General features: G+C 42.5%; 4 protein-coding genes across 8 annotated transcripts; 1 reads left to right on the top strand and 3 right to left on the bottom strand.

Annotated features, from left to right (window-relative positions):
• Positions 1-210: 210 nt before the first annotated feature.
• Positions 211-54,896, bottom strand: PRRT3 (proline rich transmembrane protein 3). Of its 5 annotated transcripts, XM_072128748.1 has the most exons (5): positions 52,212-52,310; positions 43,577-43,755; positions 18,276-19,700; positions 17,697-17,837; positions 211-4,284 (listed from the first exon to the last, which is right to left on the bottom strand). In XM_072128748.1, exons 3-5 carry the CDS (start codon positions 19,621-19,623, stop codon positions 2,288-2,290), a joined length of 3,486 nt encoding a protein of 1,161 aa, XP_071984849.1. In that variant the 5' UTR covers positions 19,624-19,700; positions 43,577-43,755; positions 52,212-52,310; the 3' UTR covers positions 211-2,287. The 5 variants fall into 5 exon arrangements, with proteins under 5 accessions (XP_071984849.1, XP_071984853.1, XP_071984851.1 ...); XM_072128752.1 differs by lacking the exons at positions 43,577-43,755; positions 52,212-52,310 and adding an exon at positions 54,844-54,896; XM_072128750.1 differs by lacking the exon at positions 43,577-43,755 and having other exon boundaries at positions 52,212-52,299.
• Positions 54,897-85,545: 30,649 nt separating this feature from the next.
• LOC140104717 (uncharacterized) lies at positions 85,546-93,820 on the top strand. Its single transcript, XM_072128357.1, has 7 exons — positions 85,546-85,699; positions 85,944-85,994; positions 87,649-88,884; positions 89,731-89,942; positions 91,307-91,674; positions 93,162-93,418; positions 93,504-93,820. Exons 1-7 carry the CDS (start codon positions 85,546-85,548, stop codon positions 93,644-93,646), a joined length of 2,421 nt encoding a protein of 806 aa, XP_071984458.1. The 3' UTR covers positions 93,647-93,820.
• Positions 93,818-99,501, bottom strand: LOC140104379 (uncharacterized). The gene is made up of 6 exons (XM_072127908.1): positions 99,416-99,501; positions 96,871-98,070; positions 96,001-96,200; positions 95,512-95,879; positions 94,944-95,200; positions 93,818-94,204 (listed from the first exon to the last, which is right to left on the bottom strand). The coding sequence occupies exons 1-6, from the start codon at positions 99,489-99,491 to the stop codon at positions 94,056-94,058; spliced, it is 2,250 nt and encodes a 749-aa protein (XP_071984009.1). The 5' UTR covers positions 99,492-99,501; the 3' UTR covers positions 93,818-94,055.
• A 3,006-nt stretch (positions 99,502-102,507) lies between these two features.
• On the bottom strand, positions 102,508-115,737 carry LOC140104298 (IgGFc-binding protein-like). Its single transcript, XM_072127776.1, has 6 exons — positions 115,674-115,737; positions 106,703-107,923; positions 105,448-105,644; positions 104,445-104,812; positions 103,687-103,937; positions 102,508-103,039 (listed from the first exon to the last, which is right to left on the bottom strand). Exons 1-6 carry the CDS (start codon positions 115,735-115,737, stop codon positions 102,891-102,893), a joined length of 2,250 nt encoding a protein of 749 aa, XP_071983877.1. The 3' UTR covers positions 102,508-102,890.
• Between the last annotated feature and the right edge of the window lie 6,159 nt (positions 115,738-121,896).

Genomic DNA, 121,896 nt, shown 5'->3' with positions numbered 1-121,896 from the left:
GGAGAGTAGTAACTCCAGGGTTGTGCTGGTGACATCATATGACTAGTGTTGTGCCATACACATCTCCACCACTAGGTGGCAGCGCAGTTCATGAGATTGAGTCTGTATTTTGTGTTGCTGCAGTGATGTAACTATCCATTTTCAGAGTCTTGGAAAAGCTGGGTGAGAAGCCGTACTTCCAGTACGAGGCACATGGCAAACAATCACACATTCAGTTTTTAATACGACTTTTATTGTATGTACAGTTGTAATTTGGCACACTGTATGGGCTCGCCTACCGAGCCTCGACACTACAGTATATAGCGATACGGCTCCTGTGCAGTGGTATACAGAGACACGATTGTCACAGCTTTCATTATCACATCCCCCGATGCCTCAGCTGCCTCGGATTCCCCTCAGACTCGGGGGAAGGTCTTTTATATTCAGCAATGACCATCAAGTCCTGGGATTGCTGGTGCAACCATAGCCGCAGGGTGCTGCCATATATACAGCCACGAGTACAGAGACCTATATACTACTGGGTAACTGGAAATACTGCAGAATGACCAGGTGCGACATGACTACATCACCCATTCACAGTGTTCTGTAGGCTAAATCTTAAAGGGGTTCTCCACCTAAGTTTATTTTTAGAAAGATTGATAATGGAGGTCGCGACCATGACTGTCAGTGTTGAAAATGTGGTTGTTATGAAACTGCTGCAGTCTTCTGGGTAAGTTGTCAATCAGCGACTGTCTGTCTTTGACTATAAGGGAGGAGTTAGAGAATTTCTGGGTGGAGTTCTGACCCCAGACGTCTGTTACTATACTTACTATATTTCAAGCTTCCTGTACTGCCATTGGTTGAAAAGCAAACAGGAAGCAGGGGCGGGGCTTCCATTCACTTCCTGTTGTTAAAAAGATGTATATCTATGGCAGATGTTGGCCGGCAACAGCTACCAATGACACCACCAGCTCAATTTGGGCAGAAAGGAGAGGCCGTCTGGAGACTTAGGAAGGAATTTCCTTAAACTTGCCTAATACTGTAATAAAATGTGCCGGTAGGAGTCGTATGGGTGTAGATTGGCCCAGGTGAGGAATCAGTAATCTAGGTAGAATCTGCCAACCATCTATGGATGTGTATCAACTCTCTCTAGATGGCAGATTTTAGGGGGAAATAGGGATTTTAAGGGGTTATTAAAAACCTCAGTGGCAGTGGTCTATACATATTTTCTTAATGTGTGGCATGGGGTGGTCCTCTAAGTTTTGGGTCATAGCCAGTAAGTAGTGTAACGTGGCACCGTCTTGTTTGAAGTAAACTGAAGTCAAATTTTATTTTACTGTATGAATCTTATTATATTGTTATGTTATATTTTAGGCTTCCTCCACTGTCATTGGCTAAGAAGCAAACAGGAAGCTGGGATGGGCTTCTACTCACTTCCTGTTGACTGGGAGAGACGGCACCACCATCCCAGGGATCATCAAAGTCTGGGCTAAGTTTTTGTGAAAGTGGAACTACCCTTTAAGGAAAATAAAATCCTCAAAATGTCACAAAACTATAATACAACTTGATGAACGTAAACTAACATAACTAGAACTTTCCACATTGGGTTTGTTGCACGCATGGACGTTATGCTTCCCCCCTACGTGTAGCCAAAAGTATACCCGGCAGATCTATCGCGGTTGAGATGTACCAATAGGCATGCGACGTAACCTGGCGTGTATTTACAGTATGTATATACGGTATATGCAAATGTAGTCATCACTTCCTGTTTTTTTTATAGTGTTTTTACTACCCATTTTTTCTGATTGTCATGAACCACAGTCGATAATGAACATTTTTTGGGGGGTCAGGATGCTTGTCACGGAAACATCTGGTTGAACTCGTACCCAATGACATAAAGTACCACTTTTTTAAGTCCTTTAGGTTTAAAATAAACAATACTATTTCGTAGGGTTAAGTCCGGCAGAAATTCACAGGTTTCTGCCTTTAAGTGCTTTTATAAAACAATGTGATGAGACGGGAGTCACGGGTGTGTCCGTCTGATGTCATCCGGAGGACGATTCTGGCGAAAGAAGTCACACTTTGCAATCCCAAAATAAATACATTTAAAAAAAGAAAAAAAAGTTCTGTAACAAAACGGAGAAATACGGCGATTCCTAAAACGCTCGGTGTGCTTAACATATCGTATATATAAAATACGATTAAAGGTGTTTCCTCCTTGTATAATTGTCTTTCCTATTTAAAAAAAAACGAAACAGAACAGGCACCTTTCCCTTTAAGACAAGTCCGTGGTGGAGGAGACACTGGCTCACAGTTCAATGGTCTCGCTGGCAATACTGTGGGAATCTGTGGTTTGACTTCTTTCGATCAGTCTCCTCCCGAGGCTTTTCTCAGGCTCGCTGCTCTTGGACACGATGCTAGGTTGGGATCCTTGCTTAAGAAGTTGGGTGGAAGGTGTATCTTCCAGGGGAAGGCTTTCCACAGAAGATAGTCCGTGACGCCAAGGGTTCCAGCTGATTTTGATTGACCCCTTGGAGACGCTGTCCATGGAGCTCACTGACACCACCGCGTCCGTGGTCTGATCGCGAGGAAGCTCTTTGCTGTGCTGAAAGCTTTCGCTCGGAGAGTCGGCCTCGGTGGTTGAGCTACACTTGGCCGCGCTGTACATGTAGTCGGGGTTGCTGCATCTTCGCATCTTTAAGTCGGCTGAAATGAGCGGGTCTACCGTCTGGTTCAAGGCAGAACTTTCCTTCAAGGATGAGCAAGAATCCTGCCTGGTCAGGTAACTAGGATACTGGAGACTGGAATCCAGGAAAATACTGTCCCTCACCAGATGTTCTCTGAACAACGCCTCGTCAATGCTTCTGCTCAGATTTATAGGGGATGGCGGTCGGAACTCCAGATCTGTAAGCGAAAGCATTGACTCCTTCTCGAAACAAATGCTGGTGTAAGAGCGCCCCATGGTCACGTTATGAGCTTTGGGCCCAAAAATGGATTCAGGCTTCGGTTTGAAGAGTGGAGATGATGACCGGCTATTGTTCCCGTTGTTGGCACTGCTCTTCGTCTCATTGTTTTCCTTGATGATTCGGAGAGGGACGTTCTCGGCTTGGTTACGGATGAGGCTTTTGCTGATGTTATTGTTGACCATCCTTTCTTGAATGTTGTTGGTCCAGTCGTAGCAGTTGTTTGGATATTCTGGAGCATCGCTTTTCTTGTAGGTGCAGAAGTAGCTGATGATTTTTGACCAGCAGGTATGGTCATTACTACTGCATTGTAAGCAGAAGCTGTGGGATGCTACAAAGATCATGGAGAAGCAAAGAGCCAACTCAAAAATTCTGTACCAGAATTGTAGAAACCACCAGGACCAGGAAAATTCATTTTTCCTGCCCAGTAATCCATACAGCCACAATATTGCATATACCTGTAAAGCACAGCAAAGAAGCCCGAAAATACTGCCTACTACTAATACTCTGGCAGAGGTAAACATGCACTTGATGCTCCTTCCTTGGGTTTGGACCACCACAATATCTTCATTCGGCGACACACGTTGCGTCTCATTCACAATCTCTTTGCTACTCTTCCTCAGCTGGTAATATGCCACAAAATTTCCAACCATCAGAAAAATACCCCAAGAAATGGACAGGATCTGCAGAACCATATTCACGGAAGGATTGAGAAGATGGGTGAGGAGATCGGCACTCAGGAGGACGATGAAATGAATGACGGCTATGACGGCCAGCAAGGCAAGGCTCTGGAATTTTGGGGGTAGCACTTGAAGACGGGCAATCTTCAGAACCAACAATACCAAAGTGGCAAATGCCGTAAGCATAAGTGGGAACGTGACATTGTACAGTACAAGGGCAATAGGTTGTGTGATCTTCATCTTTGTCCCATAGGGATCTAGAAGAAAGTACACTCCCCGTAAGACTCCGATTACGAACAAGAGGGCATTGGCCAAAATGACATAAGGAAGATAGGACACACGAAGGATGGGAGATCCGATAAGGTTGATGAGGGCAATTAGTGATAACAACAAGAAGAGGGTGGCAGTGCCATAGACGTGCATATCCCAGGCAAAGCTCAGGGTGCGTTGTAGGTCATCCCACCTCAGTAGGGTTTGGTTGGTTCCAACAAATTCACAAGTGCCGCTGTTTTTGGAGCACATGGGAGTGTCCAAGGTTGGCTTTTTGGAAGGGTAGTTGGTTGGGACATCGATGAGTTGAGGACGATGAAGGGCTCTCTGAGTTGTGACTCTTATCTCTCCTCTGCGTCCATTCTTCTTGGTTCCGTTTGAGGACACTGGATCTGAAAAAGCAAAAAGTGAGAAGCTTAATCTAAGAACACAGATACAAAATGAAGGTTTTTACATATAAATATTTGTTTCTGGAGATTTTTTTGTCTATAAAAAGTACAGGTCGGTGCTTCTCTATAACATAATGGGGTAGATTTACTTACCCGGTCCAGTCACGATCCAGCGGCGCATTCTCCGACGCTGATTCGGGTTCTGCCGGGATTCACTAAGGTCGTGCGCCCAATATCCAGCATGTGTCGCTGCTGCGCCGAGGTTCGCCGGAGTTCACCTGCTTCTTCCCGGTGCTTGTAAGTGCTGATCTAACGACACAAATTCTTATTTAAATCCCGTGGTTTTTCCGAATCAGTCGGGTTGTCTGATGGCCACGCCCCCCTGATTTCTGTTGCGTGAAAGCCGGCACCGATGTGCCAAAATCCGATCGCGTGCGCCTAAGTCCCGGGGCAATTCGGTGCAAATCAGAAATCGTCGGGAACCGTGACGAAATTACTCGATTCGGACCCTTAGTAAATGAGCCCCAATGCTTCTTAGTGAGAGCAAGTTAAGGAGCAGATTTGCCTCTACTTCCTGTGTGTAGTATATAGGAGACATCATTGCAGCTAGTCTCCAGCCAGCAGCTCGGAGACAACTTAAAATTAGAGAAAGCAGAGGGGAAGACTGCTAAAAATTGCACTCATTGAATGGCTGTAAATTATGCTACTCCTCATGTACACATACTGGGCAGTCCCAAGGCAAAAAATAGCACCCGGCCCATCCACTCGAACTTCGGCCCATCCAATTCCTAGTTTGTGGCAAGTCCATGCATGTGTCGGGGCATCAGACATTGTCCAGTTACCTTCTGGTGATGATTGCCCAGTTATCAATTTGTTAACAAATACTCAGCAAAAACCATAGATAACTTGAAATTTAGCTGATCTGCAATACCAGGTACAACCTACAGAGAAGGATGGCGCTGTTTCTAGCTCTCAGTCTCTGCTATTAGACCTCAGCAGTAGGCCTGTATTCCTGACGATTCCTCTTGTGTACAGTGGATTTATGACATCTGGCCGTGTGGATTTAGCGATAATAGCTCCTCTCCAAATAAAAGATTTTTGTGATGTTTGTGATAAATGACATGAAACTGCATATTCCTGCGAGCTATAATCAATCACAGCCGTAATAGTCAGAGGGCTATAATGTACGAGCGCGACGTCTGCATTCCTGGGCCTCGTAGTCATAGCGGGGCGCTGAGTACAATGAGCCTCATTCATAGCGAGAGGTGACTTCATCCCATCTTATGCTATGGGGCTGATTCATCCACATGGGTTTAGTGTCCCCACTTCCATCTTGGGCTGTTACCATGGGGCTGGATGTAACATACCTTGCGCTAATCCTAAAATGTATAAACAGTGCAATATTCAGGTACGTCTGGTGACAGCTGATGGACGTAGACGTGTGATGTGCTTTATGTGGGTTAATCCCAGTATTTCTATAGCCCGGGGCTTTCATAGATCCATACACCTGTATATGACCTAATAGATACATCACATGGCCCATACCTGTAGCAGCGGCCACCGTGGTTGGACTGGACCATTGTTGTTGGCCCGAGGCCTTTACACAATGATGGGTCCAGAGGTCAAATAGATGACAGCACCATTTTGGAAGTATTTATTTCCCATGGGCTGTTCCATTATTGGGCCACAGTATAAGGTATAAGAATGGGGGTGATTTTCTGGGTCTCCTAGTTGGGATGTCCATATACATGGAGTCCAGAACTACTCTGGCAGTACCATAGAGTATGAATATGCTGGTACGGTACATGCACCACAATGGCTCCATTTAGAAGGCGGAACAGGACCCCTGTTATTAATGATCGGTAGGGATTCCAGGGGTCAGACCCCACTCATCTGCATGTTACCCCATGTTACTCAGTAGATAGGGGGTAACGTTGAAGGGGCAGGTTATGATTTAATGTTCTCTGCAAACCTTGGGTGAAATAATGATTGGACGCTTCTGTCCTGGAAGGTTCGTCATTACATGCACTAGCACAAGGGTAATCCAAACCCTGGCATAGAAGTGCAGGGCAATTAATACATTTCACTATGACATCAGATTCATGTTGTCCTGGACCTGGTTGGGCATGGCTGGGCAGATGGCAGGGAGCGCTGGGCATTAGGATAGAGGCCGGGCACAGCACATCACACACAGGGATGAGCTCATCGCTGTGTACTAGGGCATTACAATCCAATCTGCAGGTCACCGCAAAAGTAAACAGGATTTGATGGGGATTAGGTGGGGACGGGTGATGTACAATAAGATCAGCGACGTCACTGTGCAGCCGCAGCTTCTTCTCAAGATCTCAAGACGTTTCCATCACAGAGAGAAATTGTGTAAAAATCGAATGGGTGACCTCTAAAGGTTCCGAGGACGTAACCTGTGAATGTACACAATGGGGCACATGTATTATCGCATCTGTGCCAAAAAAATGCCGGGATTTTAATGGTTTTTTTGGCGCAGAACTGTTGCGGATCATTTATAATGAGTTTGCGCCAGAAAGAACAGATGTTTCCGACTATCCCGACTCCTCCGTCTTTTTTTTTGGCACTTTTCCACATTAGCCGTCACATTTATGTTTATTTTGTCTGCATTTTTTTGGCGCAAATTTAGGCACACAATAGACCTGGAATAAAATGGTCAGAGAGCAAAATTTAGGCGCAGTCCATGTAAGATTTGGGCGCATACTTCATTTTTCTAGCGCACGACTGATTAGTTCCGCCTACCCATTAATTACTAACAGCCATGCACCACTTTAATACATCGGGCTGTGCTTTCCGGGGACTGATCTCCGATGCCGACAGTCGTCCTTGCGCCACAATTAGTAAATCTCCCCCAATAAGTGACAAAACCTAGAAGGGCCAAATTGTGGCCCCTGAACCATGAGTTGGTCACTACCACCAGCAACAGGGCAACCCACCCTATAGATCCAAAAACGGTGAAGCCTATGATGCAACCCCCATTACTGGAAGATGGAGGGCGCCCACACTGCTGCTCACAGGAATAGGCTTTCGGGTAAAACCTATATTTCTAGCCTAAGATGTAGTCTTATGGGAGGATATGGAAACACGGACCACACCAGAATTGCTTTAATTTTACTTTAAGATTTATTTCAATGTGAGATGACCCAGGCCTTCACCAAAACCAAGAATCCTACATGTGCTCCACCTAACACTTACGTAATAAGAGTGTGCGGTACCTTTGTTATCCTCAGACCAGTAGTCTGATCACAAGGCAAAATGTGAAGGGTTTATAATCTCTGGTATTTGGTCTCAATCTCTTTGGCTCGTGTTAAGTAACATTATGAAATCCAACATATGGCCCTGAGTCTCTATTCTGAGACATTTGGGAGCTCTTTGATAGTTTTTGATTATTTTTTTCTTCTTCTTTGACTTGGGTGGGCTACAGTAGACTAAACCTTTCCACAATTTACAGAGTAGAAAAGACCAAAGTTATACTTTAGAGGAAAGAAGCTTCTTGATGAGGTGATGGAAATGTTCCTACAGATGCTTCACGTCAAACTGTGCTCGGGTCGGGCTGACAAGGTGACTCGGGGTCTCTGCAGGGGCCACGCATGACGCTTTCAGCCAGAGACGAAATGAGTTTTGTGTTATGGAAGAAGTGAGTGATGTGGTTCCCAGCCCGTGGCCAAGTCACTTGATGCTCCTTCATCCCATCCCCTCCGTTATAATCACCAAAGAGTTGGAAGAGCAGGGAACGTGCCAGAACATTATTGTGGTCACAAGGTCTTTAATGTCCTCCTAGTAATCTGCTTGTCACCTCTTCTAAGATAAGCAAATGGCGCGGACATTAAGAATGTTGGCGACGGGTGTAAAATGTGTTATCCAAACTTAAAGTGTGGTAGAAATATCTACTCGACTATAGACTATAGGTCTGATCTATAATGGCACACTGATGTGTTTAGACAGGACCACACATGAATTGGTTGTGTTTCGTGACTCCATATGTCACCATCTTGGCTCCTGGTCCAAAACGAAATCAGTGGCTATGGCCATAGTAAGGTTTCGATCAGTGATGTTCTGGGTGCTCATCTCTGGTCTCCTTTGAGACCAATAAGTGGTGCCCAGGTTCGGAAAGTCTTTACCATTATAGGTTGCCATAGATTGGTCCTTAAAAAAAATGCCCTACCGCATGTATTAAGTCAACTCAATGCACAGTTGTCCAAGCCAACCCTTGGTAATATGGTGGGAGGAGATACCAATACATGTATATGGTCAGCAGGAGCGTGATCTACATAATCTATGATTGACTCTAAACACGCAATAAATTATAAAATAAAAATGATATAATATGGTTTTTCGTTTCCATTAAAGCTAAAATCCAGACAGAGAAGTCGGCTTTCCAGAGCCACTGTTTTCCATCAATCTGTTATTCAATAGTAAAATCCTAACAAGATGTGACATTAATCAATATTCCGGGCCGGCGTGGGGGTTGCGACACATTTGCAGCTGGTGATTTTCCCATCGGCAGGCTGGGAACCTCGGTCGAGCTGGAGAGGATACAGAATACCTTGGCTGGAGATATCCTTCTGCTCCGCCAGACAGTTATGCAATTGTTGTTATTAAAAGACGGAGAAGAGGAACACACGGAAATCATTGACAGATCTTCTCTTGCGATCTAAAGGCTGTGGAAATCCAGCAGAGAACTACAAATCCCATCAGTTGTCGGATGTCTAATGGTCAACCTTTGGAGAGTCACAGGTTGTAAAGTAGTGCTTTACAGAGTAGGATCACGACCGCTTGATCCTTTCAATACCAACAGTGGTGTCTAAAAGGTTAGGAGTAGAGATGAGCGGAACCAGGGTTTCAGTTTGGGTTCGGACGTGCAAGGTATTGCCGGATTGGTTGCCAAACAGCCAATGAGTCACATTGACACCCCAAATTGAAGCCCCTACTACTATATACCCTGGCCAATTGTGGCTAGTAGTAAGAGGTGTCATTTTACTGGTTTGGCAATTGAGCCGGCAATCTGGCAATACGTCCAGTCCGCACGGCCAAACCCGAACTGAAACTACAGGTCCGCTCTAGTTAGGAGTGCTAGGGTCCATCTTATGTCTTACCATCGGCACTCCTTCAATGGAATTACTTGTGATAATAGATTGAGTTAACTTGGGCTGTCATCAATAATGTAATTTTGGAGATCCTTTAACCCCTTTGTCACCATCACATTCGTTGGGCTGTGTCACATTAAGATTTTTACCATTACCCACTTTTCTTGCTTTTAACAAATCAACTTAAAGAACTGGATGTCCACCTAGAGGCAGATATTTCCCACCCCTTGACCCGCATCACTGTAACTGGACAACTGGACCATTGTTAAGGGGACCACAAACCATATTCCTTCTCACCACCGATCTAGGCCGCTCTATGCACACTTGTCATTGGCTTTCAGCAGTGCAGTCAGGGTAGGGCCAGTAGGGTTTGGTTGATAATACATTAGCATATTGAGTAGCCTCCGTCCTACAGCGCTGCCTACTGTCTTCTACATTCCAAGCCTTCAGCCGCTGATTGTCAATTCATACTCGGCTGTTTTGACTGTACAGCATGTACGCGGGACCCGGGGCAAGTTGGAACAGACACTTTGTAATAATAAAATCCAGCGAGGGATGAATGAATTTTTGCCTTGAGTAAACACAACCCTGAATGCTACTATGTGCTGCACAATGTCTCCGCAGATAACATTGGAAGAGGTGATGGGACTTTGAATTCCATTAAGTGAAATGAATAGCAAGATGTTTAGCCTGAAGTAATACACCAGCATTATATAACCATCAAAAGGACTAATAAAAAAGAACATTGGACTTCAAACCCCCTAACTACATACACCTGATAAAGAAAGCGAAAAACACTGAATTTACTAAAAATCTACAATGTGATGGAAACTCTAGTCATCTTTTCACAGGTGGAGATCCATGGACAAGACTAGTTTCCTGAATTAATAGACCACGGCGCTTTACAAGGACAAGAACCACTTGATAAAAGTTTGTTTGGTTTCTTATAGTTGTAAAACTGGCAATGACAAAGCAAATTAAGAGATGTACTGGAATTTCTACACAATCCTACAATCTACATCACTCTATTACTCTGTAATATCCCCAAACCAGCACCTCACACCATGGTGGGTGGTAAGATACCTTAAATGAGTATCCATTTATGGTACATCCACATATGAAAGTCTTGTTACTATTTTTGTTGTCTCCTGCCACCACTAGGAGGAGCTCATGAGTTCACTGCTCAATAATAATAATAATATTACTATAGTCAGCAAACTATGGTTAATTTGTGTGCCTTTAAATCACTTGGTATCTGAGTAGAATGAATCTTTCCCTTTATATCTTGGTTCCATGTTTCAGCATTTCTTTCTGATTATTTCCCAGCATTAATGACCTATTGTACTCTTCGTATGTTACGGTTCATGTTTCCTGACATCTGCAGTGACCCTGACTGTACAGCGCTCTGTAATCAGCGTCTTAATAGGCAGAGACCCGTCCCTTTAAGTGGTAAATCCGAGCCATTAATTCCTCTGGTGGAGCCGAATATGACTTGATTGGGGATTGCTAGGCTCCATAATTCATAACATAAACGTGGCTCTGTTTTTCTGTGTCGGCTTTCTAAAGCTGTTTTCCATTTACAACGTCATCATGATGATCAGGATCCTGTGATGGTGATTGCTCAAAAAATTATTCATAAACATAAGGATACGGCGAAGATGGGGGGGGATTAACATTGAAACGGGCTTAACGATCGTGGTTGCAGGGGGTGCGACTGCGTCTAGACCCGCCAGAAGAGAAGAGGCCGTGCCACAGCTGATTGATCCGCAGCCCAGGCCCTTCTTTCACGATTATGCCGGCTATACCTGCCTCCGCTCCGGCTTCCTATTGCAGGGCTGCAAGAACTTTTCTTCCTAAGTGAACCTTTTGTTGCCCCTCCACTTATTACCTGCCATTTTTCTTGCTCCCTCTCTCCTGGGAAGCAAGAAAAGGGGCACATAATAAGAGAAGGGGCAAAAAATTGGGCCCATGCAAAAAAAGGTTCTGACTAAGAATGGAAGCATCAACCGATGACCGTTTTTGGTTTTTGTGTTTGCATATTTTGCTCCTATGCTTTAAAGATTCATATTTTTCCATGCACAGAGCAGTATTTCTAAATATGGTGAAATTGACAAGAAAAACCCATTTGTGGGAATTTTCTTGTGGGCTCTGTTTTTACAGCTTGCCATGTGCTCTCCAAATTACACCTCCCCTTTATTCTCTGAGTTGGTATGATCACAGGCATAAAATAATTATATAGGTTTTATTAGTTCTTTATAGATTGAAAAAATTTGATGTGCTCGCCTGTATATAATGGGGCACATTTACTTACCCAGTGCGTTCCCCAATCCGGAGTGTCTGACGAGAATGAACTCTGTCGCTATTCACTAAGATCTTGCGCCCGATATCCTGCTTCCCCGCTCAGGTCCCCGGAGTTCACCATCTACTTCCTGGTGCATGTAAGTGCTTGATCTTGTGACACAAATTTAAAGTTAAATCCCGAGCTCAGTCCGAATACGTTGGATCGTCCGACGGCCCGCCTCCGGATTCCTGTTGCATGAAAACCGGCACCGATGCACCAAAATCCGATTGCGTGCGACACAATCTCTTTCTTAATCCCTGTCCCAGCAGCATGATCCCCGAAAACGTCGGAACACCCAACGAAAATGAGGCCACGGGACCCTTAGTAAAGTTTCACTTGCTTAATAGCAAAAAAGTGCTGTTTGTTTGGCGCTATTTTCTGTTACAGCGTTTACTGTTGGGAATCACTTATTTTGTATTGGGACTTTTGGGTATAAATTGAGGGCGGACCGTTAGGAATTTTGTCCTAGGGTCCAGTGGACTTCTTACGGCACTGCCCAAGATTCTTCTAATGTTAAGGGACGACTTTGCCTTCCATTCTCTGTAGCTACAACCCTGCTTATGTATTCTTACAATCCCCTTAAACCGTCTGGAGCACCCCATAACACCCCATACCCTTGTGTTACCCAGAACGTCTCCATGGTCCTATGTTGTGCTAGTCAGGAGAGCAGAGGGCAGCAGCAGTCTTCTTCTCTTCACCTCTGCGCGGTGGCTGTACATGGCTATGAAGCCGGCAGATGTGATGATGTCATCTGCCAGTTTCAGAGTCGCATACGGCCGCCATACGAAGAAGAAGAGAAGAAGACTACTGCTAATTCATGGGAGAGGGAAAAAGTGAGTAAATGTTTATATTTTGCCCACAGTGGCATATACACTGGTGGGTAGAGGAGGCCATTACTGTACCTTTTCTCCAGCTGTGACTTTTGGCTACTGTGGAGCGCTGGGACTATTGGCTACCGCAGACCGGAGTGGAGCACTGTGACTATTGGGGGACTGACACAATTGGCTACTGGTTGACACTGTGACTATTGGCTGCTATAGGGGCACATACTGACCATGCCTGTGTCTCTGGATATATAACAATATATATGTTCAGCTTTGTGGTTGCGCTGAAATGCCTGATTGGATAACAGCTTGATTAGATGCAACTATACAGTAATAAAATTACATTCTGTCCTTTTAAGGCAACCACCAGGCTGATGTGACCCCCAATGAAAATTAGTTTGACACCCCCTACCTTAGAGGATATCTTGTTGATTGGGGATCCGACCTATGGGACCCCACTGATCACAAGAATCATGGTCCCTTGTATAGACATGTGAATGAAGTACCAGGTCATCCATGCAGCAGCTCCATTTAATTCCATGGGGTTAGTACAGCACCCAGCTATCCCTGGCAGTCCAATAGAGAATTAATGCAAAACCATCTGCTCCAATTTTGTGGGTACAGCGGGACCCCCTTTCTCTTGATCTTTTAGTTTCTAGTTGGGAATTGGAACCAGGACCCTGTAGAACACCACAACCACTAGGTGGGGGGTCCAGACCCAAAGCAATCTGATATTGATAATCTATTCTAGGCCATGGAAAGGGGCATTGTCCTGGGATGCAGTAAGCCCACCCTTGGCGCTACCCTACAATCGGACAGCCCCGTGTTATAGTGAGAATTCATAATGGTGACAGATGATATTTTACATGTATTGTTCTTGATGAAACTGCAGATGTTTGCCTGATGCAAGGAAACCCAATATCCTGGCACCGCTGTGCTATAATCTATACTGAGCCCTCAGCGACACCGGGGTCAGGGAGCCGCGTATGTGTTTGATGACGGACGCCCCGCAGCCATCTTATACTTGACATCTGTTTCATATTTAGGAAATTCATCTTTGGGTTGTGGGTTTATTTGTCCAGAGAGGCTAACGCCGATCATATGCAGAGATGTGAACCAGTCGCCGCCAGATGCTGCGCTATAATAAGATGATGGCGGTAATTTGCTGCTTCCTATTGAAAACAAAGCGCTGAGATGGAATCGTCTTCCGAGTTCGGATGAAGACGCTCTTACACCGCACACACTTTCTCATCCCAGATGTTTAGATTCCAAGTGCTAATTAAAGGGGTTATCCATAGAAATATCTGCTAGGTCATAAAATGGGAGAAGAGAATTTGTGACCCGTAGCCAAGTGGCCACTGTAAGACTTCGCTGGGGGATTCTGGGAAATATGCAAATATGTTTTCCAGGATGGGATAAGGAAAACAATTCCTCTTTTGGCTACCGTGTAAGGAGCTACAGAAGCATGTTACCAAAACGGCCACAATGATTATATCTCCTAACTAAATCAGTGATTGATAGGAGGAACTATGGAGAAGCTCAATGCAGAGGGCTAAGAGCACAGCAGTGTGAGGACACTCCACCAATGTACTCGGAGGAGCTACAATCCAGAATAAAACTCTACTTACCCGGTCCAAAGAGTTCACAGAAGTGCATTGTCCGACGATAATGCACTGTGCCTCGATTCACTAAGATCGTGCGCCTGATATCCTGCATGTGTCGCTTCCCCGCTCAGGTCCCCGGAGTTCACCTTCTTCTTCCCGGTGCATGTAAGTGCTTGGGCTTGCGACACAATTTGAAAGTTTTGAATCCTGCATTCAATCCGAATCAGTCGGATCGTCCAATGGCACGTCCTCTAAATTGTGTCGCATGGAATCCAACGCAGCTGCGCCAAAAAAGGATCACGTGCACCACAATCCCAGCGCAGACGCTTGTTAAATACCTATGCAAGCCGTGCAATCCCCGAAAGAGGTGCACTGTCCGTCAAAAATGAGCAGCGAGACCCTTAGTAAATGAGCCCCATATGTCACAGTCCTGCTGCTACTAACAACATACACAGAGGTCTGATTACACTTCTCTCCAGGGAAAACACCGGACAGTGGCTCCAGAGAAAATGCACAGAGCACAGCAGTGTGAGGACACATTCCCATAGTGCACTTGGAGAAGCTACAACCCTGGAATATAAATCTGCATTTCACAGTCCTGCTGCTACTAACAACATACACAAAGTTATGATTACACATCTCTCCAGTGAGTGCTTTGCACTTTTCCATGGTCCCATCAGATTAAAACAATGGAGAAGACCCCCTGTTTGAGCATGACGTTGAATAATACGGCCATCTTGCCCTTCCAGGAACATTCACTAGCCCCGTTCTCTATGGTTTTCCCAGTGACGTTGTGGAATCAGTCTATTAATCTTGAAGTAAAGAAAGTAATGGAGACACAGAAAGCTAAGCGAGTGCTCCCCCCCTTATTCCTGCAGCCGGGGCCCCAGTCTCCCTCCCGGGGGTCTTGCCCCATCCCTCGTCCAGGCTCTGAGTCATTTCCTACAGAAGAAACTCTGGAATCGCAACAAACTGACACCTGCACAAGTTCTGCAGTAACAAAGTCCTCCTGTGTTCTTTCAATTGTCTGTGTTTCCACCCTGGAGACGCCGAATCTGGGCCAGAGCTCAGGAAATGGAGCTTTATTCTTTTTATAATTCTGTTTGACATCTTAAAAGATCTGCAGGGTCCAGAATTACCGCAATCATCATCGTTACATACTTTAGGTAAGACTGAAGTGGAGCTGCGGTCTCACTGCTCTTCACTGACCCATCTATAGGATCCCTGTATTAAAATGTGGACCCAGATTCTGGCCCTTTATAAGAAATATGTAACATGGATCAACTGATCGCCATCTCCTGTCACCTCCAGCCAGCTGCGTGATGTCCCTGCAGTGGCCACTACAGGTAAAATGTGGTATTACATACTGAATGGTTACAGGGGTTTTAGGGATTTTGATATGAATTACAAATCCTTAGGTCACCGGGGGTTAATCGGAGCTAAACTGCAGTACCTTGGCAGAGCCACTACACGGTGGACGCAGGTTTCTGCATCAAGTTCCCACCATTTTGAAGAGCCGGCACAGGAGGCACCTATTAGCTGATCGGCCCCCTCTGATTGGATATTGATTATTTATCTTAAAGGAAATCTACCATCAAATTCTACCAGCGACACTTACTCATAGCTCCAGGCACCGTGAGTGTGGCATTCTTCTTATATTTGTCATTCATGGCCTCCTTCCTTCTAGAATCAACTTTTGAAATGATGCTAATGAACCTAAAGAGCTCCTGGGGGTGTTACCAGAGCCCCTCCGTGCTTCTGTTTCAAAAGTAGTAATGAGCGGACCCATATGAATTCAGGTTCGGCCATGTTTAGTAGTGCGGACACGCACGTGAGAGCAACCATTTAAGTTCTGCTGACGATTGTAAAAGCAGCATTTAAAGAGTCAACACCAGCCACTAGTGCGAGCCCTGATCATGGCCGTCAATGTCAGGGGATTGAGCCAAATCCAGATGGGTTTCACTGAAACCTATTCACGTGCTGTTACACTGTGCAGGAGCACTTCCCCCCTCCCACTACGCGCTGAAACTTGTTGCAGTGGGTTACATCATGGAGAGGGAGGGGGAGGGGGAGACAGTGTAACAGCTGGAGAAACCAGACCACACCCCCCAGAGTCCTTCAGGCTCATTAGCATGATTTTAAAAGTTGATTTTAGAAGGAAGGAGGCCATGGATAACAAAATATAAGAAGATTCCCACAGCCCCGGTGTCTGGATCTATGAGTAATGTCCCTGGTTTATCCGGATGGATTTAATGGTAGATTTCCTTTAAGACCAGGTCATCAATATGACAATAATACAGTGGATAGGTGGCCAGGGTTTGCCATAGGGAGGGTCTCTCTGGTGGCTGACCCTCCAGTCTAGGTCATAGTGGGGGGCATAGTGGGGGGTCTCAAGATGTTTGAGCTTTTCCTTGGTTATTTTTTTATAACATATCTAACCCTTCGCACTATAAGCGGAGCACAGAGAGGAGTGCTGGCGATCCCCCAGAAGGAAAAGATTACCGGGAAAGCCCAGCCCCCACCTCGCCCCGTCCATCTGTTTCTTGTTACAGCCCACTTTATGTATGCAGCCCCTCATCACGGAGAGAATGAAAACCAGTCGTCAGACGTCTCGTGTTCTTTGTCTTTCCGCTCGTCCCGGCCACAAACTTCACGCCCCATTACTGAGTGAATTCATGAGGTGCAGCTGTCAGGTTATATCTAGGACCCCCGCCCTGTAGGGGTCTTCATACACTTGCCACTCTTACTATCTTGTGGAGATCTACCTGGTGTACAGGCAGGGCATTCTGGGAAAATGATGCAAATAAACTCTCCACCAGAAACAAATATCATTTTTTCTAGCACAACCAATAGGAAGCTACGTGGTCATTCACCAGACACACAAAACACCACATGCCACGTGATTGCCACCGTTCTCCTGATTCATTTGGGGTTAATTTTTCTAAAATCTTTCCAGCCATTCAAAAGATAGGACCACTGGAAGGTTATAGGTGAAATAAATCATGTTAGCCAAGGGGGCGGTGCATAAAGCACACAGAGACACGCCCTCCAGAGAATATACAAGGTCAACGCTAGTATCAGCTAATAAACTTCCAGGGGTCATAGGGCAGCACCAATCACATGAGGGGGTCATTCAGTATTGGGGCAGCACCAATCACATGAGGGGGGTCATTCAGTATTGGAGAAGCACCAATCACATGAGGGGGGTCATTCAGTATTGGAGAAGCACCAATCACATGAGGGGGGTCATTCAGTATTGGCGCTGTTCATCACATGTGCACACACAGGCTTCTTTATGTCCCCCGCGTTATACAATGTGAAATCCATCCATTTTTAGTTGTCTATTTATTTTCCTGCTTAGCTGCTCTGAAGGTTTCGATTACATGATATTTTGATCTATTCTCCAGCAGATTCCTAATTGGAAGCAGGTTTTCCAGTGAGACAATGGAACGGCGTGCGGAGCGCTCCCAGGAATCTCTCCGGATATGACAGCCATATACTGAGCGCGGCTTTATATAAAGGGTTAACATCTCACCTTGCTGCTTCGTGACTGGTGTCCTCCATGTTGTAGACAGGACAAGGCTGGGGGGTGCACTTCCAATAAGTGGGTTTCTTTGTGTAAGCGGGATAACTTTTCCGGGCTGTGCGGAGGGTCTCTCCGCATCATAAGCTTTATCTATAAGGTGACAGAAAAGTTTGGATTAGTTCTGTAAGTTTTCAGCTCTCTTTGCACTGACTTACTGGTGAGCTAGTGTTTATCCAGAGGAGCCAATCTAAGGAGGCAGAGCTGCAGGAGGATACAGGGGGCGTGTCTCAGACTACCACAGACTCCCTGTAGACACTGTAACTAAACTGAAGTCACTATCTATGGCTATGTTTAGTGGAACTTAGCTAAAAAGTGTCCATAACTACATATTTTGAGGCCTGGAAAGTCACTTTAAAGGTGTTCTCTGTTTTGGAACACACATATTACTATATCTTATATGAGACTTCTGAATTAAATGGGTTTTCTAAGCTAAAATATTGATGATGTATAGTAAAGATATGTCTACAAATAACCCAGAAGTCAATGCAGTTATTTTGGGACCAGATCATTTACCCAATATCTACTCACTTTTCCCAAACACTTGCATCGCTGGTGTCGGCGTTTCATGAGTTGGTGAAGATGTCAGCATCACGTCTTCTAGGCCGGTCTTTGGAGAAGAAACGGGAAAGACATCAGTTGACTTTACACTTTTACCTCCTCCGTTTAATAAAATCCTCTCAGTTTCTGTTCTTGCTTTTGCCTCCATGGACACGTGATCTCCGACATCCATTGTCGCCTGAAGAAGGTCATTCTCCATAACATAAGGAGGTAATGTGGGAGCTTGTGTTGAGGGTGGTGGCTGGCTAGGCGGCTCTGTGGACAGGTCTACGTCACTAACTTCAGCAACCACATCTACAATTTCCTTGGACTGGGCATCAGGAGACAAATATGGACCTTCTGTCTCGTTTCCTAGAGTCACTAGCTCTTCAAAGACTGTGTTACCGTCCTTCTGATAATGTACACCATCATCTTGAGGAAACTCAATGTCAGCAGATATAACTTCGTTACTCTCCGGCCTGGTGTCTTGCAGGGTGGAGTATCCATCTGTGGTCCTGAATGCAGCCCGGTATCTCTCTGTGGGTTGCACACCGTGGACCTTTGGTATTGTATTGTCGTCCAGAAAGTTTTCCTCTATGGTGACTTTTGGACCTGGTGAAGTGGTAAGGTCGTCGCGAGACTCTAGGCTATTATGTAGAAGTTCTTCTGTCACTTGCTTATCTCCGCTGTCTATTTGAAGTTTTTGGATTGGCGTAAAAGATCCATCATCTTCCCCCATGGCTATAGATATCAGTGTTATGGTGGAGACGGTAGGACGGACTGTGGTCAGCGTTTTGATGTCGTTCTCTTGGATATGACCTCTCTCCACGTCGTTCTGGAGTTCCGTATCATATTCTACCATGTGAGAAGAAGGCCTCATGAGGGTCATGTCTTCCTCGTGTGGAATTCTCTTTTCGGTCCCATTCTCTCTCTCATCTTCCAAGACCTTTGAGATGGTAGGATATTGTTCTCCTGAGGACATCTTATTGTATGTTTGAAAGTCATCTGGGTCCTTATTAGTTTCATATGGAGATTTATTTAAGTTTTTTTCTGGATTGTCCTCCTCCGCCATAAAAGTAGCTGTTGATATCAAAGATCCAGACGTCTTCCCAGGAGGTTTACTGATTATTACATCTTCATTATTCCTTGATGTCCACGTGGGGGTGTTAGTAATCTCCACCTTTGGTGCTTCTAAAGTCCCTCTTGAGGTTTCCTCAGGGAAATTCCCCAAGGAATTGTCCTTCGTAAGCTCATAGTTAATTTGCCCATCAGAAGGAGACGACTCGACAGCCAAGGTGGCCAAAAATATCCACCCCGTAAGTTGTAGACAGACGGCCATTTTTATGTTCGTTATTATCTCATTCTTCTACTGTCCCACTATGGCTGGTTCCACGTAGACGGATACACCCAGGAGACCTGTCACACAAAAGAAATGCAAAGGTTACTATTAATAGCTAATATCAACACAAAACCGCGAGCCAAGACCTTCAGCGCTCATGCACGCTTATGGAGATTGTGTCATTGTGTCTATATTATCTATGAGGAAACTACAAGTGTGTTAACCAGTAGGCACATTGGTTGGCATTGATTGAGGTTTTCTAGGTGGTCAATGCCGTGGCAAAGAGGACATTGTAGGAAATAAAAAATGCATCACCCATTTATTGACCCTTCTTCATCTACACAGGAGGACCTGGCGCATCCATACACTACACAGTCACCTTAAGGACCTCAATGTCCATGGTGTAATAACCTATGTGCCCTGCGGAGGCGCTGTAGGAAAATACAACACTTGCTGCCTGGTTTCTAACACATTTTACAGCTGGAGGTGTCAATGACACAATCCTTGGAGGACCCTTCCATGAACCACGGATTGTTCTGTGAGCGCATCCCCTAAAATAATAAAACCCAATCCATTCCCCAGGATTATTTCCAGACGGACGCACCGTGTGTTAGAACCATTTCTAGTCCCATCACTCCAAAAACTTTACCCGGCAGATAATATTTCTCACCACTTGGTAGTCGCCACCTCTCATTTCCCCTTTGAAATTCGCTAACGTTTCCTTCTTTCTGCGCGGTGTTTTGGTTAAGACCTTTCCTATTTCTGGGAATTGTACTTAAAGATAAACACACATTCTGTAGGAAAGGGATATTCCGAAGGCGCGGGAAGAATAACACCAGTCAGGAGGACCTGCTAATCATATATCATAGGCTAATGGGCTGTCCTGAGCAACGGCTCTCTGTTATCAGCCACACTGGAGAATGCCCACTTATTCCAGGTCACTAGTGTGGGGTTTGAATGAAGCGAAGGTCTACACCCATAGGACTGATTTTGGGTATTGTACCTCTGGGGGAGAGATTGTTGACTACTAGAGATGCCTCTTAGAGTTGTCCGACTTTGACAAAGGGGAGGGGCATAGGGACATACAAGAGTGTCACCGAATTGTCAGCTGATCCATACATTTCCAGGAGGAATAACAGAGGGACAACACAAGACATGGAGCATAGGAAAGACGCTCCGGACGTGTTATTCCTTGGTGGATACGAGCATAAACTAAGGGCAGACCCCTCCTTTATGAATAGTCAGAATTCTTGAAATTGTCACACGCCATTGTTAACCCTTTTGTGAGCCACGGAGGTCACATCCCAAGTGATGAGTGGCTTGTCAGAAGATCTATAGTGACGGCCAACAAAATAACTTTGTTATGGATGTTTTGGGTGTCAGTGTTCACTGTTGTTCTGGAATTCTATTCTGTTGTGATTCTCTGATAGCGATCAGTTGTGTTGTGCCGGGACTGTGTGACATATATAGGTGCATTGAGTGAGTAACGCTGCCCGTCTTGCTCTATATGACAATAAAAGCTACAGACCGGTCTTGTCCCAGACTATAAACACACATGACCTTGACCTGGTCTCTGGGTTCCCTCAAGGTGAACCTCCCATTACACACTGTTATTCCGATGGGCGGACGCAGCAGATGACCCCCCATTAGCCGCAACAATATGGATTTTACACAACTTACGGTTAAGTGGTTCTGCAGCTTCCCATGACGCCGACCGGACGACTATTGGATTTTTTTTGTTTTTTTGCAACTCAGATTTCTGCTGTTAGAGTGAAAACGCTGGGGGAGATAAAAGGTCTCATTGTGTGATATCCTGGCGCTGCCGCTGAGTCCGCAGCCAATGGTAGCGGCCGGAGCGGCGTGTAGGCATCACATGCGCCCACTACCCTCTATGCCGTGTGAAGAGCATAAACACACACTAGCTTAACCCCTTCATACTAAGGAAAGCTGAACTATAAGTCCTAATACATTCCTAATATGTCACTAGCTATAACCATGGAAAAGTGCACAGCAGTGTTAGTAGCAGTCCAGGAGGGATGTGTAATAATACTTTTGATTATGTTGCTAGTAGCAGCAGGACTGTAACATATGGATTTATATTCCAGTATTGGAGTTTCTCCAAGTGTTTCTTAGGGTATTTCCTCACACTGCTGTGCTCTGTGCTCTCTGTAGCCAGTGTAAGGTATTGTCCCTGGAGAGATGTGTAATCAGACCTTTGTGTATGTTGTTAGTAGCATCAGGACGGTGGAATATGGATTTATATTCCAGGATTGTAGCTTCTCCAAGTGCACCTTGGGTATGTCCTCACACTGCTCTGCTCTGTGCTCTCTGCAGTCAGTATTAGGTTTTGTCCCTAAGTAAAGATGTGTAATCATACATTTGTGTATATTGCTAGTAGCAGCAGGACTGTGAAATATGGATTTGTATTCCAGGATTCTACTATTTGCTCTGATGGTGTGTCCTCACACTGCTGTGCTCTGAGCTTTCTGTATTGGACAGCTTCACAGCAACATCCATGTACATGTCTGCTGTAGGAGTCAATCAGAATACTTTTCGCATAGTAGTAGGGAGGGGTTATGAAGCACACTACAGAGTGCTAGGAACACAGCAGTGTGAGGACAGTGCCCATATAGAATCTACAATCCTGGAATATAAATCTTTAGTCAGAGTCCTGCTGCTATTAACAACATATACAATGGTATGATTACACATCTCTCCAGGGACAATACCTAACAAAGGTTGAAGATAGCACAGAGCACAGCAGTGTGAGGATATGCTCCCAGTGCATTTGGAGAACCTACAATCCTAGAATATAAATCCATATTTCACAGTACTGCTGCTACTAACAACATACAAAACGTTATGATTACAGATCTCTCAAGGGACAATACCCATCACTGGCTGTAGAGAGCACAGAGCACAGCAGTGTGAAGACACTGCCCCTATGCTCTCATAAAAGCTTTATTCCTGGAATATAATTGCGGAGCACTGAGCGGCTTTTGGCTATATAGGAAGCTCCTGACACAACTACGTTACGCCTTTATGAATGTGTGGTCCATCCTCAGCTCTCATCGCAACGGTGCAGGGGAAGGGAACCTTCTGAATAGCACCCCCTATCTGCAAGGGGCTGCATAGCTCCCACATGAACCAATGTAACTACCCCTTGTGGTCTGTACACTCTCATCCCAACAATAGGTGCAAATTTACTAAGGGTCTGCATTTTCGTCACATTTAACAGGGGTTTTTGGCGCACGCAATCGGATTTTGGCGCATCGGCGCCGGCTTGCACGCAACACAAATCAGGGGGCGTGGCCATCAGACAACCCGAGTGATACAGACTGAGCGCGGGATTTAACATTTCGAATTGTTATCACTTACATACACCAGGAAGAAAAAGGTGAACTCCGGGGACCTGAGCGGGGAAGCGACACATGCAGGATATCGGGCGCACGAGCTACGTGAATCGCGCCGGACTTCATCTTCATCGGACCGTCCGAATCGGGGATCGCGACAGGACCAGGTAAGTAAATGAGCCCCAATGTGTTAGTAGGGGATTTAGTAGGTTTTTCCCATTAAACTCAAACTGCAATGTAAATGTCGGCTGTACGGATGAGATGTCACCGCGGATGTGGTAACCATGGAAACAAGGAGCCGGAGCATGCAACAGGCTATAAAAACGTTATGTAATGGAGAACATAAGGTTATATACTCTCCAGCCTGGCCATGGCGGGGATACACATGGCCTAGTAGGTGGGGGGCCCTGTGTACCTTCTAGGGGCCCGTGTAGCAGCACCTCAGTGTACTCCAGCACGTTCCGCCTCGCAGGCCGTGCATACGGCGTATGGCATGTGGGAAATGCCGTATGTTGTTTTTGCAGACAGCTCTGGAATTCTGGATAAAACAACAGTGAAATATTTAGCGGCAGAGATGAAGCCGTTCTCCAACCACGTCTGCCAGGAGTCTGCGGGGTCCCAAACCTGATAACTAAGGCGGATGATTGTGGAACCTGAGAAAATGTATGTTACTAAAGATAGAATTAACACAGCGCCACACCTACACCCTGGCTGTGTCTGGTATTGCACCTCAGAACCATCATGTCATTGGAGTTGAGATGTAATACCAGACACGGCCTATGGACATGTGTGGCGCTGTTTCAGTTTTTCTAATTTTGTACAACCCCTAACGTATTGTTGAATATCTGACATTAAAGGTGTTTTCTTGTCAAACTACAAAACCCTCTAGTGGTCGGGGAAGGTATAAGATGGACATTATCACCTTCCCCTGAGTGACACCTGCTCCCGCTGCTTTCACCGGCCTCATCAGCATCCATGGACTTGTGACTGATGAGGCCAGTGATTGACTCGCAGTGGTATACAAGGTAAAACAAGTGTTATTATGGTCTCAGCAGGCAGATCTCATTTTATTTTACCCCTTATTTCTATTTTTAGATAATTTTGGAAAATTTCTGATTAACAACTTCGTAAGTTAAAGCATCATTTTGGATATCCAGGAATTGCAACTAATTAGTGTTGAGTGCTCATAGATTTACAATGTATGGATGATTGTTCTTCTATCTCTCCCCAGGGAGCTGTTACTTATCTCCTGTGAGATCTACACACACAGGATAAAGGCTCCGACATTCCCATGTGTCATATGTTACCCGTGACATCCCCTCTGTACACTTCATCTGTAATGCCATCCATATCCAAATCATGTCCAGACTGCTGACAAATCAACAGTGAGTGCAGCTCTGGAGTATAATACAGGATGTACAGGATAAGTAATGTCATGTATGTACACAGTGACTGCACCAGCAGCAGAATAGTGAGTGCAGCTCTGGAGTATAATACAGGATGTAACTCAGGATCAGTACAGGATAAGTAATGTCATGTATGTACACAGTGACTGCACCAGCAGCAGAATAGTGAGCACAGCTCTGGGGTATAATACAGGATGTAACTCAGGATCAGTACAGGATAAGTAATGTCATGTATGTACACAGTGACTGCACCAGCAGCAGAATAGTGAGTGCAGCTCTGGGGTATAATACAGGATGTAACTCAGGATCAGTACAGGATAAGTAATGTCATGTATGTACACAGTGACTGCACCAGCAGCAGAATAGTGAGTGCAGCTCTGGGGTATAATACAGGATGTAACTCAGGATCAGTACAGGATAATTAATGTCATGTATGTACACAGTGACTGCACCAGTGGCAGAATAGTGAGTGCAGCTCTGGGGTATAATACAGGATGTAACTCAGGATCAGTACAGGATAAGTAATGTCATGTATGTACACAGTGACTGCACCAGCAGCAGAATAGTGAGTGCAGCTCTGGGGTATAATACAGGATGTAACTCAGGATCAGTACAGGATAAGTAATGTCATGTATGTACACAGTGACTGCACCAGCAGCAGAATAGTGAGTGCAGCTCTAGAGTATAATACAGGATGTAACTCAGGATCAGTACAGGATAAGTAATGTCATGTATGTACACAGTGACTGCACCAGCAGCAGAATAGTGAGTGCAGCTCTGGAGTATAATACAGGATGTAATTCGGGATCAGTACAGGATAAGTAATGTCATGTATGTACACAGTGACTGCACCAGCAGCAGAATAGTGAGTGCAGCTCTGGGGTATAATACAGGATGTAACTCAGGATCAGTACAGGATAAGTAATGTCATGTATGTACACAGTGACTGCACCAGCAGCAGAATAGTGAGTGCAGCTCTGGGGTATAATACAGGATGTAACTCAGGATCAGTACAGTATAAGTAATGTCATGTATGTACACAGTGACAGCACCAGCAGCAGAATAGTGAGTGCAGCTCTGGAGTATAATACAGGATGTAACTCAGGATCAGTACAGGATAAGTAATGTCATGTATGTACACAGTGACTGCACCAGCAGCAGAATAGTGAGTGCAGCTCTGGGGTATAATACAGGATGTAAGTCAGGATCAGTACAGGATAAGTAATGTCATGTATGTACACATTGACTGCACCAGCAGCAGAATAGTGAGTGCAGCTCTGGAGTATAATACAGGATGTAACTCAGGATCAGTACAGGATAAGTAATGTCATGTATGTACACAGTGACTGCACCAGCAGCAGAATAGTGAGTGCAGCTCTGGGGTATAATACAGGATGTAACTCAGGATCAGTACAGGATAAGTAATATCATGTATGTACACAGTGACTGCACCAGCAGCAGAATAGTGAGTGCAGCTCTGGGGTATAATACAGGATGTAACTCAGGATCAGTACAGGATAAGTAATGTCATGTATGTACACAGTGACTGCACCAGCAGCAGAATAGTGAGTGCAGCTCTGGGGTATAATACAGGATGTAACTCAGGATCAGTACAGGATAAGTAATGTCATGTATGTAGACAGTGACTGCACCAGCAGCAGAATAGTGAGTGCAGCTCTGGGGTATAATACAGGATGTAACTCAGGATCAGTACAGTATAAGTAATGTCATGTATGTACACAGTGACAGCACCAGCAGCAGAATAGTGAGTGCAGCTCTGGAGTATAATACAGGATGTAACTCAGGATCAGTACAGGATAAGTAATGTCATGTATGTACACAGTGACTGCACCAGCAGCAGAATAGTGAGTGCAGCTCTGGGGTATAATACAGGATGTAAGTCAGGATCAGTACAGGATAAGTAATGTCATGTATGTACACATTGACTGCACCAGCAGCAGAATAGTGAGTGCAGCTCTGGAGTATAATACAGGATGTAACTCAGGATCAGTACAGGATAAGTAATGTCATGTATGTACACAGTGACTGCACCAGCAGCAGAATAGTGAGTGCAGCTCTGGGGTATAATACAGGATGTAACTCAGGATCAGTACAGGATAAGTAATATCATGTATGTACACAGTGACTGCACCAGCAGCAGAATAGTGAGTGCAGCTCTGGGGTATAATACAGGATGTAACTCAGGATCAGTACAGGATAAGTAATGTCATGTATGTACACAGTGACTGCACCAGCAGCAGAATAGTGAGTGCAGCTCTGGAGTATAATACAGGATGTAATTTTAACAGTACAGTTTAAGTAATGTCATCAATGTACCTCCCTGCCCTGCAAGAATAAATATTTGGGTAGTGGAGTATATTATTATTATTATTGTTAGATGTTTTATTCTCTATTATTATTGCTGGGGTGGTATATATTATTATTGGGTGTGGTGATGTATGTTCTGATTATTGGAGGGTTATATACAGTTGTATGTTGTTGTTACCATTAGTCTTGTAACTGGGGTTCTTGAGCTGCTGTGTGTTCTCTGTAAAGACACATCAGATTCACTTTGATTCTGTATATATTTTCTGTATTATTGTTGTGTTATGTTGTTACATTATTTATATGTTACTAATATTGATTGTTACTTTGTGTCATGTTTTGTGTGATACCTTAGACCTATAGAATGTGATAAAATTCAACTCTTTTCAAATGTAGATTATTTCTTTATAAATTCCGTGAACTAGTATGAAATGTGAGGATATGAGGCAGAACATTCAGACATCTCCAGGGTAAGACCTTGGCACATTCCTCACATTTAAATTTGGGGGGGGGGGGGGGTAGAGAAGCTGATGATAATTTACATGTATCTCATCCATACAGTGATAACTATGATATGTCCATAGAGACGCCTCAGATCCCCATTAATGAATGTTAACCCATTCTGCGGTCATGTGTATATCAAAACTGCACAGTCCTTCTAATACCGTACCTACAAGCATTTTGGCAAAATCTGACCAAAATCACCCAAATTGATAAAAGGAGTATCTTAAAATCAGAAAAGGTCCTTGTATTCCCATGAACTGGACCATTCTTAGACCGGATATGCTCTCTTAGCTACTCCACATTTAAGTCAATGGCGCAATACCAGACATGGCCACGGTCAGGAGTGGTGCTATTCCTGAATAAAAAGGCTCATTCCTTTTTCTCACGCTACCCCCTATAAATAAACTAAATCCCATTAACACAATTAAAAGTAAGGAATGCTAATCCCCTCATTGGTGACATAGTAAACGTTTCTCCAGTCAAGTGACATGACACAGGCATAAAATACCGTATTGGGACATACGGTACCGGAGATCAGTGCAGGCCGTATAGGATTAGACCGGGGGGGGGCTCAGTGCCAGGTCCCCTTAAGCCTGGCGTTTGCTGTAGTGACAGCGTGGTCTCCTGCTCCTTCACGTGCCAGATTATGCTGCATTACCCTGCTTATCCGCAGCAGACTGATCCTGGGCAGAAGGTATATAGCTCTGCGGGAAGCAGCATGGCCCCTGGCACTGCAAGGGTTAAGATGCAAGGCCGTAACAATCTCACATCTGCTTTTACTAGAATTGCATGAAGCTGCATTGTGAATGGATTCTATGTACATGTTACATCATACCACTATGTATATGTTGTATGTTATATCATATCACTATGTACATGTTATATGTTACATTATATCACTATGTACATGTTATATGTTACATCATATCACTATGTATATGTTATATGTTACATTATATCACTATGTACATGTTATATGTTACATCATATCACTATGTATATGTTATATGTTACATTATATCACTATGTACATGTTATATGTTACATCATACCACTATGTATATGTTGTATGTTATATCATATCACTATGTATATGTATATATGTTACATTATATCACTATGTATATGTTGTATGTTATATCATATCACTATGTATATGTTATATGTTACATTATATCACTACATACATGTTATATGTTACATTATATCACTATGTACATGTTATATGTTACATCATATCACTATGTATATGTTATATGTTACATCATATCACTATGTATATGTTATATGTTACATTATATCACTATGTATATGTTATATGTTACATTATATCACTATGTATATGTTGTATGTTATATCATATCACTATGTATATGTTATATGTTACATTATATCACTACATACATGTTATATGTTACATTATATCACTATGTACATGTTATATGTTACATCATACCACTATGTATATGTTATATGTTACATTATATCACTATGTACATGTTATATGTTACATCATACCACTATGTATATGTTATATGTTACATTATATCACTATGTATATGTTATATGTTACATTATATCACTATGTACATGTTATATGTTACATCATACCACTATGTATATGTTGTATGTTATATCATATCACTATGTATATGTATATATGTTACATTATATCACTATGTATATGTTGTATGTTATATCATATCACTATGTATATGTTATATGTTACATTATATCACTACATACATGTTATATGTTACATTATATCACTATGTACATGTTATATGTTACATCATATCACTATGTACATGTTATATGTTACATCATATCACTATGTATATGTTGTATGTTATATCATATCACTATGTATATGTATATATGTTACATTATATCACTATGTATATGTTGTATGTTATATCATATCACTATGTATATGTTATATGTTACATTATATCACTACATACATGTTATATGTTACATTATATCACTATGTACATGTTATATGTTACATCATATCACTATGTATATGTTATATGTTACATCATATCACTATGTATATGTTATATGTTACATTATATCACTATGTATATGTTATATGTTACATTATATCACTATGTATATGTTGTATGTTATATCATATCACTATGTATATGTTATATGTTACATTATATCACTACATACATGTTATATGTTACATTATATCACTATGTACATGTTATATGTTACATCATACCACTATGTATATGTTATATGTTACATTATATCACTATGTACATGTTATATGTTACATCATACCACTATGTATATGTTATATGTTACATTATATCACTATGTATATGTTGTATGTTATATCATATCACTATGTATATGTTATATGTTACATTATATCACTATGTATATGTTGTATGTTATATCATATCACTATGTATATGTTATATGTTACATCATATCACTATGTATATGTTATATGTTACATTATATCACTATGTATATGTTACATCATCTCACTATGTATATGTTATATGTTACATTATATCACTATGTATATGTATATATGTTACATCATATCACTATGTATATGTTATATGTTACATTATATCACTACGTATATGGTATATGTTATATCATATCACTATGTATATGGTATATGTTACATTATATCACTATGTATATGTATATATGTTACATCATACCACTATGCATATGTTATATGTTACATTATATCACTACGTAAATGGTATATGTTATATCATATCACTATGTATATGTTGTATGTTACATTATATCACTATGTACATGTTATATGTTACATCATACCACTATGAATATGTTATATGTTACATCATACCACTATGTATATGTTACATCATATCACTATGTATATGTTATATGTTACATTATATCACTATGTATATGTTATATGTTACATTATATCACTATGTATATGTTATATGTTACATCATATCACTATGTATATGTTATATGTTACATCATATCACTATGTATATGTTATATGTTACATTATATCACTATGTATATGTAGCTTTATATCACTACGTATATGTTACATCATATCACTATGTATATGTTATATGTTACATTATATCACTATGTATATGTATATATGTTACATCATATCACTATGTATATGTTATATGTTACATTATATCACTACGTATATGGTATATGTTATATCATATCACTATGTATATGGTATATGTTACATTATATCACTATGTATATGTATATATGTTACATCATACCACTATGCATATGTTATATGTTACATTATATCACTACGTAAATGGTATATGTTATATCATATCACTATGTATATGTTGTATGTTACATTATATCACTATGTACATGTTATATGTTACATCATTCCACTATGAATATGTTATATGTTACATCATACCACTATGTATATGTTATATGTTACATTATATAACTATGTATATGTTACATCATATCACTATGTATATGTTACATTATATCACTATGTATATGTATATATGTTACATCATATCACTATGTATATGTTATATGTTACATCATATCACTATGTATATGGTATATGTTACATCATACCACTATGTATATGTTATATGTTACATTATATCACTATGTACATGTTATATGTTACATCATACCACTATGTATATGTTATATGTTACATCATATCACTATGTATATGTTATATGTTACATTATATCACTATGTATATGTTATATGTTACATTATATCACTATGTATATGTAGCTTTATATCACTACGTATATGTTACATCATATCACTATGTATATGTATATATGTTACATTATATCACTACGTATATATGTTATATGTTACATCATCTATATACATCACTATGTATATGTGAATATCAGAATATGAAACATCTGATGCAGAATGTTGCAGATAATCCCCCTCCCGCAGCTATGACATCGTTCACATCTGCTGATGGAGACTTACATGGTGGCGCAGGCTTGCGTGTGGCGGGCACATGTCCGGTGCTGCATGGCCTCCCCCATGCTGGTGCTGATGCTGAGCTCACCTTGGCGATGTCCCTGCAGTTCTCTCTGCCTGCGTACAGCTGACTGTCTGATGCTCAGACCTAACTAGCAGAGCCCCGCTCTGAGGATCTGCCTGCAGATGGAGGCTGCTCTATATGGCAACCTGTTGTATACATCATTTGCCTTAATATACTCAATGTATCTTTTATACATTATCAATACTTAAAAAAGATGATTAATATCAGATTGGTTGCAGACTGCAGCACTGGAAGAGCAATCTATTCTAAACACAGTGCCAAAAAATATACAGTGGCTGTGCTTGGTATTGCAGCTTAGCCACATTCTCTGAAATATAACATCACATGAATGGGAATAAGGAGCAGCATCTGCTGTAGCGTAGCGACCTGGACCTGGGTTCAAGTCCCACCCAGGTCTACATCTGCAAAGAGTTTGTATGTTCTCTCTGGGTTTGCGTGGGTTTCCTCCAGCTCCTCCGGTTCCCTCCCACACTCCAAAACATACTGGTAGGGTTATTAGATTGTGAGCCCCATTGGGGACAGGGACCAATTTGTCATGCTTTGTGCAGCGCTGCGGAATCTGTGTGTGCTATATAAAGAATTATTATTATTATTATCACAGGAAATCTACCATTAGAATCCAGGGACACTTACTCATAGAATAATAAGGGGGAAGTGCTCCTGCACAGTGTGACAGCCATGGATAACAAATATAACACAGTGCCTCCATATGAGAAAGTGTCCCTGGGTTTGATGGTAGATTACCTTTAAACATCTAATTGATGGGAGATTTGGAGTGAGACCCCTGCCATTCTGTTGACACACCTAATAGATAAACTCCGAAAAAATTAGAAGAGAAGCAGCACTCCTGGTGAAGAGTAAGCGTTTATTCACCCAAAGTGAAGGTACATACATTCAGCCAGGTATTGTCCCTGCCGATCTGTGTAATCAGACCTTTGTGTATGTTGTAAGTAGCAGAAGGACTGTGGAAAATTTATATTCCAGGATTGTAGCTTCACAAAGTGCACTGGTCCCCACACTGCTGTTCCCTGTTTTCACTGCAGACAGTGTTAGATATTGTCCCTGTGAGATGTGTAATCATATTCCATGATTGTCCTCACACTGATGTGCTCTTAGCTGTGAACAATAACCAGCTAACAGTAGATCCTCTTTTCTATGGGTTTCTGGTTAAATATTATAATAGTCACTCACAGAAGGATAGAGCAGCTTATTGTTGGGGAACCAAGAGCACAGCAGTGTGAGGATACTCCCCACTTGGTGATGCTACAATAATGGGATATAAATCCATAATTCACAGTCCTGCTGCTCCTAACAACATACAGAAAGGTCTGATTACACATCTCTCCAGACACAATAATAAGGATGAATAATAACGTTACAGTAAAAATAATTCATGGAATATAATCTAGAATCATAAATCTCTCCCCCCGGTACTCAGTGCAGGGGATCCAGGATGTGTCACATAGATGATGCATGAGATTTGGCCGGGCCTCTCACACTGAGGTTAGCCCTTCCTTTAAATCCCACTAAGGAAACGTTTCTGCCCTCCCAAAGAATAACTTTTACTTGCCGGATAAATATACACGGCTCGAGCTGTTTATTTTACTGACATGAGCCGCGTAACATGTGGCCGCTGTTTGCTTTGTGCAAAGAATTTGTCTACTTGGCGTTTTTCATTCATGCGTGGAGGGACCCGGCTGTAATGTGTGGCCTCCCCTACCACCTGGGCATGTCCCATACAGGGGTGCTGCAGGCTGGTGCCAGGTAAGTATCAAATATGACATATAGGATCAGGAATCAGGGATCAAGTGTCACATACAGGATCAGGGATCACATACAGGATCAGGGATCACATACAGGATCAGGGATCAAGTGTCACATACAGGATCAGGGATCACATACAGGATCAAGGGTCACATACAGGATCAGAGATCACATACAGGATCGGGGATCAAGTGTCACATACAGAATCAGGGATCACATACAGAATCAGGGATCACATACAGGATCAGGGATCAAGTGTCACATACAGGATCAGGGAGCACATACAGGATCAGGGATCACATACAGGATCAGGGATCAAGTGTCGCATGCAGGATCATTGATCAAGTGTTCCATACAGGATCAAGGATCACAAACTGTGCAGGATCAAGTGTCATATACAGGATCAGAGATCACATACAGGATCAATTGTCACATACAGGATCAATTGTCACATACAGGATCAAGGATCACATACAGGATCAGGTATCAAGTCGCACATATAGGATCTACTATATCAAGTACAGTTCTTAGAGACTCTTCACCCAGAAAACTAAATGTGACTATACATTATGCATGAATAGTTAATTTATAGGTTGGACTTGATGTACTAACCTTTTCAACCTTATCTTCTATGATACTAAGATACCTGGTGCCCCCTGTTCTGCTCTGGGTCCCTCTATTGACTTATTCATCATCCTCAATCAGTCTCCCCTAAAATTATCTCTAACATTTTCGCATTCCGAAAGTAATAGATACACCCCCTCTATTGCCCCAGTTCAAAGCAGTGTATGACGCTTTTGCCTCAACCCTTGAGGCAAGTTGGATTAGGACAGAGAGAGGGGCATTTATCACTTGTGGTGCAGGGTCTGTGTTTTTGGTGCACAAATTGCTCTTTGATTTACACTGGGATGCTAGATTGTGGAGCAAGGGGTTAATGAATTGGTGCACGACCGAAAAAGATTAGAACTGTCTCTGCATTCATGAAGGTGAAATAGAAAGTAGAAGTGAGAAAAAGTGTTCAGATTCTAAAGCTGCGCCCAAAATGTCCACCCAAAAAGAAAAAAGCTGTGAGTGTTGGAAAAGAACAGATATTGTGGCACCAAAACTCCATAAATAAGGCGCAACACGGAAAAAAAATGACAAAAAATGGCGGAAAGTTAATAATAAATGCCCCCCAGAGACTTCGGAAAAAGTTGGGATCCAGGGTTCAGGGCCTGTTGTATCCATTATACAGAAATGACTTCATGCTGGATCCTTCCAATTCTGTAGGAGAAATCCATCCGACTTTCCGCTCTCTGTCTCTTGGCCACGAGCCGAGCGGCAGGAACGTCATCCCATTATTGTGTTCACTGTAAATAATACTCGTCCTTGAGTCGTCTGTCAAGTAAATGAAAGTCCTGCTGTTATAAAAGTTGGGTGACAACTACTATGACCCCTGCTGGGGCAAAGGCTCCCCTAGTGGCCGTTACCCTAATATTCCAGATAAACATGGACCCACTTACAGCATACAAGACATGGTGTGAGATACAGCAGGTATCTGGTCAATATTCTGCAACAAATTTGTATCTGGGTTTGTGTTACTTTGCTAGAAATTGTAGTCGTGGGATGATTTGTTGGTGTTTCGGATCCTAGGAAGCTGAAGGGCAGAGCACAAAACTTTCCATCAAAGTTGTTTGCCCGAAAAAGTGGCCAATTTATTGGACCCTGCTTACTTACCTCAGCAGGCTACCATTAGGGCAGTACTATGGAGGATCAGCCAGAATTAGCGTCCCCTTATAATGGGGCAGTTTTTAGAGCTGTGGAGCCTCTACCTGCATTATGACAAATATGGCAAATCAGGCCCCGCCCACAAAGCACTTTCATTTCAACATGATTATCTCTAAATTGCTTCATCGGTTTGTGTTCACAAAGTTACATTTCTGCTCCTATTGAAGGACCCTCTATGGCACTATTATTGGTTTGGGAGGCATTTTGGACCCAATACATTCCCTTTAATTGATTTTTCAGTTTCTACCATATTACTGTACATTAATCCAATAATAGGAAAAGTGAGAGAGCAGATGTCGCTGCTGGGCACTTAGTGGCATCATGGTAATAGGAGGCCATGCAGGCGGGTGCTGAATCACACTGGGATTAATGCTTTTGTACCACTTGTGGGCACCCGGCCAGGATGCTTCGTGCCCAGGAAGAGGATTGAATTGCCCTGAGTCATTAACTATTGCAGAGACAGGTTTCGCCTTTGTTAACCGGAAAAAAAATACTTGGCAGTCCTGTCATTGCTAGAAATTTTGCTGCCTCAATTGTGTAGAATAGAAGCTCCTACAATCTGCACACTCTGCTATCTGTAAGTGAATAGAGACCAATCCCACATCATGACTTGTCACACGCTGCAGAGGTCTCAGGACTGACTCACAGTCCCGGGTCCCCAGGATGCTGCACGCTAAAAGGTCTTTTATGAGTACAGGCAGTCCCCTACTTAAGGACACCTGACTTAAATACGGACCCTAGTTAAAGACGGATCCCTCTGCCCACTGTGAAGCTCTCTGAATCCTTATAGTCCCTGTTTGCAATGGTCAGCTGTAAGGTGTCTGTAATGAAATTTTATTGATAATCCTTGGTCCCATTACAGCAAAAAATTTTGAAACTCCAATTGTCGATTGGGCAAAAAAAAATTGTCTGGATCTACAATTATAAAATATACAGTTTCGACTTACAAACAAATTCAACTTAAGAACAAACCTATGGACCCTATCTTGTATGCAGACTAAATATTCTGCAGTCATATTACACATTTCCTAGGAATGAAGGACATTTGTCCACACGTTTATCAGGCCAAAACATGGGGTATCAGTATTCTCTGCCTCCGGCAAATTAAAGGGAAGGGGATTTTGGTGCCTTTAGTTCCACTTTACATGGCGTCTGACACGGCAGAGTAACATGAGACCTGTCCTACTAATATGTGGGAAGTGCCATGTGTTGGGACTTTCTAGACACTGAGGGGGGAATTTATTAAGTTTGCTATAAGTGGGATGTAAGTTTGTAGCACAAGGGATTATTGATTTGGTGCACAAACAAAAAGGTGAAGAACTGTCTCCCCATTCATGGAGGTGAAATAGAACTCCTTATGAAAAATTTTAGCTGGTCTAAGTGTGAGCCATAAATTGCGACAAAAAAGGAGTTGGAAAATTAGAAGCCCCGGAAAAGTGGCACATTCACAAGTGGTACCACAAAGTTCTGGTTACACATGATGAATGAAGCTGATGACGGCCTATTACCCATATACATGGTTGCCACATTCATGACTGGATATTACATTCCGGGCCGTTCCAGTATGTGGTTAATCTGGGATTACAATATGAGTGCATGGGAACCACTAATACATTGCTCACGACATCACTATCACAATACGAATGTACAAACACCGGCATTGTGGAGGACCCTGAATTCTGCAGCGGATTTAGCCATCCCATGTGACGATCTGCAGCCAATCTGTGTGTTTCCATCTGGGATGACACCAAAAAAAATAGCTTCCATTGCATAAACAGGAATAGTAATCTGCTCACACCTCGGCATAAAACCATTAACCTGATGATAAAAGAATCTGCATGGCAATGGGCGTAATGAGGAGAGTGCGGGTAGGGAGTGGAGGGGCCACCACCCTGTCTAAGTGAGCGTTAGTCAATCCCGGACACCACGTGCTGGCTGAGCGCAGATGTTAGACTTCTTCATTAAGAGATTAAAATGCAGGATATCATCAGTGGACTGAATTCATCTTTTGCTAATTGAATAAAGTTGAACATTTTATAAAAAAAAATAACAAGTTGTTCAAGTTTCTAATAATTAATGATATGGACACTATGGGGGCGTTCATTACTAGTGTCGCAGAGTCCAGGAATCGTGCAATAATTTACACCGGGCTGTTAGATTGCGGCGCACGGGCTGAATTAATTGGCGTACGATGGAAAAGGGTCTGAACTACCTCCACATTCATGAAGGTGATAAAGAACTTGTGTGCCAAAAAAGTGTCCCGAAACTAAAAGTGCAAGAAAAGCTGCGCCCAAATTATCAGCATTTCTGGTGAAACGCATGCGATCTGTTACCAGTACCCGGCGCGTTTCACTGCGAAAGCAGATGCGATTGGGTCAAGCCCGCACCCAGTGGTTTGCATTGCAAAAGCCACGCGTGAACGCATCCTAAAAGCAGTGTGTGAACCTGGTCTCCCGCTTCTGTCTGAGGGTGACGCGAGCTTCTCACACCTGGTATGTCCTGCACCTGACACATGACAGGGCCGTGTTATTACTGCTCCTCCGCATGGTGTGTGCTGTGTGTGAGCTGCCAGCATGTGGGTTGGAGCGGCCCCGCACCGCACTCACCTGGCGACACATTCCATTAGCTCCGGTGCCAGGTCTTGTCTGGACTTGATCTTCACGAGTGTTTGAAGTGGGGGCCATGAAATAGTTTATCAGTGACTGCAGGAATTCTTAATACGTAAACCGAGAAATGTATTCACATCAAGAGTCTTTTTTCCCTTTCATGACTTTGTTTTGGTTTTGTAGCCAAGCCCAATCCAAGTGAAGAATAATCTGTTAAAGTTAAATCAGTGCAATACCAGATACAGCCTATAAGTGACGGGGGCGCTGTATACGAGAAGTTGATTATAAATGGAGATTTTTCATCCCATGAAGTAGTTGAGTGTCACTAAAAAAAAACATTATTCCTACTTATCCTGAGAATGAAGTGACTGCTCTGATTCATAGCCTTTACCTGTGCTTTATAGAGGAGAACTGGTGCTATCCCAAGTTTGCATGTTATCTCCTACCATGTGTTTGCTTGTTCCTGTAGACTGCGAGTAGTAATTACAGGCTATGGTTGGCGTGTATTTGCTTTAAGATGTCATCAGACCTGATCCATGGATCCACTTAGGATACAAACCACTTATTTACATTCCATTGCCGCCCCCTGTGGCACCGAATATTACAGAGATTTTCTTTCCATCTGGCTCTAATTTGGGATGTGTCCAAGCAGGGCCAGCACAAGCACTGGCCATACCTGGGCAAATGCCGGGGCCCAGAGCTGCGGTGGGGGCCCACATGAGGCTGTACATAAGGAATCCATGGGCGCGAGGGGGGCTTTATATAAAATAACCATGAGGGGGCTGATTGGTATGACGAATTAGGGAATATTTTAGGGAACAGTAGACTGTTTTAGTTTCTGAATTTTTAATGCCATAATGTGAGTTCACCGCAAAGGGGGCCATCTGAGGCTCTGGCACCCAGGGGCCTACTGGAACCTGGAGATGACCCTGTGTCCAAGGGGCTCCATTCTTGAGACTGATGCGATGAAATAGATGGGACCCCAATGTATCAGGTAGGTATGACATATCATGTGGGTATGTCCTGGGATGAGAGCAGCTCTGGAGCACAAACTTCTGCCCTGTCAAGTGGAATATACAATGTAATATATAGCAAAACGTGATCCACCCACAACATGACTCCTGACAACATCAGGGCGGTAAAGTTATAGTCTATTTATAGTTTACTGCCATTCATTATATAATACCCCCCCCCTCTGTAATAATGTAGAAACCCGATCCACATAAAAGAAATGAGGAACATAAAGGACCCCTATTGTTACTTCCCCGTATTCCTGCGCGGTTTGATGTTAGAGCGGTGTTTATACTTTGCCGTCATGTTTATTTCCTGGGGCCGGGATGACATGAAGCTGTTACAGCTCTGCTGGGCTCATATAATAGTCACAGACGTCTCTACAGCCCCTGACACCCTGACAGTGATAGGACTGGATGGGTAAAGCTACGAGTGATATCAGGTCCATGTACAAGGCTCCTGCTGATCTGCTTCTAATCAGAGGATGTGTGAAATCTTAGCCGGGGTAGAGCTCTGCCAGATCTCCACTTTATGGGACCGCCAGCGATCATGAGAAAAGGGGGCCGCAAGTCCCCATGAGTCTTCCCTGTAACTAAAGTGCATGTGCAGTAGGGGCGGATAAGACTGCCATGGGCCCTGGGCTGTATGAATATTATGTCCCCTACAAGTCTGGAGTCACTTCCTACATCTGGTACTAGAATCCTTGGGCAATGGAGGATGTGTCCCATCTGGCCGCTTTCAATCTGCGGTTTCAGGACCTTTGAAGGACCTTCAAAGGTCCTGAATGGCTCTTGTGTACATGTGTAGTGAGAGCAGGAACAGATGTACGAGGATTTCATGGGTGAAGGTCCTCCTCAGTATCAAATTTGGTGACTGGTCCATGGGCCCCCTAGAAGGCTTGGGCTCCAGGCTTCCGCCTGTTTTATAGTCCAGCCACTCTATCCGCTTCTAAGGGGCTTTGTGAAAGCCCCTCTTAACTACCCTGTAATGTATAGTGATAGTCCCCTAGAAGTGAATTGGGTGCAGGATGGGCTTCCACTATGGGGCAATTCAAGGTAACTTTCTTCCAGATGTTGAAAATATGACTGTTCTCTTCCAAAACAGCTCCTCTCCTGACCACAGGTAACGTGTGGTACTGCAACCAACTGTTATTCATTTCTGTAAATCTGAGCTGCAGTTCTGGCACAATCCATGGTCAGGTGTGGCGCTGTTTTTGGAAGAAAGTAGTAGTTTTTCAGCCTGCGGACAGCCCTTTTAAGTCTGACTCCTAGCATCTTGTCTTTATTAAAGGACATCTAACATCAGGATAAAGTTCTGTATGCAAATGAGCCTGAGGGGCTCCAGGCTCCACAGGTGTTAATAGAGCCCGGAGCCCCTCAGGCTCATTTTCATACAGTCTTTCATCCTGGTGGTAAAAAGTACAACCACTTTAAAATCTGTCCTTTTTGTGCAATGCAATTTTTATCCCCGTTTTTATCACACAAAAAAACATGTTTTTTATATATGTAAAGCAGAAACTTCAAGTTTCTATTTATGGATCTGTCACATTTTACTGAGTCCTTATTTAGAACTTCAAGTGTGTAATGGGCTCTGCATCTAATTGGTTAATTAACTCCTTAAAGGGGTAGTTCCACCTGCACCACACCTCCAGAAATCAAAGTCGTCTTGCCGATTGGCCACTCTCTGAACTTCATGGGGCCAGGACATGGTCATGTCCACTAGAATGGGAGTAGCTGCTACCAGTGGCTTTCTATGCAGGCTCATAAATTGGATCTGTTGGTGGGTTTTACTAAATGATGCTATTTGGGGGCAGGTTGTTGTTTAGTGTCACATGATGCAATTCTCTGTTTTCTGTCTTAAACTACCAAATTCTATTGCATTTACTCCTATGACCATCACTCCCCCAGTTACCTATTCCTATTGGCTGTCCTGCACTTTATAGGGGATCACTTTTCAAAGGGTGTGGGGGTGAGTGACTGAGCATGTGCGTCCACCAGCTCTTGGATAATTAGGTGGACGTGCACATTGCTGTACACTGTGAACACCAGGTGGCGCCATACTATTTAAGTAATTTCTCTACTAGATCATTTTTAACATTGAGTAAATATCAGACTGGATAGGGGATAAGTGTTGAGTTGGTGTAACTTCATAGGAGCTGCCTAAGGCCAGCGGCACACGTGGCGTTCGTTTTGAACCCGTTTTTGGGCCATTTTTGGGCCGTTTTTAAGCAGTCCATTAAAAAACACATCCGTTTTTTGACAGTTTTCCAATTATCCTCATTAAGATAATTGGAAAAAACTGTCAAAAACGGATGTGTTTTTTAACAGACTGCTTAAAAACAGCCCAAAAACGGGTCCAAAACGCCATGTGTGCCGCCGGCCTCAGGTCATCGTCCAAGTGCAATGGAACTTCTTCGAGGATTTAAGGGCACCTATACCCTTTTCTGTGGATTGGGGATAAGTGTCTTACACTGGACATGTATGGGAAGACTATAGAGCATATGGAGCATTTGCAGAGCCTGAGGGTCTTCTGACACCCCACACCCTCAGGTCCTGTACTCTCTGAAATATATGTGCTTCCTAGGGACGTGCGACAGGTTTATTTACCTAGAACCATCATAAAATGAAAATCTTGGTCAAAGATGAAAGTAAAAGGTTTCTGATTCCTGCAGGACTGGATATGGTGGTGTACTCTGTACTGTGCATCCGGCAATACTCCATGGTGACAGAATAAACAGCAGTCATCTGCTCCCGGAGCTCTCCAGATAAGCAGCTTTGCTTACGAGCTTTACATGTCTCAGTGACGGCGGTCAAATGGGGCGACCATCCTGGTGCCATATAGAGACAGATCAGCCGGATGCCACATTAGCAAGATACTCCCCGGCTGTACATAATATCCAGAGCGCCGGCTCTTACCTCCAGGTACCTGATCAACAGGTTTAATGACACAGACAACACATGAAAGGTCACAGCGGATGTATACACTAACAGGCTGATCCCTGGCCGCCGCTACAAGAGAGCTGCTCCGCTATGGGCATCCCGGAGCCCCTGCGTGGGGTCTCTCCAACCTTAGACTCTCATCTTTCTTGTATTCCAGGACTCAGGCTTACGATTGTACCATCCTTCTTGAATTTATGTCCATTGTGCTGTTTTTATAATGTGCCCTATTTTTGTGAGTCTTGTCTTGCTCTAGAACCTCAAGTGGTATAGAGGTGTCCTTCTAAAACCTTAAAGGGTTATTCCCATTTCAACAAATTAATGTTATTGTTTGCATGATGAAAAGTTATACAATTTTCCAATATACTTTCTGTATCAATTCCTCACAGTTTTCGGGATCTCTGCTTGCTGTTGTTCTATAGGAAGCTCCATTGTTTACATTCAGTGGATAGAAATCTGACCATGGTCACACAGGTGCACTGCTTGTTATATCACACAGGTGCACGGCTCGTTAGTATCATAGAGAGTAATCAGAGAAGTGTGATATAACAAGCCATGCACCTGTGTGACCAGGGTCTGATTTCTGTCCACTGAATGTAAACATAGAAGCTTTCTATAGAAGGACAGCAAGCAGAGATCTAGAAAATTGTGAGGAATTGATACAGAAAGTATATTGGAAAATTGTATAACTTTTCATTATTCAAACAATAACATTTATTAGCTGAAATGGGAATAACCCTTTAAGTGTCAATATAACTGATATAGAACCTCTAGAACCCCAAGCTTTAGAGTTCTGTTGTTCTACAACTCCATATAATTATCTGGAACCCCAAATGTTAGAGCACTGTTGTTCTAGAACCATAAATGCTAAATAGTGACTCATCTAGACCTTCACATGTAAGAGTACTGTTTTTACTAGAACCTTAAGCTTCTGATCTAGAACCTCGTGTATAAAAGAGCTGTTGTTCTAGAACCGCAAGTGTCAAAGTGCTGCTGCTCCACAACATTAATTGTACGGGTACCGCTGTCCTAGAAGCCCAAATTTTAATTTTAAGGATAACTTTTGTAGATACTGGTGTCTCTAGAATCATAAATAGCAATTTGTTGATCTTGTAGAATATTAAGTGTCACTATGCTGTTCAAGAACCCTAAGGCTGGTGCGTTTGAAAACGCAAACGCAGACAAAGCCTCGCCTACCGGGGCGGACCGCGGCCCGATTGCATCTGCGTTTCTATGGAAACGCCTGCGATCGGGAACAAGCCGCCGGTGTTTTGCATTAAATTAACGCAAAGCGGTGCGTGTGGCACCAGCCTAAATGTTAGCATGCCTTTGTTTCTAGTTCCACAATTGTCATTGTGTTACTTTTCTAGAGCCCCAATTCTTTACTAAAACCCAAACTTCCTTGAGTTTCTCTTCTAGAACCTCATGTTTCATTGTGCTGCTTTACCAAATCTCTAACCATTTGTCTGCTGGTTTCCTAGAACCCCGAGGATCAAAATGTATCTTTTCTGATGCCCCTCACTTTCAATAACTACATCTGTACAAGCGCCATTATTCTAGAACCCCGAGGATCAAAATGTATCTTTTCTGATGCCGCTCACTTTCAATGGCTACATCTGTACAAGCGCCATTATTCTAGAACCCCGAGGATCAAAATGTATCTTTTCTGATGCCGCTCACTTTCAATGGCTACATCTGTAGCGCCGTTATTCTAGAACCCCAATTGTCAATGCATTATCCATAGATATAACATACTACACACCCATCTGTCCTATGCTCTTACTATTCCCATAATCATGCATTGGGGGATAAAAATCCAAGTTGTCGCTGTAGGTTACATGCCACTTTTTATTCTCATAAGAACATGATGTCATCGGAATAGGAATCACATGTCACATAAACTAGAACGGTACCCATGGTCCCCAAGACCTGTATCTAGAGGCTGCTGCGGTGGAGGATCATTGGTTTCCATGCTTCCACTCAGTACAGATGAGATATGGAGAGCTGTGGGCATATACCCATCCACACAACCACCTGTATGAATGTCTTGCTTAGAGATGGCCCCTGAGATAACTAATGTCATCGGATCATTATGTATGTACAGATCTGGGTTTCTCATTTGTTAACGGACGTGAGATTTTATGCGTTATCTTATGCTTGAGAATTACGTGCCAATTTCAGCTCTGCTACATCTGCATACATTTACGTTAAGCCAGATGCGTCTTACCTTCTCCTAGACCACGGTATATCCTCCCAGCTGCTGCGGGATACATAGGAATCCTAATAATGAAAATACCAATCCCCCAAATGACAGCGGATGAATGAGGCTCAATGCTGCTGGTGTGCGCTGCTCGGATCCTGCGTCTGACTGTGTTTCTCTTCCTCCCTCCAAGTGGCTTCAATAATCTGCACAGAGCGTAATAAAGCCCAGGGTTACACCTCCAAATCTGACTGAGCCAGGAAAAAAAAAAAAACTGAGCTATAGGACGGCCTCGTTCCTGCTCAGCCACTTTTTAACCTCTGCTATTTGCATGCCAGGAGGACCAGGGAGCAAACACTCCTGGAAAGTGGCGGCGGAGCCTGGCAGCAGACATGAGACCGCCGCTGGCACTTTTTGGGGTTTGACTTTGTTATTCTATTGGGGAAAAAAAAAAAGTTTGATGAAAAATGCACCAAATCGTAGGATCAAAGGGGCACTACAACCACCACATCAATTCACATCATCTATGAAGGGTTCAGTCGCTTGTAAGGGACAGAAACTTGGAGGTAAATGGAAGGAAAGAAATGAAAGCAAGAATGTAGCGGGATTCCTGCCAGTGTTTCCCGGTCACAAGGTATAAATCTATGGAAGGAAACGCGCTGGAATAAGTACAAAGTAACAAGAACTTCTGAAACTTTCTTAAAAACTTTGGGGGCATTTATTATTGACTTTCCGCCATCTTTTATTTTGCCTTATTGCATCTGTCGCACCTTAGTTATGAAGTGTCAGCGCCACAATATTGGTGCTTTTCCGACACTTACAAATTTTTCTTTTTTTGGGGGGCTTACAATTTGGGCCCCGCTTGGGAATCCAACACTTTTCCTGTACTTCTAGTTTTCCATCATGTTTTTCGGCGCCCACGTAAACGCTGGTCTACTGAGTTATTTCACCTTAGGGTGAAGACACACATGGCGTTTTTAGGCCGTTTTTGGTCCGTTTTTAACGATCTGAAAACGCACTAACTAAAAACGGCCCAAAAAAGGCCTAAAAACGCCATGTGTGTCTTCACCCTTAGGGTGATGTCACACGTATGCGTTTTCAATTCATTTTCAATGTGTTTTCAAGCAAAACAGGCCAAAAATGGATTGAAAACGGATTGAAAACGTGTGACATCACCCTTAGGGCCGTTTTTGGCCCGTTTTCTACGCATGCATTTTTAAAAAAAAAAACACGTCCGTTTTTGACCGTTTACAGACGTTTTTTTAATTAAGATAATTGGGAAAACTAGACAAAATGGTCAAAAACTGATGCATTTTCAAAACGCACGAGTTTTTTTAACAGACTGCTTAAAAACGGGCCAAAAACGCCACGTGTGCCACCACCCTTAATGAATGGGGAGCTGGGGTGCGTCCACACGTTCAGTTTTTCAGATGCAGTTTTTGAAGCCAAAAGCAGGTATGGATGATAATGGGTAGAGACAGATAATCGAAAGGTGCTACTACTCCTCATATTTTTACTCCTCTCTTGGTTTGGGCATCAAAAATTGCATCTGAAAAACTGACCGTGTTGTCGCACCCTAAGGTTCGACCATTTTCGTTTGTGCGCCAATTCATGAAACCCCTTGCTCGACAATCTAATATCCCAGTGAAAATCATAGCACGATCCTCTACCACAATCTATATAAATGCCCCTTCTCTTCTTGCTGTCACTGTGTGGAAACCTCCTTGTTTCCCTGCAGAACCATAAGATTTGCTACAATGTATCCAGTCTGAGTGAAACAGACCTGAACTTTGTAACTGTGTATCAGCACCAAATCTCTGCTGATGTCTAAAGCTTAGAGGTGATTAGCTTCACTAGATACAATTGTAGCAAGTCAGCAGCTGTGAGATCTATAAGCATTTAAAGGTTTGCCTTAACTGATAGGAAGTGGAGAAAATATTAGATTACAATACAAAATTTTAAGAAAATCAAAATACATTATGATAAACCAGGGACATTACTCATAGATCCAGGCACCGGGACTGTGGTAATCTTCTTATATATGTTATCCATGGTCTCCTTCCTTCTAAAATCAACTTTTGAAATTATGCAAATAAGCCTGAAGGTCTCTGGGGGATGCTACCAGAGCCCCTCCATGCTATAGATGCACAGGTTGTTAGGAGTGTTGTGCAGGAGCACTTCCCTCTCCAACGCTGTGAGATGACATCAGGCAAATGGAGGGGGGGGGGGATTGCTAAGGGAGCAGGGTGATAGGAGACAGTGTAGCGGCCTGTGAATCTAAAGAACTTGGCCAAACTCAAAGTCCACTCAAAACTACCTGTGAAACTGCAGCACGGAGGGGCTCTCGTGAAACCCTCAGGAGCTCTTCTAGCTCATTAGAATAATTTTAAAAGTTTCTTTTAGATGGAAGGAAGCTATGAATAACAAATATAAGGAGTGTTCCTGGTTTATCATGATGGTTTTTTATGGTAGATTTCCTTTAAGGGGTTTCGCCACCAATAACTTGTACCCCTTACCTATAAGACCCCCTTCATTCCCTGTGGGAATGGAGCTATAGTTTGCAGGTATGACCGCCACATGTCTATGTGAGCCCCCATTTCACTGTTACAGTTGGGGATATTTCCACCAATCCGAGAAATAAGTGGGATAATAGTCTTCCAGTCTCCCAACAGTCTCTTCTTGTTTAGTGTGTATACAGAGATTTCATGACTATTATACATAATAATCCCCCCTTCAGATAAATTTGGCATAAATGTCGGCAACCGGACCCAAACATTGGGTTCGCTCATCTCTAATTGTCTTATATGATGAACAGTGTGTCAGCATCCACTGCATCATTTATAACATTTGCAATTCGAGAGAATACTTGCCATTCATCTATCACAGAGAATGCAAATCCCCTTATCCACAGTCCGACCACAAGGTTGTGTGACACGCTGGTGGCAGGGGAGGGCGACCTAGTCAGCGGCAGCTGCTACATATGTCCTGATTCATCACCCAGCAGTCATTGTGGGATTGTATAATACCTGTAATACACGGTGCATCCCCTAACACAGCACAGGGATAATACACACAGTGATGTCACAGTACAGGGATAATACACACAGTGATGTCACAGTACAGGGATAATACACACAGCGATATCACAGTACAGGGATAATACACACAGTGATGTCACAGTACAGGGATAATACACACAGTGATGTCACAGTACAGAGATAATACACACAGTGATGTCACAGTACAGGGATAATACACACAGTGATGTCACAGTACAGGGATAATACACACAGTGATGTCACAGTACAGAGATAATACACACAGTGATGTCACAGTACAGGGATAATACACAAAGTGATGTCACAGTACAGGGATAATACACACAGTGATGTCACAGTACAGGGATAATACACACAGCGATGTCACAGTACAGGGATTATACACACAGTGGTGTCGCAGTACAGGGATAATACACACAGTGATGTCACAGTACAGGGATAATACACACAGTGATGTCACAGTACAGGATAATACACACAGTGATGTCACAGTACAGACATAATACACACAGTGATGTCACAGTACAGGGATAATACACACAGTGATGTCACAATACAGGGATAATACACACAGTGATGTCACAGTACAAGGATAATACACACAGTTATGTCACAGTACAGAGATAATACAAACAGTGATGTCACAGTACAGGGATAATACACACTGTGATGTCACAGTACAGGGATAATACACACAGTGATGTCACTGTACATGGATAATACACACAGTGATGTCACTGTACATGGATAATACACACAGTGGTGTCACTGTACATGGATAATACACACAGTGATATCACAGTACAGGGGATAATACACACAGCGATGTCACAGTACAGAGATAATACACACAGTGATGTCACAGTACAGGGATAATACACAGTGATGTCGCAGTACAGGGATAATACACACAGCGATGTCACAGTACAGAGATAATACACACAGTGATGTCACAGTACAGGGATAATACACACAGTGATGTCACAGTACAGGGATAATACACACAGCGATATCACAGTACAGGGATTATACACACAGTGATGTCACAGTACAGGGATTATACACACAGTGATGTCACAGTACAGGGATAATACACACAGTGATGTCACAGTACAGGGATAATACACACAGTGATGTCACAGTACAGGGATAATACACACAGCGATGTCACAGTACAGGGATTATACACACAGTGGTGTCGCAGTACAGGGATAATACACACAGTGATGTCACGGTACAGGGATAATACACACAGTGATGTCACAGTACAGGATAATACACACAGTGATGTCACAGTACAGACATAATACACACAGTGATGTCACAGTACAGGGATAATACACACAGTGATGTCACAATACAGGGATAATACACACAGTGATGTCACAGTACAAGGATAATACACACAGTTATGTCACAGTACAGAGATAATACAAACAGTGATGTCACAGTACAGGGATAATACACACTGTGATGTCACAGTACAGGGATAATACACACAGTGATGTCACTGTACATGGATAATACACACAGTGGTGTCACTGTACATGGATAATACACACAGTGATATCACAGTACAGGGGATAATACACACAGCGATGTCACAGTACAGAGATAATACACACAGTGATGTCACAGTACAGGGATAATACACAGTGATGTCGCAGTACAGGGATAATACACACAGCGATGTCACAGTACAGAGATAATACACACAGTGATGTCACAGTACATGGATAATACACACAGTGATGTCACAGTACAGAGATAATACACACAGCGATATCACAGTACAGGGATAATACACACAGTGATGTCACAGTACAGGGATAATACACACAGTGATGTCACAGTACAGAGATAATACACACAGTGATGTCACAGTACAGGGATAATACACACAGTGATGTCACAGTACAGGGATAATACACACAGCGATATCACAGTACAGGGATTATACACACAGTGATGTCACAGTACAGGGATTATACACACAGTGATGTCACAGTACAGGGATAATACACACAGTGATGTCACAGTACAGGGATAATACACACAGTGATGTCACAGTACAGGGATAATACACACAGCGATGTCACAGTACAGGGATTATACACACAGTGGTGTCGCAGTACAGGGATAATACACACAGTGATGTCACAGTACAGGGATAATACACACAGTGATGTCACAGTACAGGATAATACACACAGTGATGTCACAGTACAGACATAATACACACAGTGATGTCACAGTACAGGGATAATACACACAGTGATGTCACAATACAGGGATAATACACACAGTGATGTCACAGTACAAGGATAATACACACAGTTATGTCACAGTACAGAGATAATACAAACAGTGATGTCACAGTACAGGGATAATACACACTGTGATGTCACAGTACAGGGATAATACACACAGTGATGTCACTGTACATGGATAATACACACAGTGATGTCACTGTACATGGATAATACACACAGTGGTGTCACTGTACATGGATAATACACACAGTGATATCACAGTACAGGGGATAATACACACAGCGATGTCACAGTACAGAGATAATACACACAGTGATGTCACAGTACAGGGATAATACACAGTGATGTCGCAGTACAGGGATAATACACACAGCGATGTCACAGTACAGAGATAATACACACAGTGATGTCACAGTACAGGGATAATACACACAGTGATGTCACAGTACAGGGATAATACACACAGCGATATCACAGTACAGGGATTATACACACAGTGATGTCACAGTACAGGGATTATACACACAGTGATGTCACAGTACAGGGATAATACACACAGTGATGTCACAGTACAGGGATAATACACACAGTGATGTCACAGTACAGGGATAATACACACAGCGATGTCACAGTACAGGGATTATACACACAGTGGTGTCGCAGTACAGGGATAATACACACAGTGATGTCACAGTACAGGGATAATACACACAGTGATGTCACAGTACAGGATAATACACACAGTGATGTCACAGTACAGACATAATACACACAGTGATGTCACAGTACAGGGATAATACACACAGTGATGTCACAATACAGGGATAATACACACAGTGATGTCACAGTACAAGGATAATACACACAGTTATGTCACAGTACAGAGATAATACAAACAGTGATGTCACAGTACAGGGATAATACACACTGTGATGTCACAGTACAGGGATAATACACACAGTGATGTCACTGTACATGGATAATACACACAGTGGTGTCACTGTACATGGATAATACACACAGTGATATCACAGTACAGGGGATAATACACACAGCGATGTCACAGTACAGAGATAATACACACAGTGATGTCACAGTACAGGGATAATACACAGTGATGTCGCAGTACAGGGATAATACACACAGCGATGTCACAGTACAGAGATAATACACACAGTGATGTCACAGTACACGATAATACACACAGTGATGTCACAGTACAGAGATAATACACACAGTGATGTCACAGTACATGGATAATACACAGTGATGTCACAGTACATGGATAATACACACAGTGATGTCACAGTACATGGATAATACACACAGTGATGTCACAGTACAGAGATAATACACACAGTGATGTCACAGTACAGGGATAATACACACAGTGGTGTCACGGTACAGAGATAATACACACAGTGATGTCACAGTACACGATAATACACACAGTGATGTCACAGTACAGAGATAATACACACAGTGATGTCACAGTACACGATAATACACACAGTGATGTCACAGTACAGAGATAATACACACAGTGATGTCACAGTACAGGGATAATACACACAGTGATGTCACAGTACAGGGATAATACACACAGTGATGTCACAGTACAGGGATAATACACACAGTGGTGTCACGGTACAGAGATAATACACACAGTGATGTCACAGTACAGGGGTAATACACACAGCGATGTCACAGTACAGAGATAATACACACAGCGATGTCACAGTACAGAGATAATACACACAGCGATGTCACAGTACAGAGATAATACACACAGCGATGTCACAGTACAGGGATATTACACACAGCGATGTCACAGTACAGGGATAATACAGACAGTGATATCACAGTACAGGGATAATACACACAGTGATGTCACAGTACAGGGATAATACACACAGTGATGTCACAGCACAGGGATAATATACACAGTGATGTCACAGTACAGGGATAATACACACAGTGATGTCACAGTACAGGGATAATACACACAGCGGTGTCACAGTACAGGGATAATACACACAGTGATGTCGCAGTACAGGGATAATACACACAGCAATGTCACAGTACAGAGATAATACACACAGTGATGTCACAGTACAGAGATAATACACAGTGATGTCACAGTACAGGGATAATACACACAGTGATGTCACAGTACAGAGATAATACACACAGTGATGTCACAGTACAGGGATAATACACACGGTGATGTCACAGTACAGGGATAATACACACAGTGATGTCACAGTACAGAGATAATACACACAGTAATGTCACAGTACAGGGATAATACACACAGCGATGTCACAGTACAGGGATAATACACACAGTGATGTCACAGTACAGGGATAATACACACAGTGATGTCACAGTACAGGAATTATACACACAGTGATGTCACAGTACAGGGATAATACACACAGTGATGTCACAGTACAGGAATTATACACACAGTGATGTCACAGTACAGGAATAATACACACAGTGATGTCACTGTACAGGGATAATACACACAGCGGTGTCACAGTACAGGGATAATACACACAGTGATGTCGCAGTACAGGGATAATACACACAGCAATGTCACAGTACAGAGATAATACACACAGTGATGTCACAGTACAGAGATAATACACAGTGATGTCACAGTACAGGGATAATACACACAGTGATGTCACAGTACAGAGATAATACACACAGTGATGTCACAGTACAGGGATAATACACACGGTGATGTCACAGTACAGGGATAATACACACAGTGGTGTCACAGTACAGAGATAATACACACAGTAATGTCACAGTACAGGGATAATACACACAGCGATGTCACAGTACAGGGATAATACACACAGTGATGTCACAGTACAGGGATAATACACACAGTGATGTCACAGTACAGGAATTATACACACAGTGATGTCACAGTACAGGGATAATACACACAGTGATGTCACAGTACAGGAATTATACACACAGTGATGTCACAGTACAGGAATTATACACACAGTGATGTCACAGTACAGGGATAATACACACAGTGATGTCACAGTACAGGAATTATACACACAGTGATGTCACAGTACAGGAATTATACACACAGTGATGTCACAGTACAGGAATTATACACACAGTGATGTCACAGTACAGGAATAATACACATGATTTCCAAATGCGTCATGGTCTCCATTTGTGAATGGAATAGCACATTAAATGTCAGACATGATGTGATGTGACTTGGAAAATGAATGTTTTTCACATACATGTTATATAGGGAACCTTGTAATATGTCAGCCTATTGTTATCCCTCACCTGTATAGTTCCCTCCTCTGTCATCCGGTAGCAGTGTCCCCTAAGTGACGGTTTTTTACCTCACTGCTGGTATTCAAAACGGCCTCAGCAACTGTGACCAATCAGCATCCATCTCTCAGCGCGCTGCACACAACTTTAAAATGGAGTCTGACTGGTTGCTATGGCACCAGCTTCACTGCAGAGGGTTTTTGGGCACAAAATCAGAATATATACTGTATAATACTGATGTCCATGGCCTCGGCCTCATATATATCTCATATGTATATCTAAATTATGTGTCAATAGCATAAAAAACTAACTAACTAGATTGCAAATGGGACTGATTTACAAAAAAATTGCTTCAAAATGGCCGACACATTTGGGTTGGAACACGGTGGGGGGTAGAGGGGCAATTACAAATGTTTTGCCATTTGATCCTAATCACCCAACTTTCTCAGATTTCTGATTTCCCTGCTTTGCAGATCCAGGCAGATCTTTTAGTCCCCTCAGACATTTTAGTGGCGGCCATTTTGTTTGTCACCCAACTTTATAGATATGACTACAAGAGTTTATCTTATGGTGATTGTTTTCCTCTTATGTTTATAGGAACACAATGGTGGGGGGTTATATACCCCACGGCCCGGGGGCATGTATAGGATGACCCCCTCCACATAATGAAACCACTTTTCTGGTATTTTGTTCTTATCTTAGTGAATGACCCTCTTTAATAAATTGTTCCATTGTATGCCGAGCGCTGGAATTTCAAGTATCACAAAATCCTATGGATTGTCGGAGAAGATGAGTGAGTGCACGCTGCGGCCTGTATCAGTGGGCACAGCTGCAAGAGCCATCGCCTCTGACACAGCGTTACTCACTGGTTTGGTGCGGTGGTAATAGCAGCCATTGTACCATTACTCATAGAAGGGACAGAGAAGAAATTACTGACAATTGTTGAGTCCACTTTAAGACACATTCCCCTTTGTGTAGTGTGACTATATATGGCACAGATCAGTGCTACATGTGCAACACCCCTGCCAACGTATAGGCAAGGAAATAGTTGTGGATAAGGCCCTCTACCTGTCAGGATCCATAAAGTGGGGCTCAATTACTAAGGGTCTGTCGGATGCACTTTCGTCGGATTTCCTGATGATTTTGCCGCACGCGATCGGATTTTGGCCGGCTTTCACACGACAGAAATCGGGGGACGTGGCCGCCGGACAACCCGACGGATTCAGAAAAATTTAAAAAACGCTTTGTGTCCCAAGATCAAGCACTCACATGCACCGGGAAGAAGAAGGTGAACTCCGGCGGACCTCGGGGCAGCAGCGACACCTGCAGGAACTCGGGCGCACGACCTTAGTGATTCCCGGCAGACCCTAATTCCTTTTTTGCTCATTAATGTGCACCCTAGACAGATATCACCAGGGGCTGAATACTTATCACCTGGGGGGATTTCAGTTTTTCCTGTTTAATAAATTAGCAAAAATATCTACATTTTTGTTTTTTTTCTATCAAGACGAGTGCAGAGTGCACATGAATGAGCAAAAAAAAAAAATAACTTTTTCGATCTTACCAATTGGCTGCAAAGAATCAAAGAGTGAAAAATGTAAAGGGGTCTGAATACTTTCCGTACCCTCCGTAGAAGCTGCTCTTTGGCATGAAGGAATGAGCTGCAATACCAAGCACCACCACTATATAATGTACATCACTGTCCTTATGAGCAGTGGAGAGACCGCAGTGCTCATCTGATAATCCAAAAAATGTCATAATCTGTCATTAATTAGGTTCCCCCCCCCAGCTCCAGACTGTTATATAAAATATACGTTTCTCTTGTCAATCGTTTGTGATCCTGATAAAGTCCTCATTGATATGACAATGTCTAACATCCTGTGTATAAAGACACACCCCACTAATAAAGAGGATGCCCAGTTGTCAATTTATTGATACATTTCCAAGAGAAATAACAGAGGTACATCTTAATGTTACAGGGAATATAATTATGAACCTGTCCGGAGAGGTGACAGGGCCACAATATATTATATTCTTCAGGATACCTGAAATAACATGAACTAAAACTAGATTTGGCGAGCTCTGTGTAGCGCTGCGTAATCTGTAGGTGCTCTATAAAATAAAGAATTACAGGCGGTCCCCTACTTAAGAACACTCGACTTACATACGACCCCTAGTTACAAACGGACCACTGGATATTGGTAATTTATTGTACTTTAGTCCTAGGCTACAATAAACAGCTGTAACAGTTATCACAGGTGTCTGTAATGAAGATTTATTGTTATCCTGATTCTTATGACAACCCAACATTTTTAAAATCCAATTGTCACAGAGACCAAAAAAAGTTGTGGATGGGATTACAATGATAAAATATACATTTCCGACTTACATACAAATTCAACTTAAGAACAAACCTACAGACCCTATCTTGTATGTAACCCGGGGACTGCCTGTATTATTAATAAAGAATTAGTACGTCTCACTCTCACGGCTGAGAGTTTGTTACAATGTATCCTGTCTAGATAATCCTTTAGGAGCTAATTGACCTGGAGACTATACCACTTCCTGTACTGATACATTGTAGCAAACAGTGTAGTTAATTCATGTCAATAGATTTATAGTAGGTAAAATCCATCTCTCTTACCTCTAGCCATGCTAGTTTTCCATCAGATGTCCTGGATCTCCTCTGGATGATGTCCCTGGAAGCTGGCGCAGAGCTGTGTCATGAGTTGTGGTTTGCTGCCTGTAGGATAATGAGACATCTAATTGAATGAAGTCAGGCTCCGGCAATAGTGCGGCCCCTCCATGCAGGGATTATCCGGGGGCCACGTGGGATGCATCCTGACAGACCTAAACACTTAGGGTTCATCCGTGACCAGTCCAGGAATAACCGCGGAGCCCAGATCTCCGGCTGTGGCCTCAGGACAGGGGTTTCGCCATGTTTACACATGTGTTTCCAGTTATATAGTTAACGGTTGAGGAAAAATTTGGAATTTTATCCTATTTTTTCCATATCATATATTATTAGGCCATTTTATTCATGGAGCAAGATGAACCGGTGGAGGAGAACATCAATCATCGCTTAGAATCCATTTAATGTTTTTTTTATGTACAATGTTAACTTTTTTAGATGATATCCCTCAGCATAAAAAAATAAAAAATAAATAATAATAATAATAATACAGAATACTAAAAATGTTCATATAGGAAACAATTGGTCATCTGTATCAGATTGGCACATGTTCAATACATCAGAGCCAGAAACAACATAGGGGCTCATTTACCAAGGGCTCCGTGGCCGCACTTTCCTCGGGTTTCCCGACTTTTTCCATTTTGCGCCAAATTCCGCTGGGATTTTGGCGCATGCGCCGGATTTCGCGCAACAGAAATCGGGGGGCTTGGCCGTCGGAAAACCCGACGGATTCAGATAAACCTCGGGAATTTAAAAAACGAATTGTGTCGCAAAATCACTCACTCACATGCACCAGAAATAGGCTGGTGAACTCCGGCGGACCTCGGCGCAGCAGCGACACCTGGTGGACATCGGGCGCACTACCTTAGTGAATTGCCGGAAGACCCGAATCCGCAGAATGCGCCGCTGGATCGCGACAGGACCAGGTAAGTAAATCTGCCCCACAGAGTGGAAAGGACAGCTCCACCTCTGAATAGTGGCTGCACTGGGGTACTGCAGCTAAACTGCCATTGACCTGAGTAGGAGAGCACTGGCACCTCTCCATTATATTACATGTAGAATGGGGAGACTTCCTGGGGTACTAGGCTCCTCATTTACATATGATATACACTTATGGAAAACCTGTCACCAAATATTCACTCACTAAACTACTAACCCCACTCAAATGTCTTTTATAGAATTCCATCTTTTGTGTCATTTCTTATCTGTTCACCTATAAATTATCTCCTTCAAAGGCAAAATGAGCAGAAAAGAGTCATATTTTGCCTGAGATGAGGCTGCAGATGAAGAGTCACTTCAGACACCTCTATCTTCAGTTCTATAGCACCTAGAAACATGATGCTGGTGTCATATTAAAGATACAAATCTATTTTTGTGATTCTGAGTTACATAACTGAAGATACAGGTCTTTAACTGTCTCTAACTCTAGTTTCCCGGTGCTGTATGAAAGATGTGATAGTTATCTTACATTATGTTTCTATAGTTTGAGCTGCTATAGAACTGAAGATAGGGGCATCTGAAGTGACTGCCCCCTGCAATATCTAAACTTGACTCATCTTAGGCAAAATATGACTCTTCATTTCTCATTTGCATATGACTTCGGATGAGATTTAGCATAAAAGAGTAAATTTTTAGAAGTATCATTTCATACCCTGCCTAATGAGGGTGGGAATTTAATGGGATAAGCTCTGGTGATCAGTTCCATTTAAGTGCCGTAATAGCGAGTCCCCGTAGAAGAGAGCACCTGGACATCCCCTTTAAGGAGCCATTTTGCCATTATTCATTATCTCATTTTTTTATCCTGAAAGTTTAGTGATAACCTATATGGTGACCATCATTGCTCCCCTGCAATTGGGCCTATCCCAAACAAAATACTTGTGCAATGAAACATTGAAAGAGCCCCCTCCCCAGTCTTCTGCCCTATTAGTTGTCATCCCGCATCTTACCACAGATAACATCTTTACCTATTTGACGGAACGGGATGACTCCGTTGTTTATGGATTGTTTTGGAAATTTCACTCCTTCCCCTATCCCATATCCTATATCAAAAGTGCTTCAGATCCTCTCCACACAATCCATGTTCCACCATGTCCCCTGCACGGAGCGGGTCGTGTAATCTGTATCACAATCTGAAGAGGGAACCACTTCATGTAAATCGCCCTCATTATCTCTTCCGTAAAACAAGATGGAAGCTTCACCCTCTGCTCATTTACCTCCATTATATTATTACTCAGCTCATAAGATTTCATAGTTGCACATTTATGTGATTTCCATCTACAGGCGGTCCCCTACTTAAGGACACCCAACTTACAGATGACCCCTAGTTACAGACAGACCCCTCTGCCCACTGTGACCTCTGGTGACCTCTCTGGATGTTACTATAGTCCCAGGCTGCAGTGATCAGCTGTAAGGTGTCTGTAATGAAGCTTTATTGATCATCCTTGGTCCCATTACAGCAAAAAATTTTAAAACTCCAATCGTCACTAGGGCAAAAAAAAATATTTTGTCTGGATCTACAATTATAAAATATACAGTTTCGACTTACATACAAATTCAACTTAAGAACAAACCTATGGACCCTATCTTGTATGTAACCCGGGGACTGCCTGTACTCTTCTACCTGGGTCCAAGAATCCTCCTGTGGATGAGGGAAAGAACTTGGGGGTTTTCGGATACTTTTCGGAGTGGGTGTGATTGTACTTGGGCCCAGGAACCTTCAGGGAACCTTAAAGTGTCTCTTTCCCATATGAATAGACCAGTGTTATAAATATTACATTAAAGTTGGGGGTTTTGTTGTATATCACCAACTTTTTGATATACAACATATTACAAAATTTCTAGACCTGAATACTGTCCTGATTGCAAACATTAATGTTTTAGGGTAAAAAAGGTGCTGCCACGGAGTGACCCTATAACCCCCCTCGGCTGGTTACTATGGACATTGGCTCCTCTATGGACAAACACTTGAAATTTATAGCAGCTCCTGCGCCTACAGATATTTAGAAACCCAGCAACCTGCGGGAACTATGCCGTGTCGAAGAGGTGTAAGAGGAAGGACTAAAGAGTCAATGTACATGAGAGTTATAACTCGGCTGATATGACATCACATGAGCACTGGAGGTCAAACTTAGAGAATAACACGCAATTTCCTAAAAGTCACTGGGGCTCATTTACTAAGGGTCCGAATCGTGCACTTTCAAGGGGTTTCCCGAATATTTCCAATTTGCAGCGAATTGCCCCGGGATTTTGGGGCACGCAGATTGTGGCGCATCGGCGACGGCATTCACGCGACAGAAATGGGGGGCATGGCCTCCGGGAAACCCGACGGATTCGGAAAAACTGCGGAATTTAAAAAAGAATTTGTGAAGCAAGATCACGCACTTACATGCAGCGGGAAGAAGAAGGTGAACTCCGGCAGACCTCGGCACAGCAGCGACACCTGCTGGATATCGTGTGCACGACCTTAGTGAATCGCGGCAGAACCCGAATCAGTGTCGGACAACGCGACGCGGGATCGCGACTGGTCCGGATAAGTAAATGTGCCCCATTGTCTTTGTGTTGTCCTAACATGAGTAAATAGCAGTATTTTATTAAATAAATTGCAGATATTCTAAAGCACAGAATTCATCACCTTCGCCATTGCCTGGGAAATGTAAATATAGGAAATATAAAGATAAATAAAACATCACCTGGTCGTGAAAGGGTTAAGCCACTCTCGCTTTAATCTCGCTATACAATCAGATGGCAGATAAAAGGAATTATAGGCCTTGTTAACTCTTTGTTTTCTTGAAGGGACCTCAAAGTCGGACAGAAAATGAAGACGCGCAGTTCGCAATCGTCCGCCCACTCGCAGCGAGGAGCCGCCAGCAGGGAAAACGCGAGAGAGTCATCGGGGCCGGGAGGAATTGTCTATGTGTAATTTACTGTACGTCTGGGTTTATAGTTTTATCTGATGCTGGTCCGGAAAGTGAAAGAATTGTGTGGGATAATTGTTCTTCCAGTTATCTGTCACGACTACGGAATACAAAACAACACAAAAGAAAACAGAGAGCAAAATAGCAATAAAAAAGCTTAAAGGGACCCTCCACCCGGAAAACTAAATTAGACTGTACATTAGGCATAGGAAAATTTGTGTTTGTTGGTTTATTCACCTTCCCCATTGGGTCTCTCCAAACATACATTTTTCAGGAAAGACACACCCCCTGCGCTGGCCTCACCTAGAACAATGGAGGGGGCGTGGCTGTGACTTACAGGAGATGGATTAGGCAAGAACACTGGTCGCTGGGTTCGATGATTAGTCATGGCTTATGTTTAATCAAATTCTGTTTTCTGAGTAGAGAACCACCATAATGGAAATCCACCATAATAATAATAATAATAATAATAATAATAATAATAATAATAATAATTCCTTTATTTATATAGCGCACACAGATTACGCAGCGCTGCACAGAGCTTGTCACATCAGTCCCTGTCCCCAATGGGGCTCACAATCTAATCAACCTACCAGTATGTTTTTGGAGTGTGGGAGGAAACCGGAGGACCCAGAGGAAACCCATGTAAACACGGAGAGAACATACAAACTCTTTGCAGATGTTGACCTGGATGGGACTTGTACCCAGGTTCCCTGCACTGCAAGGCTGTAATGCTAACCACTAAGCTACCGTGCCATCAAAATCCATCATGTTCCCCAAGAGCACTTAGGCCCCATGCACACAACTGTAAAGGAGCTGGGGATACGACTGCCACAATTTGTGGGAGTTTCATGGCCCTTATTCAGGTCTATGGCACCCTGTGAATGTCACTGCACCGTTCTCAGCTTTCCATGGATTAGTGTAGGATGAGGAGCGCTTCACTCCTCCTGGCTGTGTACTCGCCTGTGTTAAATGTTACTCATTGTGCTCGTTTGTGTCTTCCCCCTGCTCCCTCAGCACTTCCCCTTCCCTCTGCCTGATGTAATCTCACACAGTGGGATTGTGTTGATTCTCCAGCACAGTGTAACAGCCTGTGAAGCTACACCATGGAGGGGCTCTATTAACACGCCTGGGCTCTTCAGGCTCATTGGAATAATTTTAAAAGTTGATTTTAGAAGGAAGGAGACCTTCCGTGGTGCCTGGTTGATCAGGATGGAATTTTGATGGTAGTGACAAACCCACATTAGATAAGATCACACAGGTAGAAGTTCTGCTAGGACGGTCCCTGTATGACAGCATGCTGCGGTAGATGCGCTGGCGTCACCCAGAGCAGGTGATCGGAGCAGGTGCTGGACGTGACGTTAGCTGTTATCATATCCTTTTACTGCAAACATGAGGCAGCTGCCATGAAAAAAGCAAAGCCCCGAGGTTTACCTACAGCTCCGCATCTGCGGGATTACTACAAAAGGCTCATAATCTGACAAGAGCTTGTGGAAACTCCCAGCATCCCCTGACAGGTTGTGGCTGAGATTTGCTGAAATCCCATTTACTGTAACAGTACGAGACATTGTATGGCAGACAATCTATCTGGGGATATGTGTAATCCCACCTTGGTGTTAGTAGCAGCAGGACTGTTATATATGGATTTATATTCCAGAATTGTAACTTCTTTGAGTTCACTGAAAGCATGTCATCACACTGCTGTGCTCTGTGTTCTCTGCAGACATTGCTAAGAACTGTCCTCGGAAAGATGTGTACTCATATCTTTGTGTTAGTAGCAGCAGGACTGTTATATATGGATTTATATTCCAGAATTAAAACTTGTTCACGTTCACTGGAAGCATGTCATCACATTTACTTACCCGGTCCATTCGCGTTCCAGCGGTAGCTTCTCCGACGAGCGTTCGGGTCTTCCGGCGATTCATGAAGGTCCTGCGCCCGATGTCCACCAAGTGTCGCTGCTGCGCCGAAGTCCGCTGAGGTGCGCCGGAGTTCATCATCTTCATCATGGTGCATGTGTGCATGCGCCGATGCGCCACAAACCGATTGGGTGCGCCAAAATCCCGGGGCAATTCAGGGGAAATCGGCGCAAATCGGAAATATTTGGGTAACACGTTGGGAAAACACGAATCGGGCCCTTAGTAAATGACCCCCACTGTGTTCTCTCTGCAGAGAGTGTTAGGTATTGTCCCAGGAGAGATGTGTAATCAGACCTTTGTTTGTGTTGTGTAGTAGCAACAGGACTGTGATCAGTGTCGGACTGGCCCACCAGAGCATCGGAGAATCTTCCCGTTGGGCCCCAGGTTCTAACACTTTATAATGGGCCCCAAATATCTTCATTTAGATGTGAATGGAATAATCACTGGATATTATGATCTATTTTATATAGGACTGTTCCGATATGATAGATTATTACATCATTTTAATGATACATCTTACATGATATGATTTTTTTATGGTATTTTATGGCTGAAGGGTGGGCCCTCAGGATCACCATCTCTGGTAGGCCCAACACATGCCGGTCCGACACTGACTGTGATATATATATATATATTTATATTCCAGGATTATAGCTAGGCTTGATGCACTGGGGATGTGTCCTCACCCTGCTGTACCCTGTTCTCAATGCAATTAACTATCCTGCAACCCCTCCCCTTTGACTTAGAACTGTTACAAATTTGCATGATTGGCGCGTGCAGGGTGCGCCAGATTATTGATGACCATGCGCTAGTATTCAATAATTTGTTGCACCCTGCACATTAGTGACTGCACATAGGACAGAATTTGGGCCACTATGTGGGGACCTGCCTCCAGTGTACTTGGTGAAACTACAAAACTTGCAGGTTCCCTTTAAAAGTCTTGGTAAATTAAATTTTTCTTCTTCAGTCAGGTTTGAGGGTCCTCCTGGAGAACATCTCAGATTTCCCACAGCTCGGCCGCACAGAACCTGATCGCCCCCACCGCACATTTTACCCATTACTTTGGAAGCTGTGGAATTTGGTCAAAGGAAATGGTCTGATTTCCTACCCCACCCAAAAAACGGTGATCGTCTTGTGTATATTTATCTACACGTCCACCTCTTCCTCCTTCTGCTCCTTGAGCAATCTATTATCTGAGCTCTGAATGAGGGTCTGCCGCCTTTGCTCTGCGGGGGGCTTCCTACTATTCTATCTGATGTGATAGAGACCCCCAAACTACTCCCCAATACAAATTCCTGATCCTGATCCAGACCCTCTTTATAAAGACAGACTCCAGGTTACACCCCCTTAATAATTATGCACCCAAGAACAGACCACCTACATGAATAAATACCCGAGATTAGAACTTCTCCGATACAGGCAAATCATAGACCACCCAAAAACACATGGACCAATACCAAACCCCCTAAATAAGTACACAACAGATATAGACCCCATTCCAGACCACCATAGTAATACAAAACTGTGATTAGATTGTTGCCAAATTACATACAATCAGACCCATTAACTCCTTAGGGACGTGGTCTGAAAAGGCTCTAGTGACCGGGCATTTTTTTCGTTGCGCCGGTTTAAGGGCCATAAGTTTTTTTTTTCTTCGCATGCTACCTAAAAAATTTTTGCCGGGTTTTTTTTTCGGGACACAGAGCTAGTTAAAAAGGTAATATAAGTTTGAACATTTTTTTTTTCATTTTTATATTGGCTTAAAAGGGGAAAAAAGGGGCTGAAGTCCGCTGGAGTTCACCTGCTTCGTTCCGGTGTATGTGAGTGCTATTTTTGCGACACAAATGTTTTTTTAAATTCCGTGGTTTTTCTGAATCCGTCGGGTTTTCCGACGACCATGCCCCGCCTGAAAGCCGATCGTGTGTGCCAAAATCCCGGGGCAATTGAGCGCAAATCAGAAAAATTCGGGAAATCCGATGGAAAATCATTGTGCGCCCAATATCCTGCGTGTATTGCTTCCCCACTCAGGTCCACCAGGTCCTGCTCCCGCGGCTAGCACAGGACCAGCAGAAAACGTCTCGCTGCAGACTCCGGACCTGTGCCTGCTGACGTCTAAAGTCGGGTTAAAAGTGGTGTGGAATGGGGTGACTTACTGGCTTGAAGCTCCCTATTATACATGTAATAGGGAGCTGTTCAGGAGCCAAAAGAGCCGGCTCTTCTTAGTGAGCGGAGCCTAATGATCCAGCTCACTAAGAAGAGCCTTCATTAACATCACTATCTCTCACTGCTGTAGGTCGTCCTTATGGCATCACTGACAGACAGGAGGAGGAATGTGGGAGGGAGCAGGATGAGTCATAACTCTCCTGCTGCAGCTCCTCCTATACATTTGTGGCGTGGACAATTCTTAAATAACTGTACAAGCAGTTTGCACATAAAAGAACGTACAAAGGCCTTTAGTAAATGTGCCCCTGTATGTTGCGTTGAGGAGGTTAATTGGAGATTTTCCAATATTATTCAAGATTATTACATTCCTCTACATTGTCACAGGTAGAACAAAAAATAGAAAAAAAAATCCCCTTTTTATTGGTAGAGGAATTCCATGGCGGCCGCCTGCGGACGCTTTGTTCCTAAATCTCTTCTGCTCTTAGATGATTTACATTCGATGAGGATTTACATTTTAATCTGGTTTTTGAGTATTTTTCATTCAGCGTCTGCAGCGGATCGGCTCAGGATTGTTCTGAGGTCAGGATGGAAGCCGCACCTCGTATTATGTAATTGCATTATCAGCAATTCTCCATAATTTGACTCAACCACTTCCACTATGTGAGGTACTGGCCCAGGTCCAAGATGACAGGGACGTCTGAAGATATGCTTTATACTTACAGCCATAACCTACATGAAGGCGGGTGAATGTGGTTCAGCCGTAGATACATAGATGATAGTTATATGATCGATAGATAGATAGATAGATAGATAGATAGATATGAGATAGATACATAGATAGATAGGAGATAGATAGATAGATAGATAGATAGATAGATAGATAGATATGAGATAGATAGGAGATATATAGGAGATAGATAGATGGACAGATAGATAGATAGAGAGATACGGAATGAAAGTCCAGGCAGCACGCTGACGAGGCAATGGGTGCAAGCTAGTCCGGATTGGACAAAATATCCTCCATAAATAGAAAAAGAAAAAAAAAAAAAAGAAAAAAAAGCAGCACTCCACGTAGTATTTCAAAAGATGTGGTCTTTTATTCCATGTGCAAAAGCTTTTGCACATGGAATAAAAGACCACATCTTTTGAAATACTACGTGGAGTGCTGCTTTTTTTTCTTTTTCTAGATAGATAGATAGATAGATAGATAGATATGAGATAGATAGATATGAGATAGATAGGAGATAGATAGATAAGAGATAGATAGATATGAGATAGATAGATAGATAGATAGATAGATATGAGATAGATAGATAAGAGATTAAGAGATAGATAGATATGAGATAGATAGATAGATAGATAGATATGAGATAGATAGATAGATAGATAGATATGAGATAGATAGATAGATAGATAGATAGATAGATAGATATGAGATAGATAGATAGATAGATAGATATTAGATAGATAGATTGATATGAGATAGATAGATAGATAGATATGAGATAGATAGATAGATAGATAGATAGATAGATATGAGATAGATAGATAGATAGATAGATAGATAGGAGAGAGATAGATAGATAGATAGATAGATATAGATAGATAGATAGATATGAGATAGATAGATATGAGATAGATAGATATGAGATAGATAGATAGATAGATATGAGATAGATAGATAGATGATCGATAGATAGATAGATAGATAGATAGATATTAGATAGATAGATAGATAGATAGATAGGAGATAGATAGGAGATAGATAGATAGATAGATAGATAGATATGAAATAGAGACATACATATAAATAGATATGAGAGAGCTATAGGCAGTAGTTGCCACGCTGTGTCATAGTGGGTGCATGTGGGCACAGAGCATAGACGTTCCTCTGCCCGCACTGCCAGGGAGCCAGAAAATGGGGGGAGAACAGGACACCAGCAGTAAGAATTATGTTTGTTATTTTATCATTAAGGTGGGCTCTGCAAGACATTTTATTGATGAAGGGGTGCTGCTGGACATTTTATTGATGAAGGGGTGCTGCTGGACATTTTATTATTAAACAGTAGTTGCTGCATTTCCCACCCTAGGCTTATAATCAAGTCAATAAGTTTTCCTAGTTTTTGTGGCAAGATTAGGTGCCTCACCTTATACTCGTATATATATATATATATATATATATATATATATATATACGGTAGCCGTATAGACAGAGGGAGATTTGAGATATATATTAGATAGATCGATATGATATAGATTGCTGAATATCCCAGTATTTATCCCTGGTATTGTTTCATATGTCATACATATAGAGATGTTACAGGAAAGATGTTTAGTACCACAAGTCTCTGTCTGGGACCTGGGGGTTGTGTCAGCACAATCATCTGTGATGTGACCACCCAGAGGCTGCGGATGACCTACATCTCCTCTGCTGCTCCACTGGAAATTATCACCGAGCTGCTGCCTGCAATGGGAATCATCCAGAGTGACCTATAAGGACCTGCTGACTAGTGACTGAGGTCCCCGGTCTCTCTGCTGGGGACACTGAATCACAATTCCACCAGAAGTTAAGATATTGGTGAATATCCGGCCGGTCGCCACAAGGCTGATGTAGATCCGAGACAATGGTCACCCATGCATTAACTCAATGGGGCGCATTTACTTGTTGCGATCCCCGATCCGGACAGTCCGACGAAGATGAAGTCCTGCGCGATTCACATAGCTCGTGCGCCCGAGTTCCTGCATCCGTCGCTTCCCGCTGAGGTCCGCTGGAGTTCACCTTCTTCTACCCGGTGCGTGTCTTGTGACACAATTTGAAATGTTAAATCCCGCGCGTAGTCTGAATCCGTTGGACAATCCACCCGATTTGTGTCATGGCAAGCTGGCGCCGATGCGCCAAAATCCCCGGCGCGATGCAGTGCGGATCGGAAATCGCCGGAATATCCGACCAAAGTGTGCCTGCAGGACCCTTAGTAAATGAGCCCCAATGAGTGTTAATTCCTCCTTTACCATATTCACCTAATTTGAGGGTTTTATAGCCCCACCCTGGTCTTCGCCTAAAAATCATCAAGCCCCTCCCCCTGCCCTGCCTCCAATCTGAGAGGGATCACCAATTTCCATTGGGGCTTTTTAAGCCTGACCCCATTTTGGTCAAGGACTTATCTGAATTTTCCATGACTGTCTCTGAAAATTAGGGTAGCAAATTTGTAACAGATGGTAAGTATAACTATAGTGTTCAAATACGCTCTTAAAGGACATGTTCAAAAATGTGTGTAAGAGGAAGAGCTTTCTTTGATACAATAACTCATTGGTGCACCAATCCATGATATAAAGCCATGGGAACCATGAGTGCAGTACTATAGACAGCCACCCCACCCTAACCTACCTACCTAGGATTAGATGAAGATGGGAAGTCCACCATTCCTGTAAGGCTACATTCACACTACAGTATGGGGGACGTATATATGATCGATACACATCCCCCGAAGACGGCAATGGGCGCACGGCGCCCAACAGGAGCGGTACGGTGCCACACACGTGCGGCACCGTACCGCTCCGTACCCCGGAAAAAGATAGGACATGTCCTATCTTTACCCGTAATACGGCGCCGTGCGCCATGTATCCCTATGGAGAGGGGCGGGGGTGAGCTGCCCTCCTCTCCCCGTGCACTGCCGTTGCCCTCTACGGTACGGTACGGGCCGTCAACGGCAGTGTGAATGTTGCCTAACTCTGTTATAATCAAAATCTACATGTGTACATTCATATAAGAGAAAGTAGAGGAGGATCCTGTTCATACAGACCACAAAGATCAACCCAGCTCCCATCAATGTCCATAGCCTGATAAAGTATGTGTAGGCCCAGGAGAGGCTGCAGGCTGTCCTTGTCCAGCAGCATGAATGTCACAGGCGAAAGGTCCAAAATTATTACAGACAATGGATAAATGGAAAGATAAAAAAGATAAATGATAGATGAAAGTAGATTCATAGAGGGATTTGGAAAATAGAGACGATGAGATGAATGAATGGTAAAGACAGAAAATGATAGGAAAAAGAAAGAGGAACTTGGACATAGAAAAGAGAGGTAGGGGATGAAAAAGGAAGGAGGAAGATAAGGAGCAAGGAAAAGGATGAAGAAAAAAAGAGAGAAACGAGTTCGGCAATCACTACACACTCCGGGATATGTTCTAGTTTGATGCTTTATTCAAGTATAAAACACATGCAAGCAACACAATTTAAGAATAATCAATGTGTTTTGACACTCAGCCTCAGTCATGAAAGAATGAGGTAAGAGAAAGGAAGAGCTTGGTCTTAGAAGAGTGTAAGGGAGGAAAGGTGGGGGGAGAAGAAAAAAGGGGGAAGAAAAGATATATGAAGGACAAGGATGAGGAAAGGAGAAAGGTAGGGCTAGAAGAGAGGTAATCGAAAATAGGAGGGATGGAGAAGCAAAAAAGGGACATAGAGAGGAGGAGAAAATGTGAGAATCAAAAGGCAGGGCAGAAGATAAGGCTGGAAAAGAGGGATATAAAGAAGGAGGAGCAAGAAGAAGTGAGGACCTGGGAGAACAGTGAAAAGCAAGATAGAGAAAAGCTGGAGAAGAAAGAAAGAAGAGGAGAGAACAAGAGTGAGGAGTAGGAAAATCTATGAGACAATGAGAGGCAGTTCCCGGTCAGGTCTGTTTTTCCGCTTTCTCTCTATATAGACCTCAGTATATCCACTCTATGCTATGTTTACAATCCGTCGCCTTCCGAACTATGCAGCACGGTCTCCCTGCGGAGTAACAAGAGTCTTTCCAATTGGTCCAGATTCCAGGACACTTTGTTCCCATTGACAGCAGGAGCTCGGGCCAAACCAACAACTTCTGGCAATTATGTGTATGGGCGTGTGTGTGTTTATTGTTATTCCAGAATAACCCACTGCAGGCCCCATAACACATCAATGCAAACCTTCTGCTGCCAATATCAATAAGGATTCCTCTTCCCACGGCCCCCGGCATCTCTCCAGAGCATCAAGGAGTCTGAGGTGTGTAGTAATGTGATGTCACCCTCAAACTTTCTACTATCATCTATCTACTGGATAGTATCTATATATATATCTACTCCAAAGTTCTATATATATTTTATATATCACAACTGATCTGCAAAGAAGGATCACATAATCTTTCCCTGGGGGTATTCAGGTGGTGCAGCGTCTCCCCCTAGTGGTGTCTTATTCATTTCCTAATTCATAGAGATCCAGTGACACATTTTCCATCATTCCGCATTGCTCTACATCTGGCATCTTGTGGTCCTCCCTTCCAGGGCCGGATTAAGGGTGGTGGGGGCCCCTGGGTGCAAACTGATGGGGGCCCTTCCAACAATGTTTTGTAGTATACAGCCACCAGCCCCTTGTAGTATACAGCCACCAGCCCCCTGTAGTATACAGCCACCAGCCCTTTGTAGTATACAGCCACCAGCCCCCTGTAGTATACAGCCACCAGCCCCCTGTAGTATACAGCCACCAGCCCCCTGTAGTATACAGTCACCAGCCCCCTGTAGTATACAGCCACCAGCCCCCTGTAGTGTACAGCCACCAGCCCCCTGTAGTATAAAGCCACCAGCCCCCTGTAGCATTTAGCCACAAATAGCCACAAAAAAAATAAACTTCATACTTACCTCACCTTTCCCTCCAGTGATCCTCACTGACACAGCTGACATCCTAGACCCCTATGTGCGATGCGGACGGCCACAGGCCGCTGCGTATCGCACACAGAGACAGTCATCGACTCAGCTGAGCTGAGTAGCTGACTGTCGGAAACTGGTGGGGGCCCCTTAAAAAGTGAAAGTGGTGGGGGCCTCGGGGTTAGAGCCCCAAGAGCCCCTCCTTTAATCCGGTCCTGCTCCCTTCTATTATTAGGTCTATTATTATGTCGCCCAATCTGTGACTTATTTTTGGTATTTTATTATTTGCTTTCTTGCTGGGTTATTATAATTATAGTCACAGCGTCCCGTAATAATTCTTCAGACACATGCAGCTACTTAACGATGATGAAATTGTGAAATTCCTTTAGGACTTAATCAGAAAGAAAACAAAAACCAGACAGACAAGTGTCAACGAGCGCAGATATTCTATGAGTAACAGAACCTGCGTGATACTACACAAAGAGACAGCGAAACAATGAAGAACCCAAAATCCCAGTGAACTGCAGCCTCTTTATACAGTAGTTTCTCACTTTCTGGCAGAGCAGCGATCACATGTTATATTAAGGCAATTTCTTTTCTTTTTCCAAAAATGTCCATAGCTGAGATCAGGGTTTTATTTTGAAGGATCAAAGCTTTATTTATTACAACTCAGTGACCACTAGAGCGCACACAATAGACTGAAATTTCCTGTTTCCTGCAGATCACTCGTTGGCTTTGCTGTGTAGACTTGGACAGGATGCGCAGAGTCATGTCACTATAAATAGCTGGTAGATCAGTTAGTGACATAGTAATGCTGGAGGTCTAGATAATCCAGGGAAGTAACATTATAGTCATACGTAGGGCTCTGAATGCAGCTCTTCTATCATCCCTTGTCTTTTCGGAAGGGGTTGACTCCAGTAGCAGATGTAAAAATGTCATCATTAAATGAACAAACTATCTTATACCCTTTACACAGAAGAGGAGATAATTATAGATTGGTATGGGTCCTATTTTATTCAGTGGGCAGCACGGGGGCTGAGTGGTTAGCACTACAGCCCTGCAGCGCTGGGGTCCTGGGTTCAAGGCCCATTCAGGTCAACATCTGCAAAGAGTTTGTATGTTCTCTCTGTGTTTGCGCGGGTTTCCTCCGGGTCCTCTGGTTTCCTCCCACGCTCCAAAACATACAGGCAGTTTGATTAGATTGTGAGCCCCATGTGGACAGGGACCGATCTGGCAAAGTCTGAGCAGCGCTGCGGAATATGTTGGCGCTATATAAATAAAAAGGAATTCTATGATAATCCGCGGACCCTGTCCCTTAGAAATCCACATGGTCGTGCATTGACAATGGAACCTATGTCCCTCTTCTCCCAATCCCAGTTCTCGTAGACCCCCAGCAGACTCTATTCTGGAACAAATCCTTTAAGCCAATATTCAATGCCATTAAGTACATTTGAAAGAGAAATTACTAAATTCAGTTTTTCATAACCGGATCTTTGGTTTTGCCGGCTCATTTCCTATAGAATCCATCTCAGTCTTTCTACTCTGACTTTGTCCATCGCTGCTCATTAACCTTCATGTTCTGTCCTCTCTTCTTCTTCTTCAGTGGAAGGCGCTGGAGTGTGGCTGCAAGCTTCACAGGCCGCCATCAAAGTGCCTATAAGATGGGCTCATTATCACTATAGAGAGCCGGCGCTGTCTGCTGTCATTATATCAGCAATTAGTATGATATCTTATTATAGGATTATTATCTTATTATATGTTTTCTTACCCCACAGCCGGTGGCGCTGGTGATTGATGAGCGTAACTGAGCCACAATCCTCCCTGACCTAATGGTCTGGTAGTTTTCTAGGTGTTACATGTCTATTGTATGGGTTTTGTATTTTGTTCTATATTATATGTAGCATGAGAGTATTATATACAGGGTGAGTATATATTTCAGATACAAAAGGGAAAATGACACATCTAATACCCCAGCAAGTAATTTGTCAGGGGGCTATCTTTCGGCCATGTCCAGAACCTTCCCGCCAACTTGAAAACAGCCATATTGGATCAAGGTCAAGTTTTTGGCAGCATGGTGGATGAGTGGGTAGCACTTCTGCCTTGCAGCGCTGGAGTCCTGGGTTCTAGTCCCACCCAGGTCAACATCTGCAAAGAGTTTGTATGTTCTCTCCCTGTTTGCGCGGGTGTCCTCCGGTTTCCTCCCACACTCCAAAACATACTGGTAGGTTTTTTAGATTGTGAGCCCCATGGGGGACAGGGACCAATTTGTCATGCTTTGTGCAGCGCTGCGTAATCTGTGTGCGCTATATATAAATAAAGAATTATTATTAAGTTTTTCCAATGGGGAGGTGATCATGTATCATATCATAGAAGACTACAATTGTATCAGAAATGAATTGTTGCAATCAGATTTGCAATATCTCCTGTGCTGCAAGAGTTACCAACATGGAAAGTTGCAACAACGACCAGGAAGGTTCCCTGTAATACACAGCTATGTGATGTGTTGTCCATGGTGCTGAATACAGATCTGATGGCGCTGGAGTTATGGACCCACATGATTTTTTGTCTTCCCTGTTGTATCCGATGTAGATACATTTGACATAATTTTCTCGGCTACACCATTGTGAAATTCATCTTCATACTGATTTGCATAGATGAGCCGGCGCCTCTTATTTACATGATAATCAGACGCCGTATAACATGGTCTTGCAGATAACATCTTCACCCATGTTCCCTAGGGACACTAATGACCTGTTTTCTAATTATGGGATGTCACTGCCTCATTTCCTTGTCTCCGTGACAGAGACGCTCCGGGTTCATATGAGTCAGAATCTTTATATACAATGGGTCGTGTTGTCAATATAGTTTGTTGTACTAAACTGCAATATAAAAAGCTCTGATCATCATAAGAAAATATAGCTTCTTTTTTTGGGACCATTTTAACCCCTTGTTTCACCCGCAGGTCCATAAAAACTAGATTTTAAGCAAATTTTTGAAGGCTATTCCCCTTTGTATTCTTTTTTCAGGGACAATGTAGCAAAATATGGTACAAAAGTGGGGCTGACCCAATAGACCCTTCACGGGTCCCAGCTTCTTATAAGTTATAGATAAGTTACTTGTAACAATCAACAACTTGCTGCTATTGTCAGTTTTCAATGGTTGACCCAAATTTTCTCTGTTGGGTTTGTGGTACCGCAATGGGCACTATGTATACCCCACCAGACCTCAGTAGTTATGTCATGCAAAAAAGCAGGATCGAGCTAGTCCTGGTGAGAATCCAAAAACTTAACACATAGGGGCTCATTTACTTACCCGGTCCAGTCGCGATGCAGCGGCACGTTCTCCGACGAGGATTCGGGTCTGCCGGGATTCACTAATGTCGTGCGCCCGATATCCACCAGATGTCGCTGCTGCGCCGAGGTCTGCCGGAGTTCACCTTCTTCCTGGGGCAGGTGAGTGCTTGTTCTTGCGTCACTTTACGTTTTTTAAATTCCACGGTTTTTCCGAATCTGGCAGGTTGTCCGATGGCCACGCCCCCCCCCATTTCTGTCGCGTGAAAGCCGGAATCCGATCGCGTGTGCCAAAATCCCAGCGGAATTCCGCGCAAAATGGAAACATTCAAGAGACCCAGCGAAAGTGCGGCCGTGGAGCCCTTAGTAAATGAGCCCCATAAACTTTGGTCAGGTTTACTTAGCCTGTATAATTTTAAAGGACATTTACCACCAGGATGAAGGCCTGTAAACCAAGCACAATGACATACTGGTGTGTGAGTGCCCCCTCTATCAGGATCTGCTCTTCTTTTAGCTTCTTAAGCCCTTGTATTTAGGAAAAAAGGTTTTAAAAATAATGCAAATGAACCTGAGGAGCTCCAGGCTCAATAGATGTCAATGTAACCTGGAGCTCTATAGGCTCATTTGCATAATTCTTAAAACTTTTTTTTTCGTAAAAGCAAGGGCTTAAGAAGCTAAAATAACAGCAAGATCCGTTTAGAGGGGGAGAACACCAATATGTCAGTATGCTTGGTTTACAAACCTTCATCCTGGTGGTAGATTTCCTTTAAGACATGCTTTATAGAAAATACTTTCCGGCTTTACTCATCTATGACAATACGTAGAATGGAGTTTTTAGTATTCTATAAGATGATTGCTGATGTATTTTATCTTTAATATAATGAACTGAATGCTAGTCTATTGTATTCTGGACTGAAAGGTTGTGACTCGAAAACCGCTGCTAATATAGAAGTGGTCACACTTGCCGATGATCAATTACCACATTATCTCGTTACTGCTACTTATCTGCTTCATTCTTTTTGCGTCGGAAGGGAGTACTTAATACTGTTTGTGCATTTTACTCGTGTTTTTTTGAGATTTTATGTCCCACCTGCCCATGGGCGCTCCAGCGGTAAGAAGCCAATACTTTATTAAGAGAGAATTTGTTTGATCTTCAGAAAGTGGCTGCTAATTCAGCAGCAAACCACAACGAACCGCACTCGGCCCAGCCCTGGGCACCCTACATCAGGACGGCTCACTTCTCCCCTCTCCTCTTATTACAAAGACCTGATTTTCTTTCTAAATAATTCCATATGGGCCGAGGCCGCAGACTAATAAATTACTATTTTCCTCCATTATTATTTTACCTCTATTATTATTAATAACAGAAAAACTGGAATTTATTCCTCCCTCATCCGGGAAAGTGATTCATTGTGGAGGGTAATGGCCCTCCTGGGTCAGTAATGAATTATAAGGAGTATATGTAGGGATTAAAGTGCACTATATCCTCTATGAGCACCTCACTTGATACAATACCAAAGCCAAATCCCCTGCATAGACATAGAACTTGTTTTTAACTGATCTCAGGGGTCCGTGCCCTCGAAACCGGGCGTTCCTTGTAAAACCTGCAGCCACCACTAGGGGAGAGCTCAGGAACTGTCTGCAGACTGCTTATATTTTGACCTCTAAAAGTAACAAAGTATGCAGAAAGATCCAGAGCTCCCCCTAGTGGTGGACGCAGAAAATATGCAATTTAATTATTTACTATCTCTGTAGAAGGGTCCCGATGTTGGAATTTTTTTCACCATTTCTGTTGCCATTGGAACACAAAACATCATAAAACATCTCCAAAAATTCTTTCAAGTTATTTAGAGATGAGAAAAGGTTTCAGTTCCAGGATATAAATAAATTAAATTATATAATATATAATAAATAAATCATTTTTATAAAACAAATTATGATTATTTCATTTTTTTATGAATGTTTTTTAAACCATAACTTATAATTTTTTTTATTATTTACATTTTTTTTTGGTATTTCAAGTTAATCATGAATTGAGGATTAAGGTGTGGGGCCATTAGGGCTACTATTGGTACTACCTCTTTCTTTAGAGGTTATAAATAGCATCTGTAGTCACTAAAAGCAAGTTCAAAAGTGAGAAAAGAAAACACTAAATCTATTGAACCCTAAATTTAAAGGGATTATACAGGATTAGTAAAATATGCTTCTTTCCAAAAACAGCGCCACACTTGTCCAGTGGTCTTGGCTGGTATTGCGGTTGATTTTGATGAGCTCCATTGAATTGAGTAGCGATGAGCTGCAGTACCTGACACAACCAGTAGACTTGTGTGGCGCTGTTTTTGGAAAGAAGCCGCCACATTTAGTCCCAGACCGCCCCTATGCAATGTATACCAGTATCAGAAAAGTGCTTAAAATGAGAGTGGAAACCATAAAAAGTCGAGGAACATTGGGGCTCATTTACTTACCCGGTCCAGCCGCGATCCAGCGGCGCGTTCTCCGACAAGGATTCGGGTTCTGCCGGGATTCACTAAGGTCGTGCGCTCGATGTCCACCAGGTGTCACTGCTGCGCCTCCGGAGTTCACCTTCTTCTCCCCGGTGCATGTAAGTGCAGATCTTGCGACACAATTTTTTAAAAATACTGCGTTTTTTCCGAATCCGTCGGGTTTTCCAACGGCCACGCCCCTGATTTCCCCCCTGTGCTGATGCGACCCAATCCGATCGCGTGCGCCAAAAACCCGGGGCAATTCAGGGATAAACGGCGCAAAACGGTAATATTCGGGAAACCCGGAGATTCGGTCCCTTAGTAAACGAGCCCCGTTATTTTTATGGTTTTACTTTCTTTTCCTTTCGCTCCCGTCCATATCCTAGTACTGTTCTCTCCTGGAAATATCTCCGGCAGCTAGTCAAATCTTCCGCTATCTTCAGTTCTCAAGATCCCGACCTCGCGTTTCCGTCCTGTACCCGGCGCTATATCTGGCACCGCTCTGCCACACGGCTGTGAGATTCCTCCCTCTCCTTGATGTAACACTTGGCACAGTGCGTCCATGCAGGTCACCCGGGGTCACCCGCAAACTGTACGGAGAAGGAAAGTGAATACGGAAGAAGAAGGAAGTCAAAACAAAGAAAGGGAGTCTTAAAGGGACTGTTCCAGATCCAGGGTCACATATAAACTAAACATATGTCTATGTAGGTGAAGTGTCCTGCATCGTAAACGTGGCTTTTACGTGTCAATCTGTGGCCTGAATGCTGAAAAATCGTAACTTTTATTCATATGCAAATTAGCATTTTTGGCGCAACATGGGTGTGGCCACGATGTCTGGACCACCCTCTTTTGCTCAGTATCATTAGGTATAAGGATGCTGTCAATCAAGGCTGGACAGTAGATGCTAGACAAGAGAGGGTGCACTGGACCACATGGCCACACCCACAGTGCACCGACACATTTAAATTCCCCCTTCTAATTTCCTTACAGGGGTTGAAAAACATGACTGCTTTCTTTCAGAAGCAGTGCCACACCTGACCATGGTTTGTGCTGGTATTGCAACTCAGCTGCATAGTGGTGAATGGACCACATCAAGATAAGGAATGGTGCTGTTTTTGGAAGATAGCAATCATGTTTTTCAACCTCCGGACCACCCCTTTAATATAATATTGCCTATCATGTAATAATAAAACAATAGCAATTTAAAATTTTTACATTTTTTTGTGTTCATTATCATTTTTTAAGACCTAAGCTATATTGGTGAAAGCAATTAGATTGTTAATGGCCGATAATCTTGAACTCTGTACAGCTGGGCTTTCACTGTGTGGTACTGCCACCTAGTGGATGCTATAAATATATCTCCTCTAAAAAGGATAAAGGAAGAGGTCTAGGAAGTGTGAATGTGATTCTATCTAAGGATAAATCCCACCTGACTATAGCGTTTTAAGTTTTGTTCCTCCTCTCTTGGAAGTTTCTAACCTCTCTTGGACTTTCTAACCACAAATCCATATTTAATATCCATGTATATAAGGTTTTGTTCCTGTTCTCATGTAATGTTGTTCTATTATCTGTACTATAGTGCCCCCTAGCAGTATAAAGATGAGAATACACCACTTTTTACATCTTTATTCATAATAATAATTCTTTATTTATATAGCGCACACAGATTACGCAGCGCTGCACAGGCATGTCAAATTGGTCCCTGTCCCCATGGGGCTCACAATCTAAACAACCTAACAGTATGTTTTGGAGTGTGGGAGGAAACCAGAGGACCCGGAGGAAACCCACCCAAACACGGAGAGAACATACAAACGCTTTGCAGATGTTGACTTGGGTGGGATTAGAACCCAGGACACTAGCGCTGTGTAAAGATCTAATAATAGATATTGTTTATTGTTCTGTGTATTGTTAAATGTAATTTGATACAAATAACTACACTTGGTGTCAAAGTGATTATTCCCAAAATACGTCACTCGGTGACACCAGAAGGACTCGATGATACTTATAAAAAGTCTCCTTTATTGGCATCATCCAGGTTGCAGAATACAGGATACAAGATACTTGCGCAGATTATCAGTCACGTGTCCATGTCAGTCAGTGTATCAGTGAGGAAATGTTCTGTAATGGCCGGGAGGTTCCATCTCTTCCCGTGGCTCTTCATATATTGTCATACATTACACCTGTTGTCTTGTCTTCTCCATGTGTCGTTCGAGATGTGAGAGCAGTAGTTTCAGTTGTGAGCGTTGTCCAGCTGTTGTAGCCTTGATGTATAAGCCCCAATGTAACAGCCTCTCGGTATCAGCCCTTAGTATCAGCCCGTATCAGCCGCCATGACACTGTCCGTCTGTCATATATAGTCCTAGTAGAGGTGTGTCTTGTAGTGTTGGACGTTCTGTGTCCCTATATATGGTATTCATATATATTTAGGCTTTATGTAATGTACAGTAGCTCATCCCATACACTATATGTCACAGCTCGTGTACAGCTCGTGTACAGCTCGTGTATTCTATCAGTTTAACTCTTAATGGTCTACAAGTGAATATTGTGATATATACTTTTTAACATTTCCCCCTCTTGAGGGTGAGTTACATTTGTTCGATCCCTCAAAATACATTTACAATATTCAATCATAAATCATCAGATGATCTTCTTTCTTCTTGTTGAGAAATGTCCATAATAAATACATTTTTCTGATATAAAATTCAATCAGCATTATCACATTATTATAGGAATAAATGTTATGATATACTGTGATCAAAAAGAAATAAGTTGGTATACTATATACTAAGTCTAAACTAGATGAAGCTTCTTCTTGTCATCTTCTCCAGTAGAAGGATTGATTACACAGTCTTTAGTATGTAGACTCCTTATCGTTACTGTTGATAGATTATTATGTGCAGAACCTTTCATTACATTTCCTGGATTGTTATTTTCTTCCAGTATGTAACACAAAAGTCTTAGGAAGTTATAGATGTAAAAGTAAAGTCCTTGTGATGAACCTGTATTACTCCTGATATCTGTGTCACTTCCTTGGAACTGACTTGACTCAAAGTAAATTCTTCTTCTCCTGGGAAGTCATCTGTGCACTTGTCACTGGAACAGCTGTGATAGCATTGCAAGGGTTAACATTGACATTAATCCCTGAAGCAAGTATGGGATGGTTAAAGCGAGACAGCGCCCCTCTAAGGTAGACAATAGATTTGTTCCCCGTCACCACATCCTAGGCAGAGGATCACCTTAGACTTTCTTGGGTTGAAGCCTTGAAAACCATCACCTGAGTCGCTGCTAAAGACGTCATCCGTGCGTCTGAGGAGACTGTATCTGTAGTCAGAGTATAACAGTCCATAGGGTTGTATCAATAATCAGCTTTCAGTAACCCTTTCCTCAGCAGGTTAGGCAAAAGAATTTCTTTGACAGTTTTGACAAAAACATTCCTGATAATAACTCAGTCCAATAATTGTCATCTGGATGTATCACAAGTCCAATATTAGCTGTAATCATTCATCGATAGCACAGTTCATGAGATCCGTCCATCAGGTGTAATCATCAGGTAATAGCACAGTCCATGAGATCCGTCCATCAGGTGGTAACATCATCACCTGCTCGTTGTTACATCTGCACATCAACTCTTTACCTTATGAAGCTCATCGCACCTGGAATTGTAGATATCTGTCACTGATCCATAACAAAGTCTTTTTCCATTGGGTTGGAGACTTGATTGGAGACTTCTTCTTCCCTAATCTACACCAAAATTGGTGACAATTCCTAATTTATAGCGATCACAGTGAACCATATCATTCATTATGTGTCTATAATATTAATGTAACTGAATGTCATTAATATTGCTTTATATTATCAGATATCATTATTATTATTATATTAATTAATCATATATCAATAAATAACCAGATATCACATTGCAGTTGTCAAAGGTTTAGGAAATATTAAATCTCATCCAATTTTTGGAACTTGTGGATTATTCATTAAACTTAAGAATAAGACACCTTTATTTCACAGATACCTTAGAATATACCATATTGTATATGATTATTACCTAAATATTTATCCAATAAAACATTGATGTAATGTATTTATTCTAGTAAGTACAAGGTTCTGTTTTATAATGAAACCAAAGTCTTCAGATCTTTATTCAGTGTGTTGTTCCCTAATTGAAGTGTTATATTCACTTTATTTTATTCCACATTCTCATCTATCCCTTTATACTGTATTCAGTATGGAGAGCCCGAGACATGTGTAATTTATTTATTCCTGTGTAACAATAAACCTTGAGTTGTTCTGAGTATGAAATATCCCTGTAAGTCAGTCAGAGACCTCACTCCATGTGTTATACCATAGACCTTTGAATTAGACCAAGATAATAATTCTATTGAGTTCTTGTAGATAGACGTCCTTGTAATAGTCAAGATGATTGGTCATTAAATATTTTTGTCAAATGAACCCCAAAAATAAAAAATATATAGCATAAGTTCCTTTAAACGTACATTTTGTCCGTATGTGTAGAAATGTCTTGTCTTGTGTGTGCACATTCTTATAAGTCTTAAAAAGAACAATTTATAATATAAAAATAAATGTTAAATCCCCAAAATGTAAATCCTTAGATAGATACATAAACAACTGTGTTTGTTCTGGAAAGAAAGGTTTCTTCCATGTGAATTTTTTCTTCTTCAGTTATGACATCACATTCCCTTCATTCATCATTCACTGCAGCTGCCTCCATCACTCAGCCTCTCCACACACTCCTCATACATACTGGATGTATGTGGCCTCATTCATTGTTCATTAATGAATTCATATGTAATTTCTGATTAACTGATGCGCATTTAACCATGAGTGAACTTTAGATGTGAAGTACTTCATTGTGGATCACATATAACATATAACATTATTTCTTCTTATTTGCCTTGAAGTTCTATGCTGAACTTACACAAGAGACATCACAGCACTGCAGATCTCATGTTACATGAACCAACATTTTCCACGTACAGAGATATATATACATACATAGACTGACAGAGTGATATATTTATATATACATAGACTGACAGAGATATGTATAAGACCACGGTATTAATGTCACCACATGTCGTCATCAGCTGACCCGACTATTCATGCTAAGCATAAATTTCATGCAGCATCTTCTTATGAGATACAAGTGACACACTGTTGAATTTCATTCGTTCACAAGATATTAGTTATGAAGTTATGAATTAGTTAATAACTTCTATTGGTTAGACCTTTCATGCAATTAGAGTCACAATAATTATTATTATATCATTTGATCATTTAGCTGCTTCTTTTTCCTGTAACTTTGTCAAGAAAAAAAGAAATATCATTAGAAATCAATAAATACAACAATAATTTCACAAAGTTGAAAGTTAACTAAGAGAATTGACTCTATAATTTATACTGGCTTCTACTCATTATGAAAGGAATAAAAAGGTCTGAAACTTCACCAACTAGAGCAAAACTCTTGTATCATGTGACCTCATACATAACCTTGTATCTCATGACAAATAACACAACTTGTCCTATACACCGATAGATTTATATTCACAGTTACCAACAATTATGACAAATAACAGAACTGTCATTATCCAAAAATCATTTCCTTTAAACAAGTCCGAGTCATCAACCAATCAGTGGTAAATCCCGGTCTGTACTTAGCCAATACCTAATCCATGTCTGTATCTCCTTCCATCTAATATGTCATTGAATATCGTTTTCACTGTATCTTTCCTATGATAGACAAGAGCAGTGGCTTTATCCATAGACTCGATGACTGAGGGGATATCATATTTACAGAAAACCTTCTGACTATTTGTACCTTCCCTCCTGTCAGGAGATCTTTGCTGCGCACCAGGCACATTGATATCAATGTCTTTACATTCAGAAATAGATTGACATTTAGAAGGCTCCTTCTTAACACTTAAAGGTAAAGACAAATTACTACTTGGTACAGATTTCATAATTTCATGATAAGGTTTCCGCTCTATGTGTAAATTGCGCCTTTCTTGATAGATATTGTTACATTGTCTTCTGGGGGCAGATACTTTGTGTAATTGTTTAGGGAGATTTTTCCTCTTTGAGTAACTATCTGTCTCTTTTCTGCCTTTATTCTGTCTATGAACCTGTGATTGGTTCTTGCTTTGCTTTCTAACAGTATCTAAAAATTTAGCAACTTTGAATAAAGAAGGTTGATCTGAGGCAAATACAAGTGCAGCAGCAGTAAGGAATGTAAATTTCTTAATGAATTCTCTCATTATTGAGTGAGGATTACAAATTCCAATCGCTTTACACGTTCTCTCAAACATTGACAAGAACGAGAATGTACATTCCTTTCTACCAATTTCCAGCTCATGTAAAATCTCATATGAAGGCATGCTGTCACTTGTAGTGCACCAGAGTAACTTCTTCAATCTGTCTACGTCACTGTCATGTGACCACTCCCTAGACTCGTCATCAAGTGAATTTTCTAATTCTAGTCGCCTGGAAAACTCTAGAGGAAGCCACATTTTAAACAACTGATTTTTCTGTTCAATAGATAAATCAAATTTCTCCACAAAGCTCTCAAAGATTTCATGATTCCTGCACACATGGATTTTAGCATCATACATGGGAACCTCTTTGCTCAGATTAAGTAAATGCTTCTGCATTTTTAACTTCAGGCTGGATTCTTTCATCTCCAATGCCTGTTTCTGGAAAAACACAGAGTCCCCTCCAGCAGAGAGGACACAGACCTGTCCCTGATCACTCTGCTGAGTTACATCATCACACGTCTTACTGTCACTATCTCTCTCCTTACAGGTCATATTATCTGTCTTAGAGATAGCAGTAGGTTTCTTAGCTATGGATCTGTCTAGCACAACCTGATGATAGACTTTTACCATATGCACAATGTTCCTCAATTTCTCTTTGTCTTTACTGACTGTAACACGTTTCCTCTCTATCTTCCTGTTCTCTTGTTGACATTCATTATATAAACTCAACCAAACAGTTTCTAGATCTGACTGATCACTAGGCACAAACTTAAACTCTAAGTTACATTTCTTAGTAAAAGAATCAATGATTTCCATACTTACAACCTTGGGTCCTGCACCTGTTGTCCTTCGTCAGAAGATTCTCAGTTTCTACGATCGTGACAGTTTGAAATGTCTTCAAGGGACGATTCCTTCTCCCCCTCTTCAGACTGGAACAATCGTATATCCGCTAGGCTCGCCATTGTAAAGATCTAATAATAGATATTGTTTATTGTTCTGTGTATTGTTAAATGTAATTTGATACAAATAACTACACTTGGTGTCAAAGTGATTATTCCCAAAATACGTCACTCGGTGACACCAGAAGGACTCGATGATACTTATAAAAAGTCTCCTTTATTGGCATCATCCAGGTTGCAGAATACAGGATACAAGATACTTGCGCAGATTATCAGTCACGTGTCCATGTCAGTCAGTGTATCAGTGAGGAAATGTTCTGTAATGGCCGGGAGGTTCCATCTCTTCCCGTGGCTCTTCATATATTGTCATACATTACACCTGTTGTCTTGTCTTCTCCATGTGTCGTTCGAGATGTGAGAGCAGTAGTTTCAGTTGTGAGCGTTGTCCAGCTGTTGTAGCCTTGATGTATAAGCCCCAATGTAACAGCCTCTCGGTATCAGCCCTTAGTATCAGCCCGTATCAGCCGCCATGACACTGTCCGTCTGTCATATATAGTCCTAGTAGAGGTGTGTCTTGTAGTGTTGGACGTTCTGTGTCCCTATATATGGTATTCATATATATTTAGGCTTTATGTAATGTACAGTAGCTCATCCCATACACTATATGTCACAGCTCGTGTACAGCTCGTGTACAGCTCGTGTATTCTATCAGTTTAACTCTTAATGGTCTACAAGTGAATATTGTGATATATACTTTTTAACACGCTGCAGGGCTGTAATGCTACCCACTCAGCCACTATGCCACCCATTGTCTATTTTGATTAATTGGTAAAAATGGCATACCCTTTCAAAGGTAATTTACCATCAAAATCCATCCTGATAAACCAGGGACATTACTCATAGATCCAGGCACCGGGACTGTGGGAATCTTCTTATATTTGTTATCCATGACCTCATTCCCTCTAAAATCAATTTTTAAAATTATGCACAGACAAATACCTGTCCAACCGTGCAAAGTCCGACAAAAGTGCTGCGTGCGACCCTTAGTAAATGAGCACCATTGAGTTGAAAGGACAGGATAGTGTTCAAAGTCTATTGGTAGAAGCCTGTAAAAAGATCTGTTTTACCAGTGGGGGGCGCTGTAAAATGAAATCTTACTACAGCTGCAAAATGTTATTAAAATAGGTCATGAGGATCCCTCTGTGGGTTCATAGGGAGGGTGAAAGGTCATTTAAACTTTATTGAACATTCTTGAATGTTTTCTTCTGTTTATTTGCCAGCAAAAACCACAGATTTTCAGCTATTTTAAGTGATTGGGTCATTGTCCCTAGTTCTGCTTCTTTATGTGTAACCACACGGCAGAGATCCTATTCCCAAGTTCTTATAAAAAAACTTAAAAGTTAATAGTGACCATTATGTTCTGTGTGCACCATAACCAATTGCTTGTCATTATAGAATTAGATCAGGGGTCCCCAAACTTATTACATAGGGGGCCGTTCACTGTCCCCCTCAGACCGTTGGAGGGCCGGACTAAAGTTTAAAAATAAATAGCGGTACATGTGACCGCATCCATAATACACTGGGCCCCCCTCAATTAATTATTTAATATACCGGTACTGCACCCCCTTGTGAACTATTTTATATATTGGGCCAATTAATTAATTAATATACTGGGACCTTTCTCCATTAATTATTGAATATGCCTCCCCCCCATTAATTACTAAACTGCCCCTCATAATTAATTATTTCCTATACCCGCACCATTAATTATTTCCTATGCTGCCCCTCACCATTAATTATTTCCTATGCTACCCCTTATAATTAATTATTTCCTATGCTGCCCCTCATAATTAATTATTTCCTATGCTGTCCCTCATAATTAATTATTTCCTATGCTGCCCCTCATAATTAATTATTTCCTATGCTGCCCCTCATAATTAATTATTTCCTATGCTGTCCCTCATAATTAATTATTTCCTATGCTGCCCCTCATAATTAATTATTTCCTATGCTGCCCCTCATAATTAATTATTTCCTATGCTGTCCCTCATAATTAATTATTTCCTATGCTGCCCCTCATAATTAATTATTTCCTATGCTGCCCCTCATAATTAATTATTTCCTATGCTGTCCCTCATAATTAATTATTTCCTATGCTGTCCCTCATAATTAATTATTTCCTATGCTGCCCCTCATAATTAATTATTTCCTATGCTGCCCCTCATAATTAATTATTTCCTATGCTGCCCCTCATAATTAATTATTTCCTATGCTGCCCATCATAATTAATTATTTCCTATGCTGCCCCTCATAATTAATTATTTCCTATGCTGCCCATCATAATTAATTATTTCCTATGCTGCCCATCATAATTAATTATTTCCTATGCTGCCCCTCATAATTAAATATTTCCTAAACTGCCCCTCATAATTAATAAAAAAATAAAAACCCTGTACTCACCTAAGTCTTCTATCTTCTTGCCGCGTCCGGGCAGGAAGGGGTGCGCGGGCGCGTGATGACGTCATCGCGCGGCCGCGTAGCCTCGTTCATGGAGCGATGTGCGCCGGGGTTGTATTCCGGCCACATCGCTCCAGTAATAGTGCTCGAGCGGCCGTTTCCGGGCGCACCGAGCAGTATACAGTGACGGGCAGGAGCTTCCTGGCGCTTCCTGGCGCACCAAGTGTCGGGGGCCGGATCGAAACGGTTCGCGGGCCGCATGTGGCCCGCCGGCCGTAGTTTGGGGTACCCTGAATTAGATGATAAAATGATTCTGCCTGCAGCTACCACTAGGGGGAGCTCCTTACGTACAGGGATGTTTTTATAGTGTTGAATTGGAAACATGGGCTCACTGGCTTTTTCAGATCACATACACTTTCTATATATAAATGAGAAAGGATTACTTGCAAGATTTCTCTATGAGTAGATGAAGGATTTAGGACTCACAGACTTACTCTTTGCCAGACTCACAGGCTTTCTATATGACTGTGTGGAATATTCCAGACTCACAGGCTTGCTCTTCAACTATTTGGAGTATCCAGGACTCACATGCTTTCTCAATGTCTATGTGGTGTAAATGGACTCACAGGTTTTCTTTATGGTTATGTGGAGTAAGCAGGACTCACAGGCTTTCTCTATGTCTATGTGGTGTGTGAAGGACTCAAGGACTCACAGGCTTTATCTATGATTATGTGGAATATGCAGGACTCACAGGCTTTCTCTATGTCTATGTGGTGTGTGAAGGACTCACAGGCTTTCTATATGTCTGTGTTGTGTGTGAAGGACTCACAGGCTTCCTCTATGTCTATGTGGAGTGTAAATGGACTCACAGGCTTTCTTTATGCGTATGTGGAATATGCAGGACTCACAGGCTTTCTCTATGTCTATGTGGTGTGTGAAGGACTCACAGGCTTTCTCTATGTCTATGTGGTATGTGAAGGACTCACAGGCTTCCTCTATGTCTATGTGGTGTGTGAAGGACTCACAGACTTTCTCTATGATTATGTGGAATATGCAGGACTCACAGGCTTTCTCTATATCTATGCGGTGTGTGAAGGACTCACAGGCTTTCTCTATATCTATGTGGTGTGTGAAGGACTCACAGGCTTTCTCTATGTCTATGTGGTGTGTGAACGACTCACAGCCTTTCTCTATGTCTATGTGGTGTGTGAACGACTCGCAGCCTTTCTCTATGTCTATGTGGTGTGTGAAGGACTCACAGGTTTCCTCTATGTCTATGTGGTGTTTGAAGGACTCACAGGCTTTCTCTATGTTTATGTGGTGTGTGAAGGACTCACAGGCTTTCTCTATGTCTATGTGGTGTGTGAAGGACTCTCAAGCTTTCTCTTTGTCTATGTGGTGTGTTAAGGACTCACAGGCTTTCTCTATGTCTATGTGGTGTGTTAAGGACTCACAGGCTTTCTCTATGTCTATGTGGAATATACAATAATCTCAGCATTCGAATGATGCTTTACATGCATATACTGAATAAAATTATAGGAGACCCAGCTTACCTTACACAGACCCCAGCATTCACACATGTCAGGGGTTAAATAATGGGAAAAAAAGACATAGAAAAACTTCAAGTGGATTTAGAGATTTTCCCAGGAAGTGGTGACTTTATATTAGAAGTGGAGAGTGAGGGACGCACAGTCAGGATGAAGCTCTCATTGACTACTCTGTTCCTCTGCGGCTGCAATCTCTTTCACAGTGAGTATATGTTTTGAAACATTTTACCGTTTTTAGTATACAGCTGTAATGCAGAGCTATGTGTCTACATGGTATTGGCTTCCATGCGCAATGTAACCCAGCACTCCTAGTGCACCCGCTCTGTGCTCTGAAGTAGTGGATAGATACCTCTGCAATCTCTGTAACCTCGTATACTCCCCTGGCTGTGAAATATTTGGGTTTTATAGTTGTGCACGATCTGTGAAATGTTTTCTTTTGTCCGCAGATGTCACACTGGTGTCAATTCTTCATTCTGAGAAATGCAGTATAACACCAGGTATTGTACATGTATGGGGACACTTTGCTGCATACAGGCACCTTGCTATGAGCCCCTGCACTTTGCATAATTTTCAGCACGGATTTCTTTGGAGGCCATTTATTACTGACATTGCATATATTTTATATTAAAATGTTTTTTTTTTCTAATTTGTTTTCATTATAAAAATGTATCTATTTGTCTTCTGCAGTCGACACATAATGGGGCAGATTTACTTACCCGGTCCATTCTCGATCCAGCGGCGCGTTCTGTGTAGAGGATTCGGGTTTCCCGGGGTTTGACTAAGGCAGTTCCTCCGACGTCCACCAGGTGTTTCTGCTGCGCTGAAGTTCATCGGAATGCACTGAAGTTCACCAAGCCGGGCCGGGTGCCGGTAAGCGTGTGTTCAGCGACACTTTTTTTTTTTTTAAATGCGGCGGTTTCTCCAAATCCATCGGGTTTTCGTTCGACCACGCCCCCCAATTTCCGTCGCCAATGCGCCACAATCCGATCGCGTGCTCCAAAAACCCGGGCCAATTCAGCAAAAATCAGCGCAAAACGGAAAAATTTGGGTAACCCGCCGTAAACCGCGATTCGGGCCCTTAGTAAATGACCCCCATATAGTCTCATACATTGGATGCTGCTCTGTCCCATTCAGTATACTGTACAATCCATGGGATGAGCTCTCTAACCTCTTCTCAGTATAACCAATGCTGGCATCCATATTATTGGGTCATAAAAATTCTCACTTAGATCCAATTTTTATAAAATTCAAGGTTCTACATGCTCTGATGTATTTATCTCAGAATGTGATGGACCAGCCTGCAATGTATGAGAATACACAAGAGCTGCAGAAGGCAAATGGATGGAAATGTTTAATTAAAAATTAATTACAAAATATATATTTAGCCACAAATACATACATTTCATAGATGTCAATTGCCTTTAAGTATTTGCATGAAGTTAGTTCCTATGCTTATCCTAGTGGGGACTGTAGGATGCCTGAACTTTAATATCTACAGTAAACCAGTGATAGTAAACCATGAATTAGATACATTGGGGATCATTTACTAAGGGCCCGATTCACGTTTTTCCGACGGGTTATCCGAATATTTCCGATTTGCGACGATTTTCCCTGAATTGCCCGGGATTTTGGCGCATGCGATCGGATTGTGGCGCATCGGCGCCGGCATGCATGAGACGGAAATCGGGGGGCGTGGCCATTAAAAAAACCGACGGATTCGGAAAAACCGCTGCATTAAAAAAAAAAAAGTGTCGCTTGACACGCGCATACCTGCACCCAGCGGAGGACGGACGAACTTCAGCGCAGCAGCGACACCTAGTGGACATCGGGGGAACTGCCTTAGTGAATCCCGGCCGGACCCGAATCCTCCGCAGAGAACACGCCGCTGGATCGCGAATGGACCGGGTAAGTAAATCTGCCCCATTGTATCACTATAAAGATGTGATACTATATACTGCTTTAATAATACATCATGTAATACTGCCATATGGTGCAAAAGAGGGCCATACAATGGCGCATAAGTAAATCTAGCGCAAAACTTGAACACAGCTGGTGCCATGATGTACGGTAAGTTCTGAAGATGCTTTCAGGGAGAGGAGTTAAAGACATGCATCAAATAATTACATCTGAATTTTGGTTCCTTTCCCTCAGGTCAGATCCAAAGGAAGTTCCTAACTATTTTCATGCAAAACATCCTTATAAACTCCAATACGACTTTCCAGCTGTATCTTGTGACCTGTGATAAAGCGGCTGAGGTCACAGTGACGGTCCCTCAGCCATTCTTAAACAAGATGGTTCAAGTAGACGAGGACAGCAGTGGCCTGGTGACTCTGGACTACACATATATGATCACGGAGAAGGAGGTCACGTCCAAGGTCATATCAGTGATATCAGATGAAGCCATATCTGTCATTGGATTTTACACAGCTGGGGTCACCGCTGACGCCATGGCTTGTCTACCAGAAGAAGACCTGGGGACTGAATACTATATAATCACTCCTTGGGTGGAAATAGGTGGACAGGTTTCTGGAACCCGGAGACAATTTGCGGTGGCCAACGGATCTGAACGTGAAGTCCAAGTGACCATTAAAGTCTCGGGATCCATCATATATAACGGTAAATCCTACAAATCTGGACACTCATTCTCATTGTTACTGGGGAACCATAAAGTAATTCAGTTCCGAAGTTCTGAAGACCTCACAGGAACCAAGATCTCATCTTCAGCTCCGGTGGCCGTGTTTGCGGGTCATTCCTGTTACAAGGGAAGTCATTCAGCTTGTGATGTCCTCATCGAACAGCTTCATCCTGTGCAGAACTGGGGAAAGGTCTTTGCTGTGTTCCCATTCCTTAACCACACACAAGATGTCATCAGTATAGTTGCAGGAAGTCCTGATACTCTTGTGTTTATTAAAAGTCCAGAAGGCACAACCCAACGTAATCTACATGAGGGTGGACATGTCCAAATCATTGTAGACAAATTCCTTCTCATCAATGCCACCAATCCAGTTATGGTCTCATATTTAGCCCAACAATCACGCTCAGCCGGTATTAAATATCAGTATGATCCGTTTACGACCACCGTCCCACCATCATTCCTGGGGAAGCGATACTACAAGTTTGTGACACAGTCTTACTATGACAACTTCATCCTCATTGTTTTTCAGACATCTTCAGACTCTGGGTTCTCCTTGGATGGAAAACCACTCAGTTCTTACCCAATGAGTATGAGAGAATTTAATGGGTTTCGAGGTTGGCAAGTCACACTAGGGAAAAGTGAGGGTCAGCATGAGATATATCACAAGTCTTCCATATTCACATTGTATGTTTATGGGATTGGACCTACTGTCTCCTTTGGATATTCAATGGGCCAAGGTCTACTGAATCAAGGTAAGGGATGGGTAAAAGTTCTGGAACCTATGAGCTGGAAGGCTTTATCTTAGCTTAAGGAGGACCTGTCAGGAGAATAAACCCCTCTAGTAGCACTTGCTAAAGTAAAAAGCTCCCTAGCCCTCTCCCACTTAGAGCATTGTTAAATCTCTAACTTTATGGGAACATACCGATAAAATAGGAAACTATCCACTAAGTAGCGGTCCGATCATCTGACCTAGCTTACCGCGGTCTCACTTATTCATGAAGGGGCGGTCCAAGGAAGCGGTGACTGCTGCATCGAGCCTCGGACTCGGACTGCCCCCTCATGAATAAGACGGATAGCTGTAACCTAGGTCCGATGATCGGACTGCTACTTAGTGGGTTGTTTCCTATCTAATTGGTATGTTCCGATAAAGCTAGAGATGATCTAACTGGGAGAGGGCTAGGGAGCTTCTTACTTTAGTAAGTGCTGCTAGAGCAGTGGTTCTCAACCTGTGGGTCGGGACCCCGGCGGGGGTCGAACGACCAAAACACAGGGGTTGCCTAAAGCCATGGGAGCTAAGATTTTATTGCATTTTTTGGCACAAATACAATATTCTTGTACATGGTTTTGGGTCACCGCAACATGATAAACTGTATTGCGGGGTCACTGCATTAGAAAGGTGGAGAACCACTGTGCTAGAGGGTTTTATTCGCCGGACAGGTCCTCTTTAATCAAGTCCCATTCCCCTCAACCTCCATATCCACCACATCATGGGTCCAGAGATCTTTGTTAATTGCCCCAACTATTGCTCCACTTATGCAGGGCCCCATATTGCCACCACAGACCACCATGGATTTTTTGTAATCTTCTTTCTGTTTCAGAACCTCAGGTACTACAATCAAATGAAGAGGAGGAATGTAGACTACGTTGTCTCTCCCATGGAGCTGAGTATACCTTACCTTTAAGCTTGGTTTCTGAAGCCACCTTAGATGTTGTAGACATTCACCTTCAAGATCCTATATGCCGGGTGGAGCTGGATGGCAATAATGTTATCATCAAAATACCTTTCATCGGATGTGGATCTAAAGTTCTGGTGAAGATTTTTACTAATAGTAGACATTCTAATCCTTCAATACCTATTTTCTTAGCCTTACTATTAAAGTGACACTCGTTGAGGCCTTTCAAGCCTCATTTCAGAGCTTCTGGTTATATAATTCTTCCACCACTAGTGGGAAAAGCTGCATGCTTTAGGTCAGAGTTCCCCAAACTACGGCCCGCGGGCCGTTTCGATCCAGCCCCCGACACTTGGCGTGCCGGGCTCTCGCGGCCTGCAACAGTCGGGCAGGAGCCTCCGTCCGTCACTGTATAGTGCTCGGTGCGGCCGGAAGTGGCCGTTTGAGCACTATTACTGGAGCGATGTGGCTGGAATACAACCCCGGCGCACATCGCGCGGCCGCGCACCCCTTCCTGCCCGGACGCGGCAAGAAGATAGAAGACTTAGGTGAGTACAGGGTTTTTATTAAAAAGGGCAGTAAAAAGATTGTGGCGACAGGGGGCCAATAGTTAGTTATGAGGGGCAGCTTAGGAAATAATTAATTATGAGGGGCAGCTTAGGAAATAATTAATTATGAGGGGCAGCATAGGAAATAATTAATTATAAGGGGCAGCTTAGGAAATAATTAATTATGAGGGGTAGAATAGGAAATAATTAATTATGAGGGGCAGCTTAGGAAATAATTAATTATGAGGGGCAGCATAGGAAATAATTAATTATGAGGGGTAGAATAGGAAATAATTAATTATAAGGGGTAGAATAGGAAATAATTAATGGTGGGGGCAGCATAGGAAATAATTAATTATAAGGGGTAGCATAGGAAATAATTAATTATGAGGGGTAGAATAGGAAATAATTAATTATGAGGGGCAGCATAGGAAATAATTAATGGTGTGGGCAGCATAGGAAATAATTAATGGTGTGGGCAGCATAGGAAATAATTAATGGTGGGGGCAGCATAGGAAATAATTAATGGTGGGGGCAGCATAGGAAATAATTAATGGTGTGGGCAGCATAGGAAATAATTAATGCTGCGGGTATAGGAAATAATTAATTATGAGTGGCAGTTTAGTAATTAATGGGGGGGGAGGCATATTCAATAATTAATGGAGAGAGGTCCCAGTATATTAATTAATTGGGCCAATATATAAAATAGTTCACAAGGGGGTGCTGTACCGGTATATTAAATAATTAATTGAGGGGGGCCCAGTGTATTATGGATGTGGTCACATGTACCGCTATTTATTTTTAAACTTTAGTCCGGTCTGAGGGGGACAGTGAACGGCCCCCTATGTAAAAAGTTTGGGGACCCCTGCTTTAGGTAAAGAGGATAGGAGGAGAGCAGGACAACCAGAGAGGAAAGACTTCATAGATCTTAAATATTCCATATCTTCTCTTTCCAGTATGAAGACAGGAGAACCTTCTACGCTAACACAATCTACGGAACTATCCCCGACACAGACGTCCATCGCATTGAGATCCCAGTCAGATGTGAGATGCATGGGAATAAATCAGTGGAGCTGCTCATTAACCCTAAAGTGAACAATGTGATCTGTAAGGGTTATTACAACGTCTCAATGCAACTCTACCAGAGCGACAGCTTCACTGAGCCGCTCACACTGTATCCTCGTGAGTTAGACCTGCACAGCAGTCTACATGTGGAGTTTAAGGTTGTGTCAGAAGAAAAGGGACTGCAGATCCTCACAGAGACCCTCACCGCCTCCCCCGCACCAGAGAACACAACAAGGAAATATACAGTCATCCAGAATGGGTGAGAAATCAGGATTGATAGATGATAAACAGAAGATAGATGATAGATATGTGATTGATAGATAGATAGATATGAGATAGATAGATAGATAGATAGATATGAGATAGATAGATAGATAGATAGGAGATAGATAGATATGAGATAGATAGATATGAGATAGATAGATATGAGATAGATAGATAGATAGATATGAGATAGATAGATAGATAGATAGATAGATAGATAGATAGATATGAGATAGATAGATATGAGATAGATAGATATGAGATAGATAGATAGATATGAGATAGATAGATAGATAGATAGATAGATATGAGATAGATAGATAGATAGATAGATAGATAGATATGAGATAGATAGATAGATAGATAGATAGATAGATATGAGATAGATAGATAGATAGATAGATAGATATGAGTTAGATAGATATGAGATAGATAGATGATAGATATGAGATAGATAGATAGATAGATAGATATGAGATAGATAGATATGAGATACCCTGTTTCCCCTTAAATAAGACAGTGTCTTATATTAATTTTTGCTCCTAAAAAGGCACTAGGTCTTATTTTCAGGGGATGTGTTATATTTCCATGAAAAATAATTCACATTTATTGTTGAACAAAAATTAAACTTCTCTAACATCCTTATAACTCTCCAAACTTATTTAATGCCGAATTTCTTGTGACTCCATTTCTATTGGAATCATTGGCCCCAATCTCTCATGTTTAGCAATAGCACTTTCCTTAAATGATCCCCTTCTTGTCAGCACTTCAGTCTGGGTAGCTGCTGGTATCACATTTGCAGCCCAATAGATTTTATCCCACAAATTCTTCCACCATGTCACAACCTCTTGCAGCATCCAAATGAGCTACTAATATTAAGGTACGATATGGGGGGGAAGCTGCTGCAATGATTGCCGCTAGGTCTTATTTTCAGGGGAGGCCTTATATTTCTAAGCTTGAACAAAATTGTACTAGGTCTTATTTTCGGGGGATGTCCTATTTTAGGGGAAACAGGGTAGATAGATAGATAGATATGAGATAGATAGATAGATAGATATGAGATAAATAGATAGATATGAGATAGATAGATAGATAGATAGATAGATAGATAGATAGATAGATAGATAGATAGATAAAGACACTTTTTCTACTTTTATCTACAACGGAGTGCTGCCCGCTTTCTTTATACTAGATAGATAGATAGATATGAGATAGATAGATAGATAGATAGATAGATATGAGATAGATAGATATGAGATAGATAGATAGATAGATAGATATGAGTTAGATAGATATGAGATAGATAGATAGATAGATATGAGATAGATAGATAGATAGATAGATAGATACATATGAGATAGATAGATAGATAGATAGATAGATACATATGAGATAGATAGATAGATACATATGAGATAGATAGATAGATAGATAGATAAAACAAGAATATAAATCTTAGAAATGTCTTTCTTCTGTTCTCAGGTGCCACCAAGACTCTACCTTACAGGTCCACCAGGTGGATGACCCCCGCCTGCAGCGATTCACTTTTCACACGTTTAAGTTTGATCATTTCCATGAAGTTTACCTGGCCGCCAATGTCATCATCTGTCACAACGCCACCTCCCCGAATCGCTGCACCAAAGGCTGTATCTCCCCAAGGCTAAGACGAGGTGTCCATGCCTCTATGGAACAACTAGACACCGTCACATTGTCTCAGGGACCCATTGTGTTTCGATCTAGTAAGTCTCCTCCACACATTATATACATTTGTCATATGGCGACGGGTTCTTCTTTAGATGCATCATGTTCTTCATCTTCTTACAGAGAGTCATGGCTACATCCTGTTCCCGGTGCTGTCCATTATACTGGGAATTCTTCTGCTTGTGACAGGACTGGGTCTGATCATTCAGAAAGAATATTACCGGAGAAAGATGGCGGCTCTGCATGGTGGCGCTGGACATTCCTAAAAAAAACTCCACCTGATGCCAAAGTATCCATTTATGTCAAGTCCTTCTTGAAGACATTGCCTCCTGTAACTCTATAATCCCTGATCACCTGCGAGCTGATTGTATAACTCTGACTACACAGCATTTATTTGTAGTCTGTCACCATAGAGACACATCGTTTTGCAAAGTGTACCCAGAATCAATTTTTTTTTTTATTAAAACTTTATATAGAATTAGTCCATTTATTTTTTTGTGCATGAGACTGAAGGAGCAGATTCTATTTAGTCTAAATACTTTAATCCAGGCATTATTGTGGGAGGAGCCTAATACAAACTACCCCTCCCCCACATCTTGATTTTTTCAGTTTTTGCACTTGAGTCAAGATCATACTGATCTGATAACTTAACCAAAAAAGGAAAAAATGCAATGATCAGTTGCTTGTGTTTTGCAGCAGGGTGTACTCATGCTTCCTGTAGTAACGCTTCTGTAAAACCAGTCCCAGCACTGACAAGAGGCCCATGATGCCGATCACCACCACAAGGGCTGATATGGGCACTGTACCAGGACTCTGGGGCTCATCTGCGGGAAAGAGACACAAAATAGGAAAATGTAATACATTTTTCTACCTCTGGAAGGTGCTAGTGCCTCCTACAGATTGTGTGTGCTATTGCAACTCAGTCCCATTTAGTTAAATGCAGCTGTGCTGCCATATCAAATACAGCCTGTGAACAGGTGTGGCGCTGTTTTTAGGAAAAAAAGGCATGGTCTTGTATTATATTACAGCCCCTTTAAGCATACATTTTTAAAAATGTGTTGTATATCCAGTAGTGCAGACAAGGAGGCGGAGTCTGAAACCAGGGTTCAATGGAATCTTTGTTATGCACTACATGTGTTACAATGTATCAGTTCAACCTGTAGTTTTCATAAATTCATAGGTTTCAAAATATGTATTTGTGGGAAAATACTCCTCTTCCTTCTTAGGATGGAAGACCTGAGGCTATCTTCAGGTTCTGTGGACAACACAGGTCTCATGTTACACCTCATGTTACAAGAGGACTTTTCCAGAGTAGACAGGTTACTTTGCCACCACTAGGGGGAGCTGATGGGTATGTTTTTAAAGTGATCCCAATAATCTCTAATGTAGCTGTATAAATAAGCACACAGCATGCTCTCCCTAGTGTTGGTCTGGAGACCTGACTAATCTGCCAAGAAGTGTGAAAATATGTATGCAGTAAGTGCCCCCTTGTGGCAGCTAAAAGTAGCAGAATTTTATCAGTTCATTTTGGGATTACATAAGCCAAAGCCATTATCATCTCACCTGATGTGACCATTATGGGTCCCTGAGATAACCTGGCTGATGCCAGATGCTGTTTCCAGCTGCGGGCATCACGTCTGTGTCTGGAGACCAGGCAGCCCTGGGTGCAGCGGTTTGGGGAGGTTGCATTGTGACAGACAATGACATTACAGGACACATAAACTTCTGGGAGGTTGTCAAACTTAAATGCATGGAAAGTGAAGCGCTGCAGCCTCTGATCCGGAACCTGATGATTCTGTAGTGTAGAATCCTGATAGCAACTGAAATGAAGAGAGAAACACCACTTTACTATACATGTGTGAGCTCCCCCTTGTGGTGGCTGCAGGCAGCTAAAAATTTATGTTTTTTGGTTTAGTATATTATGAAGGAGAACTCACCATACAGGAAATATTATGGGGCACTATGCTGGACCTATGTTGGGGAACTTTGCAGGAAATATGATGGGTTACACTATAAAGGGAACTCTTTCAACACTTCATTGGGATAAGCCCTCTGCTTGCAATATAATGGGATTTTCTGCTGGCACTATGATGGGAACTCTTCTGGGGCACTTTGCTGGGATGTTACTTACCCATCTTGGATGAGATAGTATATCTGCTCTAATTCTCCCAATGAAGGTGATGCTTTGCAGCTCTCTACTAGTATCTGGAGATTTGCATCATCCGACTCCACTTCAAACTCCACGTGGAGGCTGCCATGAATGTCAACCTGATGAGGGTACTCAGTAATCAGATCGGTGAAGTTTGCAGCTTGGTAAAGTTTCAGGGACACATTATAATGTCCAAAAGATACAACATCAGTGACTTTAGGTTGGAACGTAAAGTCCAGAGTCTCTTTGGTCTCCATTTCACATATCACTGGGATCTCAATGCGGTGGATACTGGTCTTGGGGATGGTCCCATAGATTGTGTTGATATAATAGGTTTTATCATCTTCATTCTGTGGGATAATATAACAGGTTGATATAGGAATCACTTACTAAAATATCAGTGCTCTCCCCCAATGTCTCACTCATTGGTATGACCCAATAGTCACATATAAAACCACCAAAACACCTCACCAGTACACTAGATCCACATCCACTAAATGGTATTTTAATAAGAGCGACATTTTCATTGAGTTCTGCTTGGCATTCGGGGTCTTCTAGGTGGACGTCCCACACATTGAGATTGGCCTCTGACAACAAGTGGATTGGAAGCTGGTATTCTGCTCCATGGGAAAGACAATGAAGAGCCCCTGGCTTTGGGATGTATGGAGGATCTAAGAAACATAAAGGCATTATTTCAAGCACATACATACCATAGTGTTATCTTACGAGGGGGTCTGCCTTCATTATCATAATAGCAAATAAAAATTTTCAGAGCTCTAAATTACCTGAATTGAATTACATGATAAAATTCTGAATTCTTGAAGCCACCACTAGGGGGAGCTCATAAGCTTACTGCATGCAGTTTAAACATTGGATTCAATGATAACACAGTGGGGCACATTTACTAAGGGTCCGAATCGCGCATTTCCGTTGGGTTTTCCGAATGTTACCGTTTTGTGCCAAATTGCCCCGGGATTTTGGTGCATCTGCGCCAGCTTGCATGCGACAGAAATCCGCACTTACAAGCACCAGGAAGAAGATGGTAAGTCCGGCGGACCTCGGCAGACCTCGGCGCAACAGCGACACCTCTTGGATATCGGGCGCACGATCTTAGTGAATCCCGGCAGGACACGAATCCACGTGGGACAACGCGCCGCAGAATCGCGAATGGGTAAGTAAATGTGCCCCAGTATGTAGTAAGCTCTTGAGTTTCACCTTGAGGTAGCCAGAAGGTTTGTCTAAGCAGGAGATTGGAAAGTTTTCACTTTAGTCTGGGGTTATAGCACAGAGTGGACCCGACTATAACTTTTTATGTGACATGAGTAAGCAATGTTTCATTACCTGGATATATTATTTCTTGCCCCATTGAGTATCCATAGGAAACAAACTTCTCGATTCCGTAGACATAGATCGTAAATGGCAATGACTGGTGGTAAATTTCATGTTGACCATCCGCGTTACCCATAGAGACTTCCCAAGCGTAGAATCCATTGAGCTCCTTCATGGAGACATTGTAGAAGTTAAGTGGATGCTGATCCAGGAAGAACTGAGGTGAAGAGTCTCCGGATACAATCATAAGAAAGTTGTAGTATCTTTTCTGGGTTATAAATTTGTAGAACTTTCTAGACGGTGAAGAGGGTGGAACTGTAGCAAGGAAAGGGTCGTAATCTGTCACTATGTTAGGCTTTGAATCTTGGAAGAGATAGGTCACCATAATGGGTTGGGAAGAATTTATAATGACTGCTTCACTTAAAGGTAATCTGGTAAAGGAGGCTTCTTGAAGATTGTACTGATTGGATTCCCTTAGACTCTCAATACTTATGGTGGTCTCTGGATTTGCCGCTATTATAGTGATTGAGTCTTCTGTGTGATCCAGCAATGGGAACACAACAAAGAAAGTCCCCCATTTTTCCACGGGATACAACTGCTCAACCAAAGTGTCACAAGCGCTCATCAAACTGTAGCATCTTTGGCCACTGATGACGGCCACAGGATCCGTGGATGAAATTCTGGTGGTCGTGAGGTCTTCAGAACTCTGGAATTGTATAGCTTGTTGGTAACCAAGAGAGATGGAGAAGGATTGTCCACTTGTATACACAACACCATTATAGGTAATGGATCCGGATGCAGTAACATTAACCAGAACTGTCTTTTCTAGACCATTGGCTATCGCAAATTGCTTTTTTTCTCCGGTTGCAGGGGTTGAGATGTAGTATTCAGTACCCAGGTCTTCCAAAGGTAGACAAGCCGTGGCATCGGAGGTATCACCGGCCGTCGTAAAAGCATAGACAGATATATCAACGTCTGACTCCACCAATATAGCCTTGGAGGTCACTTGTTTTTCGGTAATCATATAGCTCTCGTTCAGAGTTACCAGAGTAGTGCTGTCTCTGTCAATATACACTGTCTTGGTGAAACTGGGCTGTTTCACGGTCACCGTCACAGTAGCTTCTTTATCGTAGGTGACCAGATACAACTGGAATGTAGTCGGAGTAGATAGGTTGTCCATGAAGGCTGTGACGAAACTTCTCTGAGCCTGTCCTGTCAAATAATAATGAAACATTTAGGGGTATTTGGTTTGAAAACCCCATTTCCACATACTCTATGTTAGGTAATTAGTATAGGAGCATTGTCTATAAACCAAAGAGGATCTTTTGCTCCAAATATTACACAGCCAACCCAATGATTTTGACATTTTGAATTTTTTTCTAAAAAGAGCAGGAGATATTCACATGATAATCAGTTCAATCCACAAAAAAATGGCTTCCTTTTGGGCACGCTATTGAAAGAACTGCATTCAAGTTGTCTTTAATTACAGAATTCCGATTTACGGTATGGCTGGTCATTTTCAATGTCCTATGACTGATGTACAAAGGGCTGTAGGACATGGCCCTTTGCTTGGGGCCAGCAGATTGCAGACGGTCGTGTGCAAGAGGCCAGGGTAATAGCAGACTTCTGAATATACACATCACATATACACATGTAGAGCATCACATATACACACATATACAGCATATACACATGACATATACTTACACATATACAGAATGTACACATTACATATACAGCATATACACATCACGTATACACATACACATATACAGCATATAAACATCACATATACACACATAGACATATACAGCATATACACATCAAATATACACATATACAGCATATACACACATACACATATACAACATGTACACATCACATATACACATGTACACATATACAGCATATACACATCACATATATACACATACACATATACAGCATATACACCTCACATATACACATACACATATACAGCATATACACATCACATATACACACATACAACATATACACACACCACATATAGACACTTATAAACAGCATATACACATCCATAAACGTTTACACTCATACACACATATGTATATGCATATTGTAAATAAAAAATAGTCTTTTAGAATTTTACCACTGTTTGGTCTGGATGCTGAAGTTTTCCTTTTGGGATTTTGTATATAGGTGGGTCATCCCAGGGGGTCAGAGGCCACGGGTTTGACTTCATGCATCCCAGGAGCTGCTGAACACATTGGGGAAGTAGAGCCGAGAGATTCCAGGTCCTATCATCCTGCTGTCCCCTCCCCCGACATTTCTCATCTGAGCTGCCACAATGTACAATGTGGAGCTTATCCTCCTTTCTTAAGTGTAACAGGCCGGTGGATAGACCCCCCTTACACTGTGGGCCCCATAGCAGCTGCTATGGCTGCTTCCCCTATAGTTAGATCCCTGCCAAAGGCCTTATACTAGTTTTATTGTCCAAGTCAGTGGTCACCAAACTGTGATTCATATATATATATATATATATATATATATATATCTATCGTAAAATAGTCTTTACCTATTGCGCATATTCCCATAAGGATGAAGAATATGTACAGTCTCCATTGCTTTGTCTCTTTAGGCTGCTCCATCATCTTGTTATGCTTCCACATTCTTACACTTACAGTTTTATAACATTTCTTATCTTTTTTATTTTCAATCTCATTGGATCGAGTAATAAAAACATCCATGGTGCACTGGTAAATTAGGCTTTGGTATTGATAATGAGAGTAATCTATCAATGCCAAAACACAGGTCTTTCGACCTTGGCCGCCTCCGGGCATTGCATAATGCCATCTGTGGCAGATTTAGGATTCAATTATTGAGAATGATTTTCCTTCTTCTTGTTTTCATTTGAAGACTTGTAGATCTTGGGTGTTTCCAGTTAAATTTCCATTCACATGTGCGAGCACTGAGCCCAAAGAACCAAGAAAGACGGCTACGTAGTAGAAAGAGTTGTATGCACTGTGCTACCTCTGACTTTTCTGTAATGGTTTCCCATCAGTCCGAGGTCGATGACCTAGCCCTAGGATGGTTCTTCACTGTCCAAGTCTTTGAAGCGCCATTGACTTTTGTAGCCCATACATAAGATATACAACCAGAGGAATTCGAAAAGCACTCCGCTCTTGTGAGAGCAAAAAGTATCAGTTCCTATAGGTCTCAAACAGAACTTCTTTCTTCAAAAACAATACAAAAATGCATTTCCCCTTTCCCCTGCAGGGGTTCTGTGCTGTGGAGGAGCCAAACACTTGAAAATTTAAGTTGTAAGTAAACTCTACTTACATGGAAAACACAGTGGAGGTTATTTACTAAGTGTCGCGGATCGCACTGTTTGTCATTTTCGGGGATTGCACGGCTTGGACAGATATTTAAACAGGGGTCTGCACTGGGATTATGTCGCACGCAATCTTTTTTTGGTGCAGGTGCGCTGGCTTTCATATATCACGAATCGGGGGGCGTGCCGTTGGACAATCCGACTGATTCGGACTGAGCGCGGGATTTAACTTTCAAATTGTGTCACAAGACAATGCACTTACATGCACCAGGAAGAAGAAGGTGAACTCCGGTGGACCTGAGCGGGGAAGCGACACATGCAGGATATCGGGCGCAGGATATTAGTGTATCGCGGCACAGTGCATTATACACGGACAATGCACTTTCTGGGAACTCTGCGGACAGGTAAGTTATTAAAATCCCCCAATATCTTAGAAAGAACCAATGGTGCTGAAGGTGTAGCCTGGGATAGCCCCTACAAAGTCTCTCCACTAAAATATTTTATGAATAATATGACTATAATTGAGTGTTCATTATTGGGTACTAGCAACTTCAAATTACATCTTTGCAAAATACCTAGACATTAGTCATGAGACCAAAGAAGGAAACGTAAGTGAGTAAAAGATAACTGTAGGTCTGACTACACAAGTGTTGTAGTCAGTGACCAAGGAGACGCATAATTCTGTTTATAAATAGTTACATTTGTTACTGTAAACTCAGTGATACAAATAAAAACTTGTCAATTTCCTGACTACGCCCTAGACCGGTGGTGGCGAACCTATGGCACGGGTGCCAGAGGTGGCACTCAGAGCCCTTTCTGTGGGCACCCATGCGTTCACCCCAACACAGAGTTCCTGCTCGGGGAACCCTGATTCTTCCTCTTCAGGGGACCCGGGAGGGAAGCTACAATCCACATTTCTCCATCTTTCTATTGTATTGGTGAACTCATGACGCCAATACAATTGAAACCTGTGATACAGCAGGGATCAATAAGTGACTGCTTAAATTGTCATGTTGGCACTTTGCGACATATAAGTGGGTTTTGGTTGTACTTTGGGCACTCTATCCCCAAAAGGTTGGCCATAGACTTTACAGTTTTGCAGCACTTGCACTATCCAGTCATGCTGATATGGATTGTTTTGTTGGTCTTTTTTTATCTCTTGTAAGCCTTTGCCTCGTTGAGTTGGCCTCAGCGTTGCTTTCGCTAATACATATTAACTTTGTAAGATTGTTGCACGTAAATAAACACTTTTCACCATAAAAAGTCACATGTGAGGTTTGTAGGTGCACATATGAATCTTCAGTAAGCCATCCTGGTGGCTCCATAGAAGTGAATAGAGTGTAGAGTATTTTAGGCTATAATCCTTTTATTGTCTGCGTTAGTAAATAGGGATTTAGGTAAGAGAAGATCAGCCTATGGCTACATACATATTCCAGGTGTTATGTAATTTTTCAAGGTCTTTCCGGAACATAGAATGTAGACATGTGTGAGTTTAGCAGCTGCGGAGCAGAGGTTGTTACCTTCCAATTTCGTGACTTAGAAGGTCATTTACTTGCACCCGGAGCCAGGACTGGCAATGTTACAAACATCACCTGCGGATTCACAGTCAATAGGATTGTCCAGGGTTTATTTTCCCCAAAATTGCTCTTGTCTATAGGCACTGTCTAGACTTTTTGGACAGAGCTGCAGTACTAGGCATGTCCTGTGTACAAGATCGGCACTGTTTTTGAAAAACTCTTTGGGGCAGATTTACTTACCCGGCCCATTCGCGATCCAGCGGCGCGTTCTCTGCACAGGATTCGGGCCCGGACGGGATTTATGAAGGTAGTTCCTCTGCCGTCCACGAGGTGGCGCTGCTGCGCTGAAAATCATCATACACCGAGCTGGACCAGGTGAAGGTAAGCGCTTCCCAAGCGACACATTTTCGGTTTTTAAATGCGGCGGTTTTTCCGAATACGTCGGGTTTTCGTTCGGCCACGCCCCCCCCCATTTCCGTTGCGCGCATGCCGGCGCCGATGCGCCACAATCCGATCGCGTGCGCCAAAATCCCGGGGCAATTCAGGTACAATCGGTGCAAATCGGAAATATTCGGGTAACACATCGGGAAAACGCGAATCGGGCCCTTAGTAAATGACCCCCTTTGTATTGCTAAGTTACCCTTTTTCATTTCCAATTATTTATTATTATCAACATTTGTTAATAGAAATCAGAAGAGTATTTTTTTTTCCTGGCTGATACTAACAGAAGCTGTAAGGAAATCTAAACAGAACCGCCATATACCGATAAAGAAAAACTATGAATTACAGAAAGGAATAATCAAACTGAAGTACTTCCTCAAAAAAATACTGATTTTTATTATATTGTTGTCTACCAGATTAGCCATAAACATAAAAAACATAAAAAAGAAAATGTGATTTTATATAATCCACAAGCTTTTTTATGACCCCCTTTGCACTAGAATGACCTCAGAAGTCCTCAAACCATCGTACTCCAGCATGGGGCAGGAGTAGATTTAAACAAGGAAACTAGCTTGATCATAAATCCAGCAGATGCTTTTCATCGCCCTCGACACTCCTGACGAAGGGCCATGGGAAGCCTCCATTTGTAAAAAATGACAAACAATAGTTTGAACCTATTTCTCCTCCAAAAAATTCATAATACAAGCCCCTAATATATCAGTGCCAATACAGTGTGTAAGGCACTAGAAATAACAATAGATTTATAAGTCATTGCTGGGTGGTAGCGCTCTCTTCTTTCTTCTGTAATATTCTTTCTGAATCACCAAAGCCAGTATAGACAGAATCACTGTAGTGCACAAGGCAACCACCAAGCCTGATGCCAGGACAGATACCTGCGTGATCTTCTCATCTACAAAACATAGGAAAAACACAGTGTGAATTTTATAGGGGATCAGTCATTGTAGGATCAGTCTAGTGTGTATGTGGACATAATTTGATGAACCAAAAACACAAAAATTTAAGTCCATGGCAATATTAGAACAATGTTTAGATTTCATAACTGAATACATTACAGGTGTCTTCTAAGTTATTGTAACTACCGGTTACTTCATGATGTAAAATCTTATTTTGTTGATGGGTTAGAACACCACATTTTCGTCGGGTTTCCCGACGTTTTACCTTTTTGCCCTGAATTGCCCCGGATTTTTGGCGCACCTGATCGGATTGAATGCGACACATATCGGGGGCGTGGACGTCGGACAACCCGACTGATTCGGACAAGCCGCGGAATTTAAAAATGAAATTGTGTCGCAAGATCAGCACTTACATGCACCGGGAAGAAGAAGGTGAACTCCAGCGGACCTCAGCGGGGAAGCGACACATGCAGGAAATTAGATTCACGATCTTAATAAATCGCGGCAGCTCCGAATCCTCGTCGGACAACGCACAGCGGGGATCGCAAAGGGACGGGTAAGTAAATGTGCCCATTTATCGAAGAAACAATATACCTTTTGGGGATTATTAACGTTTTTATTAAGTATTATGGCGGATACTTACCAGAGCTAAACACAATGGGCCCCTGGGATAATCTAGCGGTGTCTACTTCTTCTTTCGGGACATCACGCCTTAGTCTTGAGGAGATGCAGCCTCGAGTGCAGCGATTCGGGGAGGTGGAGTTGTGACAGATGATGACATTAGCGGTCAGATAAACTTCATTGAATTGATCAAATTTAACCGCGTGAAAACTGAAGCGCTGCAGCCGGGGGTCTGTCATCTGGTGGACCTGTAAGGTAGAGTCCTGGTGGCACCTAAGTAAAGAACAAAGAAGTTTCTATAAGATTTCCCATTTTAAAGGTTCGTCAAGAACAACTCTTTTGGCTACTTGAGGAGGAAGCCTTCCTTTTATGACACCCATAGTCCCTAAACAGTACACACACTGGCTCGACATTTATCAAGACAATGCAAACTGCACTGTGTGCAAGACTTCTGAATGGGGCCACCTTAAAAATTTACATATTACATATCATTATTATACATATCCATTATTATTATACATTAAAATACGGGGAGCGGGTGACATAGCCAGAGTGCCCCTGGGAAACTTGCCTAACTGATGTTCCTCAGGAACCTCTTATTAGGACACATCTACCATCAGTAATTGTATGGTAGATGTCCTTTAATATGACAGACAATAATAACAGCGTCATCTTAAAGAATTAGAAGTAACTAAGATGTGAGGGTCCACAAGGGTTCTGCACATAGAAAGAATCGAAGAACATCGAAGATTCCTTTAATTTAGAAATCTGTTTTCTTACCCACGCTCAATGATTCTATATATCTTCTTTGTATCCCCCAGTGAAGGGGAAGCAGTGAGGGTCTCTGTGAATATCTGCAGCTCCTCATCATTTGACAGAACCTCAAGCTCCAGGTGTAGATTGCTGTTCAGATCGACCTTATGAGGATACAGTGTGAGCGGCTCAGTGAAGCTGTCGCTCTCGTAGAGTTTCATCGAGACGTTGTAATAACTCTTACAGACCATGTTGTTCACTTTAGGGTTAATGATCAGTTCCACTGACTTATTATTCTCCATCTCACATCTGACTGGGATCTCAATGCGATGGACGTCTGTGTCAGGGATGGTTCCGTAGATTGTGTTAGCATAGAAGGTTCTCCCGTTGTCATACTGCAGGAAACAAATACTGGACAGTCAGAGGCGTAACTTGTCTGGTCAAAATCTGGACCAAGTCCCCGAGCTTTAATCATTTATAGTACTTGTCTCCTCATATGGTCAACTTATGGGCTCCAGGAGGCTCCTGGGCCCCAGTGCATCCACAACCTCTGCAACCCCTCAAGTTACATCCACGTGGGTAGTACATGACAAAGCGGATAGGAACAGTGGCGTAACTAGAAGCTGATGGGCCCCAGTGCAAAGTCTGTGCCAGGCCCCCCGACTATAATGTATGGTTCATAGTAATAGTCTTCTCATATGGGAAAGTGACACCATAAGGACCCCCTAAACCTCTTGGGCCCTAGTGCAATGGCAACCTCTACACCCCCTCAAGTTACGCCCCTGGATACAAGCTTAGAGGGGAGGACATCATTAACCATCACTGCTAAGACCAACGCTCTTGGAGTGGAGATGAGAAAAGACAAGAGAAGGAAACAGTAGAGAGGACATCATCCAAGGGGTAAGGCAAGTCATTAAGAGTCACACCCTTAGAGAGGATGGGTGGTGGGAGAAAGAAAGGGGAGAAGAGAGAAGAATAGTGGAGGGATGAAGAAAGAAAAGGGATAGTGCTGAACAGAACTTGTACCCACCAGGACACTGGAGCCACATCTGGTAAATGGTATTTTGATGAGATAATGATCTCCCATATTTTCCGCCCGGCACATGGAATCTTTGAGGTGGATATGGAGGGCATCCAAGTGCGCGGCAGATACCAAGCTGTATGGTAGAATAAACTCAGCAGCATCCTTGAGGCAGTGGATTGAACATTTGAGCTCTTTTGTTGGTTCTGAAACAAATACAAGATTATACTGATAGAATATTACTGTAAAGAATATAAAGAATATGCAATTTTTCATGGGAACTGTGTAATACTTCATCTCTCCAGTGGTGACGCTGATATGACACTAAACGTTTATCGCCAATTTTTATCACTTGCATCCTTTCAATAACTATATATGTCCTGGATTGTAACATAAATCCCCCTCAAAATATACATTGGGGGTCATTTACTAACACGTTTTCCCGACGTGTTACCCGAATATTTCCGATTTGCGCCGATTTTCCCTGAATTGCCCCGGGATTTTGGCGCACGCGATTGGATTGTGGCGCATCGGCGCCGGCATGCATACGACGGAAATTGGGGGGCATGGCCGAACGAAAACCCGAACAGATTCGGAAAAACCGCCGCATTTAAAAAAAAAAAAAGTGTCGCGAAAATTGCACTTACCTTCACTCAGCCCGGCTCGGTGTATTCCAGTGCGTTCCGATGCTCTTCAGCGCAGCAGCTGGTGGATGTCGGAGGGAGGGTTAGTCACAGGAAGGATGTGGCAGGGAAAGAAATTAAATATCCATGAGCGGGGTCCGGACTGAGTGTTATGCTAATTACCCATCAAACGTTGTGATTTGAGCGGCATCACTCCAGGACTTGAGCAGGACTTCTTGGCAGGGAACCAGGTCGGCTTTAGCCGTGGATATTACACGAACGGAAGGGAACTCAGTTGTGGAAGTAAGTGTTATGGAATGTACTATGCTGTGCCTATTGGGACCTGTCACCAGTGAAATTCAGCATTCTGGTGACAGGTTCCCTTTAAAGGATTGACATGAATTATCCTATAAAACTGGTGGCAAAGTTGATGAAGTTTTCATAAATCTGTATAAGTAGGGCATTCCAGATGTAATTTTTGGTATTTTTAGTCTGGAAAGCCCAATGGGTGTGAGGAGAGTAACACAACTTATACCCAGATATTGTTATGGAGATTTTAAAGAGATGGTTGAGAGACATTGCTAATCCCATCATCATCTCTACTACAAGAAGAACCTTTTGCATTGAAGAATATCTCTTACCTGGAAATGGTAAACCTTGGACCAATGAATATCCATAGGAGACAGAAACTTCAGTGCCAAAAACATACAGTATGAATGGGGACGTCACGTGGTGTATCTTGTGCTGACCCTCAGTTTTCCCTAGGGTGACTTGCCAACCTCGAAACCCATTGAATTCTTTCATAGTCATTGGGTAAGAACTGAGTGGTTTTCCATCCAAGTAGAACCCAGAGTCTGAAGATGTCTGGGACACAATGAGGATGAAGTTATCATAGTAAGACTGTGTCACAAACTTGTAATATCTCCCCCCAGGTAACAGTGGAGGGACGGTGATAGCAGAAGGATCATACTGATATTGTAGACTGTCAGAACGTGATTGTTGGAATAAATATGAGACTGTCACTGGTTTGGTGGCATTGATGAGAAGGATATTATCTACGGTGACTTGGACATGGCCGCCTTCATGTAGACTATGCTGGGTGGTGCCTTTTGGACTATAGATAGTCACAAAAGTATCCGGACTTCCTGCAACTATACTGATGACATCTTGTGTGTTGGTAAGGAATGGGAACACAGGAAAGACCGTTCCCCAGTTTTTTACAGGATGGAGCTGTTCCATGAGGATGTCACAATAAGAGCTAAGGCCAGTGAAACAGGAATGACCTGCAAACACGGCTACCGGAGAGGTAGATGAGATTTTGCTTCCTGTAGGATCTTCAGAACTTTGGAACTGGATAACTTGTTGGTTCTCCAGAAACACTGAGAACGTTTCTCCTGATTGGTAGGATATCCCGTTATATGTGATGGACCCTGAGACTGTAATGGTTACTTGGACTTTATCTTCAAATCCATTGGCCACGACAATTTGTTTGCCACTTCCTGTCACCTGTCCGGGAATAATGACGTAGTATTCAGTCCCCAGGTCTTCTTCTGGTAAGCAGGTCATGGCGTCAGCGGTGACCTTTTCAGTGTTGAATGCAATGACAGAAATGGCCTCGTCTGATGTCACTGATATGACCTTGGAAGTGACGTCCTTCTCCGTGATCATGTATGTATTGTCTAAAGTCACCAGGCCACTGCTGTCCTTGTCTACATGAACCGTCTTGTTGAAGAATGGCTGAGGGACCGTCACTGTGACTGTAGCGGGTTTATCAGAGGTCACAAGATACAGCTGGAAGACGGCTTTTGATTTTCCTGGGGGGTTGTTCATGAAAGCAGTCACATATTTTCTTTGGATCTGCCCTGCTGGGAGAAGACAATAAAAAAAATCTACAATTTCATTAAAATGTATAAAAGCCCAACATTGCTCACCATGCAAAGCATGACACATTTTATAGAAACAGTGTTGGGTACTAAAGATTAGGCCTGTTTACTGCCTCACTGCATCTCTCCTATGGAATATAGCGAGGTGACTCTCATAACTGGTGAACTACTGTCCACATGATATCACCACAGCTGACCCGAGGGGCAGAACTATCAAAAGTGTCTTAAAAGCAGGAAAAAGTCCTGAATGAGAAATGGAGCGATGGGTCAGACATGCACGTCATTCAATGACTCTGACACTGACGGAGAAAGCTGAGAACAGCGATTGGCAGTCTCTGTCAGTGCTATAAAGATGAATAGAGCAGCAAGGACCCTCGTTCTTGTAATCTGTGTAATCCACCACTGAGATCCCCCCGATCAGCAAGGTGTCCTGGGAATAGGGGCTAACTTGTTGTGATCGGAAAACCACTTTAATGACTTTTTAGGATGGGTCACTAAGGGGTTATCGTGTACCCCCAATCCCCCCTATTTTGTGTATGCTGACACAATACGGCACATTGACGTTTGCATTTTGTCAACACAATGGAGCACATTTACTAAGGGTCCGAACAGCGCATTTTCGTTGGGTTTCACGTTTTTCTCCCCTTTTTCTGCTGAATTGCCCCGGGTTTTTGGTGCACGCGAGCGGATTGTGGCGCTGGCTTGCATGCAACACAAATCGGGGGGCGTGATTCGGACAAACCGCGGAATTTAAAAAGCAAATTGTGTCACAAGACATGCACCAGGAAGAAGATGGTGAACTCCGGTGGACCTGAGCGGGGAAGCGACACATGCAGGAAATTGGACACACAATCTTAGTGAATCGCGGCAGACCTGAATCCTCGGCGGACAACGCACGGCGGGGATCGTGACGGGACAGGTAAATAAATGTGCCCCAATGTTAACGAGACGCTAACCCGCTGGTGGGCACATTCACTAAGAACAGTGCAGTGTGTACTATGTGCAGTTGCTTGTGTATAGTGCAGGGGGCGCCAGATTTAGGAATTTAGGATCTCTGTACTGCTCTGACGTAGTGCCCACTTTTTTTGGGTGCACATTAAATGTAGGGCATTCAACACAATTCTGTCTGACTTTGCATGTTAAATCTGGCGAAAGGAGCGCCCATTTCAGTGCAGAAATTTGTGTTGCGTGATGACTCGCGTCGCAAAAGGGTAGCGTGCGATACGTGGCGCGGGCACTTCTTAAATACCTGTGCAAGCAGTTTGCACAGAAAAGAACGTCAGAAAACTGGCGCACGGTCTTTATTAAATATGCCCCATTGGGGCAGATTTACTTACCCGGTCCATTCGTGATCCAGCGGCGCGTTCTCTGCGCTGGATTCGGGTCCGGCCCGCGATTTATTAAGGTAGTTCCTCCGCCGTCCACCAGGTGGCGCTGCTGCGCTGAAAAGCATCGGAACGCGCTGGAGTTCACCGGGCAGGGCTGAGTGAAGGTAAGTGCAAGCTCCGCGACAGATTTTTTGTTTTAAATGCGGCGGTTTTTCCGAATCCGTCGGGTTTTCGTTCGGCCACGCCCCCTCCATTTCCGGCGCGTGCATGCTAGCGCCGATGCGCCACAATCCGATCGCGTGCGCCAAAATCCCAGGGCAATTCAAGGGAAATCGGCGCAAATCGGAAATATTCAGGTAACACGACGGGAAAACGCGAATCGGGCCCTTAGTAAATGACCCCCATTGTGTTAACATTGCATTTTGTAGTTCTTCTCTCCTCAGCTGTTGTATTGCGTTTCAAAACACAATGGGGGACATTTACTATGGCGTTTCCGCCAGTTTTGTGGCGCTCTCACCACATGTTCTGCTCTCAGACCTATTTATTATCTGGCGGCGCCAGAAAAAATGACTTTTTCCGTCTGCTCCGACTGTTCTCCGAAAAGGGGCGTGGCTTTGGCGGAGTGGAAACTCAGACACAATTACTATGTGTCGCAGCCCTTTTTGGGCGGTGTAAACTGACGGAAAGTAGACCAAAAGAAAACTGGTCTAGCAGGGACTGTTGGACACATTTCTGGTGCTCGGGACAGATTTTGGTCCCAGGGACAGAAAATAGTCTCGGCGCCAGAAATGTCTCTGCACAGCTCTACAATATTAAATGTGTGTCTTCTTTCCCAGAGCAGGTCGGTAACAAAGCCAATGCAGACACCGACACTGTAAGTAAATGTCCCCCAATGTAAACGCCACGTGTCAATGTGGCCCAAGCGAACCTGGTTGTTTTGTAAGTGTTAGTGCAATCAAACTTAGCTGATAGGAGCAGTGAATCCTGTCAGGTGCAGCTCACTACTCCTGGCCAATGAGAAGGGAGGCAGGAAAAGGCGGGAAAGCGGAGGGAATTTTGTGAGGTGAACGATATCGGCGGTTCCTGAGGTAAAAGTCAAAGACAAGAGCCAAAAACTGAGGGACGAAAGAAGGAGACAGTTACCTGTGTACTGAAGACTGGTCTGCTGACAGCATTTATCTGACAATCTAGGAGGATACACATGAGGATCCCATGAGGTAAAACTCCATAGAATCACAATACAATCACTGCCTAACCTACTGATGTGCCTGACTGTGACAGTGAAAGATAGATAGATATGAGATAGATAGATGAGATATATAGATAGATAGATAGATAGATAGATAGATAGATAGATAGATAGATAGGAGATAGATAGATAGATAGATAGAAGATAAATAGATAGATAGGAGATAGATAGATAGATAGATAGATAGGAGATAGATAGATAGATAGATAGATAGATAGATAGATAGGAGATAGATAGATAGGAGATAGATAGATATGAGATAGATAGATATGAGATAGATAGATAGATAGGAGATAGATAGATAGATAGATAGGAGATAGATAGGGGATAGATTGATAGAAGATAAATAGATAGATAGATAGATAGGAGATAGATAGATAGATAGGAGATAGATAGATAGATAGATAGATAGATAGATAGGAGATAAATAGATAGATAGGAGATAGATAGATAGATAGATAGATATGAGATAGATAGATATGAGATAGATAGATAGATAGATAGATAGGAGATAGATAGATAGATAGATAGATAGATAGGAGATAGATAGATAGATAGATAGATAGATAGAAGATAGATAGATATGAGATAGATAGATAGATAGATAGATAGATAGATAGACAGATATGAGATTGATAGATAGATTGATAGATAGATAGATATGAGATAGATAATGGGGCAAATTTACTTACCCGGTCCTGTTGCGATCCCTGATCCGGACAGTCCGACAAAGATGAAGTCCGGCACGATTCACAAACTCGTGCGCCCGAGTTCCTGCATCCATTGCTTGCCCACTGAGGTCCGCTGGAGTTCACCTTCTTCTTTCCGGTGCTTGTAAGTGCGTGTCTTGCGACACAATTTGAAATGTTAAATCCCGAGTGTAGTCCGAATCGGTCGGGTTGCTGCCCGACGGCCTGCCCCCCGATTTGTGTTGTGTACACGCCAATATTCCGATTGCGCCAATATTCCGATTGCGCGCACCAAAATAGCCTGTTAAATGCGGCGCAAAAACGGAAATCGCCGGGAAACCCTACGAAAATGCGCTCCGCAGACACTTAGTAAATGATCCCCAATGTGTAGGAAAGTCCAGAGCAGCAGGAATGATGGTGCAAAGCCGTATGACCCGTGGCAGTAAGTCCCAATAAATAAATCCAAAAAAATAGGCAGCACTCCAGAATCTGGTCAAAAAAATTAAAGGTAAAATTTTATTCCATTGCGACGTTTCAGTGTTGGCACCCACTTGAAAAAGGTGGGTGCCACCACCGAAACGTCGCAATGGAATAAAATTTTACCTTTAATTTTTTGAAAAGATTCTGGAGTGCTGCCTATTTTTTGGATTTGGATAGATAGATAGATAGATAGATAGATAGATAGAAATATATGAGATAGATAAATTCTTCATGATTCATGCTATATTATGTGATTTGATTACATAAAAGGGGGGACATTAAAGGGGTACTTACTTTTTTCTTTCAACTGATATATGTATATTAACATAAAGGGGGACATTAATCACAGTCTGTTAGACTTGGCGCACGGCAAAGTTCGGCACTTAGTGGTTTTGAGTCCCTGCGCATTATCTGACATAGTTAGTGCGTCCTATACAGATGTTTGCACGGCATCTATCACAAAAGTGCACCTAAAAAGGCACAAAATAGGCGCAGAAAATGCACCTACTCTGAGCAGCTGCACTTCCAAAAAACTTCCCTTTTCATTACTAAAAACATACATTTTAGGTTCCCAAATGAAGAATAACCTCTATGCAACATGGAAAATACTTCGGAGCAGTTTTAAAATGTAAAATTTCTCCAGTAAGGACTTCATCATTGTCTATGGGATCATCTCTGTGAGTGATTATTGTCTATGGCAGTGATGGCTAACCTATGACACGCGTGTCAGTGCTGACACACGTAGCCATTTTCACTGACACACGGCTGCCTGAGAGTTAAGTTTCATCCTACATGACCAGGTGCAGTAGCCGGGAGGCTGAGAGATTGCACTGAGCTTCCAGCACTCCCCCCTCCTCCTCCTCCCCCAGGGCGGCCCCTCCCCATGTGTGAGCTGTGCCTAGTGTCTCCAGTCAGCACAGGTATAAGCACAGGGCAGAGCAGGAGAGGTGACCCGGCCATACACCCAGGGGGCTCCTCTGCAGCTCCTGATAGTTGTGGTGGGGGGAAGAAGGCAGCACAGTCAGAGGTCACATCGCTGCTGCCTTGTGTGATGTCCCAGCAGCTGCCACCTCTACACTGACCATCTCCACAGCAGGGGCAAGGGAGGATAACCACTCCCATCATATAGTAAGTAAGGTCAGTGCACTGTATGATAGAAGACAGTCATCAGGGCTTGTGTGTCAGTTTTGTGATGTACAAGCCCTGAAATAATCACAATGCCTTGCAAATCGCCAGACATTACGATTATTATGCTCCTCACACCTTCTCCATGCCAAGAGGGCATGAGGGAGATGCAGACAGCGGCGCCTGCGCCCTCGCTGTAACCTGTGAACTTTCATGACAGAAAGTTCACAGGTTACTAAGCATTTACACACGTGTCTGATTGTAACCGATCTATTACAGTGTGCGATTTGCACATAGTAATAGATGATTGGGAAAATCCCCATATACTGCCATACTGTAGTATGGCAGTACATGGTAGGATCAATCAGACAACCTACGGTTAAAGTACCCTAGAAGTTAAATAGTATACAGATTTATTATTTAAACAAATATCACAAAATTATGTTTTTTTGTCAAGGTGACACACCACCCGAGTTATGTTCGGGTTTTTGGCGAATTTTGACACACCAAGCTCAAAAGGTTGCCCATCACTGGTCTATGGGATCATCTCTGGGAGTGATTATTGTCTATGGGATCATCTCTGTGAGTGATTATTGTCTATGGGATCATCTCTGGGAGTGATTATTGTCTATGGGATCATCTCTGTGAGTGATTATTGTCTATGGGATCATCTCTGGGAGTGATTATTGTCTATGGGATCATCTCTGGGAGTGATTACTGTCTATGGGATCATCTCTGGGAGTGATCATTGTCTATGGGATCATCTCTGGGAGTGATTATTGTCTATGGGATCATCTCTGGGAGTGATTATTGTCTTATTGTACAGATCTGAGAATATTATCAGTCTCCATTTCATGTAAATTATAATAAAAAAGGAAAAGACTCATTTCAGCAAGAATTTTTTTTTACATCTCTGTCACTTTTAGTCCCTGCAGTTACATCACAATGATAGTTTTTTTGAGCAGAGATGAAGCCCTGAACGTTCTGTCACATTTTCTCAGTCTCCTTTCATTATTGCTCACAAATGAGATCTAACAATTAGAGACAAATTTGTTGCAAATTTAGGCGCAAATGAATCGGACATGCGACAATTCCAAAACGCATTTACTAAGGCAGAACTAGATCCATCATAGATCAGGAGCCAAAAAGGAGAACAAACCAGGCGAAAAAACAGGCGAACCTGAGACCCAGTATGATTAATGTCCCCCCTATTGTATATCTTTAGAATGCTTGATTTGTTGTAATAACATAGTATTAGTATAAGTATTTGTTGTTGGTACAAAGATGCAGTGGATTGCCAGCAATGTGTACCATGCATGAACCCCTTTAATCATAGTGGGGGATGTTTATCATAAGCCTCTTAGAGCAGAACTGTTCTAGTTGCCTATGGCAGCCAATCAGAGCTCGGCTTTCATTTTCCCACAGCTGTTTATAAAATTAAAGCTGAGCTCTGATTGGTTTGCATGGGCAACAAGAAACTTGATGCTAAATCTCCAGCATCTCTTCGCCTTTTTTGCACCAACTTTTTTGTTCCTTTTCTTGTCTTGTAATTTATGTACGTTTTTTTTTGCCTTATTAATTCTTGCACCTAATTTTGCGCCTAATTTGTCACAAATTATTCCCCTACAAAGTAGATCTCATTTGCGACCAATAAGGAAGCTAGATTGAGACTACATTTAGTTGCAAGTTGTAAAAAATTGCGCACAAACAAGCAAAAAAATTATGATCAATGTCCCCCTTGATTTTTTTCATGAAATATGATATACAGGCAGTCCCCGGGTTACATACAAGATAGGGTCTGTAGGTTTGTTCTTAAGTCGAGTTTGTATGTAAGTCGGAACCGTATATTTTTTTATTGTAATCCGAGCCGGAACTTTTTTGGTCTCTGTGACAATTGGATTTTAAAATGTTGGGTTGTCATAAGAATCAGGATTAACAATAAAGGTTCATTGCAGACACCTGTGATAACTGTTACAGCTGATTATTGTAGCCTGGGGCTAAAGTACAGTAACTTACCAATATCCAGAGGTCCGTTTGTAACTAGGGGTCGTATGTAAGTCGAGTGTTCTTAAGTAGGGGACCGCCTGTATATATATACGGTATATATGATAGAAATCAAAGATATGAGAAATGAGAGATGTAAAACATCTAGATAAATAAAAAAAGAAGAAAATAGATTGATAGGTAGGTAGATCTCTACCTATAAGATAATAGATAAATTATTCACATTTTTTCATGTAAAATATAGGAAATAGATCGATAGAGAGATACAAAAGGCTAACGTCCACTCGTTGTTGACACTTGTGGTAACATCACATTCACATACCATTTTGTGAAAGCAAATGTTAATAGCAATTTAATTCGGGAAATCTCTTCTCCCCGGCTTTTGTATTTTGTTAAAAATGCAATGTAAACACCACCTGTGAACTTGCCCTATACCTTTAAGGTGACCTACATATGGAAAAGTCCTAAATCAGTGGTTCTCAATCTTTCTAATGCTGTGAACCCGCAATACAGTTCCTCATGTTGCGGTGACCCCAAACCTTGTGATTTGCAGTAAAAACGCAATAAAATTGCAGCTCCGATGGCTTTAGGCGACTCCCGGTTTTGGTTGTTCGACCCCCGCTGGGGTCGCGACCGACAGGTTGAGAACCACTGTCCTAAATCAATCCACAAGTAAATCTGACCTACAACTTGCAATGATTTCACAATTTTTTGGTCAGATTTTTCAATGGATTTACAGAAGATTTCTCTTCTCTCAACAGTAGCAGCGAATATATCCATGTAGTGGTAATAAAATACATTACCTTCCTCTGCATAGTAATGTTACAATATAAAGATTACATAATGACACTCACCCGCACAGGAGACAGCCAGAAGCAGACTCCACTGGAGCAGGACCTTCACCCCCTGCCAATGCATCCTAATGGAAGGGACACATCTGTTGCAGCTTTCCAAGGAGTTTATATTCCCTATCCAAAATTTCCCAGAAATTCTCCAGAAATTCATGAATCGATTTGGCAGGGAAGCCGACAATTATGATAAATCATTTTGGTACTGAATATAATCAGATATGAAATATCTATTCTGTTAAATTTCATTAGAAATGAGAGGGGTGATTTTCGTATTTAAAGTTATCTTCTAGTTATAGAGGAAAACCCCTGGTCTGCAGAAATAGGTTCTTACCTCCTACCGGCTCCATGTTCATCCTCTAAGTTGAGCTGTTGGCACTTCCTAACTTGCCGCTTCGTCTGTCATGTGCCAGTTGTGGACATTTAGCCACAGAAGGGGGAACGCTGATGTACTGTACCAGGGGCGGATTTAGACTGCCATGGGCCCTGGGCTGTATGAATATTCTAGCCCCTAAAAGTCTGGGATTCACTTCTTACATATGCTACTAGAATGGAGAATGGAGGACGAGTCCTGCGGTTTCAGGACCTTTGGAGGGCCTTCAAAGATCCAGAAATGGTTCCTATGTACACGTGTATTGAGAACAGGAACAGATGTGCAAGGATTTTTTGGATAAAGGTCCTGCCCAAATCACTTGTACCCTCAGATATCTTCTACATAACGTAAAGTTAATCTACCATCAGGTTCATGGATTGTGTACCAAGCACACTTGATGGAAATCCACGGGAAGATGGTCTTGGTGGAATCGGCGCTGCATCGCTGAATGAAGAAATGGTTAACTTGTATCCGTTTTTTATTGGTAAAACACAACGCGTTTCAGCTCTGGACAGGAGCCTTCGTCAGGTGAAATCATATACCATATACCATATGACTTCACCTGACAAAGGCTCCTGTCCGGAGTCGAAACTGTTATGCTACAACGTTATCTTCTTAGGTTCCGAGGGGAAAAAGAAAAGGTCGGCACTCACCATCCAGTAGAAATATCTTTGTCTTTATTTCATCTCTTCATAAAAGACGTTCGAGCGACACAGGGAGGGATACAACAAGCAGGGGATAAGTGCGTGAAGGCCGACGCGTTTCATCTTGCCTCAGCATTTATTTCTCTCATCTGTGTAGCATGTGTTTTTCACAGATTCTCATGAACTGTAGTCAGAGTGATGTGTGAAAAACACATGCGCTACTGTTTAAACGAACAGGCACTTAGCCAGTTAATAAAGCGCACTAATCTATAAAACAATATTGCATTGCATACATGCATGTGCCATACGTTAAAAAAGAAAGCACTAGTCAGTATGGCTTTTTCTTCTAGTTGGGATCGATGTGTAGTAGATTTGGCTTATTGTTCAGATGGCGAGGTTACTTAATGTACACTCGTGGAATGTACGAGGGTTAGGAGAGGCGAATAAAAGGTATGCTGTTATGAGAGCCCTGAAAGCTATACCTGACTCCATTATATGCTTACAAGAGACCCATATGACCACTGAAACGGTGCATCTTCTCAATAGGTCTTGGATTGGGATGGCATATCATTCTTATTTTACAACCAGCTCTAGGGGGGTAAGCGTGCTTATCCATAAAAATATACCATTTAGATGCTCTAGAACCCTAATTGACTCAGAAGGGCGCTTTGTGTGCTTAGCGGGTACAATCTATCAGACAGATATATGTATAGCAGCAATTTATGTTCCCCCTCCGTATAATGCAGGGATTATTAAAACCATTTTATCATTTGTAATGACTGATCCGAATGTACCAGTTCTTCTGATAGGGGACTATAACTGTTGGTTACAGGCACACCTTGATAAGTTTCACACGGGGACAATACCCGCAGACAGCCCCCCTACGGCGCTGGCACGCTTGTTGGGAGAGGTGCAACTGATGGATATTTGGAGGGTCCGTAATCCACAGGACAGGAGATACTCCTGTTTCTCGGCCTCGTATATGTCGCTTTCCCGTATAGATCTGGCTATAGGGAATGACAGGTTAATGAGACTAGTCACCCAGGTCTCTTATGGCACATGAACATTATCAGACCATGCCCCAATTCAGATTAGCCTTAATATAGGAGTCCCTGAGCACCGCCAAAGACCTATGTGGAAGTTGAACCCCTATTGGCTTCCAATTCTAAATAATGTCCCAGAGGAGGAATTTTATATGAATAACACACCTAGGGACGGCAGTGCTAGCATTTGGGATGCAGCTAAGTCGCATCTTAGAGGTTTGTACTACAAACATATCTCGAGGGTTAAAAAGCGCAGCTCTAATCTCACGAATACGTTAAATAAGAGAGTAGATACTACTGAAATGGAATATGTGGAGATGCCATCGGAAGCTAACAGGGAAAAGTGGCTGGAGGCACAAAAGCTCCTTACTGAGCACTTACTTCAGCAGGCGGCCAATAAGCGCTTCTTTATAAAACAACACTACTTTATTGAGGGGGAAAGTGCAGGTCATTTGTTGGCCACAATTGTTAATGCTCAAAATGGGGTAGCACATGTCCCCTCTTTGAGATCTGATACTGGCGCCCTGATGGTAGATGCAGTGGAAATTGTAGCAGAGTTCCAGAGATTTTATAGTGATCTTTATACATCTAGATTGACTAAAGATGGGTCACAAATAAGGGCATACCTAGATAAGATTCAACTACCTAGACTAACAGTGGAACACAGAGAGGCACTGGACCAGCCGATATCAGAGAAGGAATTAGAAGAGGCACTGGACTCCTTCCAGAATAATAAAGCACCAGGGTTAGATGGCTTACCAACGGAAGTCTTTAAAGAATTGAGAAAGGTGGCTACCCCAAAATTGCTAGAAGTCTATCAGGCAGCATTTGAGACCGGGAGGCTACCAGAGTCCATGAGGGAAGCAGTGGTTACAGTTATACCCAAGCCAGGGAAGGATACCCAACTGACTGAATCTTATAGGCCCATTTCATTACTGACAGTTGACATCAAGATCCTGGCCAAAATTATGGCTCGACGTTTGATGACTGTTATAGATGGGTTGATCCATCATGATCAATCCGGCTTTATGCCCAATCGCTCCACGGCGATTAATTTACGCAGGCTCTTCCTTAACATCCAGTCAGAGTCGGATAATGTGGGAGGACGGGCAGTGCTCTCACTCGATGCTGCGAAGGCTTTCGATAGCGTCGAGTGGGAGTACCTGTGGGCGGTCCTAGAAAAAGCAGGATTGGGTCCTAACTTTAGGAAATGGGTGCAGCTTTTATATACTAATCCCAAAGCAAGGGTGAGGGCTAATGGGATACTGTCCAAATCTTTTGATCTAACCAGGGGGACAAGGCAGGGGTGCCCTCTGTCACCCTTGCTGTTCGCCTTGGCAATAGAGCCACTGGCACAAATGCTGAGGGACAGTCAGTCGATTACAGGGCTCAAATATAACTTGCACACGGAGAAAGTAGCCCTATATGCAGACGATCTGCTTCTTTTCCTGGGTGACACAGGAGTATCGTTAGAGAGTGCAATTGGTATTATAGGACAGTTTGGAGACTATTCTGGACTCCGTATAAATTGGAATAAGTCGGTACTATTGCCTATTGATCCCCTCTCAGAAGACTCCACGGTAGCTAACACTCCCATTCAGGTAGTGAATACATTAAAGTATCTTGGTATTCAAATTTCAGCTAGGGTGCAAGACTACTTACAGCTCAATTTAACCCCCCTAATTGCGAGATTCGCTGCTAAAATCACAACATGGTGCAAGCTCCCACTCTCGGTAATAGGTAGAGTCAATTTGACTAAGATGATACTGATGCCCCAATTATTGTATATTATACACAATACTCCTATATGGATTCCCCTTCGATTCTTCCATAAACTTCAGTCTCTGTTTAGAGAGCTAATCTGGAAAAAAGGGGTAGCAAGGATTAAATATGAGACGTTACAGAGGTCTAAAGAGTCAGGAGGTTTAGCAGCCCCAAATCCCTGGATTTATTTTTTGGCCTCCCAACTACAACATCTAAGAGGTTGGGGAGTGGAGGAGGGAGGAGGGGCGGTGGCGGCATTAATTGGTGAAATGACATCTCACAGACCGTTGTTGGCAGCCATCGAAGCTGGGTTCCCGGGACAGGGAGGAGCTCGGACCCCCACTCTGACACTTTTAGTTAGGGTCTGGGGGAAAATTAAGCAATTGTTGGAAGTTGATGGTTGCACCCCTTTCACCCCTATTTGGAAGAATCCAAGATTGCCGGAGTTTTTTAGGTTGGAGGGCTTTACTCCCTGGGAACAGGCGGGTGTGAAATTTGTCCATCAACTGCATTCGGAGGGTACATTTAAGGCCTTCTCTGATTTGCAGGAGCAGTTTCAGTTACCACATAGCCAGTTTTACAAATTTTTGCAGATACGCCATGCGTGGGATACACAAGTGACCACAACAAAACTCACCACTGGCACTGCTCCTGTGATCACAATAACAGCCGCTAAGGGGGAAACCTCTGGCCTGATCTCCTTATTGTATAGTCATCTGCTGGAAGCTTATCTTAAGAATTTCCCTCTTAATCTAAAGCAAAAATGGGAGGGGGATTTAGGTCCCATCTCAGATGACCAATGGGAGGGAATTTTATCATCTGTTCCTCAGGTATCCACTTCTGAAGCCCTAAGGATCTCGCATGTCTACCTCATTCACAGGGTGTATAGAATTCCTGCCTTCCTCTGTTTTGGGGCTGTGCATTCCTGGGTCGCTTCTGGAGTAGAGTGCTCACATATCTGGAAAACATATTTCAGTTGACCATTCCTAAGAATCCCCTACAATGTGTCCTGGGATTTGTTGAGGAATTACCGGGCAATGAGAGTCTCAGACTAGCGCTCAAAAGATCGCTTTACCAAGCTAGGAAGCTGATTGCTCAGAAATGGTTGAGCCCAGACCCACCTACCTTAAAAGAATACAAGGATAAAATGATTAGGCTTATTCAAATGGAAAAAGGGGTTTATCTTAAGAGGAAAGCTATTAAAAAATTCGAGAAGATCTGGGGAGTGTGGCCAGGGGCTATGCCGTGATATGTTGGCTCTACGCAAGGGAATCAATAAATTGTGCTGTTATATCTGAACAATGAACAGGAGGTGCTTATTGGTAACTAGGCTTCTTTCTTTCTGTAAAAAGATCACTATGTGCATCGTTTTATATTGTGTTTATGAGACCGTATATGTAATCAAGGGGGGAGGGGGGCTGCGGGGGGGTGGGGGGTTGGGGGGGTGTTCTTTAATGTTTGTTACAAAATTGAAAAATGTTCAATAAAAAAATTTATTTGATTTAAAAAAAAAAAAAAGAAAGCACTATTCAATTTTTCACTGTTGTGTGACCCAAGTCAGTTTTCTATGATAGACTTTATAAGGGGTGCATTCCCACGTTCAACTTTTCTGATGCAGAAAGCTAAAAATGCTGTACTTTTCCTCGATTAAAAATGCTCCTCAGAAATACTAAGAGCATTTTTACTCTGACACAAAAAATTGACTGCAGAATACAGCTTATAAAGGGGTGCTGTATATATTGATTGATCAGGGTGGTACTGTATATAAAATGATTAGGAGCTGTATATAACAGGGTGGGATACATTATTTACATATATATTATATATATGTTATTGGGGTGCTGTGCATACTATAATTCTAGTATTATACATATATTTACAGTATTTAATGAAGGGATGTTTTATATGTGTGGGAGAGTGAGGTCAGTTGTGTTGTGAGAGGTATATAATATTTAGGAGCACAGTGTTGTTATCCAAGTGACTTTATACTGTAATTGACTGTGGTATTTTTAGGGACGCCAGGTGGAGATGTGCTGCATGCAGCTGAAGATATCTGCCCGTGAATTCAGCTGTGATCCGTCATGGATGGTAGAACCCGAAATAAAGTCCTTTCCATATGGAAGAGATTGTCATCTCTAAGGTACTAGATGCAGCGAATGCCTCTCAGTCAGTCACAGAGTGTCAGTGATCCTGCCTGTTGGAATGTTAACAATTGCTAGTAAAGTTTTCAACATTTACTAAACAGGATGTGGACACCTTTAACCCCTTAAGGACGCAGCCATTTTGTAGCTTAAAGAGGACCTGTCACCTAAATTTTCGGCACTAGGAGCTGCTTACTAAAGTAAGCAGCTCCTAGTGCTTGATCAAACGCCGCAGTGTTAGAGTGATAGAGTGATTTATTTTGA

Source organism: Engystomops pustulosus, chromosome 10 (genome assembly GCF_040894005.1).
Source record: "Engystomops pustulosus chromosome 10, aEngPut4.maternal, whole genome shotgun sequence".
In the NCBI taxonomy this organism is placed as follows: domain Eukaryota; kingdom Metazoa; phylum Chordata; class Amphibia; order Anura; family Leptodactylidae; genus Engystomops; species Engystomops pustulosus.
This window is presented reverse-complemented; position numbering and strand designations above follow the sequence as displayed.

Excerpts from the sequence above, each read along its gene's own strand:
- PRRT3 (XM_072128752.1), bottom strand. The coding sequence starts at position 19,623 with ATGGCCGTCTGTCTACAACTTACGGGGTGGATATTTTTGGCCACCTTG. Across the intron at positions 17,838-18,275 it reads GATGCAAGTGTTTGGGAAAA|ATAAAGCTTATGATGCGGAG; the intron begins GTGAGTAGATAT and ends GTCACCTTATAG. Across the intron at positions 4,285-17,696 it reads ACCAGTCACGAAGCAGCAAG|ATCCAGTGTCCTCAAACGGA; the intron begins GTGAGATGTTAA and ends TTGCTTTTTCAG.
- LOC140104298 (XM_072127776.1), bottom strand. The coding sequence starts at position 115,737 with ATGCATTGGCAGGGGGTGAAGGTCCTGCTCCAGTGGAGTCTGCTTCTG. Across the intron at positions 105,645-106,702 it reads CCAAGGTTTACCATTTCCAG|AACCAACAAAAGAGCTCAAA; the intron begins GTAAGAGATATT and ends TATTTGTTTCAG. Across the intron at positions 104,813-105,447 it reads GATGTGGCTCCAGTGTCCTG|TATGACAACGGGAGAACCTT; the intron begins GTGGGTACAAGT and ends TGTTTCCTGCAG.
- LOC140104379 (XM_072127908.1), bottom strand. The coding sequence starts at position 99,491 with ATGATGGAGCAGCCTAAAGAGACAAAGCAATGGAGACTGTACATATTC. Across the intron at positions 96,201-96,870 it reads GCAAGAAATAATATATCCAG|ATCCTCCATACATCCCAAAG; the intron begins GTAATGAAACAT and ends TATGTTTCTTAG. Across the intron at positions 95,880-96,000 it reads GATGTGGATCTAGTGTACTG|AATGAAGATGATAAAACCTA; the intron begins GTGAGGTGTTTT and ends ATTATCCCACAG.
- LOC140104717 (XM_072128357.1), top strand. The coding sequence starts at position 85,546 with ATGGGAAAAAAAGACATAGAAAAACTTCAAGTGGATTTAGAGATTTTC. Across the intron at positions 85,995-87,648 it reads GAAATGCAGTATAACACCAG|GTCAGATCCAAAGGAAGTTC; the intron begins GTATTGTACATG and ends CCTTTCCCTCAG. Across the intron at positions 89,943-91,306 it reads GATGTGGATCTAAAGTTCTG|TATGAAGACAGGAGAACCTT; the intron begins GTGAAGATTTTT and ends TTCTCTTTCCAG.